At 49.9% G+C, this 138,870-nt stretch overlaps 8 protein-coding genes and 1 pseudogene across 15 annotated transcripts; 5 read left to right on the forward strand and 4 right to left on the reverse strand.

Annotated features, from left to right (window-relative positions):
• Positions 1-437: 437 nt before the first annotated feature.
• Positions 438-4,553, reverse strand: MED29 (mediator complex subunit 29). The gene is made up of 4 exons (XM_041741698.1): positions 4,242-4,553; positions 3,632-3,690; positions 3,288-3,372; positions 438-753 (listed from the first exon to the last, which is right to left on the reverse strand). Exons 1-4 carry the CDS (start codon positions 4,455-4,457, stop codon positions 511-513), a joined length of 603 nt encoding a protein of 200 aa, XP_041597632.1. The 5' UTR covers positions 4,458-4,553; the 3' UTR covers positions 438-510.
• Positions 4,554-4,797: 244 nt separating this feature from the next.
• Positions 4,798-9,596, forward strand: PAF1 (PAF1 homolog, Paf1/RNA polymerase II complex component). The gene is made up of 14 exons (XM_041741680.1): positions 4,798-5,059; positions 5,664-5,693; positions 5,792-5,884; positions 6,200-6,321; positions 6,402-6,468; positions 6,598-6,699; positions 6,782-6,887; positions 6,988-7,056; positions 7,138-7,241; positions 7,325-7,441; positions 7,544-7,672; positions 8,650-8,755; positions 8,862-8,952; positions 9,030-9,596. Exons 1-14 carry the CDS (start codon positions 5,013-5,015, stop codon positions 9,431-9,433), a joined length of 1,587 nt encoding a protein of 528 aa, XP_041597614.1. The 5' UTR covers positions 4,798-5,012; the 3' UTR covers positions 9,434-9,596.
• Positions 9,597-9,729: 133 nt separating this feature from the next.
• Positions 9,730-48,897, reverse strand: SAMD4B (sterile alpha motif domain containing 4B). Its single transcript, XM_041741671.1, has 13 exons — positions 48,840-48,897; positions 34,511-34,913; positions 24,135-24,605; positions 18,862-19,101; positions 18,096-18,205; positions 17,849-17,935; positions 16,876-17,218; positions 15,804-15,889; positions 15,185-15,303; positions 14,440-14,638; positions 14,125-14,248; positions 12,121-12,204; positions 9,730-11,911 (listed from the first exon to the last, which is right to left on the reverse strand). Exons 2-13 carry the CDS (start codon positions 34,704-34,706, stop codon positions 11,883-11,885), a joined length of 2,088 nt encoding a protein of 695 aa, XP_041597605.1. The 5' UTR covers positions 34,707-34,913; positions 48,840-48,897; the 3' UTR covers positions 9,730-11,882.
• Positions 48,898-49,413: 516 nt separating this feature from the next.
• GMFG (glia maturation factor gamma) lies at positions 49,414-57,172 on the forward strand. 5 transcript variants are annotated; one of them, XM_041730640.1, is made up of 7 exons: positions 49,577-49,699; positions 53,363-53,459; positions 53,577-53,626; positions 54,465-54,514; positions 56,180-56,262; positions 56,730-56,803; positions 56,984-57,172. In XM_041730640.1, coding segments are annotated over exons 2-7 (330 nt in total). In that variant the 5' UTR covers positions 49,577-49,699; positions 53,363-53,458; the 3' UTR covers positions 57,056-57,172. The 5 variants fall into 5 exon arrangements, with proteins under 5 accessions (XP_041586541.1, XP_041586574.1, XP_041586559.1 ...); XM_041730625.1 differs by lacking the exon at positions 49,577-49,699 and adding an exon at positions 51,272-51,672; XM_041730633.1 differs by lacking the exon at positions 49,577-49,699 and adding an exon at positions 51,731-51,752.
• A 5,385-nt stretch (positions 57,173-62,557) lies between these two features.
• On the forward strand, positions 62,558-74,374 carry LRFN1 (leucine rich repeat and fibronectin type III domain containing 1). Of its 4 annotated transcripts, none has more exons than XM_041738099.1 (5): positions 62,558-62,607; positions 65,190-65,307; positions 67,641-67,695; positions 68,093-69,535; positions 72,664-74,374. In XM_041738099.1, exons 4-5 carry the CDS (start codon positions 68,130-68,132, stop codon positions 73,574-73,576), a joined length of 2,319 nt encoding a protein of 772 aa, XP_041594033.1. In that variant the 5' UTR covers positions 62,558-62,607; positions 65,190-65,307; positions 67,641-67,695; positions 68,093-68,129; the 3' UTR covers positions 73,577-74,374. The 4 variants fall into 4 exon arrangements, with proteins under 4 accessions (XP_041594033.1, XP_041594023.1, XP_041594043.1 ...); XM_041738089.1 differs by lacking the exon at positions 62,558-62,607 and adding an exon at positions 62,781-62,813; XM_041738109.1 differs by lacking the exon at positions 62,558-62,607 and adding an exon at positions 62,978-63,026.
• Positions 74,375-81,526: 7,152 nt separating this feature from the next.
• LOC121479099 (interferon lambda-1-like) lies at positions 81,527-83,564 on the reverse strand. Its single transcript, XM_041734618.1, has 5 exons — positions 83,394-83,564; positions 83,056-83,127; positions 81,900-82,049; positions 81,717-81,794; positions 81,527-81,625 (listed from the first exon to the last, which is right to left on the reverse strand). Exons 1-5 carry the CDS (start codon positions 83,562-83,564, stop codon positions 81,527-81,529), a joined length of 570 nt encoding a protein of 189 aa, XP_041590552.1.
• Positions 83,563-89,416, forward strand: LOC121479105 (annotated as a pseudogene).
• A 26,101-nt stretch (positions 89,417-115,517) lies between these two features.
• Positions 115,518-117,466, reverse strand: LOC121479113 (interferon lambda-4-like). The gene is made up of 6 exons (XM_041734637.1): positions 117,460-117,466; positions 116,968-117,407; positions 116,552-116,623; positions 116,322-116,465; positions 115,781-115,855; positions 115,518-115,616 (listed from the first exon to the last, which is right to left on the reverse strand). Exons 1-6 carry the CDS (start codon positions 117,464-117,466, stop codon positions 115,518-115,520), a joined length of 837 nt encoding a protein of 278 aa, XP_041590571.1.
• A 14,549-nt stretch (positions 117,467-132,015) lies between these two features.
• Positions 132,016-133,578, forward strand: LOC121479123 (interferon lambda-3-like). Its single transcript, XM_041734646.1, has 7 exons — positions 132,016-132,119; positions 132,244-132,248; positions 132,314-132,489; positions 132,757-132,834; positions 133,065-133,208; positions 133,313-133,396; positions 133,480-133,578. Exons 1-7 carry the CDS (start codon positions 132,016-132,018, stop codon positions 133,576-133,578), a joined length of 690 nt encoding a protein of 229 aa, XP_041590580.1.
• Positions 133,579-138,870: the final 5,292 nt, after the last annotated feature.

Here is a 138,870-nt window from a genome sequence, read left to right on the forward strand (position 1 = left end):
TAGAGCAAAAGGAGACTAAGACAGAGATGGTCAGAGACAGGGAAACAGGACCAAAGAGGTAGAGAAATGGACAAAAAGAGACCCAACGAGAGGCAGACAACAGACACATGCCTTAGAAACACACAGAGAAACGGCTAGAAAAGGGAGCAAATACAGAGAGACCACCCCCAAATGGACAAAGTCAGGAAAGACTGAGGGAGAGAGGCAGGTCAGGGCTCTTTGCCCAGGCAGGCTGGGGCCGAGCCCTGTAAGAGGTCATCAAGGGGGGGGGGGGGTCCAAAGTGCATCCTGGGCTCGGCAGGACAGGACCGGCAGGACAGGACCGCAGGCTGCCAGGGGAAGCAAGGACCCGCCCTGCGCGCCCCCTGCTGGCCTCTGCTGCCCCCTGCTGGCTCGGGCCACAGAACTCAGGCGGGAAGAAAAGTCGGAGACGAGGCTGCTTTGAGGTCACTCTTCATTCCCTCCCTGTCCCCTTCCCCTGGGGCCTGCCCCACTCCCAGCCCTGCCAGCTCACAGGGTGCCCCCAGGGCCTGTAGGTGGTGCCGGCGTCTTGCCCGTGACCTTGTTGGCACAGTCCAGCAGAGCGGTGTGAATGTCCTTGGCACAGGCAATCTGGGCTTTGATGACTGCCAGGTACTGCGGGTAGGGCAGGCTGTCAGGCTGTACTGCATCTGGTTTGGTGGCTGTGGGCACCAGAGTTGGCGAATGCTTGGCACTGTCGCAACTCTGAGACAGGCACTCATGTGCCAGGCGCTGTGGACAGGCAGGCAAGGTGTGGTATCAGTGTCCCTCCTGGTGCTCCCAACTCCACCCCAAGGGCCAGCATGGGGTAGCTGGCTGGGCCTCTGGACTCCCAGGGGTTTGCAGTCAGAGCCTGGCCCTACTGGTCACTTGCTGGGTGACCTCAGGCATGCAGCTTCCCCTCTCGGAGTCTGTTTCCTCCTTTGGAAAATCAAATGGGTTTAATGACTACCTTTGCTGCCTCATCGGGTGAGAACCGTGAGAACAGTGTGTGAGACAGCCACAGGTCCTAGCGCTTCATTAAGTGCTAACTGATGAATGTCAGCTGCTATTGCTGTGACTGTCCTAACTCCAGCCTTGACTCTGGCAGTGGCTTCTCTGATGATACCTGCTTCTGGTTTTCCTCCTTCTCTGGCTGCTCTAAGAACTTCTTATTCTGCCCAAGCTTTATTTTTTAAATTTTTAAAAATATTATTTATTTATTTATTCATGAGAATACACAGAGAGGAGAGAGAGAGAGAGAGAAGCAGAGACACAGGCATAGGGAGCAGCAGGCTCCATGCAGGGAGCCTGATGTGGGACTCGATCCCGGCTCTCCAGGATCACGCCCTGAGCTGTAGGCGGTGCTCAACCGCTGAGCCACCGGGGCTGCCCGCTTTATTTTTTTTAATGTTTATTTTCTGTAAAGATTTTATTTATGTATTCATGAGAGACACAGAGACACAGGCAGAGGGAGGGGCAGGCTCTCCGCGGGGAGCCCGATGCGGGACTTGATCCCAGGACCCCGGGATTATGGCCTGAGCCAAAGGCAGACGCTCAATCACTGAGCCACCCAGATGCTCCTGCTCAAGCTTTAAACGGGGCAATTCCCAGGTCCCATCTCTTCTTGCTCTCATGCCCTCTAGGGGCTGTCCCACCCACATGCACTACACAATTCCCACCTCCGCAGTAACATCACATCTATATCCCCAGCCTCCCCTGAAATTCCTGAGCTGTCACACTCTCCTCACCAAACTGTTCCTCTTCCTGGGTCCCTGTCTCAGGAATGGCACTGCCATTCCAACTACAGCCTTGGGCCTCATCCTGGAGAGGACTCCTCCCATAGTCCGGCAGCCCCATGGTCTGTTAACGAAGCCTTCTTTTTTTTTTTTTTTTTTTTTTATTATGATAGTCACAGAGAGAGAGAGAGAGAGAGGCAGAGACACAGGCGGAGGGAGAAGCAGGCTCCATGCACCGGGAGCCTGATGTGGGATTCGATCCCGGGTCTCCAGGATCGCGCCCTGGGCCAAAGGCAGGCGCCAAACTGCTGCGCCACCCAGGGATCCCTGTTAACGAAGCCTTCTGAGCAGCTTTCCCATCTGTTCTTCCCCACTTCCTCATGGCCCTGTCCTGGTACAGCCTGGCCTACCTGAATCCTGTCCTGGTGGCCTCCCTGGGCTTCCAGCCTCCACTCTTGGCTCCTCTAACCCATCCTTCACTTGGCAGCCAGAAGTATATTCCTAAAAAAGCCAGCAGGGCCATGTTCTTCCCTGCTTAAAACCCTCCATGGCTCCCCACCACCCTCAGGGCTATATTCAAAAGCCAACAAGCCCTGGGGTGGCTCAGTTGGTTAAGTGCCTGACTTTGGCTCAGGTGATGATCTCTGGGTCCTGCCATCAAACTCTGTGTCAGACTTTGTGCTCAGCGGGGAGCCTGCTTCCCCCTCTCTCTCTCCCTCTGCCGCTCCCCCAGCTTGCATGTGAGCTGTCTCAAATAAATAAATCTAAAAAAAAAAAAAAATCGCACAAGCCCTAATGCATATTACACCTCAGCTAAACTGAATTTCATGACATTCCGATACGGGAAATTAAAGTAGAAGCTGTCCCTTATGGTTGGAACACCTTTCTACCACCACCAGACTTCTCAAATTCTGACTTTTCCTTCAAAACCAAGTTTAAAATTATGATGATGATGATACTACAGGAAACGTTTGCCACATGCTTAGTACCATGTTGTTTTTTTTACATATTTGATATTGCTGTCTTTCCCCAAAATCCATTTCTTTTCTTTTTTTTTTTTCAAAATCCATTTCTTAAAGGAGAAACCCAAAGGTCACAAGTAGAGATTGGTGATCCATCTGATTCCAGAGTCTGTGCTCTTAACCACCCACCCTCTTCCATTTTTGCTCCAGTCAAAGCTCCAGTGTGCTCTCTACCTGTAAACTTCCCTGAGCCACTCTCTCCCTGCCCTATCCTTGGCAGAGTCAGGTGCCTTCTCTGGGCTTCCGCAATCCCCTGAACTTCCCTCATTTTAATCCTGACTCCTCCTGTGCCTCTCCCATCCTAGCCCTGACCACTTTGAGCTATCACTATTTGGGGAGGTATGTCACCCCACTGAACTGGAAGCTTAGTAAAGGCAAGGATCAGAGCAACACCATGTCCCCAGCATCAGTTGAAACACAAGAGTGGCCCATAGGAGGTGCCCCATGTGTGCCGACTGACAGGGTTTCCAGAGACCTGGGGACTGAGGCAGGGCTGTGGTCACCCAGCGTCTAGGAGGCCCCTTACCAGGCAGAGCTCCAGCTGGTCACAGAGTGCGTAGAACTCCTCCAGACACTTGTCAAAGCGCTGTATGGGTCCATCACTGCTCTTTCTATAGTCCAGGAGAAGAAGGTGACTGGAGAATGAATTTCCAATCTCTGGGACTTCAGTGTCTACCCAACCAAGTATCCATCAGGAAACCAAGTTTAGGCCCAGAAACCCCAATGCACGGCCTAAGGGACTGTTTTAGAAGAGGCAAAAGAGCAAGGGTGGTCGCTAAGGAGTGGGGCTCGAAAATAGAAGGAAGGGGGCCTAAGTGGGTGGGGATCCGCGTGTGAGTTTCTAAGACTAGGGAGAGCGGCTATACTCACTGTCCGTTGTCAATGTTAGTGTTCTGAATCAAGTTCTGGGCTGCGACCTTCATCAAGGTCTAGTTAAAAAAAAAACAAAACAAAAAAAGGCACGAAATAGAGAAACAGAAGGGGGTGTAGATCTGCCAAAAGTGCGTTTCGTAGATCTACGCTCTTTCCTAAGATCTATTCAATTTCAAGCCTTCTCATCACTTGGCACCTCTCCTGTCAATCCAGAGTAGCAGGATTTTCCTAGAAGCCCGCTCTCACCGAGGGTCCTCCCAGTAATCTCCGGCAGATCTTACACTCCTGCCTCAACTACCAATCATGGAAAGAATCTCTGTACAGGCCAGGCTCTTCCTCGCGTATTAACAACCAGAGCCTTATTTTTCCTTTAAACTCCCTCCCACTCGGTTCCGGCCATTCCCAGGCCCAACATCCGCGCTGATCCCGCTCACACTGCCAATCTGCAGAGCCTCGCTTTGGCCTCATCAAGAGGACCAAACGTCATTCCCCCTTCCTGCCTCTCCAACGCTCCTTGCTCTCTCCCAGACTAAAGAGGCCCTCTGCCTTCCCCCTTGGAGTCAGAGAATAAGACCCCTCTAGCTTCTCACAGCTCCCGGCCAATCACCTGTAGACTCTCCTTCAACTGCGGGATGAGCATCTTGTAACGCTGCACTGGATCGAAGTCCTGTTGCTGTTGCTGCAGAAGCCCGCTCTGGGCAGGCCCCACCAACTGTGCTGGTGGTTGCGGCTGCTGTTGCGGACCCGGGCCACCAGACGAACCCGGACCCGACACACCCGCGGCAGACGAAGCAGCGGCAGCTTGCTGCTGGGACGCGGCCATCTTCCTCGCCCAGCGCGCCGGAAGTGCGCCACAGGAGCGTCTCTCCCGGTTTCTTCTTGGCGTCTCTGTCTCCAGGTCCCGTTTGCTACTTAGCTCCGCCTCCCAAGCCACTCAGCCAATGGGAGGAAAGGATAACCCCCTCTCCGTCTCCTCCCCCTTGACTCTCAAATTAGACGTCCACATTGACGATTGCCAATCACAAGAGGCTGTTCCTCCATCGCCCCGCCCCTTACCCAGCCGTTTGCCAATCCGGGTGTGGGTCTAATCCGGACTCTATTTCCCAGAAGGGCTCGCGGCCTGAGGCGACCTGTCGGGTCCTCAGCGTCTTGGCGGCAGTTGGTGGAGCCGGAGCTGCGAGTCCGTCTTTGGCGCTGCCTGCTCTCGTTTAGCCGTCTCCACTGGCACTGTTCTCACCAGGCGACCTCATTTCGACCCTACCCCGACTGAGAGCGGCGCCAACCCCGAGGCCTCCCTCGGATTAGGCGTCCGCCGACGTCGGCACACCCCTCCGCGTCTCCGCAAGGACCCCGTCCGGGCCTCCTTCGCCTTGTCGCCATGGCGCCAACCATTCAGACTCAGGCCCAGCGGGAGGATGGCCACAGGTAGGCGCCACGCCACCTGGCTGTTCCGCTTGCCTCTGGGTGTCTCCAGGTTTCGGCGAGGCGGGCGGGCGGGCGGCGGGGGTGGGGCCGGGCGCGGGTGTCTTCCTACGACGCCCCCGGCCCCCGGGTCTGCCCGTGATGTGAGACCCTCGCCGCGAACGCCGTGACGTCACGGAGCGCTTACCTTTGACAGGGGTGGGTTCCTTCAGGGATGGGGTGTTGTCCCCGCTCCCTGCCATGGAGTTCAGGGATTAGGCTATGGGGAGACTGTTTAAAAGGGATTGTGCGTTTATTACTCCAGTGAAGCATTTCGAGAACCCCTTTGCCAAAAGCGATTGAGCACGTAGTTCTACTAAAGCACTTGAAGACTCTCCTCCAAGAGCGACTGAGCAGTTGGCTTCATTCAGGAAAGCGTTTGCACTTTCCCTAGGAGGAGCTGAATATTAGGCTCCTTCCGTTAAAGTACTTGGAGCACCCCTGCCCAAAGGATTTACCATGTGTCACCCCCACCTTCCCTTTTTTAAAAACTTGGGGAAAAAAAACCTCCTTCATTCTTCTGTCCGGTTTTTTCCATCTTTGTCAATGTGTCTCTCTTACCTACCAGGCCCAATTCTCACCGGACTCTCCCGGAGAGGTGAGCCCCATTGTGTTTTCCCAGAAGGGGTGGGCCAGTGGGGGCTGGGAGCAGAGGTGGGGCAGCAGGGGCCAGGTTTTGAACCACTGTGTTCCCAGGTCCGGAGTGGTCTGCCGAGTCAAGTACTGCAACAGCCTCCCTGACATCCCCTTCGACCCGAAGTTCATCACCTACCCCTTTGACCAGAACAGGTGAGGCGGAGATGGAGGTTGGTGAAATACCTCAATTAGATCATGAGTTCCTTGAGGGCAAGGATTGCTTTTCTTGTTGACTGCTCTTTTCTCAGCACCTAGCAACAGGACAGTAGGTGCTCCATAAATACTTGTTAATGAATGAAACAAGCAGTGTCCAAGTCTCTTCCCACTGAAGAGCCAGGCTTCTGGCCCCAGCGTGGGGGACAACTCCCCATTTTGAGTTCCTCCCTGGAGAGGCTTAGGCTCTGGGAAGCAGGGATGTGAGGGGTAAAGCTGGAATCAGGAAGCCACAATGTGTGTTTCCCCACCCAGGTTTGTCCAGTATAAAGCGACTTCCTTGGAAAAACAACACAAGCACGACCTCCTCACTGAGCCAGACCTGGGGGTCACCATTGACCTTATCAACCCGGATACCTACCGCATCGACCCCAATGGTGTGTGGGAAGGCAGGGAGGACCTGCTCTAGGCCAGCAAAGGCCAGGTCCTGCCTCACGACCCTCTTGTTCTCCCTTAGTACTCCTCGATCCCGCTGATGAGAAGCTTTTGGAAGAGGAGATTCAGGCCCCTACAAGCTCCAAGAGGTGAGTGTGCTGAGTGGGACTGGAGACGTCAGGTGTGTGTGTGTGTGTGTGTGTGTGTGTGTGTGTGTGTGTGTCTGTCTATAATGGGAAGAGAGTGGTGGGTCCTAAGTGCCTAATACTCTACCCCAGATCCCAGCAGCATGCGAAGGTGGTGCCATGGATGCGGAAGACTGAGTACATCTCCACTGAGTTCAACCGTTATGGCATCTCCAATGAGAAGCCTGAGGTCAAGTAAGCTGTGGTGGGTAAGGAGGGTAAGCGGAGATTTCAGGTGTGTCCAGTGATCTCTAAAGGCCTCTCTCTTTACTTGTAGGATTGGGGTTTCTGTGAAGCAACAGTTCACGGAGGAAGAAATCTACAAAGACAGGGATAGCCAGATCACAGCTATTGAGAAAACTTTTGAAGATGCCCAGAAGTCGGTAATTGAGGGACTGGGGTAGGATGGTGGTTGCAGGCAGAACAAGGTGCAGCACAACTCCATGTCCTCCTCTTCACCAACCCTGTTTTTGCCCCCACCAGATCTCCCAGCATTACAGCAAGCCCCGAGTGACACCGGTGGAGGTCATGCCTGTCTTCCCAGACTTTAAGGTCAGATCCAGGGCAGGGAGGCAGCAAAGATAGCCTGCCATCGCTGCTCATCCCAGTCTAATGCCAGTGTTCTTGCCCCAGATGTGGATCAACCCATGTGCTCAGGTAATTTTTGACTCAGATCCAGCCCCCAAGGACACCAGTGGTGCAGCTGCATTGGAGATGATGTCTCAGGCCATGATCAGGTAAGTAAGTAGCCCCACTGCCCACCCATGTTCCTCACTGCCCCTTTGTCCTCACTCTTCATTTTCTCTTCTTCTTCATCCAGAGGCATGATGGATGAGGAAGGGAACCAGTTTGTGGCTTATTTCCTGCCTGTGGAGGAGACACTGAAGAAACGAAAGCGGGACCAGGAGGAGGAGATGGACTATGCACCAGATGATGTGTGCGTGGGTTGGGGTTAAGTTTTGGGGATTGAGAATTGGGTCTCCTTTTTTCCCCTCATAAGGAAGAAATGGGGTGACCTTGTTCCCATCATCCTCATCAGGTATGACTACAAGATTGCCCGGGAGTACAACTGGAATGTGAAGAACAAAGCTAGCAAGGGCTATGAGGAGAACTACTTCTTCATCTTCCGGGAGGGTGATGGGGTTTACTACAATGAATTGGAGACCAGGTACTTGGTACACTCCTACCTCAGATTAGCCTGGGCCTGCGCTTTAGAATCCTGATCCTGGGGTACACAGGAACTACGCTGCAGGTCATTTGTACATAAGTATTGGTCTCCTGCATTTTAAACAGGAGCAGTAGAAGCCTGCTCAAGCATGGGAGCTGGACCGAATTCTAACAAAAAGAACCCAGGAAGGAGATTGAGCCTTTCTGTAGGGTAGATAGCTAAATTCCATCTGATAATAAGAGATTTCATGTGAAAGTCAGCATAAACAAAATACAGAGTAATACATCAAATTAGCATAAATATCTTAAATGAAATCTTGGATATCCAAGTTAATAAGGTGACACCACCACCCCTATCCCCCAAACAAACTTTCCCCTGAGAGCTAGACGTTTGTTTACTTACTCCTGTGCTAGGGCCCTCAGTATAATGTAAGGGTTGGGAAAGAAAACGTGACCTTGAGTTTGTTTAAAGCAAGAGATCCCAAACTCTGATCACATCCATGTAGAAGGTAGCACAGTGGGCTGGTGGGCTCTGAGTGACCTGGAGCTCTTGACAACCTCCAAGAGCACCGTGACCTGGCCCAGCAAAGGGCTCCATCCTATTGTTGCTATGCTATGGGAAGGAAAAGGAGCCACAGTTTAACATTTTCCCAAAGCCAGCCATCTAGATTCTGTGCTTTTAAGTGCTGGTAACTAATTCACCTTGAAATCTCTTATGTGCACACATTTGTGTTGTGTGTGTGCACACACCTGTGTATACACATACACTTTATAAATACAGGGGACTTGTGGAGCTATTAGCCTTCCCTTTCCCTTACCCGACCTGAGTGTAGTTTCCTTCATTCAACCCACATTGTTTCTGGTCTGTTCTGGACTAAACATTGGTGAGATAGTAAGAATCAAGTCAGACTGGATCCCCCTCTGTGGTCTTTAGATGCATCTTCCACATACCCCTCCTCACCAACTTGCCCACTGCAGGGTCCGCCTGAGTAAACGCCGGGCAAAGGCTGGGGTTCAGTCCGGTACTAATGCCCTGCTTGTGGTCAAACACCGGGACATGAATGAGAAGGAATTAGAAGCCCAGGTAACAAGCATCACTGGCCCAGGGCACCCACGGAGGGTGGGAATGGGTAAGGAGAGAAACAAGCCTAACGGAACACTCTCTTCCCCCTCAACCTTGCTGCTTCTAGGAGGCACGGAAGGCCCAGTTGGAGAACCACGAACCCGAAGAAGAAGAGGAAGAAGAGATGGAGACGGAAGAGAAAGAAGCTGGGGGCTCAGGTAAGCTGGAGAGGCCAAACCCCAGGAGTCCTGGAAGGGTGGGAAACTGGGTCTCACTTCTTCCTGCTTCCTTACAGATGAGGAACACGAGAAAGGCAGCAGCAGTGAGAAGGAAGGCAGCGAGGATGAGCGCTCAGGCAGTGAGAGTGAACGCGAAGAGGGTGACAGGGACGAGGCGAGTGACAAGAGTGGTAGCGGCGAGGATGAGAGCAGTGAAGACGAGGCCCGGGCTGCTAGGGACAAAGAGGAGATCTTTGGCAGTGATGCAGATTCAGAAGATGATGCGGATTCTGATGACGAGGACAGAGGCCAAGCCCGTGGCAGTGACAACGATTCGGACAGTGGCAGTGATGGGGGTGGCCAGCGGAGCCGGAGCCGCAGCGCCAGTCCCTTTCCCAGTGGCAGTGAGCACTCCGCCCAGGAGGATGGCAGTGAAGCTGCAGCTTCTGATTCCAGTGAAGCTGACAGTGACAGTGACTGAGTCCCAGGCCCTTCAGGGTTGGTGCAGACACGATTATAACGATTATAACGCGAGCATTATGCGTAGGAAGGCACTTTGAGTGGTCTGTTTGCGAACCCTTCGCTTTGTTTCCCTCCTCTCCTCCAGGCCTTGCTGTTAATAAAGCCAACTTCTTTTCCCTTTACTTCCGCTCCCAGCCCTATGGTCTCATTCGGCTTCCACCTCTCCTTCCCACCCTGTCCCAGGAGCTCGATGGCCTCAGCCTAAGGCCTCTAGGTTTTCCATGAAATGTAGCATAACAAAGGTCAGAATCCTTTTTTGTTTCTTGTTTTTTTTTTTTTTTTTTTCCAAAATAAGCCCAGACCATTAAACAAGTGAAACTCCAACAAGTAAGTCTTCTCCAACAGCGAGAAAAACTGTACAGTTACTCAAAGCTGATTCTGCCAGTGGGGCTGGGAATAGGGAGGGTGAAATCATGGTGGGGGACAGGGGGCTTGGGGGGGCTGGAACAGAAGAGGGTCGGGGTCCTGCTCATCAGAGTGGGGCCGCCTGCGTCCTGCACACTCTGCTGTCAGGTGGGGGGAAGGGGGCAGCTCTCGCCTCCCATTGTGTGTGTGGGGCGGTGTCCCTCACCACCTCCCAATGCCAGGCAGAGCCAGCTCACCCTGATGGGTAGTGAAGACGACAGGACTGGCTGGGAGGTGGTGAGGGTCCTGTACGAGGGACACCCTGCGGATTCCAAACGAGGTGGCCCCTGTCCATCCCACTTCCCGGGGCTATTGGGAGGGGGACTGGAGAAGCCCTGGGAGCTTGAGGGGAATGAGCAAAGGCACAGAAACATGGAGGGGCCGGGGTGGGGGACTTGCATAGGTTGATGAGTGTGCAAGAGGTACATAAATAAACCTGACACCCCACCCAGCCCGGCACTGGGAGAGGAGGTGGGGACCTTAGCAGATCCCCAGGGCCACCCCACCCCCTGGCTTCCTCCCCCTCCCTGGGCTCAGAGCTGAGGGAGGTCCAGACCAGGAGGGCAGAGGCAAGAAGGTCTGGGGAATGGGCTGAGAGTGCAGGGAGGGCGGTGGTTTTAAAATTTTTTTTTTTGGTTTTTTGTTTTTTCCCAACATTTTGTATCTTTAATAACATACACAATGGTTACCAGCCATATTCATAACAAAAGTTATTCATAAAATGTATCTAAAAATAACATTTTTTTTCCTTTTCGGTGTGAAAAGCTTGAGAATGTCCCAGTGGGGGGTGGGGTGGGTTGAGTGGGAAGAGGGGGTTGGAATAGGGGACCCTGGCTTCCCCACAGCCTGAACCCCCAAATCCCCTCCCTCCACCTGGGCCCCAGCACAACCCCTCAGCAGGAACAGAGACCAGAGGGTCTGTGTGACTCCACAGCTGGGACAAATCTCTGGGTTATGATATAGTGTTCCACTTAAGTGAGGTCATGACAGAATGGGGGAGTGGGGAAGGATGAAAGAAAAGGGGTGGGGAAAGAAACCAAAAACCAAACAATCCCCTTTCCCTTATTCCTTACCCCAAGTCTTTCAGCAACCAGACCTGGGAGTGGACAAGGGTGTGTTGGTTGCGGGAAGGGGATGTTAAGGCAACAGACTTCCTGACCTCACTGGCTGCCCTGGCTCCTGGCCTTCAACCTCTGCATCCGGGGAGCCAGGACGGGGGAAGCGGGGAAGGGCTAGGGGGTCTGGAGGAGGGGGCTCTGCCCTCTCCCCTCGTAAATTCAGGCTCCCCCTGCCACTGTCTTGGCTCAGAGAGAGGCCTGGGGATTCTAAAAATGAGAGGGAATGATCAGAGAGAAAAACCGTTAAGAACTATATAAATATGCATCTTAAATAGGCCTAAGAAATTAATTGTAGAGAACCTCTGATAAACAGGGCAAAAGGAGGTGAGTGAAAGGAGGGTGGCTCCTGTCCTTGGGGAATGATGGGAATGGGGAAGAGAGGCAGGTGATAAGGAGAGAGAGAGAGGCTCCTCTCCTCATCTACCACCTTCTCCTTAGCTCCTCTCAAATAACCCAGGAGAGCAAGTGGTCAACCCCGCTCCTCTCCCCAGCTGTCAGATGGTGCTGAGCAGGCCCCGCAAGACAGGGGGAAGCTGCTCCCTTAGGAGGGGCGGGTGGCCAGCAGTCTGGAGGAGGCAGGGGTGGGACGGGGCCAGGTAGGGGATGAGGGAGGGAAGGAGGGGCAGTCAGGCTAGCCAGTCCCTGCTCCCTTTATCCTGGCTGCCCCCTACCTCCCTGAGCCTCAGCAGGGATCCCTCGACGGGCCTGGGAGTGAGCAAGGCGTGTGCCAATGTTAAACAAAAGTTAAAAGGGTGAGAGAGTAGAAAAATACTAGAATGTATAGCTGAGCCAGCCCACCCTCTCGCTGTCGCGGAGAAGCCCGTTGGGGGTTGGCCCCCGCCCGCCGCCCAGGGAGCCTATGGGTGCGCTGGGTTGTGGGTCCCGTCAGATGGTGGAGGTTTTGTCTGTCCCATCTGTGGTAAGAAAGGGAGGAAGGGAGGAAGATCAGGAAGTGGCGGGAGGCCCAAGAAAAGGCGCTCCGGGAGCCTGTCATCCCAGTCAGGCCCTCCCTGGAGGCTGGCCTCCCCTAGGGACCCCTCAGGATGCTCTGAGTTGCTCAGTTCAGAGGCGGAGACGCTGCTGGGTAGGTGGGAGCTGGGTCAGGGAAAGAGGAAATGCTCACCACCCAAGGCGTGTTCTGTCATGCTCAGACACAGAGACTCCAGAGTGGGATTGATCTCCAGGTCAGGCCCAGGGACCGGGCAGTCTGTGGGGGAGAGAACAGAGGCAAAGGCTGAGCTGAGGCGGAGAGCAGAGCCTGGGAGACCGAGCACTGGATGGGCTGCCATGGGGGGAGGGCTGACAGGGATAAGAGGGAGGGAAGGAGGGAGGGAGAGGCAGGAGACAGAGGAACCGCATGTGAGACATGGCACACGCTCTAATGGGAAGTATGATCGGGCAGGGGTGAAGGACAGTCGGGCCGGGGGTGCACAGAGCAGGGAGAGGCTTAGCAATGAACAGAAAGCCTGACCAGCAGGCTAAGGGAGTGTGGGAAGCTGAGGGCGCTTCCTGGAGGCCGCACCCTGCATGTTGCCTTAGGCACAGTCTGGGCATTGGCCCCAGGCACTGGGCAGCCCCATACTCCTTGACTGATGACCTGCTCTGTAGTTGGTGCAGAAGCTTAATTAGAACCCTTCCCAACCCCACTTGGACTTGCTCCCCTGGGCAGGATGTCATCTGGGCAGGCCCGGCAGACAGGGCAAATCAGGACAGCAGTCATGGGGTTTGTCCTCAAATCACCTCTAAAGGGCCTCTTGTTTTGGTGTCTGGGAAACAGCCCACTCCTGAGCAGAGCTGACCCCACCCTACACTGCTTAAAACCCCTTCCTTGGCTCCTCACTGCTATGGGGAGGAAGCCTGAGCTCTCTGCCTGGGTTCAGAAGACTCTTCTGCTCCCACTCCCAGCCTCACCTGTCATCACATCCCCAGTGAACTCTGAGCTCAGGCCATGTTGGGACACCTAACTGGCCGTTCTTAGCAAATATATATTTTTTTGACCTTGGGCAAGTCACCTCTCTGAGTCTCAGATTTATGACTGACATGATGGGAATAACACCAGTGCCCTCATGTACACAGCCGGGAGGAACTGATTTGATGGAGTAGGAAAGCTGTCGGATACACAGTCCAGCACACAGCATGCCAGTAAAAAGAACCGTTTCAACTTTTTGCTTGTGCATTTCACCCATCCAGTCATTTAGCATCCGGTTACAGATGCCTACCATGTGCCAAGCCCTATGCTAGGATGAACACAGTGGACAGGGTCCTCTGCCTCTGACAGATGGCAGTTCACATAATCTCATAAATTGAAAGCCACTAATTTGGCACTTTATGTCATGAAGACCTTAGGGTCACCTACAAGTCTAGTTAAAAACAAATTTTTAAAGTAAACTCTACCTCCAATATGAGGATTGAACTCCTAACCCTGAGATCAAGAGTTGCATGCTCTACTGATGAGCCAGCCAGGTGCCCCATCTCCCACAGCCTTCTCTGCCTTTGCAGCCTCAGTGGCCAGCAGCAGGCCCAGCCCAGGGCAAGAGACACCCCCACTTGGCAAGCAAGGCCGGGCTAGCATTTCTCTAACCTCCCTCTTGCCAACTTCACCCTCATTCTGATCTCTCATCTCTACACTGTTCTATGAACAGAGGAAAAACAGTCATCTCACCTCACAGACCCTTTAGTGTGGAACCTGGTTTAAGAACTGAAGTCTGCTGGTTCCTGCATGAAAGAATCCCAGTGGACTGGCAGGCAGGACTCCCCCCCATGGAAAACTTGATGCTTTGTCTCACCCCCTCCACCCCTTCCAGACTGAGTATTTTAGAGAGGAATCCTCTAGGGAGATGGTGACAGAGACCAGCAGAGACACTAAGACTGTGACACAGGAAGGAAAGGTGTGGAAATGCGGGGTTGGGAGTAGGGGAGAGAGAAGACAGAGAAAGCAGGCAGGATCTGAGAAAGAAAACTGCAGTGGGGGAGAGGGGAGGGTATAAGAAAACTCATGATGTGGGAAGATGGGTACAGAGTGATGGGAGGTAGAAGGAGGCGCTGGAAGGATAGTGGGAATGGGAATGAGAGAAGGGCCACCTAAGGGTGTTGTCGAGGCGGAGCCCCAACGGTGGAGGCAGCTTACCTGGAGGGAACATGAGAATGGCCTGGGGCGATGAATGGACCGGGAGGGAGTGGGTGCGCTGCACAGAGCTGCGGCTCTGGCTGGGCATGCTGTTGCTGCCTCCAGGGTTGGCAAACCACAGGTTCTACACAGGGCAGGGGAAAACAGAAAGTGGTGAGTTGAGTGGGAAGAAGCCCAGGCCCAGGCTCGGTGGAGCTGGCAAAGGAGCCTCTCCCATTTAAGCCAGGCCCAGGTGCAAACATATGGACATGCACAGCTCAGGCACCACCACCCCAATCCCAGAAGCGCCAGGCCCTCTGCTTCCCGCTGGCTCACCTGTCGGCCCTGGCCCCCAAGGCTGGGGCTAGTGAGGGCATGTCGGGGGGAGATGCCCCCAATGCCAGAAGGGCTCAGAAGGCCCATCCTGCCGGGTGGGAGGGCCCGGGGAGGCATTGGGAACTGCCGCTGGGTCCGCCGGGCCACCCCCATCCCCACAGAGCCAGCTATGGGAAGGGAGTTGGAGCCAAACGCCCAGCTGTGAAAGAGTAGAAGGCAGGGTGTCAGTTTAGGTGGTTGGGGCCCCTCTCTGTCCATCCCTTCCTCCCTTCCCCTCCCATAATCCCCATGGGAAGAACAGAACACAGACCTGCTATGAACAAGGACTCCCTGTCCAATCCTTGCATCACACACACTGTTCTCCTGCCCCGAGGTACCCTCAGGACAGAGATGGGAGTGGACAAAGGTTTCCTCACATCCACTTACAGCAGTTCTCCTAACTTTAATTCTCAAGTGTGACACTTAGTATTTGTGGAGAAAAGAGACTTCACAGCCCTCTACACACAGGTGAGGAGGACAGGGGACAGGCAAAGGGCCAGATGTTGCTTCTGTCAGCTCAGCACCCTGCTGCAGTGGGAAGAACACCCTGATTTTCTTCCGAGAAAGTCTTCACTGGGTGACTTGTGTAAGGTTTACCCAGTGACTGAATGAGGACAACCGATTCCCAGCCCAGAACGCCATCAGCATACTGAGCACTATTGGTGCCTTGGAAAGGAAGGTTCCTACACTCTGGCCGCCTGCTTACCCTTTCTGCTGCCGGTAGTTCTGCATCTCTAGGGCGGCTTTGCGCGGGAAGGTCCGGAGGAGCTTCAGCACTTGCTGTTTCCAGGACAACAGCCGTTTCTTCTGCGTCTCCGTGAACGCCTAGAATTGAGAGTGTGAAGCAGGGAGGGTGTGCCTTCCTTTCTGCCTTCCATTCACCCACCCGACTGCCTGCCTGCTCTGTGCTGGCAATGCTGGGATGCAGCAGTAACCTGCGCACGCAGAGCTCACAGTTCAGCTGGGGAAAAGACACACATGCGATCTGAACGGTGATGAGCACTGTGGGGGAGAAGCCCAGGAGGCGTGAGAAGCCCAATCTGCTGTGAGGGGCCAGTGTAGGCATCTGAGGTGCACATGTCTGAACTGAGAGCTGAGAGACCAGCAGGAGGAAGAGGAAACTGGTTCCCCAAAGAAGGAATATGTAGTAAGGCTCTGAGAAGGAGAGCTCATGGCAGCCGCCAGGGCCAACACTGGTGAGATGAGGGCTGGGGAGAGAGGGTGAGTACAGTCGGGCTGGGCCCTGAGGGCCACAGTGAGGAATAGGGATGCTGAGAGTGATGGGGGGAGCCTTTTCCTGCTTGGAACCCTAGAGGAGGCCTTACCTCATGAGTCAGGCACTTTTCAATGAGCTGGAGGTAACTGGTGATGTTCTCCTCGTCTGGTCGGGACACCAGCAGCTGGGTGCACACTGAGGAACAAGGGAAAGGGAGGAGAGTTAGCCCCAGCATGTTCTCTGCCAACCTCTAGCTTCCTCAGCCCCTGCTGGCCAGCACAAATTTGGAAGAGGACCAAGGCTGCGTGAGTTCTAGCTATGTGTGAAGCATGATACCTGGCTGCCGTGAGAATATATAAAGCCCACCACAGTGGCTCAGAGAGGTTGAATCACTTGCCCCAGGTCACGTGGCTAAAAGGATATGGACCCAAGTGTAAAGTCTGCTATGCCATGCTGCCTCAGGAAAGGCCAAGACCACTAGGAGTTTCACCAGACTTATCCTGTGGCCTTTAGTCCCCTGTGAAGGAAGAAACCAGTGGATTTGCCTCATACTGTACACAATTTCTTTTTTTTTTTTTTTTTTAATTTTTTTTTTTTTTAATTTTTTTATTTTACGATAGTCACAGAGAGAGAGACAGAGAGGCAGAGACATAGGCAGAGGGAGAAGCAGGCTCCATGCACCGGGAGCCTGATGTGGGATTCGATCCTGGGTCTCCAGGATCGCGCCCTGGGCCAAAGGCAGGCGCCAAACCGCTGCGCCACCCAGGGATCCCTGTACACAATTTCTAACAACACACTGTCCCACCTTCTGCTCAGTTTGGAGACACTGGAATAGTAAATAAGGGTTCTCTCCTACCATCAACCTGGACACACCTAAGGGCAGGGCCTCACTACTCTCGGTCTCAGCACTCTCTGAAGTGATCTAATCCTTTAAAGGGTGCTTTAAAAATTTTATTTATTTATTTAGATTTTAAAAATTCACTTATTCATGAGACACACAGAGAGAGAGAGACAGAGACACGAGCCCTGAGCCAAAGGCAGACGCTCAACCATTGAGCCATCCAGGCATCCCCCCAGGGTACTTTAAAAAGCTCTGCTCCCCATCATTTAACTTCGATTTGATGACTGGGTCCACTTGGCTCCCTGTCCAGAACTTCTTGCCGGGCCTTGGGTTGTCTCACCTTTGCCCATCACCCGTGTAAACTGGCTGGGGATGTCTCCGTCGGCGACGGGAGCTGGGGCTGGCTCACTGCCATCAGTGGGAGCCGGAGCTGGTGGAGGGGGGTAGCTCTCTGCAGCTGGAGGGTCCTTGGACTCAGTGCCCTTGTCTGTGCTGGGGTGAGCCAGGGGAGGCTCAGCACCTGGCAGTGGTGGCTCCCCCCGGTTCCCATCCTTGGCAGTAGGGGTGGTGGCAGCAGCAGCAGCCACAGTGGCCTGGAGGACGCTGTAGGCCTTGATGGGGGTGATGATTATCTGCTGCAGCTCCTGCAGAGCATTTCGCAGATTCCCGCCTTCCAGCACATCCTGAGTGGGGAAAACACATCCAGGGTCACACGCTGACTGCCACAGCTCCATAGAATGACTATACAAGTGGAGTCAGACCTTGGAGAGGGCTGGTGGAACCCTGAGTCCTACCACTTAGAAAAGGCAGGTAAGGACACTGCAAGCTCACACACACTCAGGCACACATACGTACACACGTGTATACACATATTCCCTTTCACCCTCCTTCAAAGTGGAGTTCCATGGGGCTCAGGAGGTGGTCTGATGCTGGGGCCTCAGGGTCCCACAAGGATGAAACCAGGAAGCAAGTGACAGGGAAAGGGGAAAAGGCTGCAAAAACGCAGATATGGAAGGGGAGTGAGTGGTGAGAAAGTAAATAGAAAGAGATATCATGCACACAGGGAGACGTTCTGCTCCATTGGAAATACCAGTCAGAAAAGGAAAACCCAAAGGAAACAGAGGGATTGAGTTAACAGTGACAAAGTCTGGAGAGAAAGACCAGGACACAAACGGAGGGAACCCTCTCAGCCACAGGCAGGTAAACCCTGTGATCTAACTTGTTCTTGGCCTCCCGAGGGCTGGGGAGGCCCCCAGAGAGGCCACCCAGAGCCACTGGGAAGTCAGCTGGGAGATAGGGATACCAGGTCCTACCTTCTCCAGGGACTTGAGGACACTCTGTCTCTCACGTAGCTTCTGGATGCTCAGGGCTATCTTGTGGCGGGCACCTTTGGTGACATTCTGTGGTAGGGGCAGAAAGGGACAGGAAGCTGGAATGAGAAGCTGAGGTACTTGGGGTGCCCTAACAAGGCCTGAAGAGACACCAGAGGGTTGGGCTGCATGGGTAATGTCAAAATGGTGTTGTCCCCAACACCTCCCTGATGGTCCCTTGGGGCTTCACCTGAGACTCCAAATGCTGCTCAGTCAGTGTCATCATCTCCTCGTAGCTCATCTGTGAGAAGAGGGCTGCATACTTGTGCAAGCGGAGGCTCTTGAGCCATGAGGGCACATCTGTAGAAAAGGAGAGCAAGAGGTCAGGGGTCTGGACCTTGTGACTACAGCAGAGGAAGGGTCATGGGAGGGAGCAGTGTTTTGTAGTTTTTAATGTTCCATACATGGCGGGACCCCGAGGCCCCAACATCAGCCCACCTTCTCCTGAGCCCCATGGAACTCCACCTTGAAGGCGGGGGTGGAATATGTGTATAGTATGTTACCAGAGGTAACATTAAAAACTGCCGAAAACTGGGAGGAGTGGGGAAAAGCCAAGGGTCCATAAGCCACTTCTTCTTCTGCCCAGTCACACTCTTCTAGGCGGCCTTCCCTCATATCAGGACATCTGACCCTTCTGAGCTGCTTGACTGGATATATATTAGAAGGATCTCACTGATGTCCCTAAAAGTCTTCCTGGAACCGCTGTTCCATCAGCTATTGCTGTGTCAGGCTGGGGTGTCTGAGGGCAGGGGTTTCTCCCTCATCAGACCAGGGCCTATAGGCATCTCTCTGCAGATGAGAGCCCTAAAGGCAGGGACTCACTCCCCTCAGACCTGACACTGCCTACAGTAGGGTAGAGAGTAATGGGACAGGAAGTTGGAAGCTTCCCTTCTGTCTTCTAAGCTATGCAGAAGCCTCTCTCCAGAGGGTCCTAGGGCTGTCCTCCCCTGTCGTACCTTTCATGCCACTGCCGTCCTCCTGGAACGTGTTCCGGCTGGAGCCCTGCTCCTCCGTCTGCTCGCTGCCAGAGGAGGCCACGCTGCTCTGGGGCGAGAGGGGTGCGTGGTCGGGCGTGGTGAAAGCAGCCCGGGCCCCGAGCTCCTCCGGACTCGGCCACTCACCAGGGGCCTGGGGGCTCGTGGGGATGAGCGACATGGAGCGCTTCAGCGGGCTGGGGTGAATTTGGCAAGGGAGACCTGGCCAGAGGGGGAGAGGCAAGAGGTCAGGTTTGGAGATCTGACCAGGAGATCATGCCCCCCGGTTGGTGCGATGGATGGCAGCTCAGCCCCAGAATCCAACAGTGGGAGGGGACCCTGGGATCAGAGGGGAAACACCTACCAGGTATTGCTCGTTCCCTCATTCCCCACACCCAACCTATCTGCAAGCTCTCAGCCACATCTCTGAATCTTTCCACTTTCTCTTCCAGCACCCGGGTCTGTCACTGGTGTCTGTTGCTGGAATTACTGCTACAGTCCCCTTACTGGTTTCTTGCCTTCATTCTTGCCTCCTACAGTTCATTCACCTTGCAGAAGCCATGTTGATCCTTCTAAAAATGCAAATCTGACCAAGTCAGTCCTTATTTCAAATCCCATCTATGACTTCCCTTCACACTGAGGATAAAATTCAAAATCTTCTACAGATCTACAAGGCCCTGTGTGGGACCTGGGCCCTGCTCATCTCCCCCAACTTACCCTTCAGTTCAAGCCTTTTTAACTTTTGCTTCCCCACCAACCCTCATTTGTTCCTGCAACACTCAAGCTGTCCAACCTCAGGACTTGTGCACTTGCTCTTTCTTCTTGTCTTCTTGATCTTAGCAGTTGGCTCCGTAAAGTCTCATCTCAAGCAAGCAACATCTCTTCCAAGGCCTTCTCTGAGTAGCTGCCCCCCACCAATCTTGGTTACTCTATCATATGACTCTTATTTATCTTCCCTTCAGCACCTGCCACAACCTGAAATAATTTAACCTAGTTATTCGTTTACATGCTTATTAACTGAACACCCCTGCTACGATACAAGACCTGTGACAACAGGGACTTGTCCTGTCTTAAAGATCATTGTATCCTCTGTAATTACAGTAGGGCCTGGCCTGGAGGAGCTGCTTCATTAGCATTTGTAAAATAAATAACAAATGAAACGTATAACGAATTAAATATCTAAAGTGCTTCCTCAACATCCCCGTCATTGGGCCTTACCACCTCCCAAAGATTTGTACTGAGCCAAAATCAGCCACCTATGAAGTCCAGTGACTCAGGGTGAATCCAGGCCTTCTTCCACAAGATTTTCATACTCTCCATCCATCCCATTCCTGAGGTAAGAAAATGGTTCCAAATTGATTTTAACCATCCTCAGGAGAGGGAAGGTTCCCATGAGCTTCCAGACCTTTCTTTGTAACTACTCCCTCTGCCTACCTCACTGCTCTTCTACCCTTACCTGCCAGCCACCTCAGCCTTCACTCCTCATTCAAGTGTTAGCTCTTCTGTGACTCTTTCCTCTGCATTCCCTAAAGCCCTGTGTTACTGCCTCAGGCCTAACATTTACTGCCTCCATCACCAGCCTGCCTCTTGCTGGGCTCATGTATATTAGGGCCACATTCTGAGGGCCTTGAAGGATAGGGTGAAGCTTCTCAATTTCAAGCAGTTGCAGGAATAGCAACCTCACTCAATGATTTCAGCATTGCCAGGGTCAGGTGCAGGTCATGATACACAAGAGCCTTCAGTTTCATAAATGCCAATAGGAGGGCACCCACGGTCCGTTCTAAAGGTGCTGAGGGTACCTCTGAACCTGACACAGGGAATTCAAAAGTATCCAAAGTCATATAAAAAGATAAGGATACAAGGCTAAAACGCCTCACCCTGGTGGGTAGGTAAGAACATCAAGGCTCAGGAACAGAAGCACTTTGCCCCAGTTGCCAGAGGGAGTTGGGAGGCAGCAACGGAAGAACCCTAGCTTTGTTTCTGATGGGAAGGCTGGGATTCCTGCCAGTGCTCCACTGAAACTTAACCCAGGAAGGCCAACCAGCCTGGTACAGGCCCCAGAACACCTCCTTCGTCTGTGACAGTATCTATGCTCCTAGCCAGCCAGGTAGTCACCTGAAGAGAGAGCAGTATACTGATCCACCCCCTAAGACTAGCCTCCATCTCTGCCTGTGATCTGTGGGGTCCTCTTCTCTCTCTTTTTTTTTTTTTTAATTTTTATTTATTTATGATAGTCACACACAGAGAGAGAGAGAGAGGCAGAGACACAGGCAGAAGGAGAAGCAGGCTCCATGCACCGGGAGCCTGACATGGGATTCGATCCCGGGTCTCTAGGATCGCGCCCTGGGCCAAAGGCAGGCACCAAACCGCTGCGCCACCCAGGGATCCCTGTGGGGTCCTCTTCTCACAGTTTCTTCCAAGAGTCTGAGTTCCCAGAAAATGGCACCTTTTGGGCCCTATGGAATTCGGTACAGACTTTTTTTTTGGCCCGTCTTGGTGCCTATGGCCTCCTCCTCTTCCCTTCTCAGCCAAGGAGGAGGGAGGCCAGGCTGAGAGGGCAGGAAATTATCCTGATTGGAATGATCGTGCAGTTCCTGAGGAACCCTGCTTGGCCAGGCACTGGGGTGGAGGCTGGCCACAGCATGAGAGCTATAAAAACAGGAATGCCGGCTGGAGATTCAGGGCCTCACACTCTCCAAGAAACCCTGGTCTGTCTTTGGCAGCACCCCAAACCCACCCTGCCTGCCCTTACAGGCCAATCCTTGCTCCCCACTCAAAAATATTTTAATGGTTTCCTGTTTCCTGAACTGCCTGTAAAAATTTAAAAGCTTCACCCTATCCTTCAAGGCCCCCCAGAATGTGGCCCTCATATACTGCGATCTGGGAGTCAAGACCGACTTGCATTAAAATTCTGGCTCTGCCACCTATTAACTATGGTGCTGGGCAAGTCATTTCATCTGCCCCCTCTGTCTCCACTTCTAAGTGACATCCTTGGCACAGGAGCAGGCACATGGTAAACATGAATGTCTACTACTGCTATGCATCTCTCTATCCTAGCCAGACCTGTCTGTATACTCTAATTTTCCGCCCCTCTTCCTTCATTTCACGCTGTGTCCTCTACCTGGAATGCCCAACTCCTTTCTCTCTTCTGTTCCAACCCCCCTATCTGACACTGTTCCAGGTTAGTGAGTCCTTTAATAGCTGCTGTCCTCACTGGGGAGAAGAAATGTATGGGCACCCTGCCTGGGTAAACTCTCCCCTTGATGATGTCTGAGCATCTATGGGAGGGTCACTTTTAGGTGGAGGAAATGTAGCATAGTAGTTAAAAGTATGAGCTGTAGAGCCAGACTGCCTGGATTTAAATTCTGGCTACACCACCTAAGGCAGGTGACTTTTCTATGACTCAGCCAAAGAATTTATATATGTAAAGTTCTCCGAACAGCTTTTGAAAAAGACTGAATACTCTCAATAATCCTGACTTACTGTTATTAATATAATTTCCCAAATTGGATCCAGAAACTGATGCTCTGAGACTAACACACTTTGGGTTGCTAGAGGTGCCAGAAATACCCTCCTTTCCCTCACTTTCTCCGATTCTTACCAGCACCTGGGAGGGAGGCAGGTGGCCAGGACATCCATAGGAAACTGAGGAAAGAGGCTCAGGGCATCAAGGATGTGTACCAGGTGCCACAGAGCTGGGCACTAGAGACCCAGGGCTTGTCCCACCTGCTGGCAAGGATGACATTTCACCGCCACTCTCTCTTGGCTTGCTTTAACTAGTACCAGCCAGCCAAAGGAGGCCATCCATGCTGAGGTTAAATCTTGGAAATTGGGCAGTCCAGGGCTTGATCCTGGAGACCTGGGATCGAGTCCCACGTCAGGCTCCCTGCATGGAGCCTGCTTCTCCCTCTGCCTGTGTCTCTGCTGCGCACGCATGCGCTCTCGCTCTCTCTCTCTCTTTCTCATGGAGCCTGCTTCTCCCTCTGCCTGTGTCTCTGCTGTGTGCGCGCTCTCTCTCTCTCATTAATAAATAAAAATAAAATCGTAAAAAAAAAAAATAAATCTTGGAAATCTCTCAGCTGGAGTCAGGTAATATCACCTCACCAAGCCTTGGAAATGCCACTCTCTCTCAACCTGTTCATTTCAACCATTATTTCAAAAGCTCACTAGAACACCTGCTCCTCCTGGCTCACCCTAGCATCTGGGGTGCTTTCCAACACAGCCCTTTCCAGACCACTTAGTTGGAGGACAGCGTAGTGGTCAGGGGGGTAGGCTCTGGTGTCAGATTGCTGGGGTCTGAACCTTGGACTGTTCTACTACTTGTTTTGTGTATAACCTTGAATACATGACTTCACGTCTTTGAGTCTCCGTATCACCTCTAGAATGGGGCTGAGGATAAAGTTGCGACTAGGATTAAATGAGATCATATCAGAAAAGTGCTTACAGCACAGTCAATGCTCAACAATGTTACCAACTAATATCTTACAGCGTGAACTACATCTTACATAAACAGGCTTACAAACACAAATTTCTCAGAAATAGTGCTGATAGTTGAAGCCATATACACAAATCCACAATGTCTAAGCTAGAAAGGACCTTAGATTATGGCTATTAACTCAAGGCTTTCAGAGGCCCAGTAGGTATCAGATATGCCCAAAGGAAGGTGATGGGGGTAGAGGCTGGGGCACATGTGCAGGGTGTTAAGGGGTGGTCAATATTCAACCCCATCTTATTGTTACTACAGGATTACGGCGCTTGAGTTGCCAGGTTTAACTTTTTAAGAGAAACTGAAATCTGGATCTTTAGGGGAAAATCCCTAATTTCTTATGTCATCAAATTTATTTTAAAACATAACAAGACAGGGACGCCTGGGTGGCTCAGCAGTTGAGCATCTGCCTTTGGCTCAAGGAGTGATCCTGGTCCAGGGATCAAGTCCCACATTGGGCTCTCTGTGAGGAGCCTGCTTCTCCCTATCTCTGTTTCTGTGTCTCTTGGGAATAAATACACTTTTAAAATAAGTTAATAAATCAAACATAAAGACAAAACCAAAGTTTCACTGAGTTTGGGCTCAACAAAACACGTCTGTAGGTCACATATGGCTCCCACAAAGCCAGTTTACAACCTCTAACTGCCTCATAAAGCTGAGGTCCAGACAGATTTATGTGACTTGCCCAGGGCCAAAGAGCAAGTAGAGAGAGAGCCCAGTTTGACCTTTTCCAAGTAGGCATGACCTCCTGGGATCCCTACTCCCTCACCTGCATTTGCGTTGCTCCCAATACTGTTGATGGCTGGCGGCACTGAGCTGGATGGGTGGAAGGGCACATGTCCATTTTCCCGGGGTGGCTTGTCCTGCCAGCCTGGCCCAGCCTCCCCAGGGCCCAGCTCTGCAGGGCCCCCCCACTCATCTGAGCCTTGGCGTGAGTGGTAGGTGGGCTCAGGCCGGGTGCGGAAGCCACTAGCCAGTCGCTCTTCCAGGTGGCTCAGCCAGAGGGCCAGTGCATTGCGGTCCTCCAGTGTGGTGGCTGGATGGATGAGGGCATAAGAGAGTAGCTGGCGGCTCTCCTCGATGAAGGCATTGCTCTCGATCGAGTAGGCCAGCACTTTCTGCAGCAGCCTCATGTACTCCGACTTGGCCTCCGTGTTGCCTGGCTGAAGCAGGGGCAGGTGGGACAGCAGGAGGGATACCACTTTCTCTTTGGACTCCTGCTGCCACTGGCTGACGATGGCTGCAGAGGGAACAAAAGGAAATGTCAGGGGAACCAGGGTGGGGGACTCTACCCAGGAGTGGTGCCTATGGCCTGCCCCCTCAACTCCAATCTCTTCTCCCTTGATGACCCCTTAGCTTGCCCTTCATAATGATGATACCAAACGCACTCACCATATTTCCAGAGTAATTTTTCCTGGTTCCACATCACTCCTACTCTCCAACACCTGCTGTGGCTCCCCATTAGCCAAACTTACTACTCTGGAATCCGAGCTCCTCCTGCCATCCCCAGGTCTGCTCTTCTCATTATATTTGCGTTCTTTATCTTCATGGCCTCTATGCACACCCCCTTCACCCTATCAAAAGAGCCTCCTTCCTGACAGGAGATGACCATGGAATATGATGGTTAGTAGTTTGGGCTCTGGAAGCAAGCACAGTCTGGACCTTCCAACTTATTAGCTAGACCTGGAATCTCACTGAGGAGTGATTTCCTCACCTGAAAAGTTTTGGAGAAAATTACACTACCCAATTCACAGTGTTGCTCTGATAGCCAAAGAGCTAATAAAGAATGTAAAGTGACCATGATTATAGAAAGAATGTATTTACTAACTGCTTGCTGTTTTTTTTTTTTTTTTTAAACTGGTCTCTTTGCCTCCAGATTTTCCCCCTCCAATTGGCTCCCATTCACCAACATGGATTTCTCTTCCTAAAAGCATACCAAGATGTCACAATGGCAACCACAACCAAAGGACTTCAGTTCAACAACTCCTAGCCAACAGCACCTTCATTTTTAGGGTACTTCCCACATCCTAGTCCTCTAGATAAAGATTTAGGATACCCCCACCTTCCCACCTTCTGTGGGGCTCTCCCCATGATCACATTCATTCAAGTTTCCACACTCACTCTGAGATCCAAGGCTTGAGCTGGCAACAGTCTTCTTTCTGCCATCCAAATTCTAGATCTTTTAATGGACTGCCTAAATCTGCCCTCATCTGGGAAGCCTCCCTGCTGCTCCACGCCATAGTGATCTGTGATGTCTTTTTTCCATCCCACAATTTAAGAGCCTAAGTCTCTCTGTAGAGATGAGCCAGGTTGCACCTGTTGATCCAGAAGGGTACTCCCCAAGACTTGGCCACATAAAGGAGGCCTTGGGAAGGAACCCTTACAGGTCTGACTATCCTCCTTGAAAACCTTGTTACCACTTCAATGGAGTGGAGGATGGGAGAAAATGCCGACAAGGCAAAGGAAAGGGACAAAGAATACCAATACTTGAGAAAAGAGATAATGATCAAGGACTGGGACCAACTACATCCTCCACACTGGGCAAGTGAGCTCAGACTCTTAGCCAGGATGACGATTCGCAAATAAGGGTGTTCTGAGAGATGAGCTACTGGGCTATTGGTAAGGTCCTGGGAAGGGGCAAAGGAGCTGGCTCTAACCAGACAGAGCTAGGACCTCAGAGGGGTGAGTGATGAAAAAGAACAGGCAGAGATGTGGCTTATTCCCACCTTGCCCACTTATGTTACTCTGGGCAAATGTGGTAACTTCACAAGAAAGCTTTACTTTCTCTTGTCGAGTGCGGGTCAGAATCATTCCTACCTGGCAGAGCTACTAGGAATTAAGTGAGACCATAACACAAAGTCCTCAGCAAATATTAGCTGCCCTATCTAACATCACGGTTATTATATCTTAACGTGGCTCCTTCTTTTCAAATACCCAGAGATTCTTTTTTTAAAAAATATTTTATTTATTTTTATTTATTCATGAGAGACACACAGAGAGAGGCAGAGATATTAGGCAGAGGGAGAAGCAGTCTCCATGCACGTAGCCCAATGTGGGACTCGATCCCAGGACTCCAGGATCACACCCTGAGTCAAAGTCAGATGCTCAACCGCTGAGCCAACCAGGCGTCCTACCCACAGAGACTCTAAAGCCACATGCCCACTCCTGGTCCTGGAAATGGAGAGGAACAGACATATATAAAGAGCCTCAGAATTCTAGGCATCTATAGATTTCCAGTGAGCCCTGATCTGGATCCCTGTGCGTCTGACCGTGTCTCAACCCAACTTCCTAAAGGCTTAAGATTCCAAGGGCCACTGGTCTCCTCTTACAGGGAGCCTTGCATGAAACCGTGAGAAATACCCGTTCACACATCTTTTTTTTTTTTTTTTTAGATTTTATTTATTCATGAGAGACACAGAGGGAGAGGGAGAGAGAGAGAGGGAGGCAGAGACAGGCAGAAGCAGGGTCCATGCAGGAAACCTGATGCAGGACTTGATCCTGGGACTCTGGGATCATGCCCTGAGCCAAAGGCAGATGGCTCAACCGCTGAGCCACCCAGGCGTCCGCGTCCCCATCCCTTTCTCTTAATGACCTGTGTGGAAATCTATGGTCTAGAAGTTCACATAAATTTCTAATTCTCCTTAAATCTGTAGCTCTAAGAAAATGAATTACACACAACTCCTAACTCCTGGCCATATAACTTCACATTCTCTTGGCCTGGGACTTTCTGCTCTAAGCTATCTAGAGAAGCTCTGTTCAAGTGCCCAGGGATTCATCCATTAATGCAAAGTCATCAATTCCTGTTATGCCCATAGTATTGGCCAAAACAGAACAGTAATATTACACAGTAATAGTAGTAACAGGTAGCATTTATTGAGCATTTACTATATGTCAATACGTCATTGAGCATGACTATATGTCACACTGCGCTAAGAACCTCACCTCAACCCTCTTTTAACATCCCCATCTTATACATGAGGGACTAGACTCCAGGAGGTGGAATCACTTCCCCAAAGCGACAGACCAAGAACTGAACCCAGGTCTGTCAACCTCTGGAAGTGGGAGGAACTTTTACCCACAACATTATACTAGTTCTCCAATGCCAAGTCTCTTGATCTCCACCCCTTCACCGTCCCAGGCTTTCCAGATCTCAAGCAGGACCTGCCACTCAAGGTTAGGAAACCTCATCTCCTCGATCTTCTCTTGAATCAGCTTCCCATGACTACAAGGCTGACTCTTAGGTCATCTCCATATCTAAGGATGTTTCCAAGGTGGGACAGGCCTTTCTGACATCAGGAAGCCTTCACCTTTCCCACCCTCCTACCTCCATCTGGCACTCAATCACAAAGGAACGAACATCCTGGTACCCCATTTTCCTGACTTAATCCCAGAGTTTTTTTGCTCTTGATGAGAAGGAAGAAGAAATACAGTGATGAAGATTAGGGACAGAAAGTCAAAGACTCGCATCTGAGCTGTGTTATACAGTTGCCTGGGCAATATGCTTCCTCCTCTGCAAAAGGGGGATTAGAGGGCTGAGAGGATTTAGGGAGACAATGCACGTAAAGCACCTGACAGTCTGCCCACAGTAAGCACTTACTATGTGACTCAGTGATTGGTGTTTTTCTCCTTTCTCCAGCATACCCCCTACCAGCCCTACCCTGATGTTCTCAATTGCTGTTGTTTAGGCCTTAAAGGGTAGCCAGAGGCATCTGGGACAGAGAGAAGCCTTGTCTAGTCCCTCCCCCACCTCAGAATACTGCCAGGACCCCAGCTACGGGACACAGCTTCTCCTCTGGTACTGCCAGGGGACGTGACAGAACAGCCCCAAGGGTTGGGCTCAATGAAGGACCTTGTTCTACTACGGAGAAAGGAGAGAGTGGTTTTGGACGACTGGAGGCTGACCCTGGGGAAATGTGTGTTCATGTGTCTGTGCAGCGGTGCGGTGGGGAGGGCGGGCCTCCCATGACTGGGAAGCATCAGTGAGCACTGGAACTGGTCCAAGGAATTTGCGCAGCCTCAGGCCCCTTGGGGTGAGCCCAGCTGGGGCTGCAGATGACGGGTGGGGATGAAACTTTGTTTCCTGCTCAGATCAGTAAAGTCTGGCCCAGAGTTGAGGCACAGCAGGGGCCCAATGAATACCTGCACAATTGAACCCAGATGGTCTCCTGGAAAGTAGTGGTGTCTGTATGTGTATAATGTGCCCTCTCGAGGATCCCCTGACCTCAGGTAACCCTGTCTTAAGTCCTAGTAGAGTATACGGAGTAAGAGCACAGGTTCAAAAGGGAAACCTGCCTGCATTCAAAATCTACCTCTGCTTCTATGACCTAGCTCAACATAACTGTTGACCAGTCCTTTAACGTCTCTGAACCTGGTCTCTTCTGTATAGCAAGGGTAGTAAAAACCCTATGTCACAGGGTTGTTGTAAAGATTCAATGGGACAGTTGTACAAAGCACCTGACATGTGTTAAGTACTTCATGCATTTTAACTATTAGTGCCATTGCTTCTGGTTGAAGATCTAGAGCCCACATTGTTTTGGGGCTGTGGGGAGCAGTTAACATAGAAGGGCACATCTGGGACTCCCCCTTAAGATTCCCAACAGGGGTGGGGATTTTCATGCAGTTATTTACCAAAAACAGACATGTCTCTGGTTCCTTTGAGCTAGAGGCACAATAAGCAATGATGAAATGCTGGAGGTGGGCGGATGGGGGAGGGGGCTGGGGAATGCCATGATGCCAATGGCTGCTTCTCCCCAAGCTGCAAACCTGGATTCTGCAGGCATGGAGAGGACCAGAGAGACTGTCCATGAGTACCCTCCTTAGCCAGGTGACCAGAGAGAAGTACCTCATGACCCTGGGTCCTGGAAAATCATAGGAGCCAAATATATCTTGGAGACTGCCATAAGAGCAAATCCATTTTTATGTGCTGGGCTGTTGCAACAATCGTGGCAGCCTCAGGCACTCGTCACAGGGGCTGGGGTTTGGCTGCAAACACGCCCTTCTCTACCTCACCCCAGCTCGCACAAACAAGGGGGAGGGCCAGGGGGCTCACATTTTTGTTTGATGAACTGTGTTAGTAGAGCTTGAAAGGGGAGGGTGGAGACATAAGAGCTGAGCTCTGGTGACTCATTCAGCCTCGGCCCCCTCCTGACCTCAGTTTCCCCACCCAGATTCAGTGAGCCAGAGAGGGAGGAGTTTAAACCTGCTGGATACAGGGACTCTGACTCAGAGGACAGGAGGAGGAAAGAAATGCAGGAAATGTGGCCCAGGAAGCTGAAGGAACAGGGAGGGAAGGGGATTTCAGCTTCCCTGGCTCTACCCTTTTGGTCCAAGTCAGCATAGGGGGAAAGAAGGAGCCAGGATTACTGTTATAGCTCCAAACAGGCAGGGAACATAGCACTGGAAAGGGAATAGGGAAGACAGCAAAGGGAAAGCTGAAGTCTCTCTTTCCCTGTTCCAGAGACCTGTAGGGTACTGTTTTTCTCTTCCTGGGTATTGTTTCAGATTCTGCTTCCATGAAACCAATACTGGCTGCCTGAGCTGGGGGACTTCCCTAAATCCTTCCAGTTGCTTAAGAGAAAAGAATAGCCCAGACCAGATCCCCCTTCCACAGCCCCAACTCCCCACTCCCAGTAGGCTGCATACCCTCACCAGCTTCCCAGGCCCACCCAGAATCAGTATCAGTGTTAAGACAAGTGGTTCTCTACTGGATGCACACAAGAGCCCACTAGAGAGCTTAAAAAATATCAGACTTGCTGGGGATAAGACCCAGGCCTCAGATTATTTTTATAAAGTCCTTAAGTGATTCTGACATGAAGCGTGGGTTGGGACCCACTTGCCTAGATCAAGCCCTCTGCACTCCCTGACCTTCCTGAGGAGAAAGAAGGGCAGTGGGCAGCTCTGACCCAAGTGTGGACCCAGCGTCCCCGTGGGAGAACTGAAGGAAATGGCAGGGCTGAGTGGTTGGGACACAGAGTACAAACCCAGAAAATGGCAGAGGATCTGCCTCACTGTTCAGCCACCCTGGTCTGAAAGAATCTAAAAAGCTAGAGTTTTAGATCCTATAAGAGGCAACTCTTCCCTGGGGATTGGTGTACCAACTGAATTCAAGATTTGACCTGTGGAATAAGTGTACATCTTGGTGGTGGTGGGGGGGGAACAGATTCTCTGAAGTGTCCATCTCCTAAAATATTAAGAAGTATTTTTTTAGAAGAATGTACTGGGCTCCAAAACAAGTAATATACTTGGCTATGGCTCTACCTTCTTTGGTGTGTCATTTCAGAACCCAAGAGGCGCTTGGAGAGTATCTAGAACCCTCTCACTCTTCAGATATGGATCCTCAGGCTCAAGTGGGGTGGAGCGGGTCCAACACACGAGAGGTGTTAGTGGCAGAGATGGATCTAGAACTCTGGATGTCCTGACTCCTATTCTTAAGTCCCATGCCAAATGAATCATCCAGCAGAATATCAACTCTCAAACCGCCTAGTCAGCAGAACCTAGGTTTGTGTTCCCAGGCCCATCCCCTCAGGATTCTGACTTGGGTCTGGCTGGTGGTAGGTAAGGGACTGGATTTTAACAGTCACTACCCCCCAGATGAGGTGGATGGTGATGCAAGTTTGGGAAACAAGGGAATGGGAAGGCCATAATGAACAAAGGAAGAGGAAAAAGTCAGAAGGTGCATAGTTCTTCCCACAAGGCAGGCCTCTAGGCCTTGGAAGTAGCTTCCTCCTTCACAAATAAGGCAAGGAGGCTGTTCTACTTGCTGGTAGGACCAAGGCAGGTGACAGAGGGCTCCTTGGTCTTGGAGCCCCGCCCTGTCTATTATGAAAGAGGCATTCAAGGGGATCCCTGGGTGGCGCAGCGGTTTGGCGCCTGCCTTTGGCCCAGGGCGCGATCCTGGAGACCCGGGATCGAATCCCACGTCGGGCTCCCGGTGCATGGAGCCTGCTTCTCCCTCTGCCTATGTCTCTGCCTCTCTCTCTCTCTCTCTCTGTATGACTATCATAAATAAATAATAAAAAAAAATTTTAAAAAAAAATGAAAGAGGCATTCAGGGCTCTATAGAATTTACCTCTGTGATCACTTCTCTCTCCAGGCATGCTCTGTTCTACTCCTGGCATGCTACTTGCCGACTCTAATATGCACCATCATCCTCCTTTCGCTTCTTGCATTCTAAGTTTTCCCTACCTCTCCATCTAAGTACCAGCTTGTAATATTCTCACCATCTGACATGGAGCTATGGCTGAAAACCTTACTTCATATTTTCATTCACCGGTGAATTTATTCCTTATCAATTCTTAACCCCGGCGAGGCATTACTCCCCAAATCCCAAAGCAAACTACCTGGGTTGGGCCTCAGTTCTTGGTATAAAGTGTATCATATCTTTCAAGGCAATGTGATAAAAGAGATATTTATTTATTTATTTTTAAAGAGAGTTTGTTTGTTTGAGGAAGGGGGCGCACATACACCCTTGTGCGCAGGTGAGCAGGGGGAGGAGCACACTCTGTGCTGAGCATATAGAGCCCAACATGGGGCTCTATCTCACCACCCTGACATCATAACCGGAGTTGAAATCCAGAGTCAGAGGCTTAACTGACTGAGCCACTGAGTATTTTAAACGCATATCACTTCAAACTAGCAGTTCCACAGAATTCTAGGAATTTATCCTAGAGATGCTTAAAGAGTACTGATTACAGCACTGTTTGTAAGAGCAAGACCAAACATACCACATGGTAGAGCTTACTGATCAAGAGTAAGAGCTCTAAAGTCAAATTCCAGTTCCACCTCTGACCAGTTGTATGACCCAGGCAAGTCACTAAACCTCTCCAGAACTTAGTCTCATCAATAAAATGAAAGAACAATAAGACCTACCTTACAGAGCTGTTTTGAGGGTCAAACAAGTAATAAAGATAAAACTTTGCTGGATACCCAGGTAGGGCTCCATAAATATTACCTATTCTAGCTTTAATGCAGCCACTAACAATGAAATATATATACATGTATACATCCTGAATATGAAATCCTCAAGTTACATCATTAAGTGAAATTGATTAATATGCACAGTGTTTTGCTCTATGTATTAAAATGACCAAAACAATGAAGCAGTTGAAGGGAGAATATGTGTACTTAACACATACAGATTATCTCACAAAACATACACAAGCTGGCAATATGGAAGTATGGAAGGGAGGAGACCTTACTTTTTACCTTTCAGACAGTTTGATTTTACAAGTCTTGAAAATAAACACTAAAATTAAACATGCTCTAATAAAAAAAACAGAATAAACACTACTGGTGGTTCTGATATACAGATGAGATTGACACCCAGTACACATGCAACTGCCAGCTCAGGATGGGGTGGTTAAGGATGTATGCCAAAGCTGTGTAAGACAATGGCCTGCTCCAAAGGAGTTCTACTTTGGGGGCAGAGTCATATCACAACCAAGAGGTCTTGCTCTTGATGCTAGAGAGCAGAGAGGTGTCTTCCCTGGCGGGGAGTGAGGGGGAATGTGAAGTTGCTGAGCTCTGAGCCTTCCACAGCCTTGCTAGGTTCTTGCTTTCACCATCCTCCAGTGAGGGACTTAAACTAATGTGACTCCTGGCCCAAGGAGCCATCTCATCCTATAACTATGATGCTTCAGTGACTTATACATAAAAATTCAGAGAAATAGAGGTGACTGTTACGAAAGGCAGATGGACCTGGGGAGATAAGGGAAGCCAGGCAACTCTGTGGCTCCCCAGTCCCAATCTTAGCAGCCCACGTGGATTTCCTCACCTATAAAATGGGGATAACAACATTTCATGGGGTTGTTGTGAGGACTAAATCAGTTACTGACAATAAAAATTTACATTTTTGAGCGTTTACTATATGACAGGTACTCTTCTCAGAGCTCACAACTACCCTAGAAGGTGAGCATAGTTAATGTATTGATTTTAAAGATGAAGAACCAAGGCTCAGAAAAATTATTTCATTATATCACAAAAGACAGAACTGGGATTTAAACAGTCTAACTAGGGATCCCTGGGTGGCGCAGTGGTTTGGCGCCTGCCTTTGGCCCAGGGTGTGATCCTGGAGACCCGGGATCGAATCCCACATCGGGCTCCCGGTGTATGGAGCCTGCTTCTCCCTCTCCCTGTGTCTCTGCCTCTCTCTCTCTCTGTGACTATCGTAAATAAATTAAAAAAAAAAAAAAAAAAAAAAAAAAGATAAACAGTCTAACTCTAGAGCCACCAAAGACTACTTTCAAAGTTAAAATACAAAAAAAAAAAATTTAAAAAATAAATAAATAAATAAATAAATAAATAAATAAAATAAATAAAAAAAAAAAAACAAAGTTAAAATACAAGTAAAGCCAGTACTTGGCTTGTTTTAAGGGCTCAATATGAACTATTATCATGGGGAAGAAGGTGGGAAGGATTTGGATGCCCTGACACAGAGCCCCTGGGTCCCCTTCTGGTAGCTTTCAGGTACACGTGACTTGCCTTCTTTGGCCTCCAGTTCTCTCACCCAACGCTGAGGTCAAGAACTCTTCAACCAGCCCTGTGGAGGCCTAGAGACCAGAATGGCTTCAGCAGTGTCCCCTGAGAGGGCTCTCTGGCCTGACTCTTGTCTATGACTGGGTCTCTTGGGACAGATGGTTCTAGAGAAGCCTAGCTCAGCCATCCCAACACCAACCTCAGTACCTCTCTACTGAGTGCTTACGGAACAGATATGGATTATATCTAAATTCAAAACTCTCTTAAAGCTATTTATGCCTTAAGTCCAACTTACCTTTGGGAGTAAAGAAAAGTTTTGGAAGAACTCTAAAATACATAAATACATGTACATACATACATTTTGGAAGAATTCTAAAATTTCCTCCTAGCTCTGGTGTCTTACAGCTTGAGAAATGAATTATTTGCTCAGCTTCCAACCCCCTTTCATAGGTAATGACTTTAGTCTCCTCCTCTGTCACATAGATAGGCTACCCTATAGAATTTTTCCTCTGCTATGGGTTGTTTCCAGTTCATACTGACCTCCCCAGTAACCCACCATTCCACATTTCTTAGCACCATTGTGGGGGTGGGCCTCCTCAGCCCTCTGACATCTGCTCATTCCAGGTCTCCCTTTCCTCGTCCCATTCCTTGTCTCTAGGGGTAGAGACTCACCAGCACTGTTGGCCTCCGACTCCAGCAGGTGGATGTCATTGCAGTCCGCCAGTGAGTGCTCCAGGCAGAGCTGCAGGAAGCGGGCCTGGGTGCGAGTAACCCGCTTCAGAAGTGACAGCAGGGCCACCGTCTGCTCACACTCATTCCAGCCCTTGAACCAGCCAGCGAGGATGCCCACCTGGTCTCGGAACATCATGGTGCCGGGCCTAGGGCCAGGGTGGGGGGGACGGCGGTGGCGAGGGCCAGCGCCGTCACATGGTCTCGGCTCAGGGCTCCTGTTACCTCTCCCCTGAGGGCCAGGGCTTGAGGATGTTCCCTGGCGTGTTGGCAACGGGCAGTGGGGGGAGGAGGAAACCTGCTCACATCGGGGGAGGTCTTGGTCCAGCCACACCTCTCCAGGCTCCTAGAAAAGGAAGCAAGGGGGTCAGACAGAATGAAAAGGCTGGAGCTGGCCTGGTTAGTGTGGGTTGAGGTGATAAGGAGGCTTCTCTCAGAGTATCTGCTCTGCTAAGCCCCTGGGGAAAAAGATGAAGCCACTACCAGATACTAAACTAATTTTTCTTCTAGTCTCCAGATTCAGAGAAAAGGCTTGATTAGGACTCAGAGAGACTAAGAAGATGCTGCCCAGAGGGCCTGGCTATTATAGGGCTAAAGGAAGCAGAGTAAGTTGGTAGGATTTTCCAGAAATGGGAAACAGAAGAGACAGTACACTATAGAAAAAGATCTGAGTTAATGGAGACCTGGTCCCAGGTGACATGTGACCTCCAGCACATGCCTTGACCTTGCTGATCTCTGGCCACCCTTTCTGAGAGTGGAAAAGAGTGACTGCTCACCTGCTAAGAGGATACCATAGAGTTTATATTATTTCAATCTAAGACTCACAAAGCTAAGATGTAAGTGGATGATGGGGTGGTAACTCCAGTGGAGATCAAGAGTATGCAAATAGCTAACTGATCAGTAACTTCCTCAGTGCCCAAAGGTAAGGACATGCACAAAGGCTTTTTCAAAGATTTTCAACAGGCTGGGGGAATCTCACCTCCTTTCACTCTGGAAAAGGTGCAGCTGTGCTAAGATCTCACTCTTCTCTGCTCTGAGGTGAGTCTCCCCAGACCTCTTCTTCAATCCCCTGAAGGCTACTCCTGACCCAAGCCCCCTGGGTTAGGAGGTCCCCTTGGCTTCCAAAGATGCCAGACTGTCAGCCAGGCTCCTAAGAGCACAAAGGATGCCAACCTGAGAAGGGTCACATCCAAAGTAAAAAAACTCCCAAGAAGTGTCCAAATTCCTTAGACAGGAACTATACAGGAGTTGTGTTAACTGGGCAGACAACAGACCTATTCTTCAGTTGACTGATTTCTGGACACTACTCTGAAGCCTTTTTCTAAGTGTCTTGAGCTCCAGGTCTCCGCTCACATTTCCCTGTCTCTCTTGCAACCAGTGCCTTGGCTCTATCCCCAAACCACATTTGGCTCCATCTCCCTCTGGCTGTCAAAGGACTGAGAACTCCACACAAAGACCCACTGAACCTGCTGGGTTCAGGTCTTAGGGAACTACTACCATCTCCCTGAACTTCCATGCTCTTGCTGAAGAGGGCTGTTTGGTGTATCTGATGATGCATGTGACTTACCTGGCAGATCCTCTGTGGGATACCTAAACAGAGCAAACTTTTTTTTTTTAAAGTTTATTTTCATTAATCCTTACACCCAACACAGGGCTTGAACTCATGACCCTGAGATCAAGATCTGTACACTCTTCCAGATAGTTGAGCCAGCCAGATGCCCCCAAAAATATTTTTATTTTTTTTTGAAGATTTTATTTTATTCATGAAAGACACACAGAGAGAGGCAGAAACATAAGCAGAGAGAGAAGCAAGCTTCCTGCAAGGGAGCCTGATGTGGGACTCGATTCTAGGATTCCAGGATCATGACCTGAGCCAAAGGCAGATGCTCAACCACTGAGCCACCCAGGCGCCTCCCCTCAAAAAAAAAAATTTTTTTTTTCAAAAAATTTTTAAAAGGAAATCAAGGGATCCCTGGGTGGCGCAGCGGTTTGGCGCCTGCCTTTGGCCCAGGGCGCGATCCTGGAGACCCGGGATCGAATCCCACGTCGGGCTCCCAGTGCATGGAGCCTGCTTCTCCCTCTGCCTGTGTCTCTGCCTCTCTCTCTCTCTCTCTCTCTGTGTGACTATCATAAAAAAAAAAAAAAAAAAAAAATAAATAAATAAATAAATAAATAAATAAAAATAAAAAAATAAAAGGAAATCAAATGTTACCTCCTGGCTTAAATCCTCCAATGACTTCCCACTGCACTTAAATAAAACCTAAACTAAACCTGAACGTATCTTGACCTAAAGGGCCTTGCAAGACTCCTGTGCCCCCTCCAACCTCATCTTGTTCCAAGTTTTCTTTTTCACTGGGGGAATTCTCTTCCCCCAGATCTACTTATGGTTGGCCCCTACCTGTCACTCAGGTCTCAGCTAAATGTTATTTCCTCTGAGAGAGCTTCCCTGATCATCCAATCTAAGGAATGTCACACTAATGATATTTGTTCTATATAATTCCATACCCTCAGGTCTCATCTTATTTATGTTTGTTGTTTCTCCATCAAAAAGCAAGCTATATGGTCACCCAGTGCCAGAACAGTGATTGGCACATAGATGATGCTCAACATGTATTTGTTGAAACAATGAATAAAGGTGAAGAGCATGGAAGCCACACTTGGGATTTCTACAGCCTCAAGGTGAGAAGATGATAGGAGGAATGGCCCACAGGATGATAAACAGATTTAGAAACCTTGTCCTAAGAGAAAAATTTGAAGGCACTGAGGAAATTTCCCCAGGGGAAGAGGAAACTCAAAAGGAATGACATAACTGACTTTGAATATGAAAGGGTAGCACACAGAAGAGGAATTAGATTTGTTTTTTTTTTTTTTTACTCCAGAGGAGAACAAAGGAAGGTGGCTATAAGTGAGAGGCGACATGGGAGATGTTGAGAGTCAAGAAAATTCAGTTCTAGTCTTGCTCCAGACACTGATTCACTTTAATCTTTGAGCTACTCTGCTTCCCTTCTCTGTAATATGTAAGATAAGGAGTTAGACGGGATCAGACACGACAAATGGGTTTTACCTCACAGGCTAACTCCAAATGATTGGTAGTGGCTGCTTGCAGCATTGTGGTGAGAAGGATCCTCAAGAAATGAAGGAATAGGAATACTCATCAAAGGGCAATGATTGGGAACCCTGGGTGGCGCAGTGGTTTAGCGCCTGCCTTTGGCCCAGGGCGCGATCCTGGAGACCCGGGATCGAATCCCACATCGGGCTCCCGGTGCATGGAGCCTGCTTCTCCCTCTCCCTCTGCCAATGTCTCTCTCTCTCTCTCTCTCTCTCTGTATGACTATCATAAATAAATAAAAATTTTTAAAAAAGGGCAATGATTAATAAATTGGGGGCACATTTCACACAATGGGATATTGTATAGCTATTAAAAACATGCTTGATCCGGATAGCAGAATATATAAAACATAACAGAACTATACATAGTGTTTGATATTTTGTAGCATTTTGCTAGTTGTAAGTAAACACATATTATTTTTATAATTTTTAAAGAATTTTATTAAAAAAAGTTTTAAGGTTGCATTCTACTTTCCGGCTCAGTGAGAAAGAACACTGTGATTGATTATCAATGTTTGTCCTGGATGCAGGATGGATGAGTGGTAGTTCACATGCCTGAAAAAATCAGTTTCCCTTCCCAGCTCCAGCATTTTGTGGCTTTCAGCCCCAAGGAGACAGCAGCTGCCTCAACATAAGGAAGAATTTTAAAATAATATAGCTGTCCAAGAATGGAACTGGCTGCCATGTGAGGAGGTAATAAGCTCCCTGGCTGCTGGAAGTGGTCAAGTGGAGGCTAGATGAACATCCCTTGGGAGTGGGAGGGATTCCTTCACTGGGTGGCAACTCATAAGATAGAAGGACATGTTACTATTTCAGAGAGAACATTTGTGACGAGAGGTTTGATATGCCAACAGCATTTACGGCAAAAAGATGACCAAATCCACAAACAGACCAAAGTTGTGCACTCTTTCCCATAAACTTTTACTGGGTTGTTACTTTTCCTAAGCAACAGGACTGTGCCCCCCAAATAAGCTGCTGACTAGCTTCTTTGCCAAACCAAATGCTATAGGCAAAGCTGTGGGACAGAGCAGGGTCTCCAACATGACACTCGATAAAAGTCAGGTTTTTTATTTTATAAAGTTTTTTTTTTAATTTTTTAATTTATTTATGATAGTCACAGAGAGAGAGAGAGAGAGGCAGAGACACAGGCAGAGGGAGAAGCAGGCTCCATGCACCGGGAGCCCGACGTGGGATTCGATCCCGGGTCTCCAGGATTGCGCCCTGGGCCAAAGGCAGGCGCCAAACCGCTGCGCCACCCAGGGATCCCAAAAGTCAGGTTTTTAATAAAGCAGGCTGATGAGAACTATGGGGAGTTGAAAAGCACATACATTGTCTGAAGGGGGAAGTCACTTATTTTAGCTGTAATCAGCTGGTGCCAGGTGGGAATGTGGGTCCAGTATTGTTAGGGTTTAAAAGAAGAACCAGAATTTGGATTTTTAAATAAAATCCCCCTATTTTTATTTTGTATTTTTCCCCTATTTTTATTTTTATTAAAGATTTTATTTATTTATCCATGAGAGAGAGAGAGAGAGAGAGAGAGAGAGAGAGAAGCAGGCAGAGAAACAGGAAGAGGGAGAACCAGGCTCCATGCAGGGAGCCTGATGCGGGACTCGATCCCGGGACTCCAGGATCACACCCTGGGCCAAAGACAGGCGCTAAACCGCTGAGCACCCAGGGATCCCCTAAAATTCCCCTATTTTCAAACATAGGAAACAAATTTATGTGAAAACAGCAACAATGAACCACTGTAAGGAATAAACAAAGCCTGTGGTCTACCGTCCTTGGACCAGATGGACACAAACTGGGAAAAGACAAGAAGCCTGCTAACTATCCTTTCCTCAGGCCTCTGGCTTATATCTTCAAGCCCCTCAAAGCATGACTGGCAGAGAGGATCTAATGCCCAACAGTAGCTCTGACAATCCTCAGTAAATACTGGGGGCTTTAGAGAAAGTCACTTTTAGGACAGGAGAAGGATGCTGGGTGTTTGGTCTGGATGATGACGGAAGAGGAGGGCTGTAAATGGCCTTCTTCCATCGAAGAGCCCAAGGTCCTCAGCTACCTCCTGTTCTGGGTGCTTGGCAGCAATGAGAAGGGAAGACCTGGGTTCGTGATGGGCCAAAAGAGGCATCAGCACTGTCTATTCCAAGGCACTTTAGTGGATTCTGGTGGATCTGCTTGCCAAACATCCACTCCTATCTTCTAGTACCATTGGAAAATTAACTGTCTTCCTTGGCTCCAGGAGTAGACACAGAAAATCTACTGGCTAAGGAATGTCTTCACTGGATTCCTGCTGGAACTACTGGGGAAAGTAAGTTTTCCATTAGGATTGCTCAGATTATGCAACATCTGATGTTATTGGCTGCCACTTCTGCCACCTCACAGTGAGAGCCTCAGAATGAAGCTAACACAGATAAAAGCAGAATCAAGAGATGAAAGGACAAAGAGGGAGACCTATTCACATCTGAAGACCTGGATCAAATCCAGCTAGCTTGAAGTCTCCTTACCCAACTTCTCAGTTATATGGACCAATAAATTCCGTTTTGGCTGAGGCTAGTCTGAGTTGTGTTTCTATCACTTGAATTGGAAGAGCCGTGATTGCTCCCATACAAAAACAGAATTCACCACTGCTCTGGTCTCCCTGCCTTTGAGGAAAGACACTAGAGGGGAACCCCAATGGCAAAAACTTCTCAAACAGTCCAACATTACTGCTGCCATATTTGGTCTCTAAGGGATCAAGTAACCTTCTTTGGAACCAACCCTGGAGGGCGGGAAATGAAGCCAAAATTGGCTGAGAGGTTCGAGGAAAAACTGCTCACTAGGCTCCCTTCCTTAGCTTCAAACAGCAAGAAGTGGCCCACAGATATGAGATGTCTTGGCAAGTCAGTTCTCCTCATTCAGAAACCAAGCTGTGGAGTCAGGTGTGGCTGAAACCTGGGCTCTCCTGGTGATACTTACTTGCTGTGTTGACCTTCCGGAAGTAACTCAGTTTCCTCCTCAGTGAAGCTTGTTGTAAAAATAAAATGAAACAATGTATATAAAAATACCTACCATGATGCTTAGCATGCCTTCCTAAATCACCTATCTTGTCATATTCTAGACCCCATGTGAATAGCTTTCTATGGATGAGTTCATTTGAAATATGCTATATTTCATGCATTTACATGAAATACACATATACTACACACATATCTACAGCTGTACACACACATTATCATCATTTTACAGATGGAGAAACCGAGACACAGAAAAGGTCAAGTCACTTGTCTAAGACTACAGAGAGCTGAGATTTTCAAGGCCAGACAATTTGGCTTTAGAACTCTTGCTTGTTCCTAAGAATGTTACAGCTTCCTCTAAGTTCCCTTCCACTGCCTAGAAAAGTTGGGCAAAAGGCACACCCTTTAATGTCAGTAACTCTGGATAAATAAGGGGGTCCTATCAGCCTTCCTACTCATTCCCAACCTTTCTACAGCACCCACCTAAGCCTTTGAGGAACTCCTACTTCATGAACAACAGAACAGGCTAGTTACCTAAGGTTAATTCACTATCCTGACCTAAGAACAGGAGAATGTCAGATGCCAAGGGAGCTCAACTTCTCTTTTGTAAAGACCAACTATTATTTTCAGAAACTCCTGAAATATGTACACAAAATATGCATACTATTGCCTCAGCCAAGAATGAGGCTTTTGTATGAATAGTCCTGGGGAACGGAGAGAGAGGAGGGAAGAAGCCAGGCAGGGCCTCCTGGAGGATAAGCCCAGCCTGGGAAGCTGTGGGAAACCCTGGACTAGAGAGGAAGCTGGTGTCCCTTGCCCCATGTATTACTCTCTTTCACTCATTCCACACTTAAATGTGTTGAGTCTTCCTCATTAAAACCCCATCTTTAACTCTTTCCTTTCTCTATACTTGCATGCTCTCACTTGATAATGGAATCAACTCCCACAGATTCAACTATCACCTTTCTGTGGACCACTCAGATTTTTTAAGATTTTATTTATTTTTTCATGAGACACACACACACACACACACACACACACAGAGAGAGAGAGAGAGAGAGAGAGAGAGAAAGAGAGAGAGAGGCAGAGATACAGGTAGAGGGAGAAGCAGGCTCCAAGCAGGGAGCCCTATATGGGACTGGATCCTGGATCTCCAGGATCAGGCCCTGGGCTGAAGGTGGCACTAAACTGCTGAGCCACCCAGGCTGCCCTAATTCAGAATTTTTTTTTTTTTAAAGATTTTATTTATTTATTCATAGAGACACACACACACACACACACACACACACAGAGGCAGAGACACAGGCAGAGGGAGAAGCAGGCTCCATGCAGGGAACCGGATGTGGGACTCGATCCGGGTCTCCAGGATCACACCTCGGGCTGCAGGCGGTGCTAAACCGCTGCGCCACTGGGGCTGCCCCTAACTCAGAATTTCTTAAATCATCTTGGTCCCCTTCCTCTTCCATAAGATCTATTCATCTGGTCTTGATAATTCTTTTTTTCTTAATGTTGGCTAAACATGCCCTCCTTTTTCTCTTCCAAAACTCAAGTGGCTCTGGGACCAGACTGTCTGGGTTGGAAACAGAATCTTACTACTTACTACCTGTGTAACTTTGGGCAAGAGATTTCACCTTGCTGTGTGTTTTCTCATCCATAAAATAGGTTTAATAATAGTACTAATCTCATAGAGTTGTTAGCTATTATCATCCTGGATTTCTCTCTCTTTCTCTAATCCCATCATTAATTAAGTCCTGTTTTCTCTATACCCAAAATACTTCTATTTCTCTCATTTTTTACTGCCACCACCATATTCAAGCTACCATCCTTTTTCACCTGGATCAGTGTAATGCCCCCTTATCTACCTCCTGCTTCCGTTCTCACCCCTGTTTTCCTTGCAGAAACCAGTGAACATTCTTAAAAAAAATAATAATAAAGAAAGAAAGAAAAAGAAAAAAAAATCAGATGATGTCACTGTCTTGCTTTAAAAACCCTCTAATAGCTTCCCAAGTTTCTCAAATGAAACCGTAAACTCCTTACTATGGCTCACAAGGCCCTACATGATTTAGCCTCTGTCAACCTCTCTAATCCCTTGCCCCCTCTCCCTCACACTGGTTTCCTTGTTGTTCCTTGAACACATCTCAGGGCTTTTGTCCTTGTTGACCTTTCTATCTGAAATATTCTTCCCCAGATCATCACATGGTTGGTTCCCTCTCATCAATCAGATCTGGGTTCATATGTACCCCAATCATCCTAATCTCCCCCGTAGGAGTTTTTGGCTTGATACCATCGAAAGGTATTTCTTCAAAGGCTGCAGCTCTTCCAGAAATGCCTAGATTGTAAGATCCATGAGGGAAGGAAAGACTGTGGCTGTGTTATTCACTGCTACATTTTCAGTTCCTATCATAGCACCTGACACACAGCAAGAACACCCTCAATGTTTCTATGAAAAATCCACCCCCGTACACCAACCCCCCCCCCCTTGCAGCAAGTCCTTTCTCCACCTAAAACAATGCTTAGATTGGAATGTCTCACTTCAAGATCATCCCACAACTGGTGCCTTCTCATCTTTCAGGTTATCGGGCTCAATTGTCACTTCCTCAGGGGCCAATTCTGATCACTCTGAGTAACAGTGGCCACAGCTACCCTCTCTTTCACACTATTTTAATTTCTTCCTAGCACATATTACTGATTTTTTTTTTCTTTTGTTTATGTAGCCTCTCCACTGCCCCATCAGAACATTGAGTGCCAGGAGTTCCAAGACCTTGACTATTTCATTCATTGCTGTTATGTCCACTACCTAGAAAAGTACCTCCATAAATTGTTTAACTGCTGGAGTTGAGACTTACATACTGTATACACTGTTGTTCTGTAGCTTGCTCTCAATCAGACTCTATTCAACAAATTTACACTAAATCCAACAAAACAAAACTCTACTAAATTTACACTAAATCCAACAAAACAAAACTCTACTCAAAGTAATTTACCTAACCCTCTCACAAAGTTCAGAGACATGAAAACCCAAAGCTGAGGTTCAGGGTTGAACACTACTCCTGGATTCCACTACCTTACCCTGAGGCTACCACCAGACTAGGGAGCCACACAATCACAAAGTGGAGAATGACTGGGGCTGGAGAACCAGGGAGGAGGGGGACAACCACCAATACTCAGAAAGATCATTGGATGGAATCACAGCAACCTCAGGAAGCAACAGAGAATTCTAGGGTACAGAGCCCCAAACATGTCCCCTAGAGATCTTCTGTTATTTCACACTTATTCACGGAAGAAATTGTTTTCAAACTGGGGCTCTCAGGAAAGAGTTCTCTTTCCATTAAGGCTGTTAAGGAGGTAGGATGTAAGTCTGGGTTGCTAAAAGCCATCTTAGTCATCACAAAGTAAAACCTGTTGAGGATGAAGCTAACTCCTTGGAGAAATGGGCAGAGAAAATTGTCTGAACTTCTGGATGAAGCTATGTCTGAAGCCATCCCAGCTCTGGACTTTTTAGTAACACAAGCCAATTAATTCTCTTTTTTGAGAAAATTTCAACCAGTTTCAACTAATGTTCTGTCATTTATGTCTTTGGAATCCTGGCTGCCGTGAACTATCTATCTATTTATTTATTTACAATTTATTTTTGGTAACACCAAACACTTATTGTTCTAGATACCTTATATGTTTTAACTAATTCAATCTTTATAATAATTCTATAACATAAAATATCATTATTAGTTTCATTTTCAATTGTGGAAACTAAGAACTAGAGAAATTAAGTAATTGTGCTACGTCACAGAACTGGTAAGTGATAACGTGCAAATCATGTCTGGTCCCAGAGTCTGTATACTTAACCATTAGGCTATAATGCCTCACTGTACCCAACCCTATCTGAACTGAAAAGCCAACTCTATGACTCATGGCACTATCATCTTGGGATGGACAGGGTCCAGAGACCTTCTATTTGTGCCACCTGTCCTCAATTTCATCATTTGTAAAATGAGATTAATTGCAGCTTACCTACCTCAGAGTTCCTATGAGGAACATGAGATGAGAATACACGTGAAACATTTAAACAGTGACTGGCAAATAATAATTACTCAATAAACAGTAGTTATTGTCACTCTACGGGATACAAAAGTGCAGCTGGCAAATATAATACAGATGGAAGAGATCTGTTTTCTTTCATCTTTGTCCTTTAAGTGAAGAGAAGAGATGTCAAGGGGGGGAAATAAGGAAACTTTCTTGCCTTGACCCATTACAAAAATGTTAACTCTGCCTGGAAGGCTATTCACCATTGTCCCAACTCCTATGGAACACCACCGAGCCCAAATACCACCTTTTCCATGAAGTCTTTCCAGATAAAGGGCTCCTTCTTTCACCGCCAAATTTCCACAGCATTTAAAATCTATACCTCATGTTCTGCCCCATGTACCTGCTCAAGCCCTCTAATGTACTGAGCTCACTGAAGGTAGGCCCCAATGTTTATCCTCCTATGATCTGTTTCCTCTTCTCGACCCTAGAGAGAAATAGAATCCCTCAGAGAAAGCTGAGAACCCTGTGGAGGCCCTAGACTTATAAAGGCTGAGAAGCCAACCAGGATGGGGTGAGGCAGATCACCAAGAATAGGACCTAAGGCAGCTCAGAATCAAGAATGAGCACAAAGAAAAGGGCAGTAGAAGGGGCAAGACACTACTTCTACAAGGAGAGGCAATGAGGGCTTGGTAGAAAGAGAAGACAGGAGGGAGTGGGGAAGGTATACAGAACCTGAATGGGGAGTGAGATCTGAAAAACTTAGAGATTCCAGCCAAATGCAGAAGGAAGAGCTGCCTATTCTCTTAGCCAACTGAGAATGGGTGCCCAAGTTGCCCATTCTCTAATAACTCTCAAAAACTTACAGAAGACAGATCCCACTTTGTGGGATTCAGAGACAAATAAAACACATCCCGGTACTTTCCAAACTTGCAGTCCAGTGAAGGTGAGTGGACAAGTACATGAAAACTACAAGGAAGAAGGTGAGTGGTGCTCTAAGAAATAAAAGGGAGGATACTGGACGGTAAGATACGGAGAATGAAAAGACCTAAAGACACCTTAAAAAGAGGGTGCCTATGGTGAGGAATAGATGAAGATTAGAGATGGACATATGTATTCAAGAAGATGGCTATTTATTTTATTTTATTTTTAAAAGATTTTATTTATTTATTCAAGAGAGACACACAGAGAGAAGCAGAGACACAGGCAGAAAGAGAAGCAGGCTCCCTGCGGGGAGCCCGATGTGGGACTCGATCCCTGGATCCGGGGATCACGACCTGTGCCCAAGGCAGACACTCAACCTTGGAGCCACCCAGGTGTCCCGGAGATGGCAATTTAAAGAGGCACCAAAGGGTGGCGTATGGTGTGGAGGGGAAGCCAGAAGGTGAGAGAGCTGAGGAAGATTTGAAAGGAAACTATTCAAAGGTAGAATATGAAGTCACTGCTCAGAGGGTGGGGTTACCTTTGAGAGAAGCCAGAATTTTTACAAGGAGGGGAAGGAGACTTTCTGGAGGGTGGATATTTCACAAAGGGGACTCTTAGGAAAATGGGGGTGGGCAGGAATTCAAAGGCATACTTTGAAGCATCTCTCAGGGGGCTTTCTGTGGCAAAAGGGAAATCCCCTCAGGGAGCAATGGTTCTCAAACTTGAACAATTCATCAGAATCACAAGGAGGGTCCCTAAAAACAGACTGCTGGGTCCTACTCTCAGGTCTTCTGATTCAGTAAGTCTGGGCTGGATCCAAGAACTTGCATTTCTAACAAGTTTCCAGGTGATGTTGATGCTGCTGGTCCAAGGACCATGCTTTGAGATCCACCGCCATAGGGGAAGGGATTATTTAGTGAGGAGGCTCTCAAATGGGGAAAAGGCTGCTAAAAGGAAAATGGAGGAAGTCCTTAAGAAATCTCTAAGGAGGGCATTAAGGGTCTCTCAATCTCCAAAGGAGGAAGAGTCTGAGGATGAAACCTATGAAAAATGGTCTGAGAGATCTCTGAGAGGTGAGATTTCAAGAGATGAGGCTGTCTGTTGAGGATCTTTTTACTAAAAGGCAACAGTGGAGGCTTTTGGGTAAGAAAGGGAAGCGTGGAAGATCCTGGGGGCCTCTGAAGGGACAGTGGGGGTAAGGAGGCTCAGAACTGAGAAGATCTCTAAGTTGATTTCAAAGGAAAGAAAATGGAGGTGGTGAGAGGATGTAAATAGGGACCCTAAAAGCGGTAAATCTGATAGGGTCCTGAATGGATGTAGATGTCACAGGCAGGAATGAGGGAATGTTCTGAAGGAATCTTAGAAAGTGCTGGGGTTAGTTAGGTTGTTGATGCAGGACAATTTTGAAGGAAATTCTCTAAAAGGTGTCTGGGGGAGATGTGGTCTCCTGAGAGAGATCTTGGATGTAACGGAGCAGGATGGCAGAGGTCCTTTGAGAAGAAACGTCTGAGTAAAGTTTTCAAAAGGGTATTGTATGGGAAAGGAGGGTCTTCCAAGTGGAATGTGGGAATGTCAGGGTAGAAGGTTTTTCAGAAAGAATTCTGGGACTTTTTAATAGCAGGAACTCAGTTATTGTGAGGAAAGACTGTATGAGCAGGGGGTTCTAGAGGACTTGAGGGAACCTGTGAGGAAGAGTACAGAAATTTCTTGTACAAGTGTCTCAGGAAGGCAGGAGTCTCCGGGCAACGATTCAATGGGTTCTGGGGGGGTGTTGGATGGGTCTCTGAGATTTCAAGGGCTTATCCCAGGAGGGCTTGAGGGGTTGCTGAGGTCTCTGAGAAGATGTGAGGAGCTCTTTGGAAAAACTACATCTCACAGAGGTCATGAGGAGGATCTTAAGGTTTAAGGTATTTCGAAACTTCAACTAAAAGTCAGTCTAGAAAGGGGAATTTTCAAAGGTACCTAAAGAGGATTCTGGAAAATATCAGAAACTACAGGGGGCCTTTTTGGAATCCTGAAAGACTCTGTGGAACATGTGTAGGTTACTAAGAAAGAGTTGAGATATATAACAGGGGTTGTGGAAAAGGCTTTCGGTATATTGGATAAGAGTTCTCCAGAGATTTCAACAAATCTTTGGATATTTGGGATAAGTGAAGGTGGTGTTGGGGAAGATTTTTGGGGTGAGGGTGATCTCTAGGGCATTTCAGGCTGGTGAGACTTGGGGAACCTGAAGTCTTTGAGAAGGATCTGTAGAAGGTTCCTAAGGGATGACTCTGTGAAGGGGGAGTGTGTACGGAGATGGCTGGTGCGTTGGGGGCAGGGGTCCTCTAGGTGAATTTTGGAGACGTGAGGACATTTCAGAGAGTCTCTGAGGAAGACTTTCAGGGCATACGAGGGATATTCCAAAGGACATGGTGGTGGGGAGGGGGCTCAAGGATTTGGGGGCCATGAGTGGATCTCCCAGGCGATTTCTGGTATAGAGGTAGGTGGGAGGGAAAATTCTTGGGACCTATGAGAAAGAAGACGCGGAGAGATTGTGGGGATATGCGAAATAGATCTCTGGGGGAGACTTCTGGAATGTGCAGGGTCTGGAGGGGATCTCAGGGAGACTGCAGGAGATTTTTAGGGCTTATGAGGGAAGCTCCGGGAGGAGATATGACACACATTGTTGGAATAGATGAGGAGTGGCCTCCGGGGAATATTTCTGGACGGAGGAGGAGGATGGGGGATCTGGGGCCAGAGGAGGGGTTCGCTGAGGAAGATTTCCAGAGACCTAAGCCGGCGTCTGGACAAGATTGTGGGAACGCAAGGGGGGGGGTCTCTCGGAAAGATTTCGGACCGCAGGAGGGGTGGGGGTTTTCAGGGGGCTCTAGGGCGGGTTTTGGGGGGCTGCGGGAACGCCCTCCAGGGAGATGTCTGAGGCAGAGCTGCGCGGGGGAGGGAGGGGTCACAGGGAAGGTCCCCCGGTCCGGCCCCTCGCGGTCCCCAGGGCGTGAGGGTTTCGGAGGGAAGCTTCCCAGGCGGCCTGGGCGGGCGACTCGGGGGTCGGGGGTGGGGGATTCTCCTGAGGGCCGGGACCCCCAAGGCCCGCGCTCGCCGCAACCCGCGGCTCGGGGTCCCTGAGGGGGCGGGGCCGCCCGCGCGGCCTGGGGCGCCCTGAGGTGAGCCCCGCGCGCCCCGACCCGCCGCCGCCCCGCCGCCGCCGCCCGGCCCTGCCCGCGACTCACCGCCTCGGCCTCCGCCGCCGCCGCCGCCGCCGCTCGGGCCTCCTCAGGCCCCCGCCGCCGCCGTCGCCCCCTCTCCGGCCCGCGAGCTCCCCTCCCTCCTCCCGCACCGACCACCGCCGCCGCCGCCGCCGCCGCCGCCGTCGCGCTGCGTCACCGCGCCGTGCGTCACCGCCCCTGGCCCCGCCCCGCCGGGGCCGCCGCGCGCCGGCATTAGCTCACGCCGCGGTGACGAACGGCGCGCCCGCCAACGGGCGGCGAGGGCAGCCCGAAGGGCGGGAGGTGTGCGCGGAGAAAGGCGGGGTCCAGGCGGAGAGGGGAGCGCGGAGGGTTGAGCGAGGCCCAAGAGGCCCGCCCCCTGCGCGGTAGGATTGGTTGGCCGCGGGGCTGACAGGCAGTCGGCCCCGCCGGAGCCTCGGGGCCGGCGGGCGGGGAGGGGGCGGGGCGCGCGCGGCGTTGCCATGGGCAACGGGCGCGGCGGAGCCGGGGATTGGTCCTCCCGGCCCGCAGGGGGCAGTCTCGGGCGCGTCTACCTCAGCGGCCGTGAGCTAGGTCACAATTCCTGAATGTGCCTGTTCAAGGCCGGCCTCCCCGCCCCTCTTGAACGCCCCGCCGGGGCCCGTTGGCCAGGTGAGGGCTTGGCACGCAGGCCTCTGGAGTCTCAGCTTTACCACCGCAGCCCTCCCTGAGCCTGTTGCTTCGTCTCTCAACTGGGAATGGGACTGAGACGATGCCTGGAAAGCGCTTGGCGCAATGGAGGCCGCCCACAAATGGGAGTTGTTGCTTTGACTATTGTAGTCTGTTCATGCCACAAACTACCCTGGATCTGGTGACTAAGCGGAGCGGGGGCCCTCACGCAGAAGGTGACAGAGACATGACCTGCTAGAGGAACTCAAAGAAAATGCGATCGGGGTGGACGGAGTGTATAGAGTCCCAGGCCACGAGTGGTGGGAGATGAGCTGTGGCCAGATGTTTGGCCACTTGAGGGAGTTTGGGCTTGTCTTTGAGGACACTAGGGAGCCAGGGAGGGGCTTCAAGCCAGGGAGAGTCATGGTGAGTTGGGGATTTGGAAAGATGGCTCTGGCTTTCCTATGGAGCAGAGATTGGAGGGAGTAAAACTGGGGGCCTTCAGTTCGGGAAGGCAGTTGGGGTGGGACAGGGGCGTTTGCACCTGGGCGGGACTGTGGGACAGGGAGGAGGGAGGACAAGAGGGACTCCCAGGAGGCCGAGTGAACCTGCCCTGGGACTGGCTGGCTGCAGAGCGGGCAGAGAGGGTGAAATCCTAGACAAGGCCCCTGGCTGGGGGGTTGGGGGTGCCTCCCTGAAGAGGAGACCCAGAGGAGAAGCAGGTTTGTTTGGAAGATGCTGAGTCCCCATGTGGGCCACCCAGCAGCGGGGGCCAGGAGGCTGCGCAGTGCTGGGTCAGGTTTAAGAGAGAAATTGGAGCTGGAAACCAAGATTTGAGGATCATCAAAGATGGTAATTGGAGCTGTTAGTGGTGTTAGTGAGCTAACCTGAGGAAGACATGAAGGATGAATGGAGACGACTCAACAGAACCCTAAGAAAGGGGGACCTCTAAAATATGAGCAAAGGAATCGACAGTCTCTCCAAGATTGAGAAGGGGCAGCCAGTCAGGAAGATGCACTTCAAGCCAGGGTGGGCGATATCACAAACCCCATCCACTAGCCCCAACATCTAAGCAAAAGCTTTCACAGCATGCAGAGTAGTTGTGCTCGAGAGATCCCGGTTCGTTTATTCACTCAAGGATACTCAAGTACCTGATACATGTCAGGTGCCATTCAAGGTTATAGAAATTCGATAACGGAACAAAGCTTACATTCATACCCGAAGCTTACATTCTGGTTGAGGGGACACAATAAATTAAAAAAAAAATACGATGTGACTTGGTGATAAGTACTATGGGGATAAATAAAGCAAGCTGAGAGGGTGGAGTGATGGGGTCAGCACTATTTTAGGTGAGGAAAGGCGTCTTGGATCAGGTGAGATTTGAGCAGAAATCTGAAGAAATGAAGGGGTAAACCATAGGGAAAGAGGGTTCCAGAAAGAGGGACCAGCAAGTGCAAAGGTCCAGGGGGAGGATTATTCACAGAACCACAAAGAGGATAACCTGGCTGGGAAGGAGCGGGCAAAGAAGAGGGCAGTAGAAGACAAGGTCCAAGTGGAAATGGAGGATGGGTGTTGGCAGATAATGGCCACTGTAAGGACTCTAGCTTTTACCCAAATAACGTACCTGGAAGCCTTAGGAGGGTTTTGAGAGAGGAGGTGTATTGTCTTCCTCTGGCAGTCTTATGAAGAACAGAGTGTGGGATGGGGAGCAGGGGGACAGTGAGGAGGTTGCTGGGAGAGTTCAGGGGAGATGAAGGTGGATGGAACCGGGCTATGGGCCATGGAGGGGGGGAGTGGGCAGGTTCTGGTTACATTTCCAAGTTCCGAACTGACAAATTCTGATGTACGAGGAGAGGAATGAGATAGGTTAAGGATGATAGACATCCAGGTGGAGATGTCAGGTTGGCAGCTGGATATAGGAGTCCAGAGTTTGGGAAGAGGGCCAGGCTGGAAAAAGAATTAGGATATCCCCTTTGGAAGCCAAGAAACTGGATGAGATCAGGAGGAGAGGATGGTAGGTGAAAAAGAGAAGGAGACGAAGGACTAAACCCTGGGACACCCCACCGTAAAAAGGAAGAATCAGCAAGAGAGGCCAAAAAGGAACGGCTAGAACATTCGGAGGAAAACCAGGCCACGGTGTTGTCCTGAAAACCAAGTGAAGAAAGTATTTCTTCAGGGCCCAGGGAGTGTTGGACGGTGTCACACACAGGTGAGAGGGCACGGCTGATGAAGACTGAGAATTGACCCTTAGGTCCAACACCAGAGAGGTCATCGGTGGCCCCGGCAAGGGTATGTCAGGGGATGGGAACAGGAGTGACAATCTGCTGGGAGAGAGCTGAAGAGGAAATCAGGAGGAGACCTTGGAGGCAGCAAGTGTAGACAATTCTTTCGAGAAGTTTTGCTGAAAAGGGAAGGAAATGAATGGGCAGTGCTGGACAGAGTTCTTAGTTTTTAAGAAGGAAGACACCCCCGCCTGCGGGCTAAGAGGAAAGATCTAGTAGGGATGGGAACACTGATGATGCAGGGAGAGGGAGAATAGCTCCAGTGACGCCCATGAGTAGGTGGGACGGGGTGGGACGGTGCCCAGGGAGGGGGTTCAAGAAGTCTTGATCACTGCCACCTGTGGAGCCAGCACAGTGGGCCACCCATTATGGGGCTGGGCCCTGTGAAGAGTCTCTTGTTGGCTTATATTTTCTCACTGAAGTTCATGGAGTCTTCCTGTAAATTACTTCCCTTTTATTTCTCCTTTATATGACAGGATGTTGTGTTGATTTGGGCGGGGAGTGGAATTTGTGTCTAAGAAGGTTACGTTATCTAGGAATTTCATTTCATGATTGGAAAGGGAGCAACACAAATGCACTTAATAAAAAAGAGGGTACTGGTCTGACAGAATTGGACACCATCATTGTAGAGCCCATTACTAGGCCCCTGGGGTTGAATCAGTCACCATTACCTGGGCACTGTGGAATCCAGGTGGCGGTTTGCCTACCAAACATCCCTAAGCTCCCCTTTTCTACTCTGGAATTAAAATATTCCAGAGGGGGACAATCCAGGAAAGCTTCCTGGAGGAGGGGAGGAGCTAAAGAGCTCATTGTTACCTACTATGTATTGAGCATGTCCACCATGCTAGGAGGTGTGTGAAGCTCTTTAATCCTCACAAGGACCCTGAATCAGAGGGGTGAGGTTACTTAGCTGGGGTCACACAGCAAGGCGGCATTCGAACCCCGGTCTGAGTGATTGCAAAGCTGGGAGGTCCTGGCAGATGAGGGGAAGGAAGGAAGGGGAGGAGCCCTCTGAGACAGTTGTCCCAGAATGGGCATAAACAGGATGTGGTGTTGGATGAAACCTTTCCCCTGCCCCACACCCCGCCCCCTGAAGCCCTGGTCCCCACCTCTAGAAGACAGCGGAACTGAAAAAGAAGAGGCCTGTGGACTGAAAAGTCATGGTCAGGGGGCCAGGGGTTGTATGGGAAGGGCTGGGGGCTGGGGCGGGGCTGGGCCTGGGTCTGGGAGAGTGCGGGGGTGAAGGTCAGGCTGTGGGATGGTCAGGGGCTGGGTGGGTGACCCCAACTGCGGCAAAGGGCCTGGCTGGGGGAAGAGAGATGCTGGTTCCGGGTTTAGCGCCAGAGCAAGCAAATCCCCAGGGTCTCCTCGAGTGCTCCCCAAGGGCACCTGCCTAGAGGGCTGGAACCCAGCCTCTACTGGGCAGCCCCAATTGGGGCGTGTGCGCTGGTAAGGGGTGGCACCTGCCCCAAGGAAAGGTCCCGCCTAATGTCCCCAGAGGTGTCCCATGAGCTGTCAGGGCCCACCTCTTTAGTAGTAGATGGAGAAACTGAGGTTTGGGGAAGGGGCGGGGGCCCAGAGCAGGCCAGCTCAGCTCTTCCTGGGCTTCTCTGGCAGTCCGATTCCCTGGTGGTGTGCGAGGTGGACCCAGAGCTAAAGGAAAAGCTGAGAAAATTTCGCTTCAGAAAAGAGACGGACAATGCGGCCATAATAAGTGAGTGTCATCTCCTCCCCTGGAAGGATGGCAGAGAGGGTGGGGACAAGGAAGTCTGGGCTAGTGTCACCAGTGGATGGGAGGGGCGTCTAACCCCTATGTGCCATCTGTTTCCAGTGAAGGTGGATAAAGACCGGCAGATGGTGGTGCTTGAGGAAGAATTTCAGGTGAGGGTCTGGGATGGACGGGACCTCCAAGAAGTGCAGGGTGGGCCTGGGAGAACCAGAGGGCTGGACGATGCCAGGAGCCTGGCATCGGGGGGCCAGAAAGGCCTGGAGGGCAGATCCCAGCTCAGCTGTGACTCTAGGCAAGAGACACCATCTGCATGGGTCTCTGTTTCCTCATCTTTGAAACGAGGGTACTGGAACTTACCCCTTTGGGTTGACTATGGATTCAATGCTTTAATTCTTATAATGGGTTTAGAAGAGGGCCTGGCATCTAGAATATGCTTGATGAAATGATGACAGTGATGACAACGACGATATTTTATTGGCACCAAAATGAAAGTTTCCTGATAAGTCAAAAGCGTAGCAGGAATCCTTCCTAAAAGGGTAGACCTCACCTTTTTCTCACCTTGATGTCTTTATCAGTCCCACGGGGATAAGAGTTACTTTATAATGTTGTAAGGATTGGCAGTGGGGGTGGGGGTGGCCCATGGAGGCTGAGGCTGGGGATGTTTGACAGGCAAGGGGGATTGGCTAGGAGCTGGGCTCTCTCAGGTCCTCCCAAAGGCAGTGCAGCAAAATGGTTATGATTTGAATCCAGATTCAAATCTGAATCGTGCTGCTCACTATCTGCCACCTTGGCCAAGCATCTTAACAAGTCTGGGCCTCGGTTTGCTCACCTGTAAAGGGGGGGATAAGAATAGAAGCTACTGCACAGAATTGTGAGAGAAGTCAATGAGTTGATCTATGGGTGTTTCTTGAACTAAGTGCCTCGGCACATAGTTTGTGCTGACTTAATGACAGTCTTTTCTTTTTCTCCCCCTACCCGCCCCCCCCCCAGAACATTTCTCCAGAGGAACTAAAAACAGAGTTGCCAGAGAGACAGCCCAGGTACCCTGGGGGAAGGAAGGGGGAGGGTCAGGCCTGGGAGAGGGGGTGGTGGCGAAGGAACAGACTGAGGGACCCTTCAGATTCCAGCCTTAATCACAGGCTCTGATCTGGGATTGAGGCCATGAATTCACATCCTAGGACTTTTTGTTTGTATACTAATATTGCAGATTTTTTTTTTTTTTACATTTTATTATTTATTTACATGAGAGACACAGAGACAGAGACATGGGCAGAGGGAGAAGCCTATGTCTCCTTCTGTCTCCCTCTGCCTCCCTATAGGGAACCTGATATGGGACTCGATCCCAGGACTCCGGGATCACAATCTGAGCCAAAGGCAGACGCTCAACCACTGAGCCACCCAGGCGTCCCTTTATTGCAGAATTTTACACTGATAGTCACATGTGATATTAGACCTTGCTCTTTATTTATTTGTTGTTTTTTTTTTTTTTACAAACTGTTGGGCTTTGGTCTCATGATTGCACTTACATCATTAAACAAAAAATGAAATTTTCCTCATTTCAATGCTTGAGAATACTCTGGGTAGCAGAGGAGTCACTTGACCTTTAACGATTGGGGAGAATTCTGTGTGAAGCCACCTAAGTCTGGTGCTTTCTGTAGGAGGAGCTCTTTGACACGCCTGTAAAATCTAGTCTGTGTAGATTTTTCATCTCCACTGGGGTGAATTTTGGGCTCCCCAGGATTTTGACCCTCACTCTCAGGCTCTAGATCTCAGCTGGGATCAGCTCCCCAGCTGTCTGACAAGTGTGGTCACACTGGGCCCCATACACAGAAGGGAGTCTCGAACACAGGGCTTACTGCTCTGCAGCTGCCTGCCATCTGAATTTTTTTTAAATAGTTTTTTTTTTTAAGATTTATTTATTTATTTATGATAGACATAGAGAGAGAGAAAGGCAGAGACAAAGGAGGAGGGAGAAGCAGGCTCCATGCTGGGAGCCTGACGTGGGACTCGATCCTGGGACTCCAGGATCGCGCCCTGGGCCAAAGGCAGGTGCCAAACCGCTGAGCCACCCAGGGATCCCCCTTAAAATAGTTTTATCTTTGAATTTGTGTTTTGTGTCAAGTCTGATGGGATAGTGGAGCCTGTGCTGGGGACTTGGAGCCTCCTTCAGCTCCCACATGGTCCCTCCTTCAGAAGGACAAGTAGCAAATTTAGTAAGACCACGACCAGTTTGGAGAGAGACTGCAGAGGAAAGGGAACAGCTCTTCTCTTGCCTTTTGAACACGAGGCCCCACGTTTTCATTTTGCACTGGGCTTGGCAAATTGTGGAGCCGGCTCTGGTCTCAGGCCAGAGGTCTAGAGCTCTGGACATTACAGCATGGTGCTTGAGCCCTTACAGTCTGGCACTGAATTCCCTGGGCTAAAATCTTCCCTCTATCCACGGAACCTTGGCTAAGTGACTCTGGGCCTCTGTTTTCCCATCTGTAGTATGGGGATAATAAGGGCACTTATGTCAGAGGGTTATTATGAATCAAACAGGCACCTGTGATTATTATTTTTCATCATTTTGAGGCCAGTATCTTGGGTTTCATTTGTTAACCCTAGCTTCTTAGGCAAGATTTCAAGATTGTGAACTCAGGTAATGGGTATTGGGCCTCGGGCTCCAGGCAAAAGTACTGAGTTTGAATTCCCTTTCACTGGTGCAGGTTCGTGGTTTACAGCTACAAGTACGTGCACGAGGATGGCCGAGTGTCCTACCCTCTATGCTTTATCTTCTCCAGTCCTGTGGGTGAGGCACAGCTCTCTACCTGTCCCCACAAGAGGGTCTGAGAGTCTGTGTGTGGGGTGTGTGAGAACATATACATGGGTGCAGGTGTGTGTGACTGGTGACTGTGTGAGTGTATGGCACATGGTGTGTGTGTGTGCGGTGTGAGTGCTGGGAGGGTAGTGGGGTGGAGGCAGGGGTTCAGATTCCTTAAGAGCCCACAGATCCTCCTTAGTCCCAAGGTGTATAAGCAAGTTAACCCCTCCCTTTTACTTAGAATCTAACTCCTGTGTGGCCTCTCAGCCATCTCCAGGGACCCTCAGAATAACAAGCCCCCCAAACAAAGCCCCCAGAATCTGGGTATAGCTTCAAGAGAACACGTTAGAACAACTCCCAGGACCCTAGGAAAACTTAAAGGCCTGCATGACATTACTAGGGCCTTAGTGATAACCAGGGTCCCCCAATTATGCTCTTTTCTCTTTTCCACACAGGTTGCAAGCCTGAACAGCAGATGATGTATGCAGGGAGTAAGAATAGACTGGTGCAGACTGCAGAGCTCACAAAGGTCTGGGCCTGGGGCTGAGGCTCCCCAGTGCTAGGGACGAGGAGGGGGAAAGTCTGGGCTTTTGGGTCTGAAGGAGGATGGGCTGAGGGTCTGGGCACCCGTTCTGAGGGGAGGAGGGAGCTAGAGCTCACTCCTTCAGTTCCTGAGTGGGTCTTAATGCAGAGGCCTCTCCTTGCCCAGGTGTTTGAAATCCGCACCACGGAAGACCTCACTGAGGCCTGGCTCCAAGAGAAGTTGTCCTTCTTTCGTTGACCTCTGGGCTGGGGAACGGAATTCCTGATGTCGGAGTCCCTGAAGAAACTGGGGACTGGGACCCCAAGAACTGGAACTCTGAGACCCTAAGGAAATTAAAATGCAGGAACACTCTCAGCTCTGGTTCTGTATCTAGTTGTGAGCGCTGGCCGGCAGTCCCTGCAGTACCGGCCTTCGGCCAGCAGAGGGCAGGCAGACCAAATGGATGCCCGCTGAGTCCCAGGAGGAAGGGGGGCGGATACCTGTTTCTCGGAAAGAAGGGGAGGGGCCTGTAGGGTTTCCTGGGGAGGAGTTGGTGGGAGGTGGGGGAGGAGGCTGGGTTTCCTGGAGGAATTGGGGAACATTGAGCCCCGGAGGGGGCCACTCCGAGGGGAATAAAGACACCTGGGTTCCTGAGAGTGAAGGAGACAGAGCACCTGTTTCCCCTCCTCCCCACTCCCCACCCCAGCTCTAGGAACTAGCAGGCGTTAGCTGGCACTGAAAACTGTTCTCAGTGAGCCCCCAGGTAGGAAGAATTTGAAGGATCAAACATAATTGCATAAGGGAGTTGCTGGGGTGGGTGGTTTGTGTGGTTAGGGAGGACTGAGGGCCCAAGGCTGGGGAAGGTGAGAGGATCCTGGGCTCTCAGTGGACCCCTGAGGGGTATGAGGTTGAAGGGCAGGAAAGGGACACTCTGCCCGCCCCACCCCAGAGATCCTTCTTTCTTCTGGCATCTCTGGGCTTTTGACTCTCTCAGATTCTCTATCTTGTGTCTGAGGGACATTTATTGAGCACTCACAGTGTACCAGACAGAGAATTCTGAGATGGGCAGGTCTTCACAGAGATAAATCACTCTTTCTCTGAGCTTCTCCTCCCGGTCTCTGTTCCTCTCTCTGTCCCCAGATCCAAGGACCTGGGAGCTCCCCCCTCCACCCCTTTTCAGGTTCCCTGTTGAGAGGTGTTCGTTGCCATGGTAACAGTGACACAATGACCTTGGGCCTGGGCTGCCCCTCCCCCAGCCCTGTCATTCCTGAGGGAGGGTCCAGGAGCCCAGCTCCAACCCCTCCCCAGCTCTCCTGGCCAGAACAAACCATCCACTCTACCCATCCTTTGCCCCCTTGCCCCATGCCAGGATAAGCCCTTTGCAGAGAGAAATCGCGCACACACAAGCCCCCCCACTCCGGTATTTGTGGGGCGCCGGATTTGAGCTCCTCTCTGACACCCGTCCTGGTGCCCTCCCCACCTCATCTCTGCCAGGCACATCTCTACTCCTCCCTCTGATCACAGCCTCAGTCTCTGATGGCGAGGGGTGGAAGAAGAGGGAGGCTGGGGATAGGAGGGGTCGTTCAATTAAGAGGTCAAGCAACCGCCGGCCTCCAGAGCGCAGAGAGGCCAAAGGACTTGTCCAAGGTCATGCACTTACATGATCAGATTAATACTAATAGTTAACTCTGTGATTGCGGGCTTCCTAGGTGCCAGGCATTTCCAAAAGCACTTCACAAGTGTTAACTCATCTAATCCTTACAGTTACCCCATGAGGATCGTTATCATTATCCCCAACTTACAGATGAGCAAACTGAGCCACAGAAGCCATTGGTTGCCTGAAGCCCCCACTGCTAGTGGTTTGCACAGTTAGAACTTTAACTCAAGGCTAATCTGGTGGTAATGGCTACTCTTGTCAGGCAGGGGATTTAGGGGACTCATCCCCTCACCTCCGTCCTCCTCCCCTCTCCCTCTCCTCCTTCCCTTCTGTCAGCCTCCAGGCTCATGATTGCAAACAGTCCAATCAGAAAGAGGCATGTACCAGGAGTCGCCCAATGAGGAGCAGGGAGTTTGGAAAGCAAGGACCAATCAGCGAGGGGGGCTCTCGGGACTGCCCAATGCAGAGTAGGTTTGGCTAGAGGGATCGCGGAGGGACCAATCAGAGAGGCCAGAGCAGAATACAGTATCCAATGGAGAGCCGGCACAGTGGGGGCGTGGCTCCAGGTTTGGGGCCCCTCCTCCAAGGGGCCCCGAGCAAACTAGGGACCAGACCGCCTCCTCTCTTTCCACCAACCTTCTTCACCTCGGCTTCGACAGATCCAGCCTGTCTAATTTTTGAATCCAGGCTCTAGGCTTTCCCTGGGCGCTTCTCCCTGCTAACCTTCAAGGAAAGTAGGGCTTACGTTGGAGAGGAAGAATCGGGATTTAGGGCGGAACTGAGAAAGGAGGATCTAAACTAGGCAAGAGGGGCCAGTGCCTAGACGGAAGGCTAGATGCTTTCGGGGTGGAGTTTAAGGTACAGGGAGAAGTGCTGGGGCGAAGGGAGTAGGAGCTAGGCCTGAGGGGCATCCTGAGGTCAGATAGGCTGGGGTTCTTGCTTTGGACAGAGCCTTGGAGACGGGGGCGGGGGTGTGGGTGTGGGTGTGGGTGTGGTGCCTAGGCTTGGGGCGGGGCCTAATTGTGGAAGTGTGAGAATGCTTGCTGCTCTCTATTAGTAAGCCTGCGGCGGGAATTAAGACCTTAGAAAACTTCCACCTGTTGCCCTCTTTTCAGGCCAACTCACGTTTCCTGGCCATACGGGGCATTCTCCCAACTGCTGGGGGGGTTCCCCCTTCCCTTCTAGTGACCCCAGGCTTCTGTGTCACTTCTGTGTGGCTTCCGCAGTGAGTCTGGAAGAGGCCTAGCTCTCAGGCCCTCTTCTGAAAGCCATTCAAGAACACGTGTTTACTGAGCCCGTACTGGGTGCTATTGGCCGTTCTGGACACTGGAGAAAATTGGTGCCCATGCCACTCCCCTCAGGAGGCTTATATGTCAGTGACCAGAGAATAAGCAATAAACAGACAATAAAGACACAAGATTATTATTTTTTAAAAAGATTATTTATTTATTCATGAGAGACACCGAGAGAGAGTCAGAGACTCCATGCAGGGAGCCCGACGTGGGACTCGATCCCAGGTCTCCAGGATCACACCCTGGGCTGAAGGCGGCGCTAAACCGCTGAGCCACCTGGGCTGCCCAAGAGACAAGATTATTAATAAGCATGATAAGTGCAATATAGGAAATAAGATGAGATGATGTGATAAAAATGGGGGGGGGGCGCTTTTCGTTGCCTCTGTAGTCTCTAGAAGAGAGTCCTTGGCCCGGCATGTGTTATGAAAAATTTCAAACATGCAGCGAAGTTGAAATAATTTTACACAGTGAACACCCATATACCCACCACCTAGATTCTATCATCAACATTTTATTGTGCTTGCTTTATCACATCCCCATCCATCAACCCATCTTGGTTTTTATGGATTTTAGAGTCATTTGCAGACATCAGGACAATTGGTAGGGGGTGGAGGTGTAAACCTAGGAGGTTAAAGGAAAGTCTCTCTGGAAAGATTACCTTTGAATTAAGACTTGAATGAAAAGGAAGAATCGCCAGGGAAGGGGAAATGATGCAAAGACCCCAGGGGCTGGACTGAACTGAGCTGGTGTGTTGGGGGAATAGCAAGGTGTCATGGTTGGAGCTGGGAAACAGGAGTGGAAGGGATGAGGTCAAGATGTGGGGGAGGAGGGCAATTGGGTGGGTCAATAGTCAAGCATCTGCCTCCAGCTCAGGTTGTGATCCTGAGTCCTGGGATTGAGTCGGCATCAGGCTCCCCATGGGGAGCCTGCTTCTCCCTCTGCCTATGTCTCTTTCTCTGTCTCTGCCTCTCTCGTGAATAAATAAAATCTTATTAAAAAAAAGAAGAGGTGAGTGGGGCCCTCCCTGTTTGGGTTCAGCCACTTTGCTTCCCCATATTTGCGGATCTCCTTTTTTCCACTCCTGTCCATCCCAGGCCCACCCTTTCCTTCTTTTCCCTTCACATCTACCCTGCTCTGCCACTTGTTACCTATGTCACCTGAGGCAAATTACTTAACTTCCTCATCTGTAAAATAGGGATGTGATGGGACCTCCTCATCTGGTTCCTGGAAGGAGTAAATGGAATCGTGGGTCAAGCCCTTAGAACCATTCCTGGCACACAGTAACGCTGGATGCGTGTCCGCTTTTGCTGTTGTTACGATTCTCTCTCTATCCTCCCAGCCCAGGACCTCCACACCCCATCAGGGAGCACCAGGAACCAGGTTGGGAGATGGAGATAGTGCCTGGGTGGAGGTGGTGATGGGAGTGGAGTTGTTGGAATCTGGAGATTGAGAGAGGGGGGATGTGAATGTCCCCAGGGGGCATCTAATGGGGAGTGGGGGTCAACCTCCTTACTAAAAAGGAGGTTCTGCAGAGGTGCCGTTGATCTGAGGGACAGGGCTGGCTTGGAGCAGTGACATAACTAGGAAGAGGTTAGGGAAGGGGTTTGGCAGAGGACGTTGATACGGTGGGATCCAAAATGGGAAGGGTTTGAGCTGCCAGGGAGCTGGGGGACTGCAATAAGGCAGATTTGGAGGGGAGGCCTTGTTGGATGTGGGGGCCTGAGGAGTATCTCAGAAAGAGGTGGAGAGTGGGGAGGGGCTGGTGGGGTCAGCTAGTGGGTAGGATTTAGGCAAGAAAGGAGCCTAACCAAAAAAGGAGCAAGGAATCCTGGGTTGCAAGGAAATTACAGGGAGGGGGAAGGGTCTGCAGGGTCCAAAAGAAAGAGTAGGAACAGGAAGGAGGCAGAGAAAGAATCTGGGGCAAATCAGGGGTTCTGGAACTAAGCCTTGCCTTAGAGGGGAGGATGGTCTGGGGTCTAATGGGGGTAATGAGGTAAGTTAGGGGGAATAAGACATTTTGGGGTCTTCTAGAAATTAGACATGGTCTGGAGTCCCTGTTGAGGGTCAGGGAATGGTTTGTGGTCCTAGAGAGTGGAAGGGCATGGCTGGGGGTCCCCAAGGAGCCGTAGGATATGGTTTGGGTCCCCAAAGGGAGTAAGACATGATCTTGGGCTGTTGACATACGGTTTGGGTCTCCTCTGGAAGTTGGGGCATGGTCTGGGGTCTAATGGATGTGATGGTATGCTTTAGGGTCCCTGCGGGGGGTGCTCTGGATTCCCCTTGGGTGCTGGGATATGGTCTGGGGTCCCCGCTGGAGTATGGGGCAGAGTCTGAGGTCACCAAGGAGAGCAGGACATGCTTTGTGGTCCTGGGTGGCTGTAGACCACGGTTTGGGTCCTCAGAGGAGGTAAGGTATGGGGTCGGGTTCTCCTGGCTTTGGGGACCTGATCCCAGGTCTCCGCTGGGAGATCCGAGTCCCCACGCCAGCTGGGGCGTGGCCTGGGGGGTCTCTGGGGAAGCCGGCGGGGCTGGGGGTGGGGCGGGGGAGGGGCCGGGGGCGGGCCGGCGGCTCCGCAGCGGCGAGGGGTCTGCGGCGCGCCCCGGGCGGGGGTCCGGGCGGTGCGGCCGTCCCGCCCGCCCCCTCCGGCCGGCGCCCCCTCCCCCCTTGCGGCGGCGGCGGCGGCGGGGCTCTGGCGGCGGGCGGCGCGGAGGGCGGAGCTCGGCGGCGGCTCGGGAGGGAGGGCGGGAGGCGGGAGGGAGGCGGCCCCGCGGCACCGCGCCCCCTCCCCCGGCCCTCCCCCCACCATGGCGCGGAGCGAGGCGGCGGCGGCGGGGCCGGGCCCGGGGCCCCCCCGGGCTGGGTGAGCGCGGCCCGCAGCGGCCCGGGAGGCGGCGGGCGGGGGCGCCGGTGGCGGCGCGGGTGTGAGCGCGCGAGCGTGCGAGTGTGTGTCCGCGGCGCTGCGGCGGGCCCGGCGTGCGCTCGCGCGGCCCTGAGTGTGCCCGGCGCCGGCGTGTGCGGCGCCCTGCTTGTGTGGCCATCCGGGTGTGTGCTGGGTGTCGAGCCGAGGTGCTGTGTCCGGCCGCGCGCGTGTGCCCCCCGAGTGCCTGCCCCTGCGGCTGTGTGTCTGGGGGGCTGTCGCGCGCCCATCGGAGGGGCTGTGTGCAGGTGTGTGTGCGTGGGTTGTGTGCCCAGGTGTGGGTCCCCCGCCCCCCCTCCAGCGAGTGTGCGCGGGGCTGGCTGCGTTGGGTGTTTGTGTCCAGCTTGGATGTCCATCCTAGGGTTTGTGTAGCCGGGTGTGCCCGTTCGGGTGTCCATCTGTGGTGTGTGTGTGTGTGTGCGTGTGTGTGTGTGTGTGTGTGTGTCTGCGGGTTGTATGTCTCCGAGGGTGTGTGTCTGTGCGTCCATGTCAGGTTCCCGGCCGGGGCTGGGGCTCATTCCTTGTGGGTCCAGGCCTCTGTGTGGGTTTGGGGGAGGGGAGTTTGCCGCTCCCTGGGTCCATGTCAGCTGGGGGGTCCTCGGCGGTCCTTGGGGGAGACGGCCATGTCTTCCCCTTCCCGGTGACTGGGGGGGGATGGGCGGCCGGTAGGTGGACAGATGGAGGGATGAGAGGCCGAGGGATGGACAGATGGGCCTAGGGGAGGGGCACAGACCCGGCCCTTCCCCACCCACCCCCCCCACCCCCCCACCCGACCAGATCCCTGGCAGATGGGGCCGGAGTTGCCGGCATACAGATGGCCAGGCCGGGGGACCTTTGGGCTGCCAGTGGGAGGACAGCCTTGTAGCCGGGCTCTAGGACTCAGCCCCCCAACCCTTGAGACTCCACCTGCTGAACTCTGACCTCAGGCCTGGCTTGTGCCTCCGTTGGGGGGGTGGGATGTGCTGGGAGGGAAGGATGTTAGGATTTCTTTGGCCTGGGAAGTAGGTGGGGTGGGGGTACCTCAGAGCTAGGAGGGACGTGTGTTCATGACTGTGTGTGAGTGTGAATCTATGCCTATCTGTTGCCTATGCTACTGTGGTTCAGTATTTTATGTGCATGTTGGAAGTGTGTAAATCCCTCACAGGGCTGTTGTGTGAGCATGTGTCTGGAATGAGTGAACATCCCAGAATGTCTGTGCAAGGTGCATCTTTCTGTGCCTGTGTGCTTGTGTGCTTGTTTGAGTGTGTATCAGTTTTGTGTGTCTGTGTATGCTTGTAGTTCTGTGTATGTATGTGAGGTGTGTATCAGCCAGCGTGTATGTTTGTGCATCTGTTGGTGTGGGAATGTATCAGTTTTGTGACCATGCATCATGGGGATATGTGAAGTTGTATGAGTGTGTATGAGTGTGTTTGGGCATTTAAGAGAATGCACCTGTGTATCACTTGTATGTGCAAGTGAGTATATGTTATATGTGTGTGCCCCTGTGTGTTGGCTAGTGTGCAAGCATATATCTGTTATAGGTGCACGTATCTGGTTGTCTGCAAGGGGGCACATGGCTTCCTCTGTTGTATGTGTACATGAGTATGTATGAATGTGCAAAGGAAAGTCAGTGTTGTACATATGTGGTTGTGGCCGCAGGTGTGTCCACCTTGAGGGTGTGTGTCTCTGTTGTGAGTCCATTTATGTGTCAGTGTTGGTCTCTGGGGATTGGGGTTATATAGGTTCAAACATATGTGCAGGGCAATATGCACCCATGTGCCTGTCTCTCTGGCACAAGGCTGACTTCAGTTCTTGGCCCAGTGAGATTGGGGCCTGTGTGGTGTGACCTGTGGTATGCTGGGGTCCATCCGAGAGTCCAAGGACACAAGTGTGTCCACGCACCAGGCCAAGGGCCCACGGAGGGTGGGCGCACACACCATGCTGGTGTGTCCATGGAAATCCAGATGGAGAGAATTGTATTGTGGGTCCATGTGGGTTTTGGCATGTCCACATGTGTTGGTATGACAGTGGTGTAATGGTGAGGATGGGGACCTCTGGTTCTTTCCTATCCTCCATACCACTCAGCTCTTTAAAGTTGGGGGACTGGGATGTGAACCCTGGAAGGAAGAGGCTGGGCGCCTGCAATCCTGCATCCGGAGGAGGAGCAGCTGGGAGGCCAGATTCCTGAGCCTTGAGAAAGGAAGAAAGCAAGAGTTGGACTCTGGAGTTTGAAGAAGGAAGAGTCTGGGGTTGCAGACACCACAGTCTTGAGGGAGGAGGGGGCTGGAGTCTGGCCTGGCAAGCCCACAGAGGACAAAGGGTTAAAGTCCTGGACTCCTAGGTTTGGAGGGTGAACAGTCCTGAGGCCCAGACTCCCTGGATTCCAGAAATGACTCGCCGAGTCTGTCTGAGACTATACAGAGTCTGCAGCAGGAGGGTGGAGAGAATGATCACACCAGGGACTTCTGTGGCTGAGATGGTCTCTGAGGCAGGTCTTCAGAGAGGAGCCCGAAGGATGCTAATGGGGTCATTTTATTCCTTTGCAGGTACCGGCCCAGGCCCTGACTCCCCGCAGAGAGGTGAGTGGGGTCCTTCAGGCTGGGGAGAGAGATGTGGAGTGATTGGGCCTGTTCTGAGCCAGCTGGAGGCCTGGAGCCCTGCCTGGTATGGATTTCAGGGCAGGGTATGGCAGTGTCCAAGGGGCGGGAGTGGGGGGAATCTTAGGGGGGGACAGTGACAACAAGGTCACGAGCATGGTTGGGTCAGGGCTGGTGGGAGAGCCAGGGCGTGGGTGGTAGTGGGAGTTTCAGGCCTGGAGGCATCCCCTCTCTGGATGGGTACGGTCACTGGGACAGGGAAGCCTTGTGATGACATCGGAAAAGGGTACAGAGAGTCTGACAACATGAAGTGACCCCCTGCATTTGGAGAGCAGCATAAACACAGTTTACCATTTTGTGTGTGTGCGTGTGTGCACATGTGCGTGCGTACGGGAAGATCTCCTGGTCGCCTGACCTGCTGGTGGCTGAGAGAGAGCCAGAGAAAATGATAAATAATAATAATAATAATGGCTGCTAATATTTACGCAGGGTTTACTCTGACAGGAACTATTCTAAACATGTTATACTGTGTTATCTCTGAATACTTCCAACAACCCCATGAAGTAGGTGCTATCATTATCCCCATTTTCCAGATGAGTACACCGAGGCACACAGAGGGGAAGTCACTGGATTCAAGTGGCCTCAGCAGGGAACTGGGGTATGAGCCTGACCAGTCAGGTCCCGGCTCTTCCTTGCGATGCTACGCTGCCTCTCAATAAACACCAGCTAGTTCCATTGCTGTTATTATTCCTTCAACTTGAGCCCCACCCCAGCGATGGGAGGCAAAACCACGGACTTGTGTTTCATAGGTTGGGGTTCCGAGCCTTAGAGACCCCACAGCCAAGCAGGTGCAGAGCTGGGCCTCCTAGCTCAGGAGCTCCGCTGCTCAGGCCAAGGTTTTCTGACTCAGATGGAGCGGTCTCCCAGGTGGAGCACAGGACAAATTAAAGGGGGGCGCTCAGAGATGGTGGGATGCCCTGACTCTGCCTCTTATGCTCGCTCCAGCCCCGGCACTGGCTCTCCATCTCTATCTCTTTCTGGCTTCGTCTTGGTCTCTCTCTGTAATGTCTTAGGACATCCTGCCTCCTCTGGCTCCCTCTTCCTCTCTTCCTCTCTTGATCTCAGTGCCCTTCTCTGTATGTCTCCTCTATTAGCTCCTCAGTTTGCCTTGGCTTCAGGCTGGCTCCTTGCCTGTGCACCTTCCTTTCACTCTTTCTCTTTTCCTTTTCTTTCCTTTCCGTTTCCTTACGTATTTACAGACTTACTTATTTATGTAAGTGCTCAGTGCAATGTGGGGCTCAACTCACTGCGCCGAGATCAAGAGTCCCATGTTCTACCGACATGAGCCTGCCAGGCGCCCCTCAGATTCTTCCTTTTTTTGTGCCTTTGTCTCTCTTTTTCTCTCATTCTGTCTGTTTCTGCCACTCCATTCTACCCCTCTCCCCGCCCCCCACTTGTCTCTCCCTGTCTCTTCACCTCTCTCTCTGACTCTCTTGGTCCAGCTACCTATAGGCTAGGGGATCCAGGGCCACAGCAGGCCACAGCCCCAAACTGCAGATTCCTAGGAGGTGGGCCAGCAGGGACTGGGTACGGGGTGGGGTGAAAGCAGTTTCAGGGACGCCCCCTTCCCATCCTTTCTTCTTCACCCCCCCCCACCCACCCCGTGTTGTGATGGGAGCTGACATGTCGTGGGCTGCAGGCGCCGCAGGGGAATCCCCGCCGGAAGGTTTTGCCTGGAGCAGAGGCATAGCGTGAGTGTGTGAGAGTGTGTGAGTGTGTGTGAGTGTGGGCATGTATGGGGCCCTGTATGTGCCCACTGATGTGAGCATGAAAGCCTGCCTGCTGCTTGGGAGCTTACCAGGGCCCTGGACAAAGGTTCAGAGAAGGACTTCCCAAGGCTGAGCAGGAAAATGTGTTTTTCTCATCCCCTCCTACCTTCACATTCCCTCTGCCACTCCCAGGGGTGTGTGTGGGGGGGGTGGTTACCCTTAACATTTATTGAATATTTTTACTCTGTGGAAGGCCCTGTGCTCAGTGGCCCCATGAATGAGCTCACTGAACCCTTGCAACAACCCACCGAAGATGGTGTGATTATCATCCCATTTTACAAATCAGGAAATTATGGCCTTGTTTAGGGGAAATCATTAGTTTGGGGTCACAGAGCTAGCAAGGGGGGAGCCAGGACTTGAACCTGAGTCTGTTTGATTTCAGAGCACTTATTCTTAATAATAGTGCACACTTCTATGCCTGGCACACATCGGATACTTGATGATCACGGTGAAAATAATTACTGGCATATTGGACACATTTTATGCACCAGGCACGGTTCTAAGTACATTATGCTCATTAATCCATTTGATCCTCACAGAGGTAAGGCCTGTTTTTCTTTCCATTTTACAGATGAAGAAACCGAGATTCAGAGAGGTTCAGACACTTGCCCGAGGTCACACAGCTAGTAAGTGTCAGAGCTGGAATTTGAACCCAGGGACTATGGCTTTGAAATCTATGACCTTAAACCCTAGTCAGCTGTGATTTTTCAAAATATTTAGTGAGTACTGGAAGGCCCAGGTTGGGCCAGGTGTCACCCCTCTGGTTGGGAAATCATGAGAGGTCTGGGCCTCCTAGAAGAGCATCAGAATAAAGATTAGGACACTCAGAGGTGGGGCAGTGTCATTTACCAACCAGCCCGGAAATACTGTCTGTTAGCAATAAGGGGATGCCAGCTGATGATGGGTCCTGCCACCATGCAGCCCGGGAAGTCAGGGAGGGAGGGAGGGACCTGGGTCTGACTCCTAGCAGGACCCAAGTCCTGCGCCGGTGGGGTAACCGTCTCCTGTCTCCTTCCCTTGCAGGTCTCGCGCCCCACCCCTCCCGCCTTCCCCCTGCACCATGGCTCCGGGCCCCTTCTCCTCGGCGCTCCTCTCGCCGCCGCCCGCTGCCCTGCCCTTTCTGCTGCTGCTCTGGGCTGGGGCATCTCGTGGTCAGCCCTGCCCCGGCCGCTGCATCTGCCAGAACGTGGCGCCCACGCTGACCATGCTCTGCGCCAAGACGGGCTTGCTCTTCGTGCCGCCGGCCATCGACCGGCGCGTGGTGGAGCTGCGGCTCACTGACAACTTCATCGCGGCGGTCCGCCGCAGAGACTTCGCCAACATGACCAGCCTGGTGCACCTCACCCTGTCCCGCAACACCATCGGCCAGGTGGCCGCCGGCGCCTTCGCCGACCTCCGCGCCCTCCGCGCCCTGCACCTCGACAGCAACCGCCTGGCCGAGGTGCGCGGCGACCAGCTCCGCGGCTTGGGCAACCTCCGCCACCTGATCCTCGGCAACAACCAGATCCGCCGGGTGGAGTCAGCCGCCTTCGATGCCTTCCTGTCCACGGTGGAGGACCTGGATCTGTCCTACAACAACCTCGAGGCCCTGCCCTGGGAGGCCGTGGGCCAGATGGTGAACCTGAACACCCTCACGCTGGACCACAATCTCATCGACCACATTGCGGAAGGTACCTTCGTGCAGCTGCACAAACTGGTTCGCCTGGACATGACCTCCAACCGCCTCCATAAACTGCCCCCCGATGGGCTCTTCCTGAGGTCCCAGGGCTCGGGGCCCAAGCCGCCCACACCGCTCACGGTCAGCTTCGGCGGCAACCCCCTGCACTGCAACTGTGAGCTGCTCTGGCTGCGGCGCCTGACCCGGGAGGACGACCTGGAGACGTGCGCCACCCCGGAGCACCTCACCGATCGCTATTTCTGGTCCATCCCGGAGGAGGAGTTCCTGTGTGAACCCCCGTTGATTACGCGGCAGGCGGGGGGCCGAGCCCTGGTGGTGGAGGGCCAGGCGGTCAGCCTGCGGTGCCGTGCTGTGGGTGATCCGGAGCCGGTGGTGCACTGGGTAGCGCCCGATGGGCGACTGCTGGGAAACTCGAGTCGGACCCGGGTGCGGGGGGACGGGACACTGGAGGTAACCATCACCACCTTACGGGACAGTGGCACCTTCACTTGCATTGCCTCCAATGCCGCCGGGGAAGCCACAGCCCCCGTGGAGGTGTGCGTGGTGCCCCTGCCTCTGATGGCACCCCCGCCAGCCGCCCCACCACCCCTCACGGAGCCCGGCTCCTCTGACATCGCCACGCCAGGCCGACCCGGTGCCAACGAATCGGCTGCTGAGCGCAGGCTCGTGGCGGCTGAGCTCACCTCGAACTCGGTGCTCATCCGCTGGCCAGCCCAGAGGCCTGTGCCCGGCATCCGCATGTACCAGGTCCAGTACAACAGCTCCGCGGATGACTCCCTTGTCTACAGGTGGGTGCTGCAGCCCCGGGACCCCCACCTATTCTAGGGGCCCTGTGCCTTACCGGCCCACTGCCCTTGGCCTTCTTGCTCAGCTGGGGTTCTCTAGATGGCCATGCAGAGTTGCCTTGGGCTCTCATTTGGCCTGTCTCCTTCTCTCTCATTATCTCCAGGGCTGGGCGCTGGAGTTATAATCCCAGTATGATGCCTGGACTCTAGGGTCCATGGTCTACATCACTGCTGGCCAAAGGTGTTTGATTGTGTACCTTGTTAAACATTTTGGAACACAAAATATATTCACACTTACATATTTATAGTTCTATTTCTATTTATAGATTATACACCAGTGTAACTCTATCAACCCATTGGGTGCATTCTGGAACAGAAAAACAAAAAGTATGAGAAGAACATATAAAAGATCATTTGCTCTTCCCCACTTTGTTGCAAAGCAGTGATGATATCTTCTCCCATTTTATAGACACCCATAAGTTATTTCCACCATCCACCGGTTAGAAGCCCTTGCCCTGGTGGGGATAGATCTGTATGATAGAGACCTTAAAAAGTGACTTTCTCCCATCATCTGTTATTCTCTTGCTTTTGCCTCTCTCTGTACCTTTTCTCCCTCCTTCCCTTATAGGAACTGAGCCCCTGCTCTGTGCTAGGCCCTCTGCTACCTCATTCGATCTACCCAACTCGGCCGTGGAGCAGTGATGATCCCCCTTCCCATTTTTTAGACAGGGAAACTGAGACTCGATGGGGGAAAATCACTTGCTCAAGGTCACAGAGAAAGTGGTAGAGCCAGGATTCCAGGCCTTACTCTTCTCTTACTAATCCTGCCGTTTTGACATCGAACACGCATTTATTGAGCACCTAGTTTGCCGGGCAGTGATTAGAGGAGAAGGATAATACATTTCTGTGAATAACTCTTGGTTTCTGTGACTCTCCACCCCTGTTTTTCTTTTCTTTCATTCTTTGTGTTTCTAACCCTTGGTCATTATGTGGTAGAGTGGGAAGAGGTTCACAGACCCTCAGACCCTCCATGTATGCAGATGTTAGTGGCCCTCTGTCCCGAGCAGGGCAACAAACCCCTGGTCTCTTTCCTCTTAAGGCCATGGTTCCAGTCCTCGGTTCCCCACTGCAGATGCCTATGCTATGGTGCAGCAGGGGTTAACCTCCTCGCTGCTGCCATGGGCGGAGGTAACGTCCAACCAGAAGCTTGCTCTGTGCTTGCTTAGGTCTTGCAGCCAATTAGAGACATATGGGCTGAAGCTTTCTTAAGGAGCCAGCCTCTGTCCTTGAAAAGTGGGGAGCCCCTAGCAACTGGTCACTTTGGGGGAGCAAGAGGAATCCAAGGCTCTTTGGGAGGGAGGATGAGAGGAAGAGGAAAACTTACAGCTAGGGGACCAGGGTCGGATGGAATGGGGAGCACTGTGGGAAATGGCAGCCAGGGGGTGAGTTGGAAATGTGGGTGGGCCTTTATGAGGGGGTGGGGCCCTTACTTGAAATCTTTTGGTTGAAGGGTGGCTCTTGGTGGGCTTCAGGACCAGAGGTGGCAGAGGTGGCCTAGTTGGAGGGAATGTGAAGTTTCTGAGAGGTAAGAGGCCTGTGGAGATGGGGGTGTGGCCTCTCTCAGAAGATGGCACTCCTGCTACATGGTCCCAGGCCACTGAGGTGGCAGTGCTTGTCTCTGGTGACCCACTAAGAGTTTTGTAGGTGAGGAGGGCTTGTGAGGTTGAGTGCTGAGCATGCAAATTCATGTGGATGTGGCAGTCCTGGCTTAGCCAAGGCTGGAGGTGGCCAACAGCACAGAAGGGATGCGCCCAACAGAAAAGGGTCAAGGCCTAGTAGTGGGAATGGCCTTACAGATGGGGAAGAGTGCAATTGGCAGTAAAGTGTGAGGCACAGTAAGCATTACTGGCCAACACACTGGGTGGGATGCAAGCTAATAATGATGAAATTATTTGGTGCCAGGCGTGTTAACTCATTCATATCTCACACTATCTCTATGATGTGTGTTAACTCATTCATACCTCACACTATCTCTATGATGAAGGAGTTCTTAATAGCTCCATTTTGGGGAAATGAGGCACACACAGAGAGGTTAAGAAACTTGCCTAAGGCCACAGAGCTAGCAGAGGGGAGACTCAAACACATGGTCCCAGACTTTGTCATCATAACCACTTCTTTACACTGCCCCTCACTGTAGGGCAGAGGCCTATACAAGAAAGGGGCATGCTTGCTTAGTTACATTTGACCCAATTACAGATGAAATTTACCTGGGGGGGGGGGGCATGATTTCATGACCTCTGGTGGTATAGGGCAGAGCATGCACACAGAGTGATTGATTGCAGGACATGCAAAGAGTGGACATGGTCCTAGGCACAGTAAGGAAACCATCCCTAGTAGACCGTGGGAGTGTGGCTTGGAAGCCATTGGTCAATCAAAAGGGGAGTGGCCGATAGCCATGGCCCCCTAGTGGGTGGGAATATGTAGTTAAGGGATTTAGTAATTGTCCTGGGAGATAGACACAGGTGGGACATGCAGATGAGGGGCGTGGCTTGTATCATAGTTTCCTGGAATGATGGGAATACATAGAAAAGAGGAACGACAAGAGCATCCATTGTCCCAATAGAAGACAGAGGGTGTGAGTTGACCTCAGCGCCCACTTGAGTGAGGATGGGACATACAGGAAACGGGAGGCAGCCTCTAGTCTCAGGGCCCCTTAAAGGGTGTTAATAGGTAGATTAGAGACCTTGAATGGAAGTTGTCCCAATAAAAGTGAGCCGCTGCTAGGAGGCATGTTCCTTGAGGGCAGGACTTAAAAGCCATAGCACTCCTCCTTTGCTGGGGACAGGATATGTAGATGAGGGAACAGGACGCAGATACTACCCAGTAGGTGACCAGACACCACAAGGAGTGGTTCGAGGGCTGGGCATGAAGAGGAGGGGCGTGGCCTGTAGCAGGGGTCCCGACTGGGATGGGGATTTGCTGCTTGAATGGCTGCTATTGTCCCATAGAGGGTGAAATGCCGGTGGGCACGCATGGTTTGGTCCCCACTGGTCCCCACGGGTGGGACATGCTAGCGAAGCGGTGCGGTTCGCAGTGGAGCTAACCCAGGCGTGATGCCGTTACTCCTACAGGATGATCCCATCCACCAGCCAGACCTTCCTGGTGAACGATCTGGCGGCAGGCCGCGCCTACGACCTCTGCGTGCTGGCTGTCTACGACGACGGGGCCACGGCACTGCCGGCCACGCGAGTGGTGGGCTGCGTGCAGTTTACCACCGCTGGGGACCCCGCGCCCTGCCGTCCCCTGAGGGCCCACTTCTTGGGTGGCACCATGATCATCGCCATCGGGGGCGTCATCGTCGCCTCGGTCCTCGTCTTCATCGTTCTGCTCATGATCCGCTATAAGGTCTACGGCGACGGGGACGGCCGCCGGGTCAAGGGTACCTCGCGGTCGCCGCCGCGGGTCAGCCACGTGTGCTCGCAGACCAACGGCGCAGGCGCACCGCAGGCCCCGCCCCCGCCGGCGCAGGACCGTTACGAGGCGCTGCGCGAGGTCGCGTCCCCTGCCGCTGCCGCCGCCGCCGTGGCGGTCGAGGCCAAGGCCGCGGCGGCCGAGGCGGCTTCCGCGGAGCCGGAGACCATCCTGGGACGCTCCCTGGGCGGCTCGGCCACCTCGCTGTGCCTGCTGCCGTCTGAGGAAACCTCGGGGGAGGAGTGTCGGGCCGCGGCGGGCCCTCGCAGGAGCCGTTCCGGGGCCCTGGGGCCGCCGGCCTCGGCGCCCCCCACTCTAGCTCTGGTTCCCGGGGGCGCCCCGGCCCGGCCGAGGCCGCAGCAGCGCTACTCGTTCGACGGGGACTACGGGGCGCTCTTCCAGAGCCACAGTTACCCGCGCCGCGCCCGGCGGACAAAGCGCCACCGGTCCACGCCGCACCTGGACGGGGCCGGAGGGGGCGCGGCCGGGGAGGACGGAGACCTGGGGCTGGGCTCCGCCAGGGCACGCCTGGCCTTCACCAGCACCGAGTGGATGCTGGAGAGTACCGTGTGAGCGGCGGGCGCGCGCCGGGACGCCTGGGCGCCGCGGACAAACGCCCGGACGCCCGGACGCCGGGGCTGGACTGGGGCGACGGCGCGGCGCCCCGTCGTGGGACTGGAGGCGGAGACGCGGCCTCCCCCTCCCCGGAGGGGGCGGGGCTGCCTCGGCCCTTGGCCACGCCCCCGAGCCCGGGGGAGTTAGGGGCGGGCAGCCGGGCCCCCCTCCTCCACGGACTCCTCGCCCCTCCTGCCCCTCCCCCCGCGCGCTCGCGGACCTCGCTGGAGCCGGTGCCTTACACAGCGAAGCGCGGGGAGGGGCAGGGCCCCCCCGACACTGCAGCACTGAGACACGAGCCCCCTCCCCCCGCCCGGGACCCGGGGCGGGGGCGAGGGGCCCATTTCTTGTATCTGGCTGGACTAGATCTATTCTGTCCCGCGGCGGCCTCCAAAGCCCCCACCCCCACCCCGTTCACCTCCCTGGTCCTGTCGGGTCTGGCTTGGGGTCCCCCTTTCTCTGTTCCCTTTGTCTCTGTCCCGCCCTCTGTCGTCTTTGTCTCTGTCCTTCCCTGTTTGTCTCTTCTTTCTCTGTCCCATGTCTCTTCCCCCTCTGCCATATCTTGTCCAGTCTCCCTCTCTCTCCCGATTGCCTCTTCCCACTACACATTCCCCCGGGCAGGTCCCACTGGAAGGACCAGACTCCCCTATTCCTTCCTCTTTCCCCAGGTAAATCCCCACATGAACAAAATCCAAAACCAAATCCGCCCCCCTTCCCTGCCGGAGCCGGGACCCTCCGCCGCAGCAGAATTAAACTTTTTTCTGTGTCTGAGGCCGCCCTGCTGACCTCTGTGTGTGTCTGTGTGTCTTGGGGTGTGTGTGTGACCTGGATTACAGCATAAGGACTCAAGTGAGACTGAAGGGAGGATGGCTAGTTGGGACCAGGGAGACTCCCCATAGTTTCTTGTCCCGGGAGAGGCATAGAGGTGTGGAATAATAAAAATTAGCTAACATTTAGTGAGGGCTTACTATGTGCCAAGCACTCATTTAATCCTCTCAACAATGTTAAATGTCACCCTTAAATGTCAGTGCTGTTATCCCGTTTTGCAGATGAGGAAATGCCCAGAAAAGTAACTTGCCCAGGGTCACAGAATCCGCGTGGAAGGGAGCAAAATGGGGATTTGAAAAGGCAGGCAGGCTGACTTCTGAGTCTGTGTTCTTTAACCACAGAATTCTGCGGAACAGCTGGTGGAAGTCCTTTCCACACATGGGCATTGAGCTAAGCACAGCTCCTCTGCGGTTGGACAGCTAGCTGTTCGAAGTAGACCTGTTTGGTCCCATTTTACAGTTAGGAATCTGAACCAGGGAAAAGTAAAGTCACTTGCCCAAGGCCCCCAAGTGAAGAAATAGGGGAGCAGGCAGTTTGACTTCTTTTCCTCATTACTACACTATATGGCCTCTGGTGCCTGGAGGCTAGGGGATGGTCCCAAAGACCTTACTTAGCTAGGCATGGGTATCCAAAGTCAGCCTTGGGGAGGGGATGAGGGCAAATGCTCAGGGGCCACTGTCTGGGATCTGACTGCTGGAAGCACAGAGGATGATGTGGGGAGGGGAGTTTCTCAGGTGAGGCTGAGGCTCCTCGCTGGAGAAGGGAGGGTGGGGTGCCCCAGCTCCTGGGGAGGGGGAGGCCTGCAGTGAAAACTCCTTCCTGATCCTGGAGAAGGAGGAAGAAGGCTTCTTGCCAGCTAGGGGCCCCCTGAGGCCTGGGGAGGAGGAGAGAAAGACAGAAATAGAAACGGAGCAGGAGGGAGGGGGTTGGAACTGGGCAGACAGGGTGGGAGGCAGCAAGGACAGAGCACCAGAGACTCACGGGCCAGGAGGCTCCCTCACCCAGTGGCCCAGCCACACTTCTCTATCTCCATCATCACGACTCCTGGATACTGAGGGCTTCCCACACACCAGGCACTGTGCTCACTAACCCTCCCTGATGCAATTAGTATGCAACCCAGAACCCAGCAAAATGGAGTTACTCGGATAGTAAGCATGATTGCATTTATACTCTGCAACAGATACGTGTAGCGTGTGCAGCCACTTTTCTAGAGGAGGAAAGTAAAGTTTAGAGAGGTTAAGGAGTTTGCCCAAGATGACACAGCCACTAAATGGCAGAGCCATGATGGAAGAGTTTACTGCCTCCAAATACTGCACACCCCACCATCTGACTATATTGCTTCTGATTCGCCCAATAAAGCTTTATTGATCATGTACTGTGTCCCTGGCCCTGTGCAGGGGATACAACAGTGAACAGAATAGTTATATAAGAAACCCCTGCCCCATGGAGCTTATATTCCAGATGAGGATGACAGTAAACAAGCATGTAAATGTGTCTTGTGGTAAATAAGTGCCATGGAAAGAATGAAAACGGGATGGGGCAGGGACTGACTGGGGGGCCTACTTTAGGTTGGGGGTGGGGGGCTCGAGGAATGTGATGCTGGTGCTGAAAAAAATCCCCTGTAGGAAGAGCCAGGGGAAAGCATTCCAGGCAAAGTAAATAGTATATGCAAAGGCCCTGAGGAAAGAGTGTGCTTGATGTTTTCGAGATAGGATGTCTGGACTGGAGCAAGTAGGGGGGTGGGGGGGGAGGGGAGGTGTTGCTAGAGGCAAGCAAGGAACAGATTCTGCACAGCCTTGTGGGCTGGAGTCAAGAGTCAAGATTTTATTCTCAGAGCTATGAGAAGCCAATGGAGGGGTTTCTGTAGAGGTAGCTGGATACTCCAGCTTTGGGGTGGGGTGTATGTGCCTTCAAAACAGAATCAGGAACCGCCACCTCAGGATTTGGTATGACCCGTTGACATGCTCAGAGCCAACATAGTCCCTGGTTCAGCCCTTTGGATAACATTCCTCCTGCCTTCCTTTACCTGTAACCCCTTCATTTGTAGAACAGTATTTTTCAATGCCAATGCCATGCTTGTTTTTAAAAAATGAGGGCTCTAAACCCAAGGAACAGGTACACTAGGTGAGAGAGGTATAGTATCACCCAAAGGGAATGTTTGAGTATCTCTATTGTGACTGGCCCCATGCTGGGCACTGGAGACTCAGAAGTAACCAAGAAAGACCCAGTCCCTGCCCTCCTGGAGCTGGGGACCATCGCAGCCCTATTGCTGTGAGAAGTGAAGGAGACTGTGGGAGCCCAGAGGCTCAGGGACATGTATTAGTCAGAGTCTTTAGATAGCAAGTAACAGGAACTCAGCTTCCCTGGGTTAGACATAAAAAGTGGACATTGTTGGCTCATATATCTGGGAAGCAGACAATTAAGGGTAAAGCTACAAGGAATTTGGCCTTAGAGAATTGAGTCTGGAGCCCAAACTGGGCTCCAGACTCAATTCCACTCAAATACTTTTCTCACTCATTTCTCTTCTCTTGTTTCTCCCAGCTCAGATTCATCCTTTTCAACAACAGGTGGGGGGGGGGGGCAGCCATTTACTTATAACTTTGATGCTTCCAGCACCATAGCCCAAAGGTAAAATGGCAAAACCTCCTTCAATCCTAAATGAGAAAAAAATCAGGGACGGGCTCTGATTGGCTTGACTGGAGTCATGTGCAGCCCCTGCACTGACTGTAGTATCCAAGGCAATGTAATGCTTTGATTGGCCAGGTGGGGGGCCATGTGTGTCTGCCTTGTGTCCCAGGAGGAGAAGGGGTTACTAAAATACTATTAGGTTGAACCACATGAAATCTCCAGTTTTGTAGGTTAGAAATGGCAGATCATTGGCAGTTTCATACAATCAAACCTAAATAGTCACCAGAAAAGTAGGACGGGAAAGCTCATAGGCCTATAAAGGCAATAGGAACCCCAATGCACCATGCAGAAGGATTTCTGAACAAGGTGATATTAGTTGAGACATAAGGGATGAATGGGAACTGGCCAGGTGAAGACTTTGCGGTGGCAGGAGAGTAGTAGGACATGTCCCAGGTGCAGGGAACAGTTGATGCAGAAGCTATCATGAGGGGGGCAAAGGGAGGGCTTGCCACTGTGCTCTGGAGATGGAGTGCTCTGATTGAGCAAATATGAGTTATGTGTTCAACCAAATGACAGAGTAAGAAAATGGGCTTAGGGATGCTTGGGTGGCTCAGTCGGCTAAGTGTCTGCCTTCAGTTCAGGTCATGATCTCAGGGTCCTGGGATCAAGCCCCACACAAGGGTTCCTTGCTCAGTGAGGGGGTTTACTTTTCCCTCTCCCTCTGCCCCTCTCCCTTCCCCCCACTTGTGTGCACTCTCTGTCTCTGTCTCTGTCTTTGTCTCAAATAAATAAAAATAAAATCCTTAAAAAAAAAAAAGGAAAACAGGGTTATTCCCCAAAGGAAAATTGAGGAGCTTTGCCAGGAGAAGTGGAAGCTAAACAGACAAAATCAAAATACATCCAGTTCAAAAATTTTTCTTAGGCCTTGGCATCTCCAAGAAGCGATTTGCAACCTTAATCCCAGCATTCCTATTGAAGAGGGCCCAATGCCAGAATTTAGATATTTCCTATATGATTCAAATGTTTATTATTAAATATATACATATTTAATAATGTATAGTAATGTAATAAATATATATATAATTTAATAATGTAAGCTCTACACCCAGCATGGGGTTTAAACTCACGACCCTGAGATCAAGAGTCATATGCTTTACCAACTGAGCCAGCCAGGCACCCCATATTATCAAATATTAATTGACCACCGTCTCTAGGTTCTATGCTGGGTGTACAGAGATGGATTTGTGAGGATACACCTGGCTGCGAAAGACAGAAAACCCAATTAACATGACTTAAGACATTTGGTAATCTCATTTAACAAGAAGTCTAGAGTTAGGAGGTTTGGGGGTTTGGTGCAAGGGCTCATCGATATTGCCAAGGACCCAATTTCCTACTCTTTAGTTCTACGTTCCTTAGAAGAATAGCTTCATAGTCTAGGCTTGTTGCCTCTTGGTCACAAAATGGCCACTACAGCTCCAGATCTCACATTCTCATACTAGTGAACTAGGCAGGAAGGAAGGGAACACATGGAAGAGTTTTCACTGCATGAGGGAAGAAAAAATTCTTTTTTAAAAATCTTTTTTTTTTTTTTTTTAAATTCGTGAGAGACACACAGAGAGAGGCAGAGACAGAGGCAGAGAGAGAAGCAGGCTCCCTGTAGGGAGCCTGATCAGGGACTCAATCCCAGGACTCTGGGATCATGACCTAAGCCAAAGGCAGATGCTCAACCACTGAGCTACCCAGGTGCCCCGAAAATAATTCTAAAATAATAAGAGTAACAGGGGCATCTAGGTGGCTCAGTATGCTAAGTGTCTGCCTTCAGCTTAAATCATGGTCCCAGGATCCTGGGATTGAGCCCTGCACTGGGCTCCCCGCTTGGCAGGGAGCCTGCTTCTCCCTCTCCCCTGCTTGTGCTTTCTCTCTCTCAAATAATAAATAAGATCTTAAAAAAATAAAGCAATAAACACATATATGGAGTTTAACCCATGCCAAGAACTGTTTTAAATTCCTTACATAAATTAACTAATTTAAGAAGCTCTTCAGTTGGATGGCCATCCCAAATTGCAAGGGAATCCTGAGAAACAGGTGTCAGGCAAAGGAGAAAGAAATTCATGCCATGGGCTGGGCAACTTCTATCTTTCTTGCCACTGATTTCTTTAGGCTTGGGAATGTGACTAAATTCTAGCCAATGAGACAAGCATGCACATCCAATAGGGAGTTTCTCTGGAAGTTTTTCTTTGCTTTTATTTTATTTATTATTTATTTATTTATTTATTTTTATTAAATTTTTTAAAAAAAATATTTTATTTTAGGGCAGCCTGGGTGTCTCAACGCTTTAGCTCTGCCTTCGGCCCAGGGTGTGAACCTGGAGACCCGGGATCGAGTCTAAAGTCAGGCTCCCTGCATGGAGCCTGCTTCTCCCTCTGCCTGTGTCTCTGCTTCTCTCTGTCTCTCTCTGTGTCTCTCATGAAAAAATAAATAAAGTCTTAAAAAATAAAAAAAAATTAAAAAGATTTTATTTTATTCATTCATGACAGACACACTGAGAGGCAGAGACACAGGCAGAGGGAGAAGCAGGTTCCCTGCAGGGAGCCCGATGTGGGACTCGATCCCAGGACCCTAGGATCATGACCTGAGCCGAAGGCAGATGCTCAACCACTGAGCCAACCAGGTGTCCCTATTTTATTGGCTTAAAAAATATTTTATTTACTTATTTGAGAAAGAGAGAAAGAGTGCAGGCAAGCAGGGGGAGGGGCAGAGGGAGAGGGAGAGAAAGAATCCCAAGCAGACTCCGAGCAAAAGAGGATCCTGAGGCAGAGCTTGATCCCACAACCCCAAGATCACTACCTGAGCCAAAGTCAAGAGCCCGTAGTTAACTGACCGTGCCACCCAGGTGCCCTGGTTTTCGTTGCTTTTGAAAACTGTGTAAGAGGGGCACCTGGGTGACTTGTCCTCTTCAACTTCTTTCAAAATCATTTTCTTTTTTAAAGATTTTATTTATTCATGAGAGACACACAGAGAGAGGCAGAGGCAGAGGGAGAAGCAGGCTCCATGCAGGAGCCCGATGTGGGACTCGATCCCAGGACTCCAGGATCAGGCCCTAGGCTGAAGGCAGATGCTTAACCACTGAGCTACTCAGGCGTCCCAAGCACCCAAACTCTTGATTTGAGCTCAGGTAGTGATGTCTGGGTTGTGGGCGTGAGCTGGGCATTGGGATTCCCACTCAGCCAAGAGTTGGCTTCTTTCCCTTTCCCTCTGCCCCTTCCCCCACTCACACTCTCTTTCCCTATCTCTGTATATAAATAAATAAATAACTCTTTAAGCAAAACAAAACTCTGGAAGGAGGATCAGGGTCCCAGACACTGGAGCAGAGGCAAGCTATTCACATTGAGCCTTGTCCAAATTCGTGACCCACAGAATCTATGAGCAGGATAAAATGGTTGTCCTTTTATTTATTTTTAATTTATTTATTTTTATTATTATTATTTTTTTGTTGTCCTTTTATTGCATTAAATCTGAGGTGGTTGGTTGTAACAGCTGGAGCTGTGGTTGCCATTTTGAGACCATGAGGCAGCCAGCATAAGAATCAGTCAACAGAAATAGGAAGAATTTGGTTTCAAATGCCATTATTTGGATAATGAATTAACCAGTTCTAGAACAGCCCGGCCTACTGACATTTTTTGTTATGTGTGATAATAAATTCATTTTTGCTTTACCCATTTGAGTTGGGTTTCTGATATTCATTATAGGATAAAGCATCTTGATTGATATAGACCTCCATCTGTCCTAGGTACCCATGGAGAAGAGCGATGTCCAGTTCACACAGGTAGGGATAGACAGAGAGGCATATAAGCATGTGCACACACGCACACAGAACTGCACACATATGAATTTGCCTTTATGCATCCGGTATCAGACTCAGGTTCAGGTAGACCCTCACTTAAATCTGTACACACACACAGTCACAGACGTCAGGTACACATATATATACACAGCCCGTTCTGCATTTTACTGACACCAAGACGCCAACACTCAGTCACAGACTCACAATTGTACACACACTCAAGAATTCACCTATCCCAGGGATACCTGGGTGGCTCAGTGGTTTGAGCACCTGCCTTTGACCCAGGGCGTGATCCTGGGGTCCTAGGATCAAGTCCCTCATCGGGCTCCCTGTATGGAGCCTGCTTCTCTCTCTGCCTGTGTCTCTGTCTCTCTCTGTTCCTCTCATGAATAAATAAAATCTTACAAAAAAAAAAAAAAAGAATTCACCTATTCCAGAAGGTTCCAATTCCTAATGGTTCATATGCACAAAAAAAAGTATAAAAGTAGAAAAACAAGGATTAGTTTTGGAGCTAGGTCAGTACTACAGCTCCATAAATAAGGGGTGAGAGGAAATAACTTAGGGTAGACCTGGGGTTTCATGCATAAATAAGGAGAGGGTCCTGGTCCTTAGACACACAGGTCTCCAACGGCGACACATTCCAGGTCCTTTTTGAGGAGGCGGAAGAGGTTGAAGAGAACAGAGGCTTCGAGGCAGCCTTGAGACTCCTGTGATAGGGGAACATGGTTGTCATTGCCTGTGCATCCACCTGTCCCTTACCCAGGGACCAGGCATCCATCCCCCTCTCGAGTCACTCACCTTCTTTGAGGCCTCATGGAGCCGATACAGCCAGGGGTGGAGGCGGCCTCGGGGCCGGGGGCCTGCTGGGGGCTGAGCCTTGACCCGTGGGCTGAGGAGGGTGGTGTGTGAGGCAGGGCCTGGGACGGCGGGGTGAGGTCCCCTATGCCCAGAATCCACAGACAGGGCCCGGGTGCCCCGAGCACTCACACAGGCCTGGAGCTCAGAGTGGATGTGGCGCAGTGTGTGAAGGGGCTGGTCCAGGATGTCCCCCAAGGACCTGTCAGCCATGGTCTCCAGGACCTTCAGTGTCAAGGCCAGCTCAGCCTCCAAGGCCACAGGGCGCTCCCACACCTGAGGAGTGGTGACAAAGAACAGGAGAGGTGGAAAGGTGAGGAAGTATAGGCAAGAAGAAGGCCCCATTAAGTGGAGACAGGTTGGGGATGCCTGGGTGGCTCAGTGGTTGAGCGGCTGCCTTCGGCTCAGGGCATGATCCTAGGGTCCTAGGATCAAGTCCCGTATTGGACTCCCTGCAGGGAACCTGCTTCTCCCTCTGCCTGTGTCTCTGCCTCTCTCTGTGTGTCTTTCATGAATAAATAAATAAAATCTTAAAAAAGAATGGGGACAGGTTGGGAGTGCAGGTGATATGTGACACAGAATGGGGACAGGTGATGGGTCAGGTGAAAGGGAGGCAGGAGGAGGGAAGGCGTGAGGAAGGATGCAGATGAAGGAATCAGGTGAGGTGGAAACCCAAGGCAAGACACAGGTGAAAGAGTGAAATGGGACAAGTGGAAGGTGGCTCAGGGGGTCACAGAAGTTTGAAAAGACAGGACAGAGAAGCATGAAATGAGATAGGTTAAGGAAGCAGGTGGAGGAGGACAGTTGGATGCATAGGTGAAGAAGGAAGGAGGCGTGGACTCTGGGAAAGATCCTTGGATGACAGATGATGGGGGGCACAGGTGAGAGTCAGTGGTGAGGAGGACAGGTGGGAGGGGAGAAGGAGTGAATCAGCATTGAGAGTAGACAGTGACAAGCCGGCCACGGCAAAGGACTTGGGTGGGAGATGGCCCCGGGAGAGAGAAGAGAAAAACAAGAAGCAATTAGGTAAGAGTGGAAGTAATGGGGGCACGTGAAAGAGATAGGGATGTGGGGAGAGGCAGAAAGGCGATAGAAAGGGCCCTAAGGGAGGGATAGGGTCAGGGGAGCAGTTGAGGAAGGACAGGGAGTGGGGCAGAGGACTGGCGAGTTGAGACTAGAAAGAGAGGGAGAGGAACAGGTGAGATTAAGGCGGTGAGGGGCCACTTAGGGAGCGAGGGAGAGGGGCCAGGTGAGGGTAAAGGTGACCTCACTTCCAGCTCACCTGTAGCTGTCTCAGGTCCCGGTTTCTAGGGAAGAGGCGGGAGTTGCAACTCCAGTTTTTTAGTGAATATTCCTAGAGAGTAAGAGCAGAGGTTAGCCCACAATGGGGGGGGGGGGTGGGGTGCTGGAGGCTAGCCCAGAGCAGCAGGGATGAAGGTTGGCCTTGCAGGAGGGCTTGGGTTTAATCCACAGCAGAAAGGACAGAGGTTACCCATAGCTGAGAAGCTAGAGGCTAGCCCACAGCAGGAGGATGGAGGTCGGCCCAGGCCCACAGTCCCAAGGCAGCAGCTGGTCCAAAGCAGGAGGAGTAGAGGTTAATCCATAACAATGGGGACTCACCAAAACATCCTTGGCCTTCTTGAAAGCCTCCAGCTCCCTTGGTGACAAAGATTTGAACCTGCCAATGTCACAGCCCCTCCAGGCTGTGGTGGGCTTGGAAGTGGGGACAGGGCCTGCTCTGGCCAAGCTCAGGCCTGCAGTCACTAGCACCAGCACCCATGCAAGGGCCATGGTCAGATGGTAACTCCTTCCCTGGCTGCATGGCTCTGCTTTTTAGCCAGGCTAAATGAGCAATCTTGGCTGATGTGTGTAAAGTGAAAAGGCAAATGAAATTGCGATTTTCACAATCACAGGTGTGGGTGGGGCCAGATGAGCCTGGAGCTGGCCTAAAAGGAAAGAGAAACTGAAATTCCAGCCCAGGAGTGATCTTAAGGAGTCTCAGACCTAGTTTAGGGGTTCCCAGAATTTGGGGAATCCACTGAATGAGGCCAAGGCAGGTAGGGGGATAGGAAGCCGTCACAGCAGGGCAGGGACTGGGGCAGGGCGCGTGCGGTGAGGCTGCTTGGATGCGAGAGAGGGAGCTTCCCCTCATCGGTTTAAGCTTGTTCTGGGAACTCATTTTATGCTCTGAACATTCCCGTGGGTTGTTAATTTTGTGGTTGTCCCCATTTTACCATCCAGAAAACTGAGGCACAGGAAGGAAGAAATGACCTGCCTGAGATCCCACAGCTGGGTCATGGCTGAGCTGCGTTATGAACGGAGTCTCGTCTGCTTTCCCCCATTCTATAAACAGCCAGAGGAGAAGACGGGAACCTTTGGGAGTCACAGCCAGCAGCTCTCCTGTCTCTCCTTCTGGGTAGGATGAAAGGGCAGGGAACTCCTCGTTTGCTGGGGGCCAGAGAACTTGCTAGGGACCGGAGGGGCTGCCTGGGGAGAAGGCAATGAGGAGGGCTTCCAGAAGGCAGACAGAGTCTGGTTGCCTTGTAAACTCACCCCCCAAGGTAATAATAATTGTGTAGCAGGTAGGGAATTGCTTTGATGTGCAGGCACTTCATATTTTTTCATTCCTTTATTTTTTTTCTTGGCCCTTAGGTGCAGAGAGTTATTAATCATACTCTTCAGATTATAACATAGAATCACAATTGGCCCATGAAAGACTCTCTAAGGTTCTCCCCCACCTTTCCCGTACCCGTTCCTCACTCCCACCCCACCTACCCACAGGTACCCACTTTAATGCACTTGCTATATAGCTGCAAAGATATATCTTTATAATTTCTGATTTTGTGTGTGTATATGTATTTCCAATCTATATAAATGGGATTGTGTTATAAATTTCCTTCTAACTCTTCCTTTAAAAAAAAAAATAGCAGTGTAGTTCTGAGGTCTCTCCAGATAGTGGTATACACCGAGTCCTCTGTAACTGCTACATTATATTGCATGGTGTGCCCACAGCCCTCTTACTTATCTACTGCCCCAGTGATGGACACTTAGGTTGTCTTTAGCTCCCCATCACCATAAGGCTCATACATATCCTCTTAGTGGGAGGTTTTCTAGGATATACCATAGCACCCCAGTTGGTGCCCCCCACCATATCCCCTCAGCTCATTTTTTTTTTAATTTTTTATTTATTTATGATAGTCACACACAGAGAGAGAGAGAGGCAGAGACACAGGCAGAGGGAGAAGCAGGCTCCATGCACCGGGAGCCCAACGTGGGATTCGATCCCGGGTCTCCAGGATCGCGCCCTGGGCCAAAGGCAGGCGCCAAACCGCTGCGCCACCCAGGGATCCCTCAGCTCATTTTTTTTCACTCACTTGTAGATCTGGTGGGTAGCTCTTGAACACCTTGACAGCTTCTCACCTTGTATGTATGCCTGTAATCTTTCTTCTCCTTCTGCGGTCATTCTCCTGCCCGCCAGCAGAACAGACTGGAAGAGCCAGGATTAATTCTCCCAGGGGCAATCTTCTACCAGTGACTGTTGGGAGCTGGTGAATAAATATTTTTTCTTCCCTTTTCCTTAGTGGTTGATTCTAAGGTGTGTCCTGCATGACTCCTCAAGTGCCTGGAGGGTCCCGCCAGTAGGAATGAGCTCTAGTTGCTCATAACAGTCACCCTTTCAGGGCTGGGACTAGTGTGGGAAAACAGGGTGGCTGGGGGATCACTCTCAGTTTTAGGCAAATGCCCTGGTGCCTGGCTTGCCTCATAGTAGCCCAGACCCTGCACCATTTTTGGCTTTTTTCCCTTCAGTCCCAATTTCCTTGCTGACTTGTGTTTCCTGGGGATACCTCCCAGATAAACCCCCTGTCCCCTTGGATTAGGGCATGCTTTTGGGAGACTCCAAATTAAGACATATATTCAGAGTAGCATTTCTGGGGCACAGGGTATACCTGAACTTATATTGTCTGGTTGGCACTGTTCAATAGAACTTTCTGCAAGGTTGGATATGTTCTGTCTGTGCTGTCCAATACAGTAACCACCAGCCACATGGAGCTATTTAGTGCTTAACATTTGGCTAGTGGGGTTTTCTTTTGTTTTTCTTTAATTCATTAATTAAATTATTTTTTAAAGATCTTATTTATTTATTTGACAGAGAGCTCTCATGTGAGTGGGGGAGGGGAGAGGGAGAGGGAATCTCAAGCCGACCAGAGGGCAGAACCCAAGGCAGAGCTCCATCCCACGACCCCAAGATCACATCCTACGCCCAAATAAAGAGTCCAATGCTCAACTGACTAAGCCACGCAGGTGCCCCTCATTTTTCTTTAATTTAAATTGAATTGTTGTTTGTGGCTGGTGACTACCACAATAAGCAGTGCAGTCCTAAATACTCATCCATTGCTTTCCCAAATAGTTGCAACTGCATCCCTCACTCCAGAAGTGCTCCGGAGTTCCAATATCCAGGCATTAATAGGACCTCCTCAACACTTGGCTCTGATCTAAATGATGAGGCCATGGACTTTGATTATGAGCCTGATGCAAAATAGATGAGAGTTATGACGTTGTAGGAAGAGTAAATTGCATGTGGAAACATTGTAAATACTTTGCAGTCAGAAGGAAGACTGCAATAGTTTTGACACAGGTCTTCAAAACCTTTGAAATGTTTCTGTTCCCTTCCCTTGAATCTGGGTTGGTCTTAGTAGCTCATGTATAGCCATAAGTGCTGCATGACCTCTGAGTCTAAGTCAAAAAAAGCCAGCTTGGTTGGTTTTCTTGAGACTCTCACTCAGGAGGAAGGCTAGCTGTCATGTGAGGATGACCACCTTGTGACCACCATGCTCCCAACTTCATTAGGCATCAACTGCCAGCCACGTGGATAAGCTATCTCAGACATCTAGCCTAGCTCTCAGTTCCCTGAAACTATGGTTGGGGCTCATCACCAGCAATCCCCACCCCATCAAGAGCCCTAACACCATTTTACAATAACTATATGACAGATTATTCAAAACTCTAAAAATTGTGATTGAGCCACTTTGCAAAGTGAGTGGTACTAGGGATGTGTAAACAGAGCTCTGATTATTGCCCCAGCAGTAACACATTTAAAAAGGAATTACAGGGGATCCCTGGGTGGCGCAGCGGTTTAGCACCTGCCTTTGGCCCAGGGCGCGATCCTGGAGACCCGGGATCGAATCCCACGTCAGGCTCCCGGTTCATGGAGCCTGCTTCTCCCTCTGTCTGTGTCTCTGCCTCTCTCTCTCTCTCTCTCTCTCTCTCTCTCTCTCTGTGACTATCATAAATAAATAAATAAATAAAAATTAAAAAAAAAAAGGAATTACACGGGCACCTGGGTAGCTCAGTCGGTTAATCATCTGCTTTCAGCTCAGGTCATGATCCCGGGATCATCCTGGGATGGAGTGCCACATTGGGCTTCTCTGCTGATCCCCCTGCTTGTGCTCTTTCTCTCTCTCTCTCTCTCTCTCTCTCTCTGTCAAATAAATAAAATCTTAAAAAAATAAAAATAAAAAAGAATTGCAGTCTCACAATACCCTAAACATCCAGGGTACAAGAGAAAATAATTTATTATACTCAATATTTCAAAAATCAGGAAAATCTTAAATAGAATGGAAAAAGCCAATAAGTAGATGCTAACACCAGGATGATATAGATAATAAAATTTTCTGACAAGAATTTTAAAGTAATTTGTAAAAATGCTTCAAGGAGCACTCATGAACCCTCTTGAAAAAATTTATTATTATTATTTTTTTTCGAGAAAAAATTTAAAAGTACAGAGTCTTAGGAGCACCTGGGTGGCTCAGTCAGTTAAGCATCCAAATCTTAATTTTGGCTCAGGTCATGATCTCAGAGTTGTGAGATCAAGCCTCTTGTCAGGCTCAATGCTAGGCATGGAGCCTACTTAAGATTCTCTCCCTCTCTCCTTCTGCACCCCCCTCCAAAAAAATATAGTCTCAGAAAGAATTAGAAGAAAAATAGCTGGATGGAAAATTTATTTATTTATTTTTTAAAGATTTATTTATTTATATTTATGATAGACACAGAGAGAGAGAGAGAAAGAGGCAGAGGAGGGAGAAGCAGGCTCCTTGCCGGGGGCCTGACGTGGGACTCGATCCCGGGACTCCAGGATCGCGCCCTGGGCCAAAGGCAGGCGCCAAACCGCTGAGCCACCCAGGGATCCCCTGGATGGAAAATTTAGAACTGAAAATACAATAACTGAAATAAAACTCATTGGAAGAAGCTTATTCTTCTCCATGGAAGAATGGATATGAGAGGAAAAAGCTGGTGATCTGATAATAGCTCAATAGAAATGATCCACTCTGGAGCACCTTGGTGGCTCAGTTGGTTAAGCATCTGCCTTTAGCTCAGGTCATGATCTTAGAGTCCTGAGATCCAGCCCTGCACTGGGCTTCCCACTTACTGGGGAGTCTTTTTGAGATTCTCTTTCCCTCTCCTTCTGTCCCTCCCCCAGCTCGCACCTTCCCCCCACTCAAATAAGTAAAAATCTTTAAAAAGAAAAGAAAAGAAGTCATCCACTCTGAACAACAGGGAATAAATAGATCGAAGTCTACACAAAAGATAAGTAGATTTTTTTTAATTTAAAAGGTACCTCTTTAGACAAAAGGAGCTTCAGGGACTTTTGGGACAATAACAAAATATCTAATATTCACATCATTGAAGTTCCAGGAGGAGAACAGAGAGAAAAAAAAATTGGGGCACTTGGGTGGCTCAGCCGATTCAACATCTGCCTCCCGCTGGAGTCATGATCTCAGAGTCCTGGGATTGAGCCCAAATGGGGCTCCCTGCTCAGTGTGGAGTATGCTTCTCCCTCTCCCTCTGCTGCTGCCCCTGCTTGTGCATTCTCTCTCTCTCTCTTTCAAATAAATAAAATCTTAAAAAGTATATTTGAAGAAAGGGCAGGCCGGGTGGCTCAGCGGCTTAGCACTGCCTTCAGTCCAGGGCATGATCCCGGAGACCCGGGATTGAGTTCCATGTTGAGCTCCCTGCATGGAGCCTACTTCTCCCTCTGCCTGTGTCTCTGCCTCTCTCTCTCTCTCTCTCTCTTTCTCTCTCACTGTCTCTCATTAATAAATAAAATCTTTAAAAAATATGTGTATATATATATATATTTGAAGAAATAATGGCTGAAATATTGCATATTTGGTAACTACATAAACCTACAGATTCAAGAAGCTGAATAAATCCCAAATAGGATAAATGCAAAGAAAGCCACATCATAATCAAACTTCTGAAAACTAAGGACGAAGACTCTTGTTAGGAGCCAGCGTTCTGTTGCAGGAGCCACCGAGGAGCAGCAGCCACAGCTCTGCGCTACCCTATGGAGAGGGCCTCAACAACGCAAGCAAAGTGATTAAGAATATAAGCAAGCTGAGGCATAGCCACCGCCGCAGGCGCCCCACCAAGCACACCATGTTCATGCAGGATGTGATCTGAGAGGTGTATGGTTTCACCCATATGAGTGACGTTCCATGGAGCTGCGCAAGGTCTCCAAGGACAACTGTGTCTTAAGTTCTTCAAGAAAAGGGTGGAGACACACACCCATGCCAAGAGAAAAGAGAGAAGAAATGAGCAATGTCTGAGAAGCCACAAGGAAGGCAGCAATCCAGAAGGACTGAACCCCTCCCCTCTGTATATAATAAAGACTTTTTGGAATTTGAAAAAAGAAATAAAGAAAGGAACCAAAGAGAAATGACACATAACATTTTATAGGGCAACAGTTGTTGGACTGATGGTAGATTTCTCTTCAGAATCCATGGAGGCCAGGAGAAAGTGGAGGTTTTCATTAAAAAAAAAAAAAAATGTATTTATTTGAGAGAGAGAGAGCGCGCGCACAAGCCGGGGGGGCGGGGTGGACAGAGGGAGAAGCAGACTCCGGAACTGAGCAGGGAGTCTAATGCAGGGCTCAATCTCAGGATCCTGGAATCATGACCTGAGCCAAGATGCTTAACTGACTGAACCACCCAGCGCCCCAAGTGGCACATTTTTCAACTGCTGAAAGAAAAGAACTGTTAACACAGACTTCTTTATTTAGTGAAGATATTCTTTAGGAAAGAAGGTGAAATAAAGGCATTTTTAAGTGAAGTAAACCAGGAAAACTTGTTACCAGCAGACTTGTATTAAAAGAATTGTTGACATTCTTTAAACAGAAAGAAAATGAAAACCAAAGGAAATTTAGAATACCAGGAACGAAGAAAGGTGTATAGAATGGGTAAGTATGTAAGTAAATATAATAGACTATTCTCCTTGGAAGTTTTTAAAATAATGTTGAATGTTTGAAAGCAAAGTATTATACTACTGTCTGATGTTATTCTCAATGTATTTTAAGAGATATTTAAGATAGTTATGTATTAGTCTGTAAACTTATTCAGACTAATTATATATTAGTCTGTATAAAGCAGAGAGGGTAAAGGGACCTGAATAGTAATATTTCTGAATTTCATTTGAAGTGGTAAAATGTCAATAATAAAACATCATGATAAGTTATATTTATATGTATATTGAAATCCTAGAGCAACCACTAAAAAAGCCTACACAAAGAGACATATGCAAAATCACCATTGATAAAACAAAACGAAACACTAAAAATTGCCCAGGTAATTCACAGGAAGACAGGAGAAAGGAAAGCAAATATTGAAAAATAAAAGGAACAGAAAAAAAATGGCAGACTTCAGTCCTATCATATTAATAATTACCTTAAATGTCAAGGGTGCCTGGATGGCTCAGTTGGTTAAGTGTCTGACTCTTGATTTCAGCTCAGGTCATGATCTCAAGGTTGTGAGGTCAAGTCCCCTGTCAGGCTCTGTGCTGAGTGTGGAGCCTGCTTGAGGTTCTCTCTTTCCCTTTCCCCTTGCTCCTGCCTCACTGCTCATGTGCACTCTCTCTAAAAAATAATAATGAAATAAAATAAAATCTTTAAAAAATTACATTAAATGTAAATGGTCTATATGTATGTTTGACAGGGTTTTTAGACTTGACATTCAAAGCATGATCTTTTAAAAAAATGAAAAGGATCAATTAGACTTTATCAAAATTAAAACTTACTCTGTGAAAGACTGTTAAGAGGACAAGAAAATAAGTAACTGACTAGAAAATATTAGCAAACTATATATCTGATAAGGACTGGTATCTAGAATATTTTTTAAAACTCCCAAGGGGCACCTGGGTGGCACAGTTGGTTAAGCATTTGACTCTTGGTTTGGGCTCAAGTGGTGATCTCAGAGTCATGGGATTGAGCCCCATGTATGGCTCCATGCTCAGTTCAGAGCCCACTTGAGATTCTCTCTCCTTCCCTCGCATACTCACCTTCTCTCCCTCTTTCTTTAAAAATAAATAAATTTTTAAAAACTCTCAAACTCATCAATTTAAAAAATTCAAAAATTCAATTAGAAAATTGACAGAAGACATTGATATTTCACTAAAAAGACTATTTGGATGGCATATGAATACAAAGAAAAGATGTCAGTATTGCTTGCCATTAGGGAAATGCAGATTAAATGCAGATTAATGGTGAATTAATCTGATTAATGGTGAATTAAATGCAGATTAAATGGTGAATAACCACTACACACCTATTAGTGTGGCTAAGTATAATAATACTGATTAGACCATTATTAAAAAAAAATACTGATTAGACCAAATACTGGTGAGGATTCAAAGAAACTGGAACTCTCATACATTGCTTGCTGGTGGGAATGTAAAATGGTGCAGCCCCTCTAGAAAACAGTTGGCAGCTTCTTAAAAAGTTACACAAACACTTATACTGCATACTCCATAATCACACTCACGGGCATTTTATCCTGGAGGAGTAAAAATGAATGTTGACACAAAAATCTAGTATGAATATTCATAGCACTTTTTAAAAAAGATTTTATTTATTTATTCATGAGAGACAGAGAGAGAGAGAGAGAGAGGCAGAGACACAGGCAGAGGGAGAAGCAGGCTCCATGCAGGGAGCCTGACGTGGGACCCCAGGATCACAATCCAGGGCCAAAGGTGGCGCTAAACTGCTGAGCCACCCCGACTGCCCACTTTTTTTTTTTTTAAAGTACGCTCCATGCCTAATATGGGTCTGAACTCATTTACCCAGAGATCAAGAGTCACATACTCTTACAACTGAGCCAACCAAGTGCCCCACCCCTTATGGCACTTTTAATAGCTCATTAAACTCTTAGTACTAGCTAAACTATTTGATATTAGTAATTTATAGTAACCCCAAGCTAGAAACAATCCACTTTTCCTTCAACAGGTGAACAGCTAAGTATTCCATTATTGACACATCTGTACAATGGAATAGTATGCAGCAATAAAAAGGAAGGGACTAGAAAGGCACACAAGTTGGATGGCTTTTAAGAATATTGTACTGAATGAAGAAAGCCAATCTCAAAAGGTTACATGCTATATAATTCCATTTATTTTTTTTAATTTTTTAATTTTTCTTATTTATTCATAGAGAGGCAGAGACACAGGCAGAGGGAGAAGCAGGCTCCATGCAGGGAGCCCGATGTGGGACTTGATCCTGGGTCTCCAGGATCACGCCCTGGGCTGCAGGCGGCGCTAAACCACTGAGCCACCAGGGCTGCCCTATAATTCCATTTATATAACATTCTTACAACAACAAGAGTATAGAGATGAAGAACAGATTGGGAGTTGTCAGGGGTAAGAGCAGATGGATGGTGTGACTGTAAAGGGGTGGCCCTTGCGTGTTTCTTCAGAGTGAGAAGATATCTTTATATCTTGATTGTGATGTTTATTTATACATGTGATAAAATGTCACTGAATCATACACAAAAACATGCAAAAAAGAAATGAATGCATTTGACAGCTGAAGTCCCAGTAAGGTCTGTAATCTAGTTAATTGTATTGTGACAATGTCAGGTTCCTAGTTTTGAGAGTGGGCTATAGTTACATGATGGATTCGGGAAACTTCTCTGAAGTATTTTTACAACTTCTTATAAGTTTTCAGTATTTAAAATAAAAAAAATCAAGTTAAAGTTGATAAAAATGTACTAAAAGAAAAAAAAAAGATCCCATGCTTGTTTTTCCATTCAGCTGATATTGTTTCCATTTCTTTCTTACTTCCCTCTCCACCCCTCCGTTTCCCACTCGAACCCCCTAAGATAACCATTGTTAACTCAGTTTTCTCTATACTTCTAGCAAATGCAGGTTCATGCCACTTACTCTTGTTGTTACTTTTACAAAAGTGGTGTCAATCATATGGAATACATTTTTCTGCAATTTGCCGTTCTTGCTTTGCAATGGTCCTGGGTGGTCTGGGTAGGTCTGGGTGAAGGGATACAGGACACAGGTTCCACGTGGGGGTGCGAAGAGCTGCATCAGGGGACCCTGAATGGGGTCTCAACTCCACTCCCACTGCCCACCCTTCACATGGTGACACCTTGGATTCGCTGATGTGTCTCTCAGGACCCCCACTGCGATGTCGGTGGGGGAGGAGACCCTGAGAGAAAACACAGGGGTGCGTTCTCAAGGGCAGACAGTGAGACATGGGCAGAAAGGGGCACGTTGGGTCACTTAAGGGTGGAGGAGGTGGACTGGCTCCACCAGCTTTCAGCTCGTACTGTAGAACCTCATTCCACCCCAGATCCCAATCCCAGTAGACTTCCATCTTCTACACAGCTGTTTCTAAATCCCCCTCCCCACCTCTTGCTCATCTCTTCCATGCAGGTCTGAGATATCCCTCTGCCTCCCAAGTCCCATCCCCGCTCTGAGATCCAGAGCTCCGACCTCACTCCAGGGCACCTAGAAGCCCTGAGGGCCACTTAGGGGTCCTGGGTGGGAAACAAGCAGCCCCTGTCAGCAAAAAGGATATGAGAGAAGAGACAAATGGAGAGTAAGTAAAGGTGGACAGATTAGAACAACAGAGGTGGAGGACTAAAGATAAAGGGGGAGATCTGTGAGGAGTGACTGAGGAGAGAACAGGGAGGCAAGACAGGTGAAGGGAGGGACTGCTGGATAAGAACAGGTGAGAACCTTAAATGTAGGGAGGGGCTGGGTGTTGGGACAGGAGAGTGAGAGAATCCAAGGCAAGTTAGGAGAGGGAGAGAGGTGAGGGTGGACAGGTTAGAGAGGCTGATGAGGAGAGCCAGATGACAGGGCCGGGTGAGGCAGAGAGCTAAGACTCCCATTGGACTCTGCTCCTTCTCTCTGACTTGCTCCTTGCCTCTGTCTGCCATCTGGGCCACTCAAGTACATGTCCTCAGGTCTCCGTTCAGCCTGCTTGTAGGTCTCCTTCTCACCAATCACCTATTCCCTCCACCTGACCCCGCTGTTCGGCTCAGCTTTGCCCCTCACATGTATCTTTAAGCAACCCTAGCTCCTCACTTGCTGCAGCGTACCCAGTGTCAGATCCTGTGGAGGGTGGGAGCCATGGACCACTAAGTACCTAAGAATTCTTTCATCCATTCTCTCATCAAATATTACTGAGTCCCTACTCTGTGCCCAGGATGACCAAGTGTTAACTGTTTTGATCCCTCAGCATGGAGTAGTTTTGAGGACAGTGGCAGGACAGGAGGGGCCTCAACCCACAGGATGAACAATAGTAAGAGCTCTGTGAGAGAGTCCACAGAGGACCAGAGAGAGGCATGCCTGGAGTGGGAGTGACAGAGTTGAGCCTTCAGCAGGACAGACAGGAAATCATAAGCCATCATAGATGGCTACATTCGAATGTTTACCTTATACTAACCACTATTCTAAATATGTCCCCTTTTGAGGCATCTGGGTGGCTCAGTCAGTTAAGTATCTGACTCTGGGTTTCAGTTCAGGTCATGATCTTGCAGTCCGTGGGATCGAGCCCCACATTGGGTTCTATACTCAGTGGAGAGTCTGCTTTATATTCTCTCTCTCTCAAATAAATAAATAAAATATTTTTTAAAAAATACATCCCACTGTTCAGATGAGAGATCAGGCACAGTGAAGTCAAGTCATCTGTTTCAGGCCAATAACCTAGTAGGTGGTGGAGTCAGATTCAAATACAGGTTTGCCTAATCCCAGAGCTTGCCTTTGTAACCCCCATGAAGAAGATTTGCCAAGGTGATAGCCCTTTCTCTTGATGCCTGATGACGAGAACCTCACAATACGGCAGCCTCTTCCCAGGTTTGTGGGCTCCTGAAGGTGTCACCAGGACCAGGACTGGACCTATGGTCCTACTTGTTGGATGGACGGACTAAAGAGATAAGGACATGGAAGGGAGAGGGGAGGCAGGATTGGCCATGAGTTGGAGTGGATGCATGGATGGATGGATGGATGGATGAGAAGATGGATGGATGAGTAGATGGATGGGTGAATAGTTGGTCAGGGGAGGAAAGTCAACCTCACCTAGCTTTGCCTCTAATTTCTAGCTGTAGAAACAAACAATTGCTACTTCTTTTCTGTGTGTGTGTGATTTTTCTTGGAGTCTCAGTTTCCCCCATTGGGTTCAGCTTTTGATTTCTTGGGTTGCAGTCTGTGGCACTTTGCTGCTGTTTTCGGGCTCTGGCCCCTAGCTTGGTATCTGCATCTCAATTTCATTCTGTTTCCACACTTATCTACATCTCCATAGCTCCTGGGGCCCCAAGGGGCAGGTTTTAGCCCTGCTTAGTGTTTCTTATCTTTGGCTGCATATTAGAAAAACTTGTGGAGCTGACAAGAGCTGACAATAACAACAAAATCAGCGAACATTTATTTGGTGCATATCTTATGCTAAGCACTGTTATACTTGGGTTAACTCATTTAATGCTTACTATGATCTTATGAAGTAGTGATTACTGTTACCCCCACTTTACGCATGAGGAAACTGAGGCTTCAAGAAGACACTTCCAAATCCCACAGTTAGGGCAGCCCTGGTGGTCAGCGGTTTGGCGCTGCCTTCAGCCCAATGTGCGATCCTGGAGACCCGGGATCAAGTCCCACATCGGGCTCCCTACATGGAGCCTGCTTCTCCCTCTGCCTGTGTCTCTGCCTCTCTCTCTGTGTCTCTCATGAATAAATAAATAAAATTTAAAAAAATCCCACAGATCCCAAATCTCCCTACCTTAATAATAGGTAGAACTGAGATTGAACTTAATGCTCCTTAAACTTTCAACAAGTGTACAAATCACCTGAGGATTTTGTTAAAACGCAGTTTCTGATTCATAGGTCGGGGACAGGGCCCAAGATTCTGCATTTCTAACACTCTCCCAAGGCGATGCCAATCATCTGTGATCACACTCTTGGGAGCAAGAGTTTTAACTACCTCTTGGTGTAGAGCAGGGATTCTCAAAGTGTGGTTCTTGGACCAAAAGCATCAACTTCCCCTAGGAACTTGTCAGAGATGCTCATTGTCTGAACTACAGAATCAGCGATTCTGGGAATAGGTTCCAGCAATCTATGTGCTAGCAAGACTCCCAGGTGATTCCAATGCCTACTAAAGTCTGAGAACCACTGAATAGTGTATAATCATTAAGACCAGGGGAACGTCTGGGACTATGGCTCAAGCATTGGTATCTTGAGAGTTCTCCAGATGACTGTAAAGCAAGCAAAGCCCATGAACCACTGGATTGGCTGGAGGGACAATACTAGTTAACATAAGTGAAGCAAATGCACCATCTGAATTTAGAATTTGCAGGCAGGGTTTGAGCAGAACTGGAAGGCCAGGTGGGCAGTGGCCAGGATGTGAGAGATGGGAGATTGAATTTGAAAGAGAAACTGAAAGGAGGCTAGAGCAGGGAGCCTGGAATTCTTTGAAAAAAGATTCCTGGACTGGTAAATCCTTAGAACCTTGGAGCTGATGGTAGAGAGGGAAGTTATCTTGAGTCCATGCCCTATTTTCCTGTAAGGGGGCAGAAGTTTTTAAAGAAACTGGGACATGGCAGAGGTATTTCTTGGAATCTCGGGAGACACATGGAGGGTTTTTTTTTTTGGGGGGGGGGTCCCAAGACAAAGATGATGGGTTTGCGTACATTGTCCCAAACACACCCCATAGTAAATAGGGATGACAGTAGTACATGAAATGTGCAAAATGCTTTATACCCGTGATTATACAGACACCTCATGATCACCCTCTCCAGTATTGATGAATTGAGGCTTCATTGCAACCATCAAGTCATCCTGGACATATCTCTCTTTCCCTCTTTTTCTCCCTTTCTATGTCTCTGCCACTCTGTCTGTCTTTCTCCCATATTTTCATCAGCAAATCCCACTGACTCTACTTCCAAAGTGTTTCCAAATTCACCCACTTCTGATCCTCTTATCCCCATCCTGCCCTGTCTGTGGATATCTCCTACCCAGGCAATCACAGCAGCCCCCTCCCTGATCCCCCCAGGTCCTCCCCACCAGTCTGTGACTGTCCACATACAGCCAGAGATGATGTCCCCCCTCTGTTCAAATCACCTCTCATGCCTAACAAAGCCCTTTGAGGGCTCACCCCTTCAGGCCTTCTAATCTCATCTACCTTTTCACCCCCCACCTCTACCAGATGGCTTCACTGCTGTCTCTTGAACAAGCTCCTTTCTCCCTGTAGGTGTCAGGCTCTTAGTTGCATACAACAGGATCCAACTGGATAGTTTGAGCAAAGACATGTGATAAGGACATCGAGAGGTTCACGGATTATCAGAGAGGGCAGAGAGGCAGATTATGAAGCTAATAACCTAGAAAAATCCCTAACTGCACCACAAGGGTCTCTGGGGGGAAGAGCCCTGTACCTGCTGCTTAGAATCTCTGTCAGGACCAGACTCTAGTAGCATCCTTCACAACCTTCCCCAAAGAACTAGAGGCTTGTGTTGCAGAGGCCACCAGGTGACTGCTCTCCACTTTTGTGGCCAATTCCTCTGTGGTTCACTTTTTTTTAAAGAACACAATCCAATATTTATTGAGCACTTATTATCTCCCAGCTACTGTTAGTGACTTCATTTAGTTCTTACAATCAGTACATGAAGAAGATATTATTATCATTCCAATTTTACAGACGAGGAAATGGAGGATTGGTAAGGCGAGGCAATTCAATCAAGTCAAACCATTTGTTTTTATTTTTAAAAAATATTTTATTTATTCATTTATCTATTTATTTAGAGCACAAGTCGGGGAGGGGAAAGGGCAGAGGGAAAGGGAGAGAGAGAATCTCAAGCAGACTCCACACTGAGTGTGGAGCCAATGCAGGGTTCAATCTCGGGACCCTGAGATCATGACCTAAACTGAAATCAAGAGTCAGACACTTACCTGACTGAGCCACCCAGGTGCCCCAAGGTCAAACGATTTATAAGTGGCAAAGGCTTCAGACTTTGGATGGTCTCATGTATTTCATACTCCCTAGCCCTATCTGACATCATAGTATATGTTTTTTGGTGACCACTTTATCAAGATATAAGTCACATACCATGTAATTCACCCATTTCAAGTGTACAATTTCATGGATTTTTAATATATTCACAGAATTGCAAAGCCATCAATTTTAGAACATTTCATCAACTCCCAAAGAAATCCCATATGCTTTAGCCTTCACTCCTCATTTTCTCCCAACCCCTTTCCCTACACAGCCCTAGGCAACCACTAATCTACTTTCATCTCTATGGATTTTCCCACTCTAGACATTTCATACAAATAGGATCATATAGTATGTCTGTGTCTGGCTTCTTTAACTTAGTGTAATGTTTTCAAGGTTCATCCATGTTAGATCATATCAGTACCTCATTATGGCTGACACAGTATTCCATCCTATGGATATACCACATTTTGTTTATCCACACATCATTTGGTGGACTTTTGGGTTGTTTCCACTTGTTGGCTATTATTATGAATAATGCTGCCGTGAACATTTGTTCACGTTTTTGTGTGGTATATGTTTTCATTTCTTTTGGGTATTGTGGCTCACTTTTGAACCCAAGCTGACCTAGATGCATCTGATTGGTGGAGCCCAGATCATATGTCTCCAGAAATACTTCTTAGGAGAAAGAGAACCTGGAGGTGTGAGTTGTTTGGCTTCTACCTGAGGAAAGCTGGGCCTCACAATGTGGCAAATTACCAAAATATGGGAGAGAATATTTGTATAAGTTTTAAGTTTATTGCTTCTTGGCTCCAAATCCACTATTTTTGCCTGCTCTTTGATGATGGAGCTGGGTCTTGGTATTTCTCCTTGGCCAGCCAGGAAGTTGTTCAGCCTGGCAAAGGGGTTACCTATCTTGCTTCTAGTTGCTAGGTTTCTTTTCTCTTCACTGCTTGGTCCTGCTTGGTTTCTCCTGGCCACATTACTGCAGGGGACAGCTATCTCCAGCTTCTGGAAACTTGGGTGGCAGTAGGGTATCTGGGAGCCTCAGCTGGCTTAGGCTGTGCCCGGACAGGTCGCTGCTTTCACACCCTGCCCTCTGCCCTGAGCTTGTGTATGCTGGGGAGTAGAACGGGTTAGGGTGAGGGTTGTGGGGCTGAGTGTCTAGTGACCTGATGACACAATCCTCATCCCATACTCCTGGCCTGGAGCTGCCTTGGCCTTACCACACACAGCAGTATGCCAGACCCTGCTGATGGTGTCCTGTTTAGCTCCCAGCTCCATAGGCACCTTCACAACCCCTTAACTCCCTCTGTGCAGTCACTCACCAGCCTTGGCTTGTGTGCTCCCAGAGTGCTGTTTCTGCCCACATCATGACTGTTGACCAGCTCTGACCCTGGTGACCCAGAGAACTTCCCCACCATCCAGTGGGGGGGAACACCCCCCGCTTAAAGTTTGTGTTTCCTTGGGTACTCCTTCTTAGACCTAGGGTACCCTTTAGAATTCTTTCCATCTTTATAGTCACTCTCTTACCATCCGGCCCAATGCTCACAACCCTGAGACCATGACCTGAGCCGAAATCAAGAGTCGGATGCCCAACCAACTGAGCCACCCAGGCGCCCCAATGCCTGGCATTTTTAATCATAACTTCAACTTGTATTTCAACAAAGATTCCATTCTACAGGTCATTCCTTTGTTCATTGTGGCTCCTGCAGCCCAGGGCAAGTTCAAAGTGACAATTTCACGGGAGGAGGAAAGGGGATGAAGGGCAACTGCCAGCTGTCTATTCCCTTTAGAAAGCTGCAAGGAAGGCTGGCAAATATCTTTTAGCTGGGATCATTGCCATCTGCAATTAAATCAGTACTCTGTTGCTAAGTGGAGAATGGGTACAGCCCGGGCCCTTAGTGGTCCTTGCCACACACCTCTGGCGGGATGGTGAGGTTGCCAATGTGGAGAACAGCAGAAATGGCAGGTTGAGATGCACTTCCCACTAGAATGTACCTCTGGCTAAGACCCCAAGGAGTAGGAAAAAGCCTTATAATTGTTTGAAACGTGGTAAAAGTTTTAAGATAGAGTTATTGATTTGCCTCCAATATATTATTTTGAAATTTTGCACCCTTGCTGAAAAGCGGTAATAGTAGGTACAATGACATTCCTACGCCTTTCCCCTAGATTTACCAGTGTTAACATTTTACCTCCCATTTCTCTCTCTCTCCCACTTGAAAGTAATTGCAGATATCACAGTACTTTACACCTAAATACTTCCTATGAATCTCCTCAAATCAAGGACATTCTCTGACATGAATCACAATGTTCCAAAATTTTAACATTACGGTAACAGGATCAACACTATATTATTTAGTTTGCACTCCATATTCAAATTTATCCAGTGATATCAATAATATCTTTGTTCTTTAAATATATATATAGTTTCAAATCCAGGATCCAATCCAATCAAGGACCATGCATTGTGTTTAGATGTTGATGACATGTCTCTTTCTGTCCTTTGGTCTGGAGCATCTCTACAGCCTTCTTGTTTTGTTTTTGTTTTTAAGATTTTATTTATTTATTCATGAGAGACAGAGAGAGAGGCAGGGACATAGGCAGAGGGAGAAGCAGGTTCCCTGCAGGGAGCCTGACACAGGACTTGATCCTAGGACCCTGGGATCATGACCTGAGCCAAAGGCAGACACTCAATGCCTTGAGCGACCCAGGCGCACCAGACTTCTTGTTTTGTCTTATTCTCTTATGACACTGATGTTTTTGAAAAGTCCAAAGCTGGTTGTTGTATAGAATATTTTGGCTTAGATTTGTCTGATTGTTTCTTCATGATTTAAATTCAGGTTAAACATTTTTTTTTAAATTTTATTTATTTATGATAGTCACAGACAGAAAGAGAGAGAGGCAGAGACATAGGCAGAGGGAGAAGCAGGCTTCATGCACCGGGAGCCCGACGTGGGATTCGATCCCGGGTCTCCAGGATCGCGCCCTGGGCCAAAGGCAGGCGCCAAACCGCTGCACCATCCAGGGATCCCTTAAACATTTTTTTTGCCAAGAATAATTCAGAGACGGCATTGTGCCCTCAGTGCACCACATCCTGAGGAACATAATTTCAGTTTGTCTCCTTTTCGGTGAGTGGGTTAAGGTGAAGTCTGCCAGATTTCACCCTTGTGAAGGTTTCTTTCTTTCCTTCTAATTAATAAGTCATCTGTGGAATGATACTGGAGACTGTGTGAGTATCTTTTCCCTCAATATCTCTTCACCCAAAGGATGAAAATTGATTGATGGTCCCTTTTTGAATCAATTATTCCATTGGTGTTGCCAAAATGCCTTGCAGATTTTGAAATGTCAGTTCTGGTTCTAGTACAAACAACCTGGATTTTCATGGATAGAAAAATTTTCAGCTCTTGGGTGTTCTCTGACAATAATGTAGAAATAAGTTTCTCTTGCTTTTTTTCCCCGCCTTGAATTGGTTTTGGGGCTAGATTCCCCCACAGCTTGGATCTATTGGCCTGTCTCAGTTCCCTTCCTCCCTTCCGTATTCCTATTTTCCCTCCCCTGACTTAGAATTTCTTGGAAAGACTGGCCGAGAGTCCCTATCCTAGTGTTTGGGGAAATCATTAAGCTTGAGTGGCTGACAAAGCTTCGGGACCACAGATGGTGATGATGGGAATGATAGCTAACGTTTACTGAACATTGATGATGTGCCAAGCATTATTGTAAGTGGTTTACATATATTAAATACCTATATTTTCAATAACCTTATGAGCTAGGTGCTATTTTTGTCTATCTTACTTCAGAGGAAAGTGATGTACAGAGAGGTGAAATGATTTGATCAAAGTCACATATACCTAGTAAGTGGCAGATCTGGGACCTGAATCCAAGTGATCTCACGCCAGGTTATCTTTCTGACTCTTCAACTTCAACAAAGAGACTTTGCAAAGAGAAAGACTTTGAAGTGGCTAACAGATATCTTGCAAAAAGACTGATATTTATATCAGCCATGGTTCATTTGTAGGAGGAATAAACTGCTCTAAACAAAAGGGGGCTTATAGTAAGATTTAGGAACTTACTGTGATGGTTAATTTTATGTGTCAGCTTGGCTGGGCCATGGTGCCTAGACATTTGGCCAAACATGATTCCGATGTTTCTGTGAGGGTGTTTTTGGATGAGATTAACATTTAAATCCACGGACTTTTGAGTAAAGCAGATTGTTCTCCATGACGTGGGAGGGCCTCATTCAATCAAAGGCCTGAATAGAACAAAAGACTGGCCTCCCCTGAGCAAGAGAAAATTCTCCCAGCAGATAGTTTTTGGACTTGAACTACAACCTTGTCTCTTCCCAGGGTATCCAGTTTTCCAGTTCACCCTGCAGATTTTGGATTTGCCAGCTTCCATAATTGCATGAGCTGATTCCTTAAAATAAATCTCTCTCCATGTATGTATATATATATATATATATATATATATATATATATATATATATACACACACAACACATCACTATAATATATGATAATTATATGTATTAATATCTCTATATCTATAGATCTCCTATTGGTTCCGTTTCTCTTGAGAACCCTGATTAATACACCTATAAAACCACTTAAAGGGTTGGAGGAGAAAGCTGTAGGGTTGGTGTCCAGGAATGACCCTCCAACAAATGCTGCAGAGCTTGCCCACCAGAGAGCTGCTATTTCTCCCATAATCAGGGAATTCAAGGGACTATTGTGGGACTATTGATTTCAGAAGCAAATTGAGGACTGGTTATTCTTCTATAGTCTCAGCCCCAAACTCATTTGTCTCTACTCCATGTGTATTCCATGCTCCATGATTATAGGGCAGAAAACCTGCAAACTGCATTTTCCTGGATTCTTTGCTGTCTTCTGATTAAGCTCTGCCAATGAGAGGAGAAGGAACAGGAACATTCTTCTCACTTCTAGTTCAGATCAGCATCCTTCCAGGAGCAGCTGGGGTTCTAGATAGAAGACTGGGGGAGGATCCCAGGATCAACAGCTGTGGGAGGGAGGAGAAATGTAGCAGGATTGGGCAGGGGGGATGTGGAGGTGTGATATATTCCCAACAAAGACTGCCCACCACCCTGTGGCAGCTCTGAATGGTCTTTCAGAATTGTTTTGAGTTGGGATGAGCGATCTGGGTCTTTAGACTCCCACATTTACCAGTCATCGGATGCAGGCTGCCCCTGGAGGAGGTGTGAGTTTAGGTGAAGCAGTTTTCTTCAACTCAGGCGATTCCCAAGGACAGCTGACATTTAAGCCCTCCTGGCATCTGGAGAAGTAAGTTCTTCATTCTTGAATGGGGATCTGGGTCATTTATCATGGCATCCACTACACAATGGACAGCTCTAGCTCCAGTTGGAATACTGCAGCATTCTTAGTACTAGCTGCTCTGTAGCCCCTAAAACACACCAATAGTCCAATATGCTGTGCACCCTGAATGGTCCAAGAACCAGCTTCATGGAATGTATCTTTGGTGGTCACATAACCTCAACTCAGAGCCTGGGCACCTGCTGCAGGGAGCTCCCTTCAGAAGTTGGAGCATGAGTGGCCATGGTGCCTCCTTGGAGGTTTGGAGGTTCCAAAACCAGGTCTTGATGATCTGAGAATCCATCCAGTGGGGCCTTGTCGCAAAGATCCTGGATTCTGGGAGTACCATCTATATTCTTTGTTTCTTCAGTGCTAGAGGTGATAGCTGTTTTATTCCACTGCTGATATTGAGTTACACTGATGTCTCTTTTTTTTTTTTTGCTCAGTCAGCCTTCCAAACACCCGTGAGACCAAATCTCTGAATTTAAACCCTGTTACTTGAAATATATAAAGCGGTTCTATTTTCCTGACTGAACCCTGATGAGTAACTCTGCTACAGTTACAAGAAGATGTGGGATCATGAGGTTATTGGTGGGACTGTTGACTTCAAGAATGTGCCTTGTGGCTGGGACTCAGCAATCATGAACTTGTCCCACTGCCTCCTGTCATCTATGAATCTTGAAACTGGGGATGCTGCTCTAGAACAAAATCAAAACAGCGGTTGGAAACCCTGCACCTCACTTCTCCCTTTCAAATCTCTGTGAATTCACCTAGTTAGCAGATCATCATCTTCATCCAGAACTGAAAAGGGAGTTAGGAAAATGTTTTTAGCATCCCAGCTTCTACAATTCAGGATGACACAGTAGGAGATTGGAAAGGATGCCACTTAAAAAAAAAAAAAAAAAAAAAGGAAAGGATGCCACTTGACCCATTATTTGTTCTCATCTCATCAAATAAAAGGCTTCCCAAATATTACCACTGGAAGTTGTGGTGGGTTGTTAAGGCTGGGTGCCAGATTGTAGGGGTTGAGAAAGGGACTGAGGTGAATATAGGAGATTGAGAGGCTGAGGTAAATTTGTGCAAATCCAGGTTGACCAGAAGAGGTAGCAGGTTGTGGGGTAGATGAGAAGACAGAAATGCATGATTGCCCTAATGGGATGTCCTTCCTTCCCCCACCCCAACGATTTTTATTTGTTTATTCATGAGAGACACAGAAAGAGGCAGAGACATAGGCAGAGGGAGAAGCAGGCTTCTTGTGGGGAGCCCGATGTGGGACTTGATCCTGGGACTCCAGGATCACACCCTGAGCCGAAAGCACTCAACCACTGAGCCACCCAGGCATCCTCTGTCCTCTTTTTTTTTTTTTTTTTTAAGATTTCTTTATTTATGTGTGTGTGTGTGTGTGAGAGAGAGAGAGAAACAGACAGACAGAGAGAGAGAGAGAGAGAGAACAAGTGGGAGGGACAGAGGGAGAGGGAGAGAGAATCTCAAGCAGATTCCATGTTGAGCACAGAGCCTGATGCAGGGCTGTATCTCAGGACCCTGAGATCAGGACCCGAGCTGAAACCAAGAGTGAGACACTTAGCTGACTGAACCACCCAGGCACCCCAGTCTTGCCTTTTCTGATGCTGGGAAGGGTGGGGCATGTCAGTTAACTCTAGAGTTTGCTCAGACAGAACAATCCACGTGTAGCCAGAATAAGTTGGTTAAATTTTTTATCTCTTTCTTCAACCATATAAAGAGCCTAACAGTGTCAGAAACTCTGAAAATTTGAAATAGGCATTTGATTCTGGACATCTGGTCAACCCCAAATTACCTGGCTGTGAGTTAATGCCCTACACCTATCCTGGGCAACTACTGACTATATATCACTTTGGGAATACCTTAGGCTGCAAGAAACAGAATATCCCCAAATCGGAATTTTCTTTTTCTCACATAACAACGCATTTCAAGATGACTGCTTTACTTTAGTGGCTCAAAAATGTAAAAATAGACTTTCTTGGCCTTTCTCTCATTGGTGGTAAAACAGCTGTCATAACTCCAGGCATAATTTCCACATCCAAGGAAGGGAAAATAGATAAGAGAAAGTTAGTATCATACTTAATAGTGGAAGGCTGAATATTTTCCCATAAGTTTGAGAATAATGCCAGAATGTCCACTTTCACCATCCTATTCAATATTTTGCTGAAGTTTCTAGTTGATGCAGAAAGCAAGAAGAAATAAAAGGCATTCATCTTGGAAAGGAAGAAATAAAATTGTCTTTAATCACAGACAGCCTGATTGTCTACATTGAAATTCCTACATTCTACAAAAAAAAAAAAAAAAATCCAACTACTAGAATTGGTAAGTTTAATGATGTCACAGGAAACAAAATCATGGGGATCCCTGGGTGGCTCAGCAGTTTAATGCCTCCCTTTGGCCCAGGGTGTGATCCTGGAGTCCTGGGATCGAGTCCCGCATCGGGCTCCCTGCATGGAGCCTGTTTCTTCCTCTGTCTGTGTCTCTGCCTCTCTCTCTGTGTGTGTCTCTCATGAATAAATGAATAAAATCTTTTTTTAAAAAGGAAACAAAGTCATTATTGTAAAGTCACCTATAATTCTATATGCTACCAATGAATAATTAGACACTGAAAATTTACAAATGATATTTACAATAACAAAAAATACAAAATATTTGGGAATAAATGTAACAGAATATGTGCAAGATTTGTATGCTGAAAGCTAATATTAATGAGAGAAATCAAAGAAGATAAATATATCATTTTCATAGGTTGGAAGATTCAAAATTGTCAAGCTGTCAATTCTTACTCAATTGACCTACAGATTCCATGAAATCCGAATCAGAATCAGAGGAGGCTTTTTTTAATTTAGGAAAACGACAGGCAAATACCTAAATTTATTTCTTTTCTTTGAAAAGAAAAAGAAATGGAAGACCCACACCATCTGATTTCTAGACTTATGATAAAGCTAGTGATATCAAGACAATAGCGTAGTATTGGCAAAGGATAGATAGGTAGATCAAGGGAACAGAACGGAGTCCCGAAACTCACACATGTGTGGTCAATTGATTTTTGCAAAGGGTGCCAAGGAATTGTGATGGAAATGAAAGGTGAAATAATTGAGCATCCTCATGCAAACAAGCCAATAAAACTCATCATGGCCTGTCACTCCATGTGCAAAAATTAACTCAAAAGGAATCATAGGCTTCAATGTAAAATTTAAAACTATGAAGCTTCTAGGAAAAATAAATCCTTGTGATTTTGGGATAAGAATTTCTTAGATGGGACACAGAAAGCACAAACTATAGAAGAAAATATTGATAACTTGAAATTCACTGAAAAGAAAAACTTTCTCTCTTGAAAGACACTGTTAAAAAAAAAAAAAAAGAAAGAAAGTCACTGTTAAGAAAACCAAAAGACAATGAGGCACCTGGATGGCTGTCAAGCAAAACTCTTGGGGTTTTGGCTTGGGTCCTGATCTCCGGGTCAGGAGATGAGTCCTGTCTCGGGCTCAGTGCTCAGCACGAGTCTGCTTAAGGTTCTCTCTCTCCCTGTCCCTCTGACCTTCATCCTCATGTTCTCTCTTTAAAATAAATAAATAGGGATCCCTGGGTGGCGCAGCGGTTTGGCGCCTGCCTTTGGCCCGGGGCGCGATCCTGGAGACCCGGGATCGAGTCCCACGTCAGGCTCCCGGTGCATGGAGCCTGCTTCTCCCTCTGCCTGTGTCTCTGCCTCTCTCTCTCTCTCTCTCTCTGTGTGACTATCATAAATAAATAAAAATTAAAAAAAATAAATAAAATAAATAAATAGGGATGCCCGGGTGGCTCAGCTGTTGAGCGTCTGCATTTGGCTCAGGGCCTGATCCCGGAGTCCTGGGATGGAGTCCGCATCCGGCCCCCTGTAGAGAAGGAGCCTGCTTCTCCCTCTGCCTGTGTCTCTGCCTCTCTGTGTGTGTGTGTCTCTTATGAATAAATAAATAAAATCTTAAAAAAAATAAATCTCAGGGTGCCTGGGGCTCAGTCAGTTAAGTGTCTGCCTTCAGCACAGGTTGTGAACCCAGAGTCCTGGGATCAAGTCCCATATTAGGCCCCCAAGGGGAGCCTGCTTCTCCTTTTGCCTATATCTCTGCCTCTCTCCATTCATCTCTCATGAATAAATAAATTAAATCTTTAAAAAATGCTAGATTTGGGGGGCACCTGGGTGACTCAGTGGTTGAGCATCTGCCTTTGGCTCAGGTCATGATCCTCGGGTCCAGGGATAGAGTCCCACATCTGGCTCCCTGCAGAGAAGGAGCCTGCTTCTCCCTCTGCCTGTGTCTCTGTCTCTCTCTATGTGTCTCTCATGAATAAATAAATAAAATATTAAATCTAAATAAATAAACTGCTAGATTTGGGGTGCCTGTCCGGCTCAGTTGGTGGCGCATGTGACTCTTAATCTCAGAGTTGTGAGTTTGAGCCCTACATTGGGCATGGAGCCTATTTAAAACAAAAAAAATAAACTGCTAAATTTGTGGTCATCTGTTAGGGCAGCAATAGAAAACTAATAAAATAAGAGGAAAAGACTCCCAGATGGGCACTAACCCTGCAGGATGATTTCTGTGTTTGTCACCAACAGCCTGCAGAGACCAGCCCAGCCCGAGAGGTTTTTAGGGCCAGTGCAGGCCAAACTGGGACATGCCCTGGCGGTGTTCTGTCTTCTATCCCTATTGTTCTGCTTTTTCCAGAGTGGCCTATAAATATAATCATAGAGTATACATGACACTTTGCTGACTTATTTTGGGAGTGCTTAATAAACAAGAAAGTGTAAGAAGGATGAGTTACAACATGGTAGAGATAACTTTAGGGGCTGATGGACATGTTTATTATCTTGACTGTGGTGATGACTTCACAGATGTATTCATATGTCAACATTAATCAAGTTGCAAACTTACCCAATAAATATATGCAATTTATTACATGTCAGCTATACCTCAGTAAAGCCATATATGAAAACTAGGTAAGGTGAGGATATGAAAAGATAAGCCATAGATGGGGAGAAAACATTTGCCAAAAGATGATCTGATAATGGCCTTCCATCCAGAATATATTTTTTTAAAACTTGCGACTCAAGAGTAAGACAAATAACCCGATAAAAATGGGCAAAGTTGTGGAACAGACACTTCTCCAAAACGAAGTTATGTGGATTGCGAAGAAGAAAATGAAACCGTGCTCGTCATCATTAGTCACTAGAGAAATGCAAATGAAAATCACAATAATGGGGCGCCTGGGTGGCTGTTTGAGCGCCTGCCTTCAGTTCCGGGAGTGATCCTGCGGTCCTAGGATGGCATCCAGCATCGGGCTCCCCGCAGGGAGCCTGCTTCTCCCTCTGCCTAGGTCTTTGCTTCTCTCTCTCTGTGTCTCTCTTGAATGGATAAATAAAATCTTAAAGAGAAAAAAAGAAAATCACAATAAGAAAAAAATAAAAACACAATCACAATGAGATACCATTACTCACCCAGTTGAATGACTAAACTCAGAAAGACAGAGGCACCCGGGTGACTCAGTGGTTGAGCATCTGCCTTCGGCTAAGGGCTGATCCTGGGGTCCTGGGATCGAGTCCTATATCGGCTCCCTGTGGGGAGCCTGCTTCTCCTCTGCCTCTGTCTCTGCCTCTCTGCGTCCCTCAAGGATTAAAAGAAAAAAATACCTTTAAAATTAGAAAGACAGAAAATACCAAGTACTGGAAAGTTTGAAATCAACTGAATTCAGTGCGGGCCGGACCTGGGCTCTCTTGGTCATCACTGTGTTCCATTGTCACCCAGTACAGGACCTACCAGAGAGTACTAGGTACTCAGTAGATGTTTACTGAATAAGTGGATGAAGTACTTTGAGAGGACATTTTTTAAAAGTAAGCTCTATGCCCAACATGGGGCTTGAATCCACAACCCAGAGATCAAGAGTCATACCCTCTACCACCTAAGCCTGCCAGGTGACGCAAGGGTACATTTCTTGATGATGACTGGAGTCTCAGGGCAATAGGATGCTCTCTTCTGAGGGATCCTCCAAGGTAATGTCCCAGCTCAGGGGTGATGACTTCACAATAGTTGTTGGATCATTCCTCATTCATTGATCATATTTTCCTAACATCTATAGAGTCTAGGCCTTGGCCCTTGATACTGGAATACAACGTGGGCTAGTCTCCCAGCCCTCTAGGGAAGGGCTCAGAGGCCACCATCCACCATTAACAAAGAGCCCACACGCATGGTAAGTGTCATATGCGAAGTGTGGAGGAAGAAAAGCAGAGTGACTTACTGGTCGGTCCAGTGAGGGCTTCTCAGAGGAAGACATGATCTAGTTAAATCGTAAGGGATGAAGACAAATATCCAAAGTTCCATAAGGACAAGGTCTTTGCAACATTGTCTCAGTGACCAGTGCAGGGACACACATCTATTTTGGTATGAGGCCCTTCTATTTCCAGACAGAAAGTATGCCTGTGTCAGGTCACCAGGATGCTTTGGATGCAAGTAACTAAAAACCCTATCTTGGGGCACTCAAGTGGCTCAGATGGTTAAGCTTCTGCCTTCAGCTCAGGTCCTAATCCCAGTGTTCTGGGATCGAGCCCCACATCTGGCTCTCTGCTCAGTGGGGAGTCTGTTTCTCTCTCTCCTTCTGCGCCTCCTCCCTGCTTGTGCTCTCTCTCTCTCTCTCTCTCAAATAAATCAATAAAATCTTTAACGAAACCAAACCAAACCCCTGTTTCACCTGGGCTTAAGCATTACAGATAATACATTTTGTTAAAATTAAGGAATCTAAATGTAGGTGGCTCCGGGGGGTGGATAGTATGTTTTAGAAGGTCAAGGAAGTATGGAAGGGAGATGGGTGAAACAAATAAAGAGGATTAAGAATATACTTATCTGGATGAGCACTGAAAAAATGTATAGAATTGTTGAATCATGATGTCGTACACCTGAAACTAATATAACACTGTGTATTAATTATACTTGAACAAAAATTAATAATACATTTTTTAAAAGGAAGTATGGAGGGCTTAGATTCCTTCCATCTCTCTGAACTGCCTCTCTTAGGGCATTGGCTTGATGTCAGAACCTCATGGTCCAGAAATGGCTGTTGAAGTTCCAGGCATCTTATGGAGACACAGAGACATTCAGGGTAAGGCGGGGATGAAAGGATCTCCTTGTGCCTCCTATTAATAGTTGGGAAACTTGTCTTGAATGTGGTGGGTTGGTGCTCAGCATCCATGTCAACTCCCCTCTTGAGCGCCTTGCTACCTACAGAGGTGAGAAGGCTACACATTCCCATTTTTCAGACTGCCCTGCAGCCAAGGTCTGCCCTACATTTGGGTTTGTCCAATCAGAGGCACTCAAACAAGATTTGAATCGATGGTGGATGTGTGAGGTAGAAACCACTCTTCCGTGGCTCCATCATCATGGAAGGAGATACTTTTCTGTGATGGTCTTTCTGATCCCAGCCATTTCCTTTTTTTTTTTCCTCGCAAAGATTTTATTTATTTACTTGACAGAGAAAGAGAGAGAGAGAGAGAGAGCAAGCACATGAAGGGGGAATGGTAGGCAGAGGGAGAGGGAGAAGCAGGCTCCCTGCTCAGCACCCAGGGACCCTGACGGGCTTGATCCCAGGACCCTGGGATCCTGACCTGAGCCAAAGGCAGATGCTTAACCGACAAAGCCACCCAAGTGCCCCTGATCGTAGCTATTTCCTGATGGCAGTTGTCTCATCCCTGGGACAGATTCCCAGTTGTGCTGCCTTCCTGAACATGGCAGTGGAAGCCAATTCCGTTTTTTTTTTAAAGAAGATTTTATTTATTTATTCATGAGAGACACAAGGGAGAGAGAGAGGCAGAGACACAGGCAGAGGGAGAAGCAGGCTCCATGCAGGGAGCCCAATGTGGGACTTGATCCCCGGACTCCAGGATCAGGCCCTGGGCTGAAGGCGGCGCTAAACCGCTGAGCCGCCCCGAAGCCAATTCCTAATTAAGCAGTCAGGGGTGGGTCCTGATCATAGAAAAGAAGCGAGACCTTAAAAGACCCAAGTTTATGATTTGGCTCTTGAAATTGTACCAGAAGGGTCGACACAGAATCTATTTGTTCAACCTTCCCAGTATTTCTGTTAGCCATTTAACATCCAATAACAAAACCGTTTCTGCAACAATTAACTAGACTAGGTCCTGGTCTCTCTAATGAGCTGTGTGAGTTTGCTAGGGCCACTGTAACAAGTTACCACAAACTTGTGGTGTCAAATAGAAATTTATTTTCCCACAGCTCTGGAAACCAGAAGCTTGCTATTGGTATCACTGAGCCAAAATCAAGGTGTGCTCCCTCCAGAGACTCTGGGGAGAATCTTCCTTGCTCTTCCAGCTTCTGGTGATTGCCAGTCTTCCTTGGCTTGTGGTCACATCACTCCCATCTCTGCCTCTGTGGTCACATTACCTCCTCTTTTTTTTTATTTAAAGGTTTTCTTTAAAAAGTAACCTCTAGGGATCCCCGGGTGGCGCAGCGGTTTGGCGCCTGCCTTTGGCCCAGGGTGCGATCGAGACACCAGGATCGAGTCCCACGTCGGGCTCGGGCTCCCAGTGCATGGAGCCTGCTTCTCCCTCTGCCTGTGTCTCTGCCTCTCTCTCTCTCTGTGTGTGACTATCATAAAAAAAAAAAGTAACCTCTACACGCGGTGTGGGGCTCAAATTCACACCCCTGAGATCAGGAGTCGTATGCTCTACCAGCTGAGCCAGCCAGGTGCTCCACCTCCTCCTCTTTGTGTGTGTAATCTCTCACTGTATTGCTCTTATAAGATATTTGCCATAGCACTTAGCACCCCCCCCCAATCATCCAGGATAATCTCATCTCTTTCTTAATTTAATCCCACTTGCAAAGACTTTTTTCCCCCCAAATAAGATCACATTTACAGGTTCCAGGGACTAGGATGTGAATTTTTTTTTTTTTTGGGAGAATCATTTTTCAGCCTGCCACATGAAACAATATAAAACCTTTCTTAGGGGCACCTGGGTGGCTCAGTCAGTTAAGCATCTGCCTTCGGCTAACGTCATGATCCCAGGGTCCTGAGATGAGCCCCAAGTTGGGCTCCCTGCTCCCTGTGGGGAGCCTGATTCTCCCTCTCCCTCTGCCTGTCGCTCCCCCTTTTTCTGCTCCCCACCTGTCTCTGTCAAATAAATAAAATCTTAAAAAACAACAACAACAACAACAACAACAACAGCAAACAACTTTCTCAGAGCACCTGCCTTCCCTCAAACCAAATTCCTCTCATCAGCAGCCGGAATGGGATCACCATGAAACATATCGTCTCTTTTTTCCTCTGGATTCACTCTCTGCTCTGTCCCAGGTCTCAGAATCTGGATCGCATCAACTGGGACTCCCTTACCTTCTGTCTTCCAGCTGGGTTTGGCCAATGGGAGGCGTCAGCAGAAAATTGAGGGCTGTAGGGAAAGCAGTTGGGTATTCACTCCCCTGTCTACATCCTTGCTGGGCTGTATGCTGGCAGCGGTGGTGTTCCAGAATCTCTGTCAGGGGACTGGTAAACCACTCCCTGCCACGTCCCTTCCAGTTTAGGAGTGGTAATAGTTTCTGGCTATTGGCTGGGCCTGCGATGCTCCCTTTGTTGGTTTCCATTAGCCATACCCTGCCTGTGAACATTGCTGCTTAAATAAGTCCCTTACCTCATTTGACTGTGACGTTGGTGTGCTGCAGGGTCCTGGCTGATACATAGTCACATAGTCATGCCCACGCTAATCCCCAGCAAGAGGAACAAGAATCCCTGATTGGCTTTAGGTCAATCAAGATTCACCCAAGAATGGCGTGGTGGAGGGGATCTGCCAAAAGGACAGGAGAAATTTTTGTTGGGCGGGGAACAGCTCTGTCTCCTTTATCTGTTTTAGAGATAGGACCCTAGGATAACATTTCCTCTCTTGTTTGATAGTTTACATGTTAAAACATTTTTTAAAGTAATGATAAATGGATTTAATATTGAGCCCTTACTTTGTGCCAGGGACTGGCAGTTGACATGGTTTAATGCTTTTTTTTTTAAAGATGTTATTCATTCATTCATGAGACACACAGAGAGACAGAGACATAGGCAGAAGGAGAAGCAGGCTCCCCACAAAGAGCCCGATGCAGGACTCCATCCTGGACTCTGGGATCACGCCCTGAACGGAAGGGAGACGCTCAACCACTGAGCCGCCCAGGCGGCCCTGATTTAATGCTACTGATTCCCACAACCACCTGTTGAGGAAATGAGGAAAGATATTATAAATTTTTTATCGATTGGAAACTAAGAGTTGAAGTGACTTGCCCAAGGTCACACAGTAACTAAGTGAGCAGAATTGAGATTCTAAGATCTCTCTGACCTCAGAGTTCATATTTTTTAAAAAAAGATGTGTTTGTTTTAGAGGGAGAGAGAAGGGGAGGAGCAGAGGGAGAGGGAGAGAGAGCCTCAAGCAGACTCTGCACTGAGCCCTGAGGCCTGACACAGGGCTCTATCTCATGATCCTGGAATCGTGACCTGAGCCAGAAACAAGACTTGGATGTTTAACCAACTGCACCACCAAGGTGCTCCCAGGGTTCACATTTTTAACTGCTACAATCATACTGTCTTCTTTACCATACTGGAGATACTTCTACCTATGCGGTCAGGTATAATTGCTTTCCTTATATTGTTTCGAATCCACAAAAGGTATGAATACCTATCACCATCTTCTCTGCCCCACTGAGATCTAACTCACCGTCATATCACACCTAGACTCCCTCATCCGCTCTTAGGCATGCCCGTCCCCCTCTCCTCTTATGAGGCTTGAGAAATATAAATTGGAGCAGTGACTTTCTTGCTTTAAATCCTGCAAGACTCCCTATGTATCCTCCAGGAAATCCAAGTGCTTTGAAGGTCTCACAGATGTCTCAGGACCTGGCCCTTGTCCACCTGGCTAACCTCACTCCCAGACACCCCTCTCATGGAGCTCTGGACTCCCCTGCACTGGCCTCCTCTGTGCTCCTCAAATTGATGATCAGCTCCTTCTCCAGTATGGAGCTCCCTGAGGACAGGGGCTGCAGGGCTCTGTATCCCCAACACCTAGCAGATAACTGGTAACCAGGAAACACGATCGGATCCGTGTAGAATGAGTGCATGATTGAATGGATGGATGGATGATAAGTGGATCTTTCGAAGAGAAGTATCACTAAGTTATTTTCAGATGAAGAAACTATAGGTTAGTATATTACCAACAATCACTTCGCAAATAAATGTCCCATCTGGGTATCAAATTCGAGTATGAGTCCAGAGTGGAGCTTCCTCCACTTTACACTATCCCCAAATGATTGCTCACACAAGTAAGTGTAACACCATTTAATAAGTGAGAAATAAATATCAGGAGAAACTGGTGAAAGCACAGGGACACAGGGCATACATATAGGAGGACACAAAAATAGTAGGATCCAAAAATATCACAATAATTGGGAACTCTGACATCTGCGATCCCTAATTCCCTCAATAAATGAGACCGGCTCAGGTGGGGAGATACAAGAATCAGATTCACAGAATCTTTTTTTTTTTTTTTTAAGTAGGCTTCACACCCAGTGTGATGCCCAACATGCCCAGCCTGGGGCTTGAACTCAATGACCCTAAGATCAAGACCTGAGCCGAGATCAAGAATGGGAGGCTTAACCCACTGAGCCACCCAGGCACTCAAATTCATAGAATCTCAAAGGAGGTATTGAAGGTTCAAATGAGAGGTCCAGCCTCATTATGGTGAGAATAGTCCACGCAAGGACTTAAGTAAGACCTTCTCTGGTTGCAGGGGAGGTGGGGGACAGGGTGGGGGACGTGTCAGTAGCCAAAGTGAACATTTGAAGTTTCTTCCTGAACGACTTCGCAAGAACATAGGGCAATGCATCCCACGGAGATAGGCCGCATCCCTGAGAACTCGGTCTGGTCCTGGGAAAGTGCCCGCACCTCTTGTACCCCGTGCAGGCGGGTCCAGGTCCGGCCAGCGCACCTGAGAGTCTCCCGGGCCTCCTCGGAGCCCACCGGCCCAGACGCCCGCCCCCCCCCCGGCCCCCGCCCCCGCCCCACTCGTCCCCCAGAGGGCCGCGACCTCAGACCCCCGCCTGCAGAGCTCCGGGGCCCGCGGCGCCACCGCGGGGGTCAGAGACAAGGCCCGGAGTCCGCCACCAGCCTCAGGTCCCTCGTGAGCAGGCGCAGGAGGTTGAAGATCACGCTGGCTTCGTGGCACCGAGGCGAGTCCTGGAGCCCGGGAAGGAGGCGGGGCGGGGGCTGAGCCAGGGATTCCCTCTCGGACCAGGTGCCTCCCCCTGCTCGCCCTCCCGCCCTCCCGGCCTGCGCGCCCAGCCCCGTCCCCGCCGCGCGGTCCCGCCTGCAGTGAACCGCTCCCCGCCCGCGCCACTCACAGCTCTCCGCCTCTGGGGACGCCTCCTCGGGGGCCGCACGGACTTGCCCCGGGAGCCTGGCCGGGCCAGCTCGAGCTGCGGGCGGAGCAGGAGGGACATGGAGACGCCGAAGGACCCAGGGTCCCTGGGACGCTGCCCCGTGGCCCTCCCGGCCGCACACCGAAGGCGGGATCGGGGGACACCGAGACCACGCGAGCCGTGACCGGGGAACAGACTGGCCAAGCGGGTGGGCCCGGCCGGGGGGCGCGGGGGCGCGGAGGGGCGCGGAGGCGCGGGGGGTGCGGGGGGCGCGGGGAGATGCGGGGCCCGGAGGCGCGGAGGCCGGAGGGCGCGGAGCGAGCGGGGAGGGAGCGAGGGGCCGGGGGCGCGGAGCGGGCGGGGAGGGCGCGAGGGGCCGGGGGCGCGGGCGGGGAGGGCGCGAGGGGCCGGGGGCGCGGGCGGGGAGGGCGCGAGGGGCCGGGGGCGCGGGCGGGGAGGGCGCGAGGGGCCGGGGGCGCGGGCGGGGAGGGCGCGAGGGGCCGGGGGCGCGGGCGGCACTCACGCAGGCCCCCACGTCCCGCCGCGCGGCCGCCAGCAGCTCCAGGGTCGGGCCGGTGCCGGGCAGCCTCTCGGGGCTCCGCAGGCGGCTCAGCACGGCCTGGGCGTCCTCCAGGCCCCGGGCCACCAGGCGGAGGCGCGCGCACGACTGCGGGGGGCGGCCGGGAGTCAGACGGGCCGCGGCCCCGGCCCGCGCCGCCCCCCACGGCCCCCGCGACGGCTCGGCCGCCTCACCCAGGGCCGCGGCGGATCCCTCCTCGGGCGGAAGGAGCAGTTGCGCGGCCGCCAGCTCAGCGTGTCCTCCTCCTGCGGGGCGGGGCGAGGCCGGGGTCAGGCCGGGCCTCCTCGCCAGGCCCCGCAGCGCCCCGACGGCCGGCATTCCCGCACGCCCAACGCGCCCTGCCGCGACCGGGGCGCCGAGTGTGCGCGGGACCCCGCGGCCCAGGGCGCCCCGCCGTGGAGCCGAGCCCGCCTGCAGGGGGCGCCCCTCGGGGACCCGCACGGCCGCGGGGCGCCCGCCACCTCGGGGCTCCGCGTCCCGCCCCCAGACCCGAGCGGCGCCTGCTGGGCGCCCGGGGCCACGGCCGTCGCAGACCCGGGCCGCGGCCAGGACCCCGGGGGCCGCGTGGGGAGGCCTGGGCGTCACTCACGTAGCGGTCCCGCAGCGCCTGGACGGCCGCCAGCGCCCTGGGGTCCAGCGAGCGGTAGTGCGACAGGAGGCAGCGCCGGGGCGTCGCCGCGCCAGGCTCCGCCGCGTCGCCCGCCGCCGCCAGCACCCACAGCGCCACGGCCACCGCGGCTGCGCCACGCGGCCCCATCTCCGCTCCCGCAGCAGGCGAGCGCCGGCGGGCAAGAGGCCGAGCCCCGCGCTGGTGCTGAGCGACCCCCGAGGCGGCGGCGGCGGCGGCGGGGATGGAGGGGCCCGGAGACGCCCTCGCGCCGTGGGCTCCGTGGGCTCCGCGGGCTCCGTGGGCTCCGTGGGCTCCGCGCGCTCCGTGGGCTCCGTCGGCTCCGCGGGCTCCGTCGGCTCCGCGCGCTCCGCGCTCCCCTGCGCCGTGCGGCCGGTGCCTCCGTCGTGCGGCGGCGGGACCTGCCTGCCACGGTCCCCGGGCGGTGCCCACCTTCGGCAGCGCCGCCCGCACCGTCCATGGCGGCTTTATGTGAGCGGCGGGGCGGCGGGGCGCAGGCGGGCTTTCCCGCGGCCCGGCGGAGCTTTCCGAACGTCAGCGCTGGCCGCAGGCCCGGGGGAAGCCGGCGGCGGGCGAGGACTTTACCCGCGCCCACGGTGCCAGCCCGGGCTCGGCCCCAACCCTCCATCCTGAGCCAACCGCTTGTGTCAGTTTTCTGGACAGCTGTTTGTCTTTTCCGCCTGCCTTGGTTTTCCTCCTGCGCCCTAGGAATGAACGGACAACACGCCACTTCCTTCCTTTCCCAGTGACAAGAGTGGCAGGTGTCCCCACGCAAGTGTCTGCCCTCGGGGCCTTCGTATGTGGGTGCCTAGTAGGCAGCCTCTTCTTGTCCTTACAGTCCTGTCTTTCTCTGTTTCACCCTGAGTATTCCCCGCTTGTTGTCTTTGGCTTTTCCTCATCGGGTCTTTCTTAGTCTTTTATTTTTATTTTTTTTAAGATTTTTATTTATTTATTCATGATAGTCACAGAGAGAGAGAGAGAGAGAGAGAGAGAGAGAGAGAGAGAGAGGCAGAGACAGGCAGAGGGAGAAACAGGCTCCATGCACCGGGAGCCCGACATGGGATTCGATCCCGGGTCTCCAGGATCGCGCCCCGGGCCAAAGGCAGGCGCCAAACCGCTGCGCCACCCAGGGATCCCCTTTCTTAGTCTTTTAAATGATATGTGTCCCTTTACCAATTATACATGTGAGTTTGCTGTTGAAAAGTGGAGTGATTGACAGGAGTTTTTCAGTGGTTAATAATAATCATAGCTGAATCAGACTGAACACATCCCATCTTTGAGGCCCCAGTGGAAGCTCTTCCCTTGTATCTACTACTCTGTTCTCAGCAGCATTGCCACACAGTTCCTCTTCTTAGCTGGTGTTTTTCCAATGAGAAAACTGAGATACGAGAGGCTGGGAGTCCTGCCCAAGCTCACACAGCTCCCAGATGTGACCCTGGGACAGCCTGGGTTATTGTGGTTGATGCTCTACTATCTCTCATCTGTAGAGACTGATCTGTCCATGTGTGGAAGAGCTTAAGTATGTTTTGAGCATGTTCAACCAAGCCTCCAACATGAGACCACCTCTAATGAGTTGTAATTAAGTTCATTAATATTGATCATTACAGGCAAGTTGTGATTTTTCTCACATGTAAGTTTTCTTCAGCATTAATAAGAAAGTTATTTTTTTTCAGTGTATATTTTCTTCTTCAAAGGCATAGAGGTGTGTTTTGTTGTTGTTTATTAATTTTTTTTTAAAAGAGAAAGCATGCACAAACGTAGGGGTGGAAAGGGGCAGAGGGAGAATCTTAGGCATTCTCGGGGCTGAGCACAGAGCCCAACTCGAGGCTTGATCTCACGACACTCATGACCTGAGCTGAAATTAAGAGGCAGACGCTTAACAGACTGAGCCATCCAGAAGCTCCAAAGGCATAGAGGTTTTAAGAAACATCAAAATGGTCGAAATGTAAGAACTCTGAAAAATCGTGAGGGAAATTCTCAGGAAACAGTAGAAAGGATCCCCCAAAGTGTCCATGCAGCATACTTTCCAAGTTTCCATTACTTCTTCCCCACCCATCCCAGCACCCCCCATTTGAGCTGGAGATCCAGATAGTTTGGGGACAGCGACTTGATCCCCCCTACCACCTCTGGGATGGGGTATGTGACCTGGCTTCAGCCATTTGCCTCAGTTGTCTGCCTGTCTCCAGTGATTGGGTTTGTTACGGATATGCCACCTAAGCCAATCCGATCAGAATAAATCTGGGTCCTGGAAATCTTGGGGAGGGATCCCTGGGTGGCGCAGCAGTTTAGCGCCTGCCTTTGGCCCAGGGCGCGATCCTGGCGACCCGGGATCGAATCCCACGTCGGGCTCCCGGTGCATGGAGCCTGCTTCTCCCTCTGCCTGTGTCTCTGCCTCTCTCTCTCACTGTGTGCCTATCATAAATTAAAAAAAAAAAAAAAAAGGAAATCTTGGGGAAAGAGGCTGTCTTCTACCTACTGAAGAATAAGGAAGTGTAAAGCCAGACAAGCTGCTAGCACCCATCGTGGCATTTTTTAAAAAAAGATTTATTTATTTATGATAGACATAGAGAGAGAGAGAGGCAGAGATACAACACAGGAGGAGGGAGAAGCAGGCTTCATGTCGGGATCCCGACGTGGGACTCGATCCCGGGACTCCAGGATTGTGCCCTGGGCCAAAGGCAGGCGCTAAACTGCTGAGCCACCCAGGGATCCACCCCCAATCGTGGCATTTGTAAGGGTAAACAAGGGAGACCTGAAAGATAAAAAAAACGGGGAGGCTTGTGTTGTCCTACAGGATCAAACCTTACCTAAAGTCTCACCTTAACCCTGGAGTTCTAGTTTTATAAGTCCATAAATTGCCCATCATTCAAGCCAGGTTGAGTTGGGTTTTTGGTTATTTGCCTCCAAAGGTGTCCTTAACTGGTATACACTTCGGGGCTGAAATGCAACCACATGTCTTCAAAGGCCAAAGAACTACAAATAGAATTGCTAACGGCAGGAAGAGTGGAGCGCTGTGGGATTGGACACAGGGAGGTAGCAGATGTAGATTCTTTTTATTTTTTTTAAGATTTTATTTATTTATTTATTTGAGAGAGAGAGAACATGAGGGGGGCGCAGAGGGAGAAGCAGAATCCCCACCGAGGAGGGGGCCCAATTGGGGGCCCAATCCCGGGACCCTGAGATCATAACCTGAACCAAAGGCGGATGCTTAACTGACTGAGCCCCCCAGGAACCCCTAATAGAGAGGTTTCTTGGACCACCATTTGAGACCACTACTCTATTACAAAACTGTACACACATCCACACACTGTTTACAGTAAAACTGAGGATCTCTCTTTTTTTTTTTTTTTTTTAACTGAGGATCTCTTAATAAAATGGGTGGATTGTATCAATGTCAATTGCCTGGTTGTGATATTGTACCATACTTTTGTAAGATGTAACCATTGGGAGAAATTGGATAAAGAGCACAGGATCTCTCTGTATTATTTCTTACAGTGGCATGCAAAGCTACAATTATCTCAATAAAAATTTCAATAGGGGCATCTGGATGGCTCAGTCAGTTAAGCACCTGCCTTCAGCTCGGGTCATGGTCTCAGGGTCCTGGGATCAAGCCCCTCATCAGGCTCCCTGCTTGGTGGGGAGTCTGCTTCTCCCTCTTCTTCTACCCCTCCTCCCTGCTTGTATTCTCTCTCTCAAATAAATAAATAAAATCTTTTTAAAAATTCAGTGAGAAAAACAACTCAGGGGAAAAAATGAAATATATAGGAAGCAGGTGACCTACACAAATATGTCATCTGGGCCAAAGTGGGCAGGTTAAGGGAACTAGCAAGGGATGGTGTTGCACCCAGAGGCTAGCAACACAGAGAGCTGGTATCATCGTAGTGAGATGAGGCTGTAGTTAGAGGAAAAGGAACACAGTCACCTTCATACCTCAGCCCCACAGGGAGGGAACCAGGAGTAGAACTAACCTTGCTCACCGCCTCCCTTCAATCTCCTGCCAGCACCTCCCATTGGCTGAACCCAACCATAAGCCAGAGGGCAGAGGAGCCTCACAGCTGCAGTGTCTGAGGGCCCAGTACAGGCTGAAGAAAGATCTGGTAAGTAGAGATCATCAGCACAGTAGCAGAAGGTTGGAGGACAAGCCCAGCGTTTACTCAGCCATATTAGCAGGTATAGAGATCAGCTCAACATGCTCTAACTCTTAGAAAGCTCTCAGAATGTTTTCATCCTGCTAGGAATTAAGGAATCAATGAGTTAGCATTTCCCCCATATCTGATGAGTTGGTTTTATTTTCATTTTTTTAAGATTTTCTTTTTAAGCAATCTTTATGCCCAGTGTGGGGCTGGAACTCATGACCTGGAGCTCAAAAGTTGCACGCTCCACCAACTGAGCCAGCCAGGCACTCTGAGTTGGTTTAAATTTTTAATTACTCAAGTAGAAATCCTTTTCCTGGTAAGTAAATAAAATACTATTTTTTAAAGATTCTGTTTTTAAGTAATCTCTACACTCAATGTGGTGCTCAAACTCACAACCCCAAGATTAAGAGTCACACACTCCACTGACAGCCAGCCAGCTCCCTCGGGAACTAAAATATTATTGATGAGATTAAATGTGCAATGGACCATCTCCCCAGTTCCCATGCCCTCCCGAGATACCCCACTATTAACTTGGGATATATATGTTTGAAAACCTTGTTATGCATTTTGATATGCATCATATAGCTCCAAGGCAATGTATATTTGTGTGTGATTGTGATTAAGCTTTTTATTTTGATGTAATTCTAGATTTACACACAGTTGTAAGAAATAATACAAAGAGATCCTATATGCCCTTTACCCAGTTTCCTCCTGATGGTAACATCTTGTAAAATTATAATATGATATCACATTGATTCAGTCGGGATACGGAAAATTTAACACCACAAAGTTCCCTCACTCCCTTCCATCCCTCTTAAGCCCTCGCAGCCACTAATCTGCTCTGCATTTCTATAATTCTGTCATTTCTTTTTTTTTTTTTTAAAGATTTTATTTATTTAGAGAGAGAGAGCAAGCTAGAGAGAGAGCACAAGCTGGGGTGGGGGGCAGAGGGAAAGGGAGAAGCAGACTCCCCACTGATCCAGGAGCCCGAGGTGGGGAGCCCGAGATCATGATCTGAGCTGAAGACAGATGCTTACCCTACTGAGCCACCCAGGCATCCCTATAATCCTGTCATTTCAAGAGTGTTGTATAAATGGAATCCTATCGTGTGTAACTTTAGGGGATGGGCTTTTTGCACTCGGCATAATTCCCTGGAGCTTTACACAGACAGTTGTGTATCAAGAATTTACTCCTTTTTATTGCTGAATGGTATTCCATATTATGTATGTACTATAGTTTGTTTAACTACCACCTGTTAAAGGACATCTGGATTGTTTCCGATTTTTGACTGTTACAAACAAAACTGCTGTAAACATTCACATGTGAGATGTTGTGGGAACACGACTCTCCATTTCTCTGGGATAAATGCCCAGGAACACAACTGCTAGGTCATGTGGCGGTTGCATATCTCGTTTTTTAAGAGACTGCCAACCCTTCTTTTCCAGAGTGGCTGTACCATTTCTGCACTCACACCGACAATGGGTGATCAATTTCTCCTACATTCTCACCAGCATTTGATGTTGTCATTATTTTTTAGTTTAGTCATTCTGATAGCTGTGTAATAAGATCTCATTGTGGTTTTAATTTGCATCTCTCTAATAGCTAATAGTGTGGAACATCTTTTTACGTGCTTATTTCCCATCTGTGTATCTTCTTTGGTACAATGTCTCTTCACATCTTTTGCCCATTTCCCATTTGGACGGTTTAATTTTTAAAATTTTTATTTATTTAAGTAATCTCTTCACCCGACAGGGGCTCGAACTCACGACCCCAAAACGAAGAGTCACAGGCTCTCCCACTGAGCTAGTCAGGCACCTTTGGAAGTTTAAGTTTTTACTGTTGAGTTTCCAGAGTTCCTTGTAGTTCCTCGAGGCACAGTCCCTGATCAGATAGACAGTTTGCAAACATTTCCTCTCAGTCTTTAGTTCATCTTTCTAGCCTCTTAACATGGTCTCTTGCAGTGGAAAAGTTTTCGGTCATGTCCAGGTGATGAATTGTCCTCTTACAGATTGAGCCTTTGGTGTCAAGTCTAAAACCTTTTTGCCTAACTCTAGATCCCAAAGATATTCTTTGTATTCTTCCCCCTAAAAGTCTCATATTTTACATTTAAGTCTGTGATCCATTTTGAGTTCATTTTTATTTTATTTTATTTATTCATGAGAAACACAGAGAGAGAGAGGATAGTTGTTAAACCTGTTGCAAAAAAATTAAAAAACCTGTTGCAATATCTCATTACATAATGCATTAATAAAGGGGCATATACATTGCTTATGATAAGCTTGTTTTTATGTTTTGGTAACTGGATTTCAATATAATGAATTTTCTTCATAGTCCTGTGTATTTAATATTATACATTAAAAAAAATCTCTGAACCAATACATGAGTATACGTGATTATAGTAAGGTTGCAGGACACAAGGTTAACATACATGAGTCTATGCTTTTCTTGTACAAAAGCAATGGACGGGGGCGCCTAGGTGGCTTAGTCAGTTAAGTGACCAACTTGATTTCTGCTCAGTTCTTGATCTCAATGTGGAGCCTACTTAGGAAAAAATAAAAAGCAATGAACAAGTTGAATTTGAAGTTAAAAACACCATTTACATTAGCACCCCCAAAAATGAAATGCTTAGGTACAAATCTAAACAAAGTATGAACAAAATCTATATGAGGAAAAATTTAAAACTCTAATGAGCGAAACCAAAGAAGATCTAAAAACGGAGATAGTCCATGTATGTGGATAGGAAGACTCCCTATTGTCAAGATGTCAGCACTTCCCAACCTAATCTGTAGATTTAACACAATCCAAAGTCACAGCAAGTGAGTTTGTGGATATCAACTAACTGAAAGTCTATACAGAGATTCCAGAAGGCCAGAACAGCTAATATAATGTTAAAGGAAAAGAAGAGAGTTGGAGGACTGACAGTATCTGACTTCAAGGCTCCCTATGAAGTTGCAAGAATGCAGACACTGTGGTTTTGGGAAGGGCTAGACAAATCAGTGGGACAGAGTGGAGAGTCCAGGAACAGACCCACACAAATATAGTCAATGTTCTTTGAGAGGCATGTCGATGGAGAAAAGATAGTCTTTTCAACAAATGGTATTGAAACAACTGGACATTACATGCAGAAAACACGAATCTGACCTTACATGTTTCACAAACTTAACTCACCATGTAGCATAGATCTAAATATAAAGTGCAAAATTATAAACTCCTAGAACACAGCACAGGAGAAAAGCTAGGGGACCTTGGATCTGGTGATGACTTTTTAGACACCAAAAGCACAACCCATGAAAGAAAAAATCAATGAGGTTAACTTTTTCAACTTAAAAATTTTGGCTGTTAAGAGGATGAAAAAAAAAAAAATGCTGCCTCCCTCTCTATCAGCCTTGAGAACCGTGGCTTTAACAAAACCTGGAAATAGCATCGATGCCACCAAGAGGGGATTGGTTTCTAAATGATCCCGTTAGAATGGAAGCCTTAATAGTGGTACGTGTGCGATGTTTTCTATTGCCTCTCCAGCCCCACTCTTCTTACTGACTGTTTCACCCTGCTCTGGACCCCAGGAGGCTGGCCTTTGGCCTCCATTGGGTGTAGCCAACTGGGAGCCTAGCGGGAGGCCTGAGGAGAGGAAAAGAGAGTATTTATTCTCTGAGAGGTCAGAGTATATTTAATCCCCAGGCTTCCTCCCTACAGGGCCACTACAGTTTGTGTATTTGTCCATCCTGTGAGCAAGATTGTCCTTCCCACGTCAGGTAACCACTCTTTCCCCTCTCTCCCCTCTCTGGGCCTAAGGATGACAGACATTCACCTACCCAGGGCCCCAAAGCCTTGCACTACCCCTTGTCCTTTACCTTCACCATTCAAACCCTTTGTAAATACTCCTGGTATTAAACCCACCTCAAATTATCCTAAATTGATTGGGCCATCTGTTTCCTGCTGGGGCCCTAAGTGATACAGTATAATTAAAGATGTGGAGAAATGCAAATGAGAGATAATGGTAAGACATAAAAAGTAGGCTACCAAACTGTACACAGCCTGGTTTCCATTTAGGAGGAATTGTTCCTAGAAAGAAAAAAAAAAAAAAGAGGGGGGAGAGAGGGAGATAGCAGGTGGAATTGCTACTAATTGTTAAACAGAATTACCTCCAGGAAGTGGAGTTAAAGACTTCCTCTAACTCTCCAAGTCCTAGGTTTGTGTATTGACTGAATTTTTGAATGTGTTACTTTGGTAATTAGAAAACATATGGGGCAGCCTGGTGGCTCAGCGGGTTAGGGCTGCCTGCAGCCCAGGGCTTGATCCTGGAGACCAGGGATCGAGTCTCACGTCGGGCTCCCTGCCTGGAGCCTGTTTTCTCCCTCTGCCTGTGTCTCTGCATCTCTCTCACTCTCTGTATGTGTGTGTCTCTCATGAATAAATAAGATCTTTAAAAAAGAAAAGAAAACATATGCACAAACAAATAGGCTTAAAAATTCCTACACATTGGACACATGATTCCAGAACTAAGCTGAGGGGAGAGAATCAGGTCGTGGAGTTACAGGTGGGTATTTTTTTCTCCTTTATGCACTTCTGCATTTTCCATGTACCGGCATTGCTAATTTTATCAGAAAAAGTAGTAGGTTTGTTTTTCAGTTTTTTTGGGCTTTGTGTGGTTTTTGTTTTTTGACAGTATTTCCAAGGTGAAGTAGATTTTATTTTTAAACTAAAACAAGGGATTGAGAAAGACAGGGGGATCTTGAGCTGGATGATTGCTGGAAAAATGAATGAGATACAGATGCAGCTAAACAAAATCCGAGACAGAAACAGGAACAAGAGACAAGGGAAGCCTCTACACAAGGAGAGAGAAAAGGAATGGAATGAGATGAACTGGGACGGAGAGACAGGAGACTGCGTCAGATATGCAGGGGCCACTATGCCTTAGAAAGCCTTGGGGCTGGACAGGTGGAGGTTCAAATCCAGCCTCTGCCGCCTACAGCCTACCTTGCAAAAGTACCTTCGCTTTACTGCATCTCAATTTTCTCCTCTACAGAACTGGAAGTAACAGTAGGACAGTAGGATACCCCTTGTCCTGTCCTTCCTTCAGCATTAGAAATGACCCCTGAGTACGGTTTACTTACAGGGTCTCGTACCCAGCGAGCACCGCGTAACGGCCGCTTGTTACACTAGAACAGAGTTAAGGACTCCGAGGCTGATGACAAGAAAAAGGACACAGAGTGGGGCAGAGACCAAAACTGGAGGCAGATTTTGGGGCCGAGCCCGGGCTGGCACCGTGGGCGCGGGTAAAGTCCTCGCCCGCCGCCGGCTTCCCCCGGGCCTGCGGCCAGCGCTGACGTTCGGAAAGCTCCGCCGGGCCGCGGGAAAGCCCGCCTGCGCCCCGCCGCCCCGCCGCTCACATAAAGCCGCCATGGACGGTGCGGGCGGGGCTGCCGAAGGTGGGCACCGCCCGGGGACGGTGGCAGGCAGGTCCCGCCGCCGCACGACGGAGGCACCGGCCGCACGGCGCAGGGGAGCGCGGAGCGCGCGGAGCCGACGGAGCCGACGGAGCCCACGGAGCCCACGGAGCGCGCGGAGCCGACGGAGCCCACGGAGCGCGCGGAGCCCACGGAGCCCACGGAGCCCGCGGAGCCCACGGAGCCGACGGAGCCCACGGAGCCCACGGAGCGCGCGGAGCCCGCGGAGCCCACGGAGCGCGCGGAGCCCACGGAGCCCACGGCGCGAGGGCGTCTCCGGGCCCCTCCATCCCCGCCGCCGCCACCGCCTCGGGGGTCGCTCAGCACCAGCGCGGGGCTCGGCCTCTTGCCCGCCGGCGCTCGCCTGCTGCGGGAGCGGAGATGGGGCCGCGTGGCGCAGCCGCGGTGGCCGTGGCGCTGTGGGTGCTGGCGGCGGCGGGCGACGCGGCGGAGCCTGGCGCGGCGACGCCCCGGCGCTGCCTCCTGTCGCACTACCGCTCGCTGGACCCCAGGGCGCTGGCGGCCGTCCAGGCGCTGCGGGACCGCTACGTGAGTGACGCCCAGGCCTCCCCACGCGGCCCCCGGGGTCCTGGCCGCGGCCCGGGTCTGCGACGGCCGTGGCCCCGGGCGCCCAGCAGGCGCCGCTCGGGTCTGGGGGCGGGACGCGGAGCCCCGAGGTGGCGGGCGCCCCGCGGCCGTGCGGGTCCCCGAGGGGCGCCCCCTGCAGGCGGGCTCGGCTCCACGGCGGGGCGCCCTGGGCCGCGGGGTCCCGCGCACACTCGGCGCCCCGGTCGCGGCAGGGCGCGTTGGGCGTGCGGGAATGCCGGCCGTCGGGGCGCTGCGGGGCCTGGCGAGGAGGCCCGGCCTGACCCCGGCCTCGCCCCGCCCCGCAGGAGGAGGACACGCTGAGCTGGCGGCCGCGCAACTGCTCCTTCCGCCCGAGGAGGGATCCGCCGCGGCCCTGGGTGAGGCGGCCGAGCCGTCGCGGGGGCCGTGGGGGGCGGCGCGGGCCGGGGCCGCGGCCCGTCTGACTCCCGGCCGCCCCCCGCAGTCGTGCGCGCGCCTCCGCCTGGTGGCCCGGGGCCTGGAGGACGCCCAGGCCGTGCTGAGCCGCCTGCGGAGCCCCGAGAGGCTGCCCGGCACCGGCCCGACCCTGGAGCTGCTGGCGGCCGCGCGGCGGGACGTGGGGGCCTGCGTGAGTGCCGCCCGCGCCCCCGGCCCCTCGCGCCCTCCCCGCCCGCGCCCCCGGCCCCTCGCGCCCTCCCCGCCCGCTCCGCGCCCCCGGCCCCTCGCTCCCTCCCCGCTCGCCCGCGCCCTCCGGCCTCCGCGCCTCCGGCCCCGCTTCCCGCGCCCCCCGCATCCCCCCGCGCCCCCCGCGCCCTCCGCGCCCCCCGCGCCCCCGCGCCCCCCGGCCGGGCCCACCCGCTTGGCCAGTCTGTTCCCCGGTCACGGCTCGCGTGGTCTCGGTGTCCCCCGATCCCGCCTTCGGTGTGCGGCCGGGAGGGCCACGGGGCAGCGTCCCAGGGACCCTGGGTCCTTCGGCGTCTCCATGTCCCTCCTGCTCCGCCCGCAGCTCGAGCTGGCCCGGCCAGGCTCCCGGGGCAAGTCCGTGCGGCCCCCGAGGAGGCGTCCCCAGAGGCGGAGAGCTGTGAGTGGCGCGGGCGGGGAGCGGTTCACTGCAGGCGGGACCGCGCGGCGGGGACGGGGCTGGGCGCGCAGGCCGGAGCAGGGGGAGGCACCTGGTCCGAGAGGGAATCCCTGGTTCAGCCCCCGCCCCGCCTCCTTCCCGGGCTCCAGGACTCACCTCGGTGCCACGAAGCCAGCGTGATCTTCAACCTCCTGCGCCTGCTCACGAGGGACCTGAGGCTGGTGGCGGACTCCAGGCCTTGTCTCTGACCCCCGCGGTGGCGCCGCGGGCCCCGGAGCTCTGCAGGCGGGGGTCTGAGGTCGCGGCCCTCTGGGGGACGAGTGGGGCGGGGCCGGGGCCGGGGCGGGGGCCGGGGGCGGGCGTCTGGGCCGGTGGGCGCCGAGGCGGCTCGGGAGACTCTCAGGTGCGCTGGCCGGACCTGGACCCACCTGCACGGGGTACAAGAGGTGCGGGCACTTTCCCAGGACCAGACCGAGTTCTCCGGGATGCGGCCTATCTCCGTGGGTCGAGCTGCCCTACGATCTTCCAGGCGCCAGGTGTGGCTGGAAGAGACTTGAGTCTGGAGTCTGCCTTGGTCACTGACCCCCTCGTACTAGGGATAAGTTTCTACTCATGCGGTTACCAGAACCCCAGAGCCCCTCCTCCAGGACAGGTCCCACCTCGGATTTGAACCTTCAACTCCCACTTTGAGACTGTAGGAATCTGTGACTCTTGAATCTCCCCAGTGGGGAGGCCACATATATCCCTGAGGGATTTGGTAGTGAAAGGTCCTAAAGTCCTTAAATTATTTTTTTTCGATTGTTACTTATGCATGTCTTGTATTTGCAAGTTCCTGTGTATATCTGCCATTCTGTCTGCTGGTGTTAAGTTATTGCCAGTTATTAAATGTTTTATTTTTATTTTATTTTTTTTAATTTTTATTTATTTATGATAGTCACAGAGAGAGAGAGAGAGAGGCAGAGACATAGGCAGAGGGAGAAGCAGGCTCCATGCACCGGGAGCCTCATGTGGGATTCAATCCCGGGTCTCCAGGATCGCGCCCTGGGCCAAAGGCAAGCGCCAAACCACTGCGCCACCCAGGGATCCCTATTGCCAGTTATTAAATATTACCACATTTGCGTTGGTGTTTCCCCTGTGACCATTTTGGGGTGCACTGTTCAGTAAAAAATGCTAAGCCAGGGAATTCTGGTGACTTGAATTTCTGTTCTGACCTTGTCATTTAATTTTGGAGTAACTCTGGGCACATTGCGTCTCTCTGAGCCTTGGTTTTCTCATCTCTACAATGACAGTATCGTACTGTCCTTGCACATGAGTAATGTACATTGAAATAGTGTTTATAAAGCTTCCAGGTGAGGTCATAGTGTGGTCTTAATAAGTGGTCTCCATTAAATAACCACACACACACATAAGTACAGAAACAATTGTACTTTTTTAACTCGTACAGATTTGTGGGCTGGCAATCGTTGCCGCTAACTGCGTGCCTCATTCTCAAGGTCACACAGCTAGTGAGGGTTAGAGCCAGGTCTGAATGCTAGACCCTTTAGTTCCAGAGCCTATGCCCTTAGCCACCCCACTGAACTATGTTTCCAAGAAAAACTAGTACGGAGGCACTTGGGTGGCTCAGTCCGTGAGCCTTGGATTCTTGATTTTAGCTCAGGTCATGATCTCAGGGTTGTGAGATCGAGCCTGAGTCCAGCTCCACACTGGGCATGGAGCCTACTTAAGATTCTCTCCCTCTGGGCAGCCCGGTTGGCTCAGAGGTTTAGCTCCAGGGCCTGATCCTGGAGACCCCAGATGGAGTTCCGCTTCAGGCTCCCTGCCTGCTTCTCCCTCTGCCTGTGTCTCTGTGTCTCTCATGAATAAATAAATAAAATATATTTTTTAAAAAGATTATTTCTCTCCCTTTCCTTGTGTCACCAACCCACCCCAATAAAAAAGGAAAAGAAAAAAAAATACGAAAGAAAGACAGGTATGAAGTTTAGGAATTTTGAGATGAGATATCAGTTTTCAGAATTCACTCTTGATGTAATGTTTTCTCCCCTGAAGTTGACAGAAATGGACAGGTGTGCTGGTAGGTGAGTTGGGTACATCCCCATTCTTGGTTTTGAAACATTTTTATATGTCAGAGCTCAAAGATTTTCCCAACCGAGGACTTCCGTCTACCCTGTCTCTGGAATTATGAATGAGGGAAAGAAGGGGTTCAAGTGGGGGTCCAGTGTCAAAAAGGACTCAACACATTCTGTCCAAAAAATTCATCACCTCCAGGTCCAGAAGATCTAGCGACACAAGGCCAGAGACTGCAATGGCTCCTGTCAAGGTGCCAGACAAAATTCCTTAAAATTCTGCCCTTATCACTTACTTGGCTGTGTGACCTTGGGCAGATCTCTTAACCTCTCTGAGTCCCCAGGTTACTACTTATTTGCAACGTAGGCAGAGCACAGTGTGTGCTTGGTGTTAACATGGGCATTCAATTCTACATTGCGGCAAAACCCCCGTGACCAGGTGAGACACTGAAACAAAACGGGGTGTCTCTGTTTCCCTTTTGCACTGACTGTTGCCTTTATCTAGAAGGCTCCTCCCTCAGATCTTCACATAGCTCCCTGCCTCATTTCCTGTAGGACTTTGCTCCAACGTCATTTTCTTAGGCCACCTCATTAATACAAACTCCCCCCTGCACGCTGCTCTCATTCCCGCATTATTTCCCCCCATTTTCTGTTTCCTGACATAATACATGCCATGTGCTCCCCAGCCCCACACCCCGCACCCCACAACACTGTCACTCTTTCCTAGTAATGAGCTCTGTGAAGGATTGTTTTATGTTGGGGGATCCCGGGGTGGCTCAGTGGTTGAGCGCCTGCCTCCGGCCCACGGCGTAATCCCGGAGTCCCAGGATTGAGTCCCAGGATCGAGTCCCAGGATCGAGTCCCAGGATCGAGTCCCAGGATCGAGTCCCTCATCCGGCTCCCTACATGGAGCCTGCCTGTGTCTCTGCCTCTCTCTCTGTGTGTCTCTCATGAATAAATAAATAAAATCTTTTTTTTTTAAAGGATTGTTTTATGTTTGTTTGTTCTCCGTGCTCAATTCCTGGCACTTTGGTCAGCACCTGACAATGTTCCAGCTGAGAAAATACTCGGGGAATACATGAAGGCACTTGTCACAACTGAGCCTCCCTTGGGGTCCTGGGGCACAGCCCAATTCCTTAGCAGAGCATCATTGCCTTCCTGTTCCTGGACAATGAAAGATGTTCGCGGAGGCTGTCCCCCTCCCCTGTTCTCTGTCAATAGCAGGTGGGGACAGGTGGGGAAGAGCTGGTGTCCGCTCTTAGTTCTTGAGTGTTTTGCCTTTCCCATCCCCACCTCCTGCACCCAGCAGGCTTCCCTGTCCCTTACACAGCCTCCCTCTTGCAAGTTCCAAGTTCCAAGGTGCCTCTTCCCTCCCCTGCCTGCATTATGAGGGCATCCTGCGGAAAGGCAAGTGCCTCTGTGCCCTCCCACCCGAGGCTGACTCTAGCCCCTTCCGGGGCACCGGGACGCCTCGTGGTGTGGCCACCGCTGCCCCAGCCCCGAGGATTCATCTTCAGAACTCACCTTCGCGTGGGCAAACACTGAACCAGAGTCCAGTTTCTCTTTCGCTCCAGTTGCTCAGCTGGCTCTGGGCTTCCCCAGCCCGGGGCCTCCCCTGGTGGCGGCTGTCAACCTCGGGTTGTGTTTTCACTTTTCCTACATCAGCTGGAATTGCCTACCTGTCCAGGTTAAAAGCTGCGCCATGGGGCCCAGGCATGAATTCCATCGCAGACAGAGCTGGAAGTTCAGAGACGCAGACGGAGCAGTCAGCTGCGACCCAGGAGGAGACACTGAAGTCAGAGACGCCAAACGAGACCAAGTGAGGACTCTGGTGACAGTGTCAGAGGGGACATCTGGATTCCACTATCCAAAGAAGGAGACCAGGGTCCAAGAATGAAGCTAGGTGAGCCCCTCCTCACAGTCCCCAACCCCCACCTACCCAGAGGAGGTAAGCATCCTCGTCCGCACCTGATGCTCCCTAACCCCTCACCTGTGGGTCCTTCCATCTCACAGGTATGGCCGTGAGCTGCGTGCTGGTGCTGACAGTTGTGGTGCTGACGGCGACAGGAGCAGTTCCTTTCCCCAAGCCCCTCGGGGTCCTCGCAGATGCACGGGGCTGCCACTTGGCCCAGTTCCAGTCTCTGTCCCCACAAGAGCTGCAGGCCTTCAAGAGGGCCAAGGACACCTTTGTGAGTCTCCCTCTGCCCCACCTGCTGGGGGCCAGGCTCCACCTCTGCCTCTCTGGGTTACCATGCTGCACCCCCCCAAAGGAAGACCTGCCCCCTTCCCTCACCAGGCTAAACTCCCCCAGTCCCGCAGCGGGCAGACTCCTGTCCTCCTGCGGTGGAGGTGCCTCTATCAACTTCTGCATGTTAACCTGGGCTCCAGTCCTACTGGGGTGGGCTTCTCCCCTCTGTCCCTCCTGCTGGGGGCTGACCTCCGCCTGTCGTCTCCAGGAAGAGTCGCTTTCCCAGAAGGCTTGGAGTTGCCACCCCCGACTCTTCCCCAGGACCTGGGACCTGCAGCAGCTGAAGGTGAGGGCACAGCCAGGCCCGCCCCTACCCTTGCCTGGTCCTGATCCTCTGGCTCCTTAGGTGGCCCCTCCACCTTCTTCTCACGTGTCCCTCTCTCCTCATCCTCCCCTCCAGCACCACATCCTGCTTTGAGCACCTTGGCTGTACCCTCTCACCTGTCCCTTGCTCAGGCCTCCCCACCTGTCCTCTCCTGTGTGCAACTCTCACCTGTCTCTGTCTCCCATCCTCAGGTGTGGGAGCGCCCCGTGGCCTTGGAGGCTGAGCTGGCCTTGACACTGAAGGTCCTGGAGGCCATGGCTGACTCGTCCCTGGGGGACATCCTGGACCAGCCCCTTCACACACTGCGCCACATCCACTCCGAGGTCCAGGCCTGTGTGAGTGCTCGGGGCACCTGGGCCTTGTCTATGGGTTCCGGGCATAGGGGACCTCACCCCGCCACCCCAGGCCCTGCCTCACACGCCACTCGCCTCTGCCACAGGTCCCAGCTCAGGCCCCAGCAGGCCTCCGGCCCCGAGGCCGCCTCCACCACTGGCTGCAGCGCCTCCACGATGCCCCAGAGAAGGTGATCAGGGAGTGACCTGTATCTGGGGACAACTGGGATCCCAGATGATAGGCAGCCACTGACCCAGCCCTTCCTCCCCACAGGAATCCCTCGGCTGCCTGGAAGCCTCTGTCATGTTCAACGTCTTCCGCCTCCTCACCCGGGATCTGAAATGTGTGGCCAGTGGAGATCTGTGTGTGTGATCCCCGAGACACTCCTGCACCCTGTCCTGACATCCTAGATATTATTTATACATACATCGACAACTTTTCTTAATGCATTGCCAGCAAATCATTATTTATATACTTATGTGTGTGAATTCTCAAACTTGGAACCAATGAAATGTTTATTTTTCTACTTTGTATAAAAATTGTGCAAATAAAAAAATGAGGAAAAAATGCTCCTTGTGGTGTGGGACTGTGTGTTTGCATGGACTGGGTTTTTTTTTAAGATTTTATTTATTTTTAAAAAAAGATTTTATTTATTTATTCATGAGAGACACAGAGACAGAGAGAGAGGCAGAGACACAGGCAGAGGGAGAAGCAGGCTCCATGCAGGGAGCCCGACGTGGGACTCGATCCCGGGTCTCCAGGATCAGGCCCTGGGCCAAAGGCGGCGCTAGACCGCTGAGCCACCGGGCTGCCATGGACTGGGTTTATTTATTTATTTATTTATTTATTTATTTATTTATTTATTTATGATAGTCACAGAGAGAGAGAGAGAGGCAGAGACACAGGCAGAGGGAGAAGCAGGCTCCATACACCGGGAGCCCGACGTGGGATTCGATCCCGGGTCTCCAGGATCGCGCCCTGGGCCAAAGGCAGGCGCCAAACCGCTGCGCCACCCAGGGATCCCTGGACTGGGTTTTTAAGGGGTTTTGGTTTTGTTTTTTTGGTGCCCTAACAAATTACCACAAACTTAGCGTCTCCAAATAAGACAGACCTCGTATTCCTACGAGTCAGAAATCCAGGTGGGCTCTGTAGTTTCTCTGCTGTGGGTCTCACAAGGCTGAACAAAGTGCGGCTGGCCGGATTCTTAATTGGGGAGTTCTGGGAAGAATCTCTTTCCAAGCTCATTCAAGTTGTTGGCAGAATCTGTTCCTTGCAGTTGCAAGACACAGGTCCCTGTTCCCTCCTGACGTTGTGTCTATCCTTAGCTCATGGTGGCCTCTTTCTGGTCTTGGCACAGGGGATCCTACAATCTCAGAGCCAGCAACAGCGTGGCAAATCCTTCTCATGCTTGGAATCTCTCTGACTTCCCCCTTCTGCCACATTTCTCTCTACCTCCAGCCCAAGAAAGCTCTCTGCTTTTCAGGACTCATTGTTTAGATTGGGCCTAGTAGGATAATCTACTACTAGGGTAATTTCCGTATTTTAAAATCCATAACCCCTAATCCCATCTGCAAAGTCCCTTTGCCATGTAGCATAAGTAGCCACAGATTCCAGGGGTCGCAGTGGGCATCTTTGGGGGGGCCACTGTCCAGCCTACCACAGTATGTGTGTGATTGTGTGCATGTGTGTTCTCTCTGCGGGCATGGGAGGGGAATCACATGGATGCATTTTATTATAAACAAAAGTTATATTAACTAAAACGCCTTAATAAGAACATTTGTCATCATACTTGGTGTTGGGGTCCATGTGAAACTGTGCTGTCCCGTATGGTTCCTGGGTTACACACAGCTATGGATGACTTGAAATGTAGCTAGTGTGAGCTGAGCTGTGCTCTAAGTATAAAATATACTGCAGAAATTGAGGAATATTGATTGATTGATTGACTGATTTGATTTAATTATTTGACAGAGAGAGAGAGAGAAAGAGAGCACAAGCAGGGGGAGCTGCAGGCAGAGGGAGAAGGAGAAGCAGAGTCCTCGTTACACAAGGAGCCTGATGCGAGGCTCCATCCCAGAACCTGGAGATCATGACCTGAGCCAAAGGCATACGCTTAACTGACTGAGCCACCCAGGTGCTGCTGCAATTTTTATTTTAAAAAAATTTTTTTTCAAAAAAAAAAGAAAAAATTTTTTTCCGATGGTGCCTGCCCAGTTTCTCTACTGTAAAGTTACTATTTTCTCTTTGTAACAAGTGAGTGTGTGGGGAGGCTTTGAGACTAGGTCAATGCGTATTCCCTCTTGAACTCTGACCTGTTCGTGTTAGCATTCATTGATGGTGCTTGTCTGGCTGTTACCATCTGGACAGTTACAACCGGCCATTCTCTTTCTATGTTTATTACCTGGCATCCTACTGTCAGGAAGAGCTTTGCTTTTCTCCTTCATTTATATATTTACCAGTCAATTTATATCAGCACAGACTCATGACTTCTGATTTTACTCAGTAGATTGCAATTCTTTACTCTTATATGTTTTGATGTTCTAGTTGTCCCAGGTCAGGTCAATGGAAACACTTTCAAGAGGGCACCTATATCCTTTGGTATGTCCCTATCATTCTCTGAGCACCACCTTGCTTTCTGGATTAAGATTTTTTAAAAACATTATTTATTTGTTTATTTTAGAGACAGGGGAGGGTCAGAGGGAGAAGGAGAGAGGGAAAAGCAGACTCTGTGCTGAGCACAGAACGGCGGCAGTGCTCAATCTCACGACCTTGAGATCATGACCTGAGTTGAAATCAAGAGTCAGATGCCTGGGACACCTGGATGGCTCAGTGGTTGAGCATCTGCCTTCCACTTGGGGTGTGGTCCCAGGATCGAGTCCCGCAAGGGGCTCCTTGTGTGGAGCCTGCTTCTCCCTCTGCCTGTGTCTCTGTCTCTCACGAATAAATAAAATCTTTAAAAAAAGAGTTGGATGCCTAACTGACTGAGTCATCCAGGTACCCCTGAAATAAGATTTTTAATGGTTTTTGCCCTGCTCCAGTTCTACAAAGAACCATTTCTCCAAGAAGATGTGGTTACTTTCAGTGGAGAACAGTATGTAGAGACCAAGATGCGGGTGCTAGGTAGGCTGACTGCTACAGGAATACCATTGGTTCTACTCTATCCGAGGGCAGAGCTAGGGAATAAGATGGATGTATGTACAGCATTTTTGTTTACCATTAAAGGCTAAAATCTCAGTAATAGTTTTTACACTAATTATCTGGTGAAATTATATTTTAGATATATTCTTTTTCATTTCATATATTGCACATATTTATTGTTCATATACTATTTCATATATTTCTTTTTTACATTTTAAATGTGGCTACTAGAAAATTTGAAATCACAGATGTGGCTCACATAACACTTGTACTGAGCAGTGCTAGTTTTGAGGGCATGATGTCGTAGTGGTTCTAGGCTCTTACCATCTGGCTGCTCCTCCATCCTTAGTGTATCAGTACTGGCTCACCTCATGGTCATAATACGGCTGCCACAGATCCAGCCATCACACAATCACCTAACTGGCCCAAAAGCAAGAGTGGTAAAGATTCCACTTAATTGTATCTATATTTATTCTCTCTTTCTTCCTTTACTTAGAGAACCTGAGTTTTAAGTGGATTCAAGAGTGTTCTACCAAAGACGACATTTCCCAGCCTTCCCTGCACCTGAGGCAGTTGGTGTTGCCTGATATATGTGAGTGAAAGTGATCTGAGCACCTTATGAGTCACTCTCTTAAAGGAAATGGGAATACCCATCTCTTTTCCTTTCTCTTTTCCTGCTGAATGACAGCAATGAGAGAAGCTGTCTTATTTTGCCTTCAATTTTCCAGGATATTTTCAGTGGATGTAGAATCCTGTATTGACGGGACGCCTGGGTGGCTTAGCAGTTGGGTGTCTGCCTTTGACTCAGGGCGTGGTCCCAGGATCCTGGGATTGAGTCCGGTACTGGGCTTCCTGCATAGGGCCTGCTTTTCTTTCTGCCTGTGTCTCTGCCTCTCTTTCTCTGTGTGTCTCTCATTAATAATAATTTTAAAAATCTTTAAAAATAGAATCCTGTATTGACAGCCCTTTTTCCTTCCAGCACATTAAAGCTTCAGATAAATTATATATAGACTTAGGTCCTTCCTTTCTGGAGCTCCCTCCATATTGGGATTTCTTCTTTCAATTTCTAACTGCTCTGGAAACCCCAAACTCTGGTGTCTGACATCTCAAGTTAATGACTATGGTTTTCTGTTGAGTTCTAGCTGTCCCTTGCCACATGGACAGAGGTGCATCTGCAGGGGGAAGAGCTGTATGAATTTAGCTCTCACACACTGTGTTCCAGTCTTTTAAAGGTTGAGTCCTCTCCAGTTTAAGCTTGCTCCTGGTTTCTTTCAAATGTTGTTTTTAATTTTTAAAATTTAATTTCTTTTTTATTTTGGGAAGGGGAAGGGCAGAGGGAAAGAGAGAATTCCTAAGAAAGTTCCATGCCCAGTGCAGAGCCCAACATGGGGCTTGATCTCTCGAGCCTAAGATCATAAACCTGGCCGAAATTAAGAGTAAGATACCTAGCCTATTGAGGTGCCCAGGTGCCCCTATATATTTTTTATTTTTTAATATATTTTTTTGTTTTAAAAAGATTTATGTGAGATGCCTGGGTGGCTCAGCAGTTGAACATCTGCCTTAGGCTCAGGGCATGATCCCAGAGTCCTGGGATCGAGTCCCACATCCGGCATCTTATGGGGAGCCTGCTTCTCCTTCTGCCTACATCTCTGCCTCTAACTCTGTGTGTGTTTTTCATGAGGAAATAAGTCAAAAATGTTTTTAGGGCAGCCCGGTTGGCTCAGCGGTTTAACGCCGCCTTCAGTTCAGGTTGAGATCCTGGAGACCTGGGATCGAGTCCCATGTCGGGCTTCCTGCATGGAGCCTGCTTCTCCCTCTGCGTGTGTCTCTGCACCCCCCCTCTGTGTGTGTGTGTCATGAATAAATAAATAAAGTCTTTAAAAAATATTTTTAAAAAGATTTGTTTACTTATTGGGGGGGGGGGGTGAGGGAGTGGCAGAGGGAGAGAGTCCCAAGCAGACTCCATGCTGAACACAGAGCCCGACCCAAGGCTCAATCTGGCGACCCCAAGATTGCAACCTGAGCTGAAGCCAAGAGTCAGACACTTAACCAACAGTGCCACTCAAGCACCCCAAATAGTGTTTTTTTTTAAAAAATCATTTTGTCCAGAGTTGCTGGTTTTTTTGTTCAGAGTTGGTAATTGTCGTCTGTGTAGAGAGTAATCAGTACTCCCTCATCTGTCCCTGCCCCATCCTTCTCTCTTCCTGGTTCCTCCCTCAGGTGAGTGATTCCAACTGGGGTATCTCCTATGGCTGCAGACACACGTCAGCTGGGATTATTGATCTGAAGGTTTGGCTGAGTTGGATGCCATTGGTGGCTCACTTATACAGCTGGCTATGAGCTCAGCCAGGAGTGTTGGTCAGAGCATCTGCAAGTGGTTTCTCCACAGGATTCAGACTTCTCCCAGCACTGCAGTCCCTGAGCAGCTGAACTTCTTACAAGAGAGTTGGCTGCCCTCCAAGCACTGTTTAAGGGACAGGAAGTGAACGCTGAAGGCTAGTTAAGGGCTATGTCCAGAAATGACACTAT

The sequence above is a fragment of the Vulpes lagopus genome, chromosome 2 (genome assembly GCF_018345385.1).
Source record: "Vulpes lagopus strain Blue_001 chromosome 2, ASM1834538v1, whole genome shotgun sequence".
NCBI lineage: Eukaryota > Metazoa > Chordata > Mammalia > Carnivora > Canidae > Vulpes > Vulpes lagopus.

Excerpts from the sequence above, each read along its gene's own strand:
- MED29 (XM_041741698.1), bottom strand. The coding sequence starts at position 4,457 with ATGGCCGCGTCCCAGCAGCAAGCTGCCGCTGCTTCGTCTGCCGCGGGT. Across the intron at positions 3,691-4,241 it reads AGTTGAAGGAGAGTCTACAG|ACCTTGATGAAGGTCGCAGC; the intron begins GTGATTGGCCGG and ends TTTTTTAACTAG. Across the intron at positions 3,373-3,631 it reads ACTAACATTGACAACGGACA|AAAGAGCAGTGATGGACCCA; the intron begins GTGAGTATAGCC and ends CCTGGACTATAG.
- PAF1 (XM_041741680.1), top strand. The coding sequence starts at position 5,013 with ATGGCGCCAACCATTCAGACTCAGGCCCAGCGGGAGGATGGCCACAG. Across the intron at positions 6,322-6,401 it reads CTACCGCATCGACCCCAATG|TACTCCTCGATCCCGCTGAT; the intron begins GTGTGTGGGAAG and ends GTTCTCCCTTAG. Across the intron at positions 8,953-9,029 it reads GAAAGAAGCTGGGGGCTCAG|ATGAGGAACACGAGAAAGGC; the intron begins GTAAGCTGGAGA and ends GCTTCCTTACAG.
- SAMD4B (XM_041741671.1), bottom strand. The coding sequence starts at position 34,706 with ATGATGTTCCGAGACCAGGTGGGCATCCTCGCTGGCTGGTTCAAGGGC. Across the intron at positions 14,249-14,439 it reads TTGGGGGCCAGGGCCGACAG|AACCTGTGGTTTGCCAACCC; the intron begins GTGAGCCAGCGG and ends TGCCCTGTGTAG. Across the intron at positions 12,205-14,124 it reads CATTCTCATGTTCCCTCCAG|ACTGCCCGGTCCCTGGGCCT; the intron begins GTAAGCTGCCTC and ends TCTCCCCCACAG.
- GMFG (XM_041730607.1), top strand. The coding sequence starts at position 49,567 with ATGCCTGGAAAGCGCTTGGCGCAATGGAGGCCGCCCACAAATGGGAGT. Across the intron at positions 49,700-53,576 it reads CGGGGGCCCTCACGCAGAAG|TGAAGGTGGATAAAGACCGG; the intron begins GTGACAGAGACA and ends ATCTGTTTCCAG. Across the intron at positions 56,263-56,729 it reads TATCTTCTCCAGTCCTGTGG|GTTGCAAGCCTGAACAGCAG; the intron begins GTGAGGCACAGC and ends TTTTCCACACAG.
- LRFN1 (XM_041738099.1), top strand. The coding sequence starts at position 68,130 with ATGGCTCCGGGCCCCTTCTCCTCGGCGCTCCTCTCGCCGCCGCCCGCT. Across the intron at positions 69,536-72,663 it reads GATGACTCCCTTGTCTACAG|GATGATCCCATCCACCAGCC; the intron begins GTGGGTGCTGCA and ends TTACTCCTACAG.
- LOC121479099 (XM_041734618.1), bottom strand. The coding sequence starts at position 83,564 with ATGGCCCTTGCATGGGTGCTGGTGCTAGTGACTGCAGGCCTGAGCTTG. Across the intron at positions 81,795-81,899 it reads AGCTCCAGGCCTGTGTGAGT|GCTCAGCCCCCAGCAGGCCC; the intron begins GCTCGGGGCACC and ends CCACGGGTCAAG. Across the intron at positions 81,626-81,716 it reads TCCATGAGGCCTCAAAGAAG|GAGTCTCAAGGCTGCCTCGA; the intron begins GTGAGTGACTCG and ends CCCCTATCACAG.
- LOC121479113 (XM_041734637.1), bottom strand. Across the intron at positions 115,856-116,321 it reads GGCGGGACGTGGGGGCCTGC|CTCGAGCTGGCCCGGCCAGG; the intron begins GTGAGTGCCGCC and ends CTCCGCCCGCAG. Across the intron at positions 115,617-115,780 it reads GTCCCCAGAGGCGGAGAGCT|GACTCGCCTCGGTGCCACGA; the intron begins GTGAGTGGCGCG and ends CCCGGGCTCCAG.
- LOC121479123 (XM_041734646.1), top strand. The coding sequence starts at position 132,016 with ATGAATTCCATCGCAGACAGAGCTGGAAGTTCAGAGACGCAGACGGAG. Across the intron at positions 132,490-132,756 it reads AGAGGGCCAAGGACACCTTT|GAAGAGTCGCTTTCCCAGAA; the intron begins GTGAGTCTCCCT and ends TGTCGTCTCCAG. Across the intron at positions 132,835-133,064 it reads GGGACCTGCAGCAGCTGAAG|GTGTGGGAGCGCCCCGTGGC; the intron begins GTGAGGGCACAG and ends TCCCATCCTCAG.